Source organism: Salvelinus alpinus, chromosome 18, assembly GCF_045679555.1.
Source record: "Salvelinus alpinus chromosome 18, SLU_Salpinus.1, whole genome shotgun sequence".
Lineage (NCBI taxonomy): Eukaryota > Metazoa > Chordata > Actinopteri > Salmoniformes > Salmonidae > Salvelinus > Salvelinus alpinus.
The window spans coordinates 47316484-47460662 of NC_092103.1; the positions used below are offsets into that span (position 1 = coordinate 47316484).

At 45.0% G+C, this 144179-nt stretch overlaps 1 protein-coding gene across 4 annotated transcripts; it reads right to left on the reverse strand.

The window, feature by feature from the left end:
- Positions 1-2809: 2809 nt before the first annotated feature.
- On the reverse strand, positions 2810-109963 carry LOC139544422 (ras-related protein Rab-27B-like). Of its 4 annotated transcripts, XM_071351490.1 has the most exons (8): positions 109824-109900; positions 105294-105388; positions 18790-18891; positions 16996-17065; positions 15329-15414; positions 12777-12880; positions 9796-9919; positions 2810-6669 (listed from the first exon to the last, which is right to left on the reverse strand). In XM_071351490.1, the coding sequence occupies exons 2-8, from the start codon at positions 105329-105331 to the stop codon at positions 6483-6485; spliced, it is 711 nt and encodes a 236-aa protein (XP_071207591.1). In that variant the 5' UTR covers positions 105332-105388; positions 109824-109900; the 3' UTR covers positions 2810-6482. The 4 variants fall into 4 exon arrangements, with proteins under 4 accessions (XP_071207591.1, XP_071207592.1, XP_071207594.1 ...); XM_071351491.1 differs by lacking the exon at positions 105294-105388 and having other exon boundaries at positions 109824-109963; XM_071351493.1 differs by lacking the exon at positions 109824-109900 and having other exon boundaries at positions 105262-105366.
- Between the last annotated feature and the right edge of the window lie 34216 nt (positions 109964-144179).

Here is a 144179-nt window from a genome sequence, read left to right on the forward strand (position 1 = left end):
GTAGACCATAGTGTGTTATCATTTCAGTAGTAGACCATAGTGTGTTATCATTTCAGTAGTAGACCATAGTGTGTTATCATTTCAGTAGTAGACCATAGTGTGTTATCATTTCAGTAGTAAACCAGTTAGATCAGTGTGTTATCATTTCAGTAGTAGACCAGTTAGACCATAGTGTGTTATCATTTCAGTAGTAGACCATAGTGTGTTATCATTTCAGTAGTAAACCAGTTAGATCAGTGTGTTATCATTTCAGTAGTAGACCAGTTAGATCATAGTCTGTTATCATTTCAGTAGTAGACCAGTTAGATCAGTGTGTTATCATTTCAGTAGTAGACCAGTTAGACCAGTGTGTTATCATTTCAGTAGTAGATCAGTTAGACCATAGTGTGTTATCATTTCAGTAGTAGACCATAGTGTGCTATCATTTCAGTAGTAGACCATTTAGACCATAGTGTGTTATCATTTCAGTAGTAGACCAGTTAGACCATAGTGTGTTATCATTTCAGTAGTAGACCAGTTAGACCATAGTGTGTTATCATTTCAGTAGTAGACCAGTGTGACCATAGTGTGTTATCATTTCAGTAGTAGACCATAGTGTGTTATCATTTCAGTAGTAGACCAGTTAGACCATAGTGTGTTATCATTTCAGTAGTAGACCATAGTGTGTTATCATTTCAGTAGTAAACCAGTTAGATCAGTGTGTTATCATTTCAGTAGTAGACCAGTTAGACCAGTGTGTGTTATCATTTCAGTAGTAGACCAGTTAGACCATAGTGTGTTATCATTTCAGTAGTAGACCATAATGTGTTATCATTTCAGTAGTAGACCAGTTAGACCATAGTGTGTTATCATTTCAGTAGTAGACCAGTTAGATCAGTGTGCTATCATTTCAGTAGTAGACCAGTTAGACCATAGTGTGTTATCATTTCAGTAGTAGACCAGTTAGACCATAGTGTGTTATCATTTCAGTAGTAGACCAGTTAGACCAGTGTGTTATCATTTCAGTAGTAGACCAGTTAGACCAGTGTGTTATCATTTCAGTAGTAGACCAGTGTGACCATAGTGTGTTATCATTTCAGTAGTAGACCATAGTGTGTTATCATTTCAGTAGTAGACCAGTTAGACCATAGTGTGTTATCATTTCAGTAGTAGACCAGTGTGACCATAGTGTGTTATCATTTCAGTAGTAGACCAGTTAGATCATAGTGTGTTATCATTTCAGTAGTAGACCAGTTAGACCATAGTGTGTTATCATTTCAGTAGTAGACCAGTTAGACCATAGTGTGTTATCATTTCAGTAGTAGACCAGTTAGACCATAGTGGTTAAGTAAGGAGACTTAACATCTGAGAGATGTACAGTAGCTATACATTATGTTCCTGATAAGACTACGTAACACTGTACATAAGGACTACTTAACAGAGATCAACCTGCAGCTGTTGACATAAGGACTACTTAACAGAGACCAACCTGACGCTGTTGACATAAGGACTACTTAACAGAGATCAACCTGACGCTGTTGACATAAGGACTACTTAACAGAGATCAAGCTGACGCTGTTGACATAAGGACTACTTAACAGAGATCAACATGACGCTGTTGACATAAGGACTACTTAACAGAGATCAACCTGAAGCTGTTGACATAAGGACTACTTAACAGAGATCAAGCTGACGCTGTTGACATAAGGACTACTTAACAGAGATCAACATGACGCTGTTGACATAAGGACTACTTAACAGAGATCAACCTGAAGCTGTTGACATAAGGACTACTTAAGAGTGATTAACCTGCAGCTGTTGACATAAGCATTTATGAACTGTTTATGCACTTCCTATGAATGTGTAATGAGTGTTATGTCCTTATAGTATCTATGTACCCGTCAAATAAAGTGTTACCAACTACTGTGTGTACTGAGACAGGAGTTCGGACTAAATGAGAGAAAGGACTTCATGGCGCTGCCTCTTAAGCTGGTTAAAAGCTGGGTTGGCACTTAGGCCTGGGTTTGGCACTTAGGCCTGGGTTTGGCACTTAGGCCTGGGTTTGGCACTTAGGCCTGGGTTTGGCACTTAGGCCTGGGTTTGGCACTTAGGCCTGGGTTTGGCACTTAGGCCTGGGTTTGACTGGTTGGCTAACAACAACTCAGAGCCTTTGATTATAAATCTAAAATGCACACTAGATTGAATGAGAGAAATCTGATTAAGCTTTTCCTCTGATGCAAATGAACATGCATCACAAACGTGACAGAGTCACCGCAGGCTGCTCTTCCTCACACTGTACAGAGGTTCTCCATAGAAATATAACTGAGTCCGTCTATTTCCCTGGGGTTCAGATTAAGCAGTAGCTACAGTAACTGGTAGAGACCACCAACGACACTAAAGACTGGCAAAGCATGCTTTACAGCACACACAACATGACTCAATTCAGGATGTGGAAAGATAACTGACACTTATTTGTCGTTTGAAGAAATGCAGTATATTCCCTGGACAGTATAGAAGTTGGCACCATTGATCACCAAAGAGGCTACTTACTGGTAATAGTAAATACCAAATGTGAGTGATCAATGCGAGAAGATGAGAGTAACAACTATTCTCTACTAGTCTCTGTCATCCCCTCTATTTAAATTGTTTTTAAAAAACAAAAACAATTATCCATGATGGTATCTGAATCAAGACAATCTCTGATAACCTGATAAAACTCAAAAATAAATCGCAGGCAAACTCCATTGTAAGGAATACAATTTTCACACCAAGTTATACAACAACCAGTAGGCTACACCACAGAATATATATATATTTTTAAAGCCAAACATGTCCTACAATCAGGTTTATTAAACACTAATTCCACATCAGTTATATACAGAACAGATAGTACATTATGGACTTTTGTCTTGTCTTAAACACAATACTAGTTGTTAACACTGACTGCCTGTCTGTCTTGGTCCCTATGTACCATCATGTTATTATTTTGTTATAGAAAAGTCCACGATGTTACTTTCAGGTGTAAGAAAAGGTGGGTGGGGGGGGGGAGAGCAGTGGTTGTTAAACACTTGTGTTGGCACTAGCCAGGACCGTGAGAAGCGGAGTAAGTCCTGTAAAAGCTGGTGGCTGTGGCACGCTACGTCCGCAGCGACATCATCACGGAACACAGAACTACATCTTGCGTGCACTAGCCAACTACTGTAGCTAGATTTGATGTTAAAAGTCTGTCACACGAGATTAGTAGCTAGGAATGTCAAAAAGGCCCTTGGTAACAAAACCACAGACAGACAGACACTCCTGACCTGGTTAGATATCACTGCACTGTTGTAGCTAGGAACACAAGCATTTCGCTACACCCGAAATAACATAAGCAAAATATGTGTATGTGACCAGTTAATTTTGGCACAGACAGACAGACAGACCAACAGCAGTTATCATCAATGAGATATTTACTGCTTGGCGATGTATTTTCCTGACAGTAATATTATATCAGTCTTGACTGAGTGATATTACAATATGATAAAGTTGATCATACCTTACTGTCCTTTATGCACATTTAGCTACACACACTGTTGTCAAAAAGTACTGTTAAAATGGGAATCACATTTACTGTAAATTTAATGAGTGTGTTGAACCATAATCTAACGGATCACATTTACTGTAAATTTAATGAGTGTGTTGAACCATAATCTAACGGATTAGATTTACTGTAAATGTAATGAGTGTGTTGAACCATAATCTAAATGGATTAGATTTACTGTAAATTTAATGAGTGTGTTGAACAATAATCTAACGGATCACATTTACTGTAAATTTAATGAGTGTGTTGAACCATAATTTAACGGATCACATTTACTGTAAATTTAATGAGTGTGTTGAACCATAATCTAAACGGATTAGATTTACTGTAATAACAATCTGATCTAAAACAAAAAAGTTAAACATACAACTCTAGAATAAGAACTTTAAATTTAAATACACAAAAACAAAATCTTATATAAATAACTGGTCAAATGCTTTATGGTTTTAATATTGGTACTGTACGGATGGGGCCTTAAAAGCCAAGGCAGTAGATTAGATTTTAATATTGGTACTGTACGGATGGGGCCTTACAAGCCAAGGCAGTAGATTAGATTTTAATATTGGTACTGTACGGATGGGGCCTTACAAGCCAAGGCAGTAGATTAGATTTTAATATTGGTACTGTACGGATGGGGCCTTACAAACCAAGGCAGTAGATTAGATTTTAATATTGGTACTGTACGGATGGGGCCTTACAAACCAAGGCAGTAGATTAGATTTTAATATTGGTACTGTACGGATGGGGCCTTAAAAGCCAAGGCAGTAGATTCGATTTTAATATTGGTACTGTACGGATGAGGCCTTAAAAGCCAAGGCAGTAGATTAGATTTTAATATTGGTACTGTACGGATGGGGCCTTACAAGCCAAGGCAGTAGATTAGATTTTAATATTGGTACTGTACGGATGGGGCCTTAAAAGCCAAGGCAGTAGATTAGATTTTAATATTGGTACTGTACGGATGGGGCCTTACAAACCAAGGCAGTAGATTAGATTTTAATATTGGTACTGTACGGATGGGGCCTTACAAGCCAAGGCAGTAGATTAGATTTTAATATTGGTACTGTACGGATGGGGCCTTACAAACCAAGGCAGTAGATTAGATTTTAATATTGGTACTGTACGGATGGGGCCTTAAAAGCCAAGGCAGTAGATTAGATTTTAATATTGGTACTGTACGGATGGGGCCTTACAAACCAAGGCAGTAGATTAGATTGGACGAACACTTCTAAACAACATGAGGATATAAAGTCTGATGAAGCGTAGGCCTCCGATAGGCCAGGCTTTTGTCCCAAATGACAACCTATTCCCTATTTATACCACAGCGTTGTTGAATACTAATTTCTGATTGGCTAGAAGGGCATTCTAGAATGGGCATTAAAACCAAATATAGGAAGACAGTTGTATGTCTCTGGGACAGATATATGGGATACCTAATCATGACGCATTATAAAGCACTACACATGCAGACTGTAGTTACAGAAAGATAAACCAACAACCACACAAACCTATATTGGATACATTGTAAACGCAGGTCCAACCAGGAAAAACTTCGCTAACTAGCTAGCTAGGATTCATTTATTTTTTGCAGAGACCTCTGGATGTACCTAACGTGGTGAGTGATGGGATGAACATAACATTTTTCCGGTCCTTCGACGTTGCAAGTGGAACTATGCTGTCAAACACTCCCACTTTTCTATTTTAAACAGCTGTTTTCAGCAACTGATATTGTTAAATTCGATTGGTCATATTGGCATGTTTGCTAGCAACAAACTGTTTAGCTACGTTCAAGCCTAGTGTTTGACGTGTTCGATAAGGGCGGCAGCTAGCCTAGCAGTTAAGAGCATTGGGCCAGTAACTGAAAGGTCGCTGGTTCGAATCCCAAAGCGGACTAGGTGAACAATGTGCCCTTGAGCAAGGTACTTAACCCTAATTGCTACTGCAAGTCACTCTGGATAAGAGCGTCTGCTAAATGACTCAAAAATGTAAATATGCAATGCGCTCTCCTCATAATGAACAGTGTCGTGATGCGAACGCAAACTGTTCAATGCCAAAATCACTCATCATCATCATCATCATCATCATCATCATCATCATCATCATCAGCTCTTTGTTATGGATGTATCCAAATTAATTGTCACTAGAAAACAGCTTACGCAGCTACTTTGCTGTTATTCTGGCTGGTTGACGTGATTGTGTTAAAAATTAGTTCACTAGCTAGCAAGCAAGTCAGCATGGCAACCGAATAAAAACGTCCGTGGAACAGACAGAATGAACAACTGGGTCACATCTCTGGCAACGGGACTAACAATCAGGTTTCAACCGAATAAAAACATCCGTGGAACAGACAGAATGAACAACTGGGTCACATCTCTGGCAATGGGACTAACAATCAGGTTTCAATGGGAGGATGGAAAAAGTATTAATTTGACTTTTAATGAATTAAAAAAAAAAAAATCTATGAAAACATTTCCACCAGAAAATGTCTACTTCAGTATTGTTTTCTTTGGCAACTGTGGTATAAGCGGGATAAATGCCTCCGTTGTGTACATTACCTTGGAGATAATGAACTCAGCTCCACCTCGTCCCGCTGTCTTGTCCATTACGTCCAAGGCAATGTACATAGTGCACACCCTTATAGGCTCTGGTCAAATGTAATGCCCTATTGTAAGGGAACAGGGTGAGATTTGAGACACAATACAACACAACACAGGACAGGCAGGAGAGACACATAGCCAGGCCCAGCACAGTACACACAGGCCATGCAAGGCCAGAACCACAGCCCCATTGCAGTGTGGCTGACTGAGCTGCCCCCTCACACATCATGCTGTGGCCACGCTGCTGCCCTTCTGCGTCTGGCCACCAGAGGGCGCACTAGAGGACCAACCAGAGTAGGGAGAAGGGGACGTGGAAGAGGCCAGGTCTAGCATGCACACTTCTTCTGGTCAGGCGCAGCGTCCTCCAGTTTGGTGGCCCCTCCCCCGTTGGCGGGCTCGGAGGTGGGCTTGTCGACACACTGCTCCATCCTCTTCATGACCAGGTCTAGTAGAGTGAGGACCGCCTTGTCCACCTCAGACCCCGTCGCTGCCGACGTCTCAAAGTACGGGATCCTACAGGGGACATACAGAACCCACATCAGACAGGACACATACAGAACCCAGATCAGACATGACACATACAGAACCCACATCAGACAGGACACATACAGAACCCACATCAGACATGACACATACAGAACCCACATCAGACAGGACACATACAGAACCCACATCAGACAGGACACATACAGAACCCACATCAGACAGGACACATACAGAACCCACATCAGACAGGACACATACAGAACCCACATCAGACAGGACACATACAGAACCCACATCAGACAGGACACATACAGAACCCACATCAGACAGGACACATACAGAACCCAGATCAGACAGGACACATACATCAGACAGGACACATACAGAACCCAGATCAGACAGGACACATACAGGACCCAGATCAGACAGGACACATACAGAACCCACATCAGACAGGACACATACAGAACCCAGATCACAGCGGACATAGAGAAACCAGATCAGACAGAACCCAGATGAGACAGGGGACAAACAGAACCCAGATCAGACAGCACATACAGAACCCTGCCCTGTCTGAAAAGAGAACCCAGATCAGACAGGACCAAGAACCCAGATCACATCAGAGAGTATGTACCCTCTGTGGATCTACAAGTCATTGAGGAAAAATAAACTACTTCTCACTCAAAAATGTACGTTTTCTCAAGTACAATATTGTAAAACAAACAACAAAAGAGGGACAAAAAAGGAGAAAGTGTAAAGAGAAAATAAATAATAATGTCCTGTAATTATCACATTACGTTACACTGGTACATCTGGGTACCCTACAGAGACAACACATTACACTGGTACACCTGGGTACCCTACAGAGACAACACATTACACAGGTACACCTGGGGACCCTACAGAGACAACACATTACACTGGTACACCTGGGTACCCTACAGAGACAACACATTACACTGGTACACCTGGGGACCCTACAGAGACAACACATTACACTGGTACACCTGGGTACCCTACAGAGACAACACATTACACTGGTACACCTGGGTACCCTACAGAGACAACACATTACACTGATACACATGGGTACCCTACAGAGACAACACATTACACTGGTACACCTGGGTACCCTACAGAGACAACACATTACACTGGTACACCTGGGTACCCTACAGAGACAACACATTACACAGGTACACCTGGGTACCCTACAGAGACAACACATTACACTGGTACACCTGGGTACCCTACAGAGACAACACATTACACTGGTACACCTGGGTACCCTACAGAGACAACACATTACACTGGTACACATGGGGACCCTACAGAGACAACACATTACACTGGTACACCTGGGTACTCTACAGAGACAACACATTACACTGGTACACCTGGGTACCCTACAGAGACAACACATTACACTGGTACACCTGGGTACCCTACAGAGACAACACATTACACTGGTACACCTGGGTACCCTACAGAGACAACACATTACACTGGTACACCTGGGTACCCTACAGAGACAACACATTACACTGGTACACATGGGTACCCTACAGAGACAACACATTACACTGGTACACCTGGGTACCCTACAGAGACAACACATTACACTGGTACACCTGGGTACCCTACAGAGACAACACATTACACTGGTATACCTGGGTACCCTACAGAGACAACACATTACACTGGTACACCTGGGTACCCTACAGAGACAACACATTACACTGGTACACCTGGGTACCCTACAGAGACAACACATTACACTGGTACATCTGGGTACCCTACAGAGACAACACATTACACTGGTACACCTGGGTACCCTACAGAGACAACACATTACGCTTTTACACCTGGGGACCCTACAGAGACAACACATTACACTGGTACACCTGGGTACCCTACAGAGACAACACATTACACTGGTACACCTGGGTACCCTACAGAGACAACACATTACACTGGTACACCTGGGTACCCTACAGAGACAACACATTACACTGGTACACCTGGGTACCCTACAGAGACAACACATTACACTGGTACACCTGGGGACCCTACAGAGACAACACATTACACTGGTACACCTGGGTACCCTACAGAGACAACACATTACACTGGTACACCTGGGGACCCTACAGAGACAACACATTACCTGGGTACCCTACAGAGACAACACATTACACTGGTACACCTGGGTACCCTACAGAGACAACACATTACACTGGTACACCTGGGTACCCTACAGAGACAACACATTACACTGGTACATCTGGGTACCCTACAGAGACAACACATTACACTGGTACATCTGGGTACCCTACAGAGACAACACATTACACTGGTACACCTGGGTACCCTACAGAGACAACACATTACCTGGGTACCCTACAGAGACAACACATTACACTGGTACACCTGGGTACCCTACAGAGACAACACATTACACTGGTACACATGGGTACCCTACAGAGACAACACATTACACTGGTACACCTGGGTACCCTACAGAGACAACACATTACCTGGGTACCCTACAGAGACAACACATTACACTGGTACACCTGGGTACCCTACAGAGACAACACATTACACTGGTACACCTGGGTACCCTACAGAGACAACAACCAGGTCACTCTAGACCACAAATATTCTTATGTACAGCTCTCAATGACAACACACACACACGCACACGCACACGCACACACACACACAGGTCTGAATGACAAGCCCAGCACTCATAAAGGACAGAGGAGACTTATTCAGTGGCTGTATTAATCCCCGTTTGTAGTGGAGAGTGACAGCTTGCCAATCAGTGGCACTATAACTGCAGCCTCAGCAACAGTAAAAGCCACATTGCCTTGACTACTTTACTTTAGACATCAGTCGTCGATCTTCTGAGGCAAGTACAGTTGAAGACAGAAGTTTACATGCACCTTTAATGTGTGGACTGGATGAAAAACGAGTTTTAATGACTCCAACCTAAGTGTATGTAAACTTCCGACTTCAACTGTATAACCTCATTAGGTCTGACGGTTGTTTCTGGCTCTCTCTTTTCCGTGTGTGTGTGTGTGTGTGTGTGTGTGTGTGCGCGTTTGTGTGTGTGCGTGCGTGTGTGTTTGTGTGTGCGCACATACTCACCCGTACTTGTCGGCTAGTTCCTTAGCGTGCTTCTCCTGCACCTCTCTCTGGTCCGCCAGGTCTGCCTTGTTGCCCACCAACACAATGTCTGGGTTCTCACAGTACGCATTGGCCTGCAGCTGGCCTGGGGACAACATGGAACAGTTAGCATTGGCCTGTAGCTGGCCTGGGGACAACAGTTAGCATTGGCCTGCAGCTGGCCTGGGGACAACATGGAACAGTTAACATTGGCCTGCAGCTGGCCTGGGGACATCATGGAACAGTTAGCATTGGCCTGCAGCTGGCCTGGGGACATCAGTTAGCATTGGCCTGCAGCTGGCCTGGGGACAACATGGAACAGTTAGCATTGGCCTGCAGCTGGCCTGGGGACATCAGTTAACATTGGCCTACAGCTGGCCTGGGGACATCAGTTAACATTGGCCTACAGCTGGCCTGGGGACATCAGTTAACATTGGCCTACAGCTGGCCTGGGGACAACAGTTAACATTGGCCTGCAGCTGGCCTGGGAACATCAGTTAACATTGGCCTACAGCTGGCCTGGGGACAACAGTTAGCATTGGCCTGCAGCTGGCCTGGGGACAACAGTTAACATTGGCCTACAGCTGGCCTGGGGACATCAGTTAACATTGGCCTACAGCTGGCCTGGGGACAACAGTTAACATTGGCCTGCAGCTGGCCTGGGAACATCAGTTAACATTGGCCTACAGCTGGCCTGGGGACAACAGTTAGCATTGGCCTGCAGCTGGCCTGGGGACAACAGTTAACATTGGCCTGCAGCTGGCCTGGGGACAACATGGAACAGTTAGCATTGGCCTGCAGCTGGCCTGGGGACAACATGGAACAGTTAGCATTGGCCTGCAGCTGGCCTGGGGACAACATGGAACAGTTAGCATTGGCCTGCAGCTGGCCTGGGGACAACATGGAACAGTTAGCATTGACCTGCAGCTGGCCTGGGGACATCAGTTAGCATTGGCCTGCAGCTGGCCCGGGGACAACATGGAACAGTTAGCATTGGCCTGCAGCTGGCCTGGGGACATCAGTTAGCATTGGCCTGCAGCTGGCCTGGGGACATCAGTTAGCATTGGCCTGCAGCTGGCCTGGGGACATCAGTTAACATTGGCCTGCAGCTGGCCTGGGGACATCAGTTAGCATTGGCCTGCAGCTGGCCTGGGGACATCAGTTAACATTGGCCTACAGCTGGCCTGGGGACATCAGTTAACATTGGCCTACAGCTGGCCTGGGGACATCAGTTAACATTGGCCTACAGCTGGCCTGGGGACATCAGTTAACATTGGCCTACAGCTGGCCTGGGGACATCAGTTAGCATTGGCCTGCAGCTGGCCTGGGGACAGCATGGAACAGTTAACATTGGCCTGCAGCTGGCCTGGGGACAACATGGAACAGTTAGCATTGGCCTGCAGCTGGCCTGGGGACATCAGTTAACATTGGCCTACAGCTGGCCTGGGGACATCAGTTAACATTGGCCTGCAGCTGGCCTGGGGACATCAGTTAACATTGGCCTACAGCTGGCCTGGGGGCAACATGTAACAGTTAGCATTGGCCTGCAGCTGGCCTGGGGACATCAGTTAACATTGGCCTACAGCTGGCCTGGGGACATCAGTTAGCATTGGCCTGCAGCTGGCCTGGGGACAACGTGGAACAGTTAGCATTGGCCTGCAGCTGGCCTGGGGACAGCATGGAACAGTTAACATTGGCCTGCAGCTGGCCTGGGGACAACGTGGAACAGTTAACATTGGCCTGTAGCTGGCCTGGGGACATCAGTTAGCATTGGCCTGCAGCTGGCCTGGGGACATCAGTTAGCATTGGCCTACAGCTGGCCTGGGGACATCAGTTAGCATTGGCCTGCAGCTGGCCTGGGGACATCAGTTAGCATTGGCCTGCAGCTGGCCTGGGGACATCAGTTAGCATTGGCCTACAGCTGGCCTGGGGACATCAGTTAGCATTGGCCTACAGCTGGCCTGGGGACATCAGTTAGCATTGGCCTGCAGCTGGCCTGGGGACATCAGTTAGCATTGGCCTACAGCTGGCCTGGGGACATCAGTTAGCATTGGCCTGCAGCTGGCCTGGGGACAGCATGGAACAGTTAACATAGTGAACATGGAATAAAAAAAAAAACACCACCTTTTATATTCTGTCTCTCTTTTGGGACATCACTGTGTGTCCTCATATCGTCATTACATGTCAAGTGCCTGTATGTCCTCACACTCATTCTGTAGTTTCCTAGTCACCTCTCCCTACATCCTGTGCTGAATGTAAAGCCATCGTGACTAGCGTACCAGTTTAGTAGTACTACTCCCCGATGAAAGCAGCTTTCTGGCAAAAACATTGGCTAATTAATCCAAGTATTGCAGCGGAGTAAGAGAATGTGAAGCTAACTTATTTTGTCCTGGGGGGGGGGGGGGGTCTGGACTTCTGCTAATTAAGGTGTGTTTGTTTCCTTCTCCAGAAAACAGTTTACTACTAACCTTTTGCATACTTCCTAGATCAAAAAGGCCCGAATGACTACAGTATTGATTCATATGAACCCCCTGAGGACCTGCTTGCTCTTCCAATACCTTCCTTATAATGAAACCGTCTTCTTTTCAAATGCCTGGCCGTCATTGTCAATAAGAATTAGTTGTTAATTGACTGGTTAAACAATTAACGTAACGGAGGAAAACTTTGTAATTCTATTCAATTCAATAAGTCAATTGACTCGATCCCCCAAGCCTGGCCACGTTCTGTTCCCTCAGGACTGGGTGTGTGTGTGTGTGTGTGTGTGTGTGTGTGTGTGTGTGTGTGTGGTGTGTATATGGGTATGTGTGCATATGGGTATGTGTGTGTGTGTGTGTGTGTGTGTGTGTGTGTGTGTGTGTGTGTGTGTGTGTGTGTGTGTGTGTGTGTGTGTGTGTGTGTGTGTGTGTGTGTGTGTGTATGCATATAGGTATTTGTGCGTGTGCGTGTGTGTGTGTGTTACGTACTCATCCAGTTGCGGACGTTCAGAAAGCTCTGTTGGCTGGTGAGGTCAAACATCAGCAGGAAGCCCATAGCATCTCTGAAGAAGGCTGTAGTCAGGCTCCGGAACCTGTGAGGGCATGGAGGTTAGTAACAGCAGGATCGTGTTGGTTCGATTCCCACATGGGGCCACCTGTACTGAATATATCTGCCAATGGAGACAGTTCTTTAATTAAGTCGCTTTTTGGATGACATTTTTTTTTTGCTGTTGCAAGATTGCCAGTGTGGCTTCCAGTTTGCAAGTGATTCAATTCTCAAAATAGAAATTATCTTTAAATTTAGAGAATTGAGAATGTCCTTCTGGCTTCCCGAAGCTCCTGGCGGAGCGGAGCGGTCTAAGGCACTGCGTCTCAGTGCTAGAGTCGTCACTACAGACGCTGGTTTGATTCCAGGCTGTATCACATTTGTGATATTTGTTCTTAACTGACTTAACGAGTTAAAATAAAGGTTAAAATAAAGGTTAAATCAAAATAAACAAATAAAAAGTATAAACATACTATATAATACCGCTGATGAGTCATCAATACATGCTATATAATACCGCTGATGAGTCATCAATACATACTATATAATACCGCTGATGAGTCATCAATACATGCTATATAATACCGCTGATGAGTCATCAATACATACTATATAATACCGCTGATGAGTCATCAATACATACTATATAATACCGCTGATGAGTCATCAATACATACTATATAATACCACTGACGAGTCACCAATACATACTATATAATACCACTGATGAGTCACCAATACATACTATATAATACCGCTGATGAGTCATCAATACATACTATATAATACCACTGACGAGTCACCAATACATACTATATAATACCACTGATGAGTCACCAATACATACTATATAATACCGCTGATGAGTCATCAATACATACTATATAATACCACTGATGAGTCACCAATACATACTATATAATACCACTGACGAGTCACCAATACATACTATATAATACCACTGATGAGTCACCAATACATACTATATAATACCGCTGATGAGTCATCAATACATACTATATAATACCACTGACGAGTCACCAATACATACTATATAATACCACTGATGAGTCATCAATACATGCTATGTAATATCACTGATGAGTCAACCGCTGCCTCCCAGTGTGTCTATTGTGTCTGGTACCAGAAAACGTATACGTGTCAGAAGTATCCCAAATGGCACCCTATTCCCTATGTAGTGCACTACTTTTGACCAGGGCCCATAGAGATCTGGTCAAAAGTAATGCACTGTATAGGGCACAGGGTGTCATTTGTGACGCAAACTCAGTTGGTCTCATTGATGCTGTGTTCTCTGAGAGGGTAATTTTTTTCTCCCCCAGATCAAAAAGACACTTCAGGTTTCTGTCAGGTACGTTACGGAAGGGGTCGCAGCCGTTAGCAACACAGGTAGACTCTCTGAAGATGTTTTTACAATGTTAAGGCTTGTCAAGAGGCCTCGTAGAACTACATCAAGTCGTCATTCTCACAAGGCAAGAGGGAGTGACACGTTGAGAGAATCTCACGTTGTGAGAGCTTGAGATATACTGTAGTTAAACAAGATTAAGAACCTAAAAAACTGAATTGCAGCAGTGGTTTGTCTAAGACTCCGTGCTCAGCGGAGCTGAAAGGAGAAGAGCACATAGCAACGTAGGTACAGTACTTCTATCAATTCCCCTTTTTTTGAAAACGCATTAGAAACGTCAGCGTAGCCCGTTAGAAACGTTAGCGTAGCCCGTTAGAAACGTTAGCGTAGCCCGTTAGAAACGTTAGCGTAGCCCGTTAGAAACGTTAGCGTAGCCCGTTAGAAACGTTAGCGTAGCCCGTTAGAAACGTTAGCGTAGCCCGTTAGAAACGTTATTGTAACCCATTAGAAACGTTATTGTAACGCATTAGAAACGTTATTGTAACCATTAGAAACGTCCAGCGTAGCCCGTTAGAAACGTTATTGTAACCATTAGAAACGTTATTGTAACCATTAGAAACGTTATTGTAACCATTAGAAACGTTATTGTAACCATTAGAAACGTTATTGTAACCATTAGAAACGTTATTGTAAACCATTAGAAACGTTATTGTAAACCATTAGAAACGTTATTGTAAACCATTAGAAACGTTATTGTAAACCATTAGAAACGTTATTGTAACCATTAGAAACGTTATTGTAACCATTAGAAACGTTATTGTAACCCATTAGAAACGTTATTGTAACCCATTAGAAACGTTATTGTAACCATTAGAAACGTTATTGTAACCATTAGAAACGTTATTGTAACCCATTAGAAACGTTATTGTAACCATTAGAAACGTTATTGTAACCATTAGAAACGTTATTGTAACCCATTAGAAACGTTATTGTAACCATTAGAAACGTTATTGTAACCATTAGAAACGTTATTGTAACCATTATAAACGTTATTGTAACCCATTAGAAACGTTATTGTAACCATTATAAACGTTATTGTAACCCATTAGAAACGTTATTGTTATACAGTACCTCTCCTGTCCAGCCGTATCCCAGAGCTGGAGGTGAACTTTAAAAGTCTTCCCTGTGGTTCCATTGGGGCCCGACGCTGTGTACACCTGAAAAACACACACACACACACCTAAGACAGGTGCCTGATCTACTCGTCATCTATCCAGGGCAGGCGTCTGGCTTCAAAACAAACAGGAGACAAAACCTGTTTTGAAGGCGGTGTCGCCAAAAGAGAATAAAACTGTTATCTTGGGAAAGGAAAATTACTTTTGGCTGCAGAATCCAAAGAAAATACTGGAACAAGTGAAAACATTTGAAAAGATAAAAACAGGGTCACACTGTATTAAATAGGAGAATCAGAGAAACCGAACCGTGTCTGTATGAGGGAACTGTGAGGGAGGGAAAAAAATCACAAGACAGAATGATGACTAACAGTCGTGCTTTTCTTTACATTGTAAATATATGTATTCTGCATTCACGGACATCGCAAGGGTAATATTAGCATTTTCTCCCTCTGTCTAGCTGTTAGCCTACTGTCATGTATTCCTGGATGACAAATGCTAATGCTAGCCAGTAACCATCCAATGTCATGGTGACCTATCTGTATGAGGAGGGCCTCAGACTCAGAGGACCATCACTAAAAACAGCAGACAGGGATCATAGTCCACGTTGTTCCTGCGTCACCGGACATCTGTTTCACCTGATGGGATGGTTCACAGATCTCACGTCTGTGTGAAACACACCAAAAAAAAAAGGGTCAGATTTACAAATGCCTCAGGAAGATACTGACCTCTTTTCTCAAGCCCCTAAAAAAAATTGTAGGAAAAAGGTTTTGGTTGAAAAAGGTATTTATAAACACAAGAGCCCCTTTGCTCTACTGTCTCCTAGCCCTTTAAGAGATGTACGCTTTCTCTCACATTTACAGCATCTTACATCTCATTGACGGTCCTACTGGACCATTTACAACAGATGAATGTACATCTCTTTGATGGTGTCTACTGTCATAGATCATAGTTTAGATTCACAGTGAGATGTAAGTTCTCTCTCACATTTACAGCATCTCATTGACGGTCCTACTGTCATAGATCATAGTTTAGATTCACAGTGAGATGTAAGTTCTCTCTCACATTTACAGCATCTCATTGACGGTCCTACTGTCATAGATCATAGTTTAGATTCACAGTGATACGTGTTTGACAGGAGAGATCGTACTTCATTCTGGGCACTGGAGTCACAATGGACTGTAGTCACATGGCTTAACAGTGGCAGAGGTTTATCCTCTCTCTTTAATTTAAACTTTACTAGCTCTACTTCCCCTCCTCTTCCCCTGGCCATGTCTGAACAGCCCGGTAAGGCAACTTGACAAGAATTAAGATAACAGAGCGACGGTCTTAGGAGGAAATGGTGATAACTTCACTGACTGCATACTGATTCTGACTGATCCCTCTCCAATCTCCACATCATGGATTTAACAAATGGTGGAAAGTCCCTACAGCCAAGGCTTAATTCAATAGAATGCTTTTTAAATGCATGACGGGAGTGTGCAAGTGCTCCCTTTGAGACAGGTGTGGAGAATGGGGACGCAGACAGTCTCAGTGAGTCTGAAGAAGAGCTGGGTTGACGAAGGAAAGGCAGGACGATACTCATAAACATCGCGTTCGCATGCGTGTGTGTGTACGTGTACTTACCACTCTCTTTTCCCTGAAGTCTATTCCCACCGTGGTGATGAACTTGGGGTTGAACTTGTTGTCTGTGTACCTGAAGAGGAAAGTAGTATTAATATAATAATAATAATAATATTATACACTACATGACCAAAAGTATGTGGACACCTGCTCGTCGAACATCTCATTCCAAAATCATGGGCATTAATAATTAGTTGGTCTCCCCTTTGCTGCCATAACAGCCTCCACTCTTCTGGGAAGGCTTTCCACTAGATGTTGGAACATTGCTGCAGGGACTTGCTTCAATTCAGCCACAAGTGTATTAGTGAGGTCGGGAACACTGATGTGGGCGATTAGGCCTGGCTCACAGTTGGTTTTTACAATTCATCCCAAAGGTGTTCGATGGGGTTGAGGTCAAGGCACACTTAACCAGCATGGCTACCACAGCATTCTGCAGCGATACGCCATCCCATCTGGTTTGCGCTTAGTGGGACTATCATTTGTTTTTCAACAGGACAATGACCCAACACACCTCCAGGCTGTGTAGGGGCTAGTTGACCAAGAAGGAGAGTGATGGAGTGCTGCATCAGATGACCTGGCCTCCACAATCACTCGACCTCAACCCAATTGAGATGGTTTGAGATGAGTTGGACCACAGAGTGAAGGAAAAGCAGCCAACAAATGCTCAGCATATGTGGGAACTCCTTCAAGACCGTTGGAAAATCATTCCAGGTGAAGGGTCACAGACAGTGTTCACCAGCAAAGTACCCTCACCACATAACATCTCCTCCTCCTTGTTTTATGGTGAGAAATACACATGTGGAGATAATCCTTTCACCCACACCGCGTCTCACAAAGACACGGCAGTTGGAACCAAAAATTTTCAATTTGGACTCCAGACCAAAGGACAAATTTCCACCGGTCTAATGTCCATTGCTCGTGTTTCTTGGCCCAAGCAAGTCTCTTCTTCTTATTGGTGTCCTTTAGTAGTGGTTTCTTTGCAGCAATTCAACCATGAAGGCTTGATTCACACAGTCTCCTCTTAACAGTTGCTGTTGAGATGTGTCCGTTACTTGAACTCTGTGAATCATGTATTTGGGCTGCAATTTCTGAGGCTGGTAACTCTAATGAACTTATCCTCTGCAGCAGAGGTAACTCTGGGTCTTCCTTTCCATTCTGAGGCTGGTAACTCTAATGAACTTATCCTCTGCAGCAGAGGTAACTCTGGGTCTTCCTTTCCTGTGGCGGTCCTCATGAGAGCCAGTTTCATCATAGAGCTTGATGGTTTTTGCGACTGAACTTGAAGCAGTTGAATTTGAGCAGTTTTTGACATAATATGGACTTGGTCTTTTACCAAATAGAACTATCTTCTGTATACCACCCCTACCTTGTCACAACACAACTGATTGGCTCAAATGCATTAACAAGAAAAGTAATTCCACAAATGAACTTTTAAGAAGGCACAACTGTTAATTGAAATGAATTCCAGGTGACTACCTAATGAAGCTGGTTGAGAGAATGCCAAGAGTGTGCAAAGCTGTCACCAAGGCAAAGGGTGGCTATTTGAAGAAATCTCAAATATAAAATACATTTTCATTTGTTTATCACTTTTTTGGTTACTACATGATTCCATATGTGTGATTTTTGATGTTTTCACTATTACTCTACAATGTAAAAAAAATAGTACATTTTTTTTTAAAATACCCTTGAATGAGTGTCCAAAACGTTTGACCGGTACAGTATACAGATCCATGAAGGTATCAAATCGTGTTGAAAGGGAAAGATGCACATCCCTAATAACTAGTTGTGTGTGTGTACCTGTATAGAAACGTTGTCTTGCCTACTCCAGAGTCCCCCAGAGCCAGGAGCTTGATCAGGTAATCATAGTCCCCTTCAGTCATCGTGCTGACTGCGCTGAACCTGGAGTAAACAAAACAAGAACAAGTCATTTTTAAAAGGTATTTGGTATGACTCCACTGGGGGTATTAACCAACAACTTTCCAATCTCTGGGGGAGACACTTTAACCACAAGGTCACTGAGTACATGAAGTTAGACAGCGGATTCATCACAGCCTGTCTGACACATTCATTCATATAGTTGAAGTCAGAAGTTAACATACACCTTAGCCAAATACATTTAAGCTCAATTTTTCACAATTCCGGACATTTAATCCTCATAAAAGTTCCCTGTTTTAGGTCAGTTAGGATCACCACTTTATTTTAAGAATGTGAAGTCAGAATAATAGTAGAGAGAATTATATATTTCAGCTTTCATCACAATCTCAGTAGGTCAGAAGTTTACATACACTCAATTAGTATTTGGTAGCGTTGCCTTTAAATTGTTTAACTTGGGTCAAACGTTTCCACAAGCTTCCCACAATAAGTTGGGTGAATTTTGGCCCCTTCCTCCTGACAGAGCTGTTGTAGGCCTCCTTGCTCACACACGCTTTTTCAGTTCTGCCCACAGATTTTCTATGGGATTGAGGTCAGGGCTTTGTGATGGCCACTCCAATACCTTGACTTTGTTGTCCTTATTTTCCAGCCTCATGATGCCATCTATTTTGTGAAGTGCACCAGTCCCTCCTGCAGCAAAGCACCCCGAGAACATGATGCTGCCACCCCCGTGCTTCACGGTTGGGATGGTGTTCTTCGGCTTGCAAGCCTCCCCCTTTTTCCTCCAAACATAACGATGGTTATTATGGCCAAACAGTTCTATTTTTGTTTCATCAGACCAGAGGACATTTCTCCAAAAAGTACAATCTTTTTGCCCATGTGCAGTTGCAAACGGTAGTCTGGCTTTTTTATGGCGGTTTTGGAGCAGTGGCTTCTTCCTTGCTGAGCGGCATTTCAGGTTATGTCGATATAGGACTCGTTTTACTGTGGATATAGATATGTTTTACTGTGGATATAGGACTCGTTTTACTGTGGATATAGATATGTTTTACTGTGGATATAGGACTCGTTTTACTGTGGATATAGATACGTTTTACTGTGGATATAGGACTCGTTTTACTGTGGATATAGATACGTTTTAGTGTCGATATAGGACTCGTTTTACTGTGGATATAGATACGTTTTAGTGTGGATATAGGACTCGTTTTACTGTGGATATAGATACTTTTGTACCTGTTTTTTATCATTTTTTATTTCACCTTTATTTAACCAGGTAGGCCAGTTGAGAACAAGTTCTCATTTACTCATTTACCTGGCCAAGATAAAGCAAAGCAGTGCAACACAAACAACAACACAGAGTTACACATGGAATAAACAAGCGTACAGTCAATAACACAATTGAAAAAGTCTATATATACAGTGTGTGCAAATGAGGTAAGATACGGCAGGTAAGGCAATAAATAGGCCGCAGTAAATAATTACAATTTAGAATTAAACACTGGAGTGATAGATAGTTTCCTCCAGCATCTTCACAAGGTCCTTTGTTGTTGTTCTGGGATTGATTTGCACTTTTCGCACCAAAGTATGTTCATCTCTAGGAGACAGAACGTATCTCCTTCCTGAGCGGTATGACGGCTGCGTGGTCCCATGGTGTTTATACTTGCGTACTATTGTTTGTACAGATGAACGTGGTACCTTCAGGCATTTGGAAATTGTTCTCAAAGGATGAACCAGACTTGTGATTTGTAAGTCGCTCTGGATAAGAGCGTCTGCTAAATGACTTAAATGTAAATGTAAATGTTGTGGAGGTCTACAAAAAATGTTCTGAAGTCTTGGCTGATTTCTTTAGATTTTCCCATGATGCCAATCAGAGGCACTGATCTTGAAGGTAGGCCTTGAAATACATCCACAGGTACACCTTCAACTTATGTCAATTAGCCTATCAGAAGCTTCTAAAGCCATGACATAATTTTCTGGAATTTTCCAAGCTGTTTAAAGGCACAGTCAACTTAGTGTATGTCAACTTCTGACCCACTGGAATTGTGATACAGTGAATTATAAGTGAAATAATCTGTCTGTAAACAATTGTTGGAAAAATTACTTGTGTCATGCACAAAGTAGATGTCCTAACCAACTTGCCAAAACTATAGTTTGTTAACAAGAAATTTGTGGAGTGGTTGAAAAACGAGTTTTAATGTCTCCAACCTAAGTGTATGTAAACGTCCGACTTCAACTGTACATTCATACAAGTTGGAAACAGACAACGGGGAACTGGCCTGGGGTCAGTAAAGGTTTGTCAAACAAACAACGGGGAACTGGCCTGGGGTCAGTAAAGGTTTGTCAAACAGACAACGGGGAACTGGCCTGGGGTCAGTAAAGGTTTGTCAAACAGACAACGGGGAACTGGCCTGGGGTCAGTAAAGGTTTGTCAAACAGACAACGGGGAACTGGCCTGGGGTCAGTAAAGGTTTGTCAAACAGACAACGGGGAACTGGCCTGGGGTCAGAAAAGGTTTGTCAAACAGACAACGGGGAACTGGCCTGAGGTCAGTAAAGGTTTGTCAAACAGACAACGGGGAACTGGCCTGGGGTCAGTAAAGGTTTGTCAAACAGACAATGGGGAACTGGCCTGGGGTCAGTAAAGGTTTGTCAAACAGACAACGGGGAACTGGCCTGGGGTCAGTAAAGGTTTGTCAAACAGACAACGGGGAACTGGCCTGGGGTCAGTAAAGGTTTGTCAAACAGACAACGGGGAACTGGCCTGGGGTCAGTAAAGGTTTGTCAAACAGACAACGGGGAACTGGCCTGGGGTCAGTAAAGAAACAGACAACGGGGAACTGGCCTGGGGTCAGTAAAGAAACAGACAACGAGGAACTGGCCTGGGGTCAGTAAAGGTTTGTCAAACAGACAACGGGGAACTGGCCTGGGGTCAGTAAAGAAACAGACCGAAACGAAACGGCCCCAACGTCATAATAACAAACACAACTTTATTTGATCCAATAAAATCTAACGTGATCAATCATACAATACAGATCTCTGGTCTAGATCAGACAAAACGTGATTTGATCAGAACAAGAATAGTGGCACACTAATGTAGACAGTCATCTCATCTCCTGTTAACAAATTACTCTCTGGTCTAGTTTAGTAGCTCACGTGGAACCACAAACATCAACAACGTTCATGTCATGAGAAGGTTCTGAGAGACATGACTAATGGAAATCTAATTGTGTCTCCTTAAAAACATGCAAACCAGACAAAACACATGCCCTATCTCATCTGGACAAGAGGAATACATATGTAGGAACGCTGCAGCATAGTACCCTCCAAGCTCATCATTAAGCTTGAGGCCCTGGGTCTCAACCCCCCGCTCTGTGCAATTGGTTCCTGGCCCCCCAGGTGGTGAAGGTAGGAAACAACACCTCCACTTCGCTGATCCTCAACACTGGGGCCCCACAAGGGTGCGTTCTCAACCCCCTCCTGTACTCCCTGTTCACCCACGACTGCGTGGCAATGCACGCCTCCAATTCATTCATCAAGTTTGCAGACGACACAACAGTAGTGGGCTTGATTACCAACAACGACGAGATGGCCTACAGGGAGGAGGTAAGGGGCACTCGGAGTGATGTTGTCAGGAAAACAACCTCTCACTAAACGTCAACAAAACAAGAGATGATCGTGGACTTCAGGAAACAGAAGAGGGAACACGCCCCTATCCACATCGACGGGATGTGGAGAAGGTGGAAAGCTTCAGGTTCCTCGGTGTACACACCACGGACAAACTGAAATTGTCCACCCACACAGACAGTGTGGTGAAGAAGGCACAACCTCAAGAGGCAGAAGAAATTCGGCTTGTCACCTAAAACCCTCACAAACTTTTACAGATGCACAATCGAGAGCATCCTGTCGGACTGTATCACTGCCTGGTACGACAACAGCACCGCCCACAACTGCAAGGCTCTCCAGAGGGTGGTCTGCACAACGCATCACCGGGGGTAAACTACCTGCCCTCCAGGACACCTACAGAACCTGATGTCACAGGAAGGCCAAAAAGATCAAGGACAACAACCACCCGAGCCACTGCCTGTTCACCCCGCTATCATCCAGAAGGCAAGGTCAGTACAGGTGCATCAAAGCTGGGACCCGAGAGATTGAAAAACAGCATCTATCTCAAGGCCATCAGACTGTTAAACAGCCATCACTAACACAGAGAGGTTGCTGCCTACATAGACTCTCAAATCATTGGCCACTTTAATAAAATGGAACACTAGTCACTTTAATAATGTTTACAAAACAAAAATATATAATAATGTATACATATCTTACATTACTCATCTCATGTGTATATACTGTATTTTATACTATCTATACATCTTGCCTATGCCGCTCTGTCATTGCTCATCCATATATTTGTATTTACATATTCTTATTCATTCCTTTACTTAGATTTGTGTGTATAAGGTAGTTGTTGTGGAATTGTTAGATTACATGTTAGATATTGCTGCACTGTCGGGAACTAGAAGCACAAGCATTTCACTACACTCGCATTAACATCTGCTAACCATGTGTATGTGACCAATAAAATTAGATTTGATTTAATTCAATGTGTAAGGTCAGTCTGGGCTGTGACATGATTGGTTTTATAGGTTGACAATGATTGGTCTTGTTACTAAGGAACTCATTTCACTGTAGGCTACGTGAGATGTATAAAACAGTCAACACTATGAAAGAGACGAGCTGTCATATCTCATGCCGGACTGGACATTCCTTCAGACTTCAACACATTAATGATATGTCAGGTCTCTGGTCTGGACATTCCTTCAGACTTCAACTCATTAATGATGTGTCAGGTCTCTGGTCAAGACATTCCTTCAGACTAGTTGTTGCTCTCCGGTGTTCAGGCCCCGTCTCGGCCATTCTAGTCTATATCCCGTCTAACTCTTTTCTTTTCATTTTTCAAAGTAAATAATTACATCAGCATTCTGATCTCTTTAATACATACAGTTGAAGTCGGAAGTTTACATACACTTAGGTTGGAGACATTAAAACTCGTTTTTCAACCACTCCACTAATTTCTTGTTAACAAACTATAGTTTTGGCAAGTCAGTTAGGACATCTACTTTGTGCATGACACAAATAATTTTTCCAACAATTGTTTACAGACAGATTATTTCACTTAATCACGATTCCAGTGGGTCAGAAGTTTACATACACTAAGTTGACTGTGCCTTTAAACAGCTTGGAAAATTCCAGAAAATTATGTCATGGCTTTGAAGCTTCTGATAGGCTAATTGACATAATTTGAGTCAATTGGAGGTGGACCTGTGGATGTATTTCAAGGCCTACCTTCAAACTCAGTGCCGCTTTGCTTGACATCATGGGAAAATCAAAATAAATCAGCCAAGTTCATCCTTAGGAACAATTTCCAAACGCCTGAAGGTATCATGTTCATCTGTACAAACAATAGTACGCAAGTATAAACACCATGGGACCATGCAGCCATCATACCGCTCAGGAAGGAGACGAGTTCTGTCTCCTAGAGATGAATGTACTTTGGTGCGAAAAGTGCAAATCAATCCCAGAACAACAGCAAAGGACCTTGTGAAGATGCTGAAGGAAACAGGTACAAAAGTATCTATATCCACACGACATAACCTGAAAGGCCGCTCAGCAAGGAAGAAGCCACTTCTCCAAAGCCGCCATAAAAAAGCTAGACTACGGTTTGCAACTGCACATGTGGACAAAGATCGTACTTTTTGGAGAAATGTCCTCTGGTCTGATGAAACAAAAATAGAACTGTTTGACCATCGTTATGTTAGGAGGAAAAATTGGGAGGCTTGCAAGCCAAAGAACACCATCCCAACCGTGAAGCACGGGGGTGGCAGCATCATGTTGTGGGGGCGCATTGCTGCAGGAGGGACTGGTGCACTTCACAAAATAGATGGCATCATGAGGCAGGAAAATGATGTGGATATATTGAAGCAACATCTCAAGACATCAGTCAGGATGTTAAAGCTTGGTCGCAAATGGGACTTCCGAATGGACAATGACCCCAAGCATACTTCCAAAGTTGTGGCAAAATGGTTTAAGGACAACAAAGTCAAGGTATTGGAGTGGCCATCACAAAGCCCTGACCTCAATCCCATAGAAAATTTGTGGGCAGAACTGAAAAAGCGTGTGCGAGCAAGGAGGCCTACTAAACCTGACTCAGTTACACCAGCTCTGTCAGGAGGAATGGGCCAAAATTCATCCAAATTTTTGTGGAAAGCTTGTGGAAGGCTACCCGAAATGTTTGACCCAAGTTAAACAATTTAAAGGCAATGCTACCAAATACTAATTGAGTGTATGTAAACTTCTGACCCACTGGGAATGTGATGAAAGAAATAAAAGCTGAAATAAATCATTCTCTCTACTATTATTCTGACATTTCACATTCTTAAAATAAAGTGGTAATCCTAGCTGACCTAAAACAGTGAATTTTTACTAGGATTAAATGTCAGGAATTGTGAAAAACTGAGTTGAAATGTATTTTGCGAAGGTGTATGTAAACTTCCGACTTCAACTGTATATATTATGCTATGGGTCAGAGGTTAGATGTTAGACTGTGGCCTTCTGGGAAAGAGCCTGGGAGCGCCAGCCACTGGGTGGGTAGAGAGGGCGTATCGGGGGAAACCGCGTGTGTGTGTTTTATGTACTATGCTATCCGATGTGATCTCTCTCAGAAGGGGTGGCACATGATATCATCCCCATGAGTTGCTCCTCTCGTTGGATGGGAGAGCAGAGACACTTCTGACTGTACTGTGTTTACCCCCCCCAGATACCACGGTACCATTATCAATTCACTCTACATAGACAGTTAATTGTGAGGAAAGGAACAGAGTCCATCTAAATGGCCAGAGTTCTGTAGAGTAGTCAAATTACCATATTATTAGTGGTAAAACAAAGTTATCAGATCCCAAATGGCCTTTAGGTCCCCAAAGAGGAGGCCCCTTGGTTTAGGTTTAGTGGCTCAGTCATGTCTCTGTTCCTGTTGTGCGTCTAGTCTGTATGTTTGCCTCACTGACCCCGTGGATTATATTTAGACAAGAAGATCATGAGACTCCAATTCACTCAGTAGAGAGAGAGACAAGAGAGAGACACAGAGAGAGAGAAAGAGTGAGACGAGAGAGAGAGACGAGAGAGAGAAAGAGAGACGAGAGAGAAAGAGAGAAAGAGTGAGACAAGAGAGAGAGAGAGAGAAAGAGACGAGAGAGAAAGAGAGAAAGAGTGAGACAAGAGAGAGAGAGAGACGAGAGAGAGAGAGACGAGAGAGAGAGAGACGAGAGAGAGACGAGAGAGAGAGAAAGAGACGAGAGAGACGAGAGAGAGAGACGAGAGAGAGACGAGAGAGAGAGATAGAGAGAGAGCTGGAGGGCAACAGCACGGCACCACCTTATTTCCCAGCTGTCCAAGCAGTTCTTTTAAAAACACATTTAGGAAAAGTTGCTGAGACGGGGGAGGGGAGGGGGGGATGACTTTCACCACAGCAGAGTAATTAGAATCTTAAAATCACATAACGGTTCAAAAACATCTCTGGCATTTCTATGTTGTTAAACCAGACCCCCGGGCCCCCTCGTCCCCAGGAGGATGTTAAACCAGACCCCCGGGCCCCCTCGTCCCCAGGAGGATGTTAAACCAGACCCCCGGGCCCCCTCGTCCCCAGGAGGATGTTAAACCAGACCCCCGGGCCCCCTCGTCCCCAGGAGGATGTTAAACCAGACCCCCGGGCCCCCTCGTCCCCAGGAGGATGTTAAACCAGACCCCCGGGCCCCCTCGTCCCCAGGAGGATGTTAAACCAGACCCCCGGGCCCCCTCGTCCCCAGGAGGATGTTAAACCAGACCCCCGGGCCCCCTCGTCCCCAGGAGGATGTTAAACCAGACCCCCGGGCCCCCTCGTCCCCAGGAGGATGTTAAACCAGACCCCCGGGCCCCCTCGTCCCCAGGAGGATGTTAAACCAGACCCCCGGGCCCCCTCGTCCCCAGGAGGATGTTAAACCAGACCCCCGGGCCCCCTCGTCCCCAGGAGGATGTTAAACCAGACCCCCGGGCCCCCTCGTCCCCAGGAGGATGTTAAACCAGACCCCCGGGCCCCCTCGTCCCCAGGAGGATGTTAAACCAGACCCCCGGGCCCCCTCGTCCCCAGGAGGATGTTAAACCAGACCCCCGGGCCCCCTCGTCCCCAGGAGGATGTTAAACCAGACCCCCGGGCCCCCTCGTCCCCAGGAGGATGTTAAACCAGACCCCCGGGCCCCCTCGTCCCCAGGAGGATGTTAAACCAGACCCCCGGGCCCCCTCGTCCCCAGGAGGATGTTAAACCAGACCCCCGGGCCCCCTCGTCCCCAGGAGGATGTTAAACCAGACCCCCGGGCCCCCTCGTCCCCAGGAGGATGTTAAACCAGACCCCCGGGCCCCCTCGTCCCCAGGAGGATGTTAAACCAGACCCCCGGGCCCCCTCGTCCCCAGGAGGATGTTAAACCAGACCCCCGGGCCCCCTCGTCCCCAGGAGGATGTTAAACCAGACCCCCGGGCCCCCTCGTCCCCAGGAGGATGAGAAGTACACCCGTCTATGGAGCCATTGTCAGAGGAATCAGGACGTCCTGAGGATGTGATCAGCGGACCTCACTGTCCCTCAGGGGACCCCCGTGTGTAGTCAGTAGCAGTAGGAGTCCGGCGATTGCACTGAGCCTTCCTTCTGTACAAACACATCTACGGTCTCACTTCATGTACACCAAAATAACCCAATGAGTCCAATGTGCGATTACGATCACCAATCGATTGTCTAGGCTTACGATCAGGGTTAGGTTTAAAGGTTCATTACTGAACATCTACAAACCCTCTAATTTGTGAATATCGACATGAAGTAATACCATTTTCTATTTGAGTAGTTTCTGTATAGATTGGATCAAAACCATTATGTTCCAACAGGAGATGCAATACGAGTCTGTCATGTGAAATGAGGTAGTCCCTGTTGGATTTGAGAATGAGGAAATTGGTTTACCATGTCCATTTCCCTTTCCATTCGTGGGGCCTTTTCTAGTGAAGAGAGCAGTTAAGAAGAGGAATACGAATCAACAAGATACTTGAGGACCCCACTGAACAACAATGGTGCAGTCAGACAGGGTCTGCGTTACAAAATGGCACCCTATTCCTCATTGGTCTCCGGCCAAAGGTAGTGCACTATATAGGTCTCTGGCCAAAGGTAGTGCACTATATAGGTCTCTGGCCAAAGGTAGTGCACTATATAGGTCTCTGGCCAAAGGTAGTGCACTATATAGGTCTCTGGCCAAAGGTAGTGCACTATATAGGTCTCTGGCCAAAGGTAGTGCACTATATAGGTCTCTGGCCAAAGGTAGTGCACTATATAGGTCTCTGGCCAAAGGTAGTGCACTATATAGGTCTCTGGCCAAAGGTAGTGCACTATATAGGTCTCTGGCCAAAGGTAGTGCACTATATAGGTCTCTGGCCAAAGGTAGTGCACTATATAGGTCTCTGGCCAAAGGTAGTGCACTATATAGGTCTCTGGCCAAAGGTAGTGCACTATATAGGTCTCTGGCCAAAGGTAGTGCACTATATAGGTCTCTGGCCAAAGGTAGTGCACTATATAGGTCTCTGGCCAAAGGTAGTGCACTATATAGGTCTCTGGCCAAAGGTAGTGCACTATATAGGTCTCTGGCCAAAGGTAGTGCACTATATAGGTCTCTGGCCAAAGGTAGTGCACTATATAGGTCTCTGGCCAAAGGTAGTGCACTATATAGGTCTCTGGCCAAAGGTATGGCACTATATAGGTCTCTGGCCAAAGGTATGGCACTATATAGGTCTCTGGCCAAAGGTAGTGCACTATATAGGTCTCTGGCCAAAGGTAGTGCACTATATAGGTCTCTGGCCAAAGGTAGTGCACTATATAGGTCTCTGGCCAAAGGTAGTGCACTATATAGGTCTCTGGCCAAAGGTAGGGCACTATATAGGTCTCTGGCCAAAGGTAGTGCACTATATAGGTCTCTGGCCAAAGGTAGTGCACTATATAGGTCTCTGGCCAAAGGTAGTGCACTATATAGGTCTCTGGCCAAAGGTAGTGCACTATATAGGTCTCTGGCCAAAGGTAGTGCACTATATAGGTCTCTGGCCAAAGGTAGTGCACTATATAGGTCTCTGGCCAAAGGTAGGGCACTATATAGGTCTCTGGCCAAAGGTAGTGCACTATATAGGTCTCTGGCCAAAGGTAGTGCACTATATAGGTCTCTGGCCAAAGGTAGTGCACTATATAGGTCTCTGGCCAAAGGTAGTGCACTATATAGGTCTCTGGCCAAAGGTAGTGCACTATATAGGTCTCTGGCCAAAGGTAGTGCACTATATAGGTCTCTGGCCAAAGGTAGTGCACTATATAGGTCTCTGACCAAAGGTAGTGCACTATATAGGTCTCTGGCCAAAGGTAGTGCACTATATAGGTCTCTGGCCAAAGGTAGTGCACTATATAGGTCTCTGGCCAAAGGTAGTGCACTATATAGGTCTCTGGCCAAAGGTAGTGCACTATATAGGTCTCTGGCCAAAGGTAGTGCACTATATAGGTCTCTGGCCAAAGGTAGTGCACTATATAGGTCTCTGGCCAAAGGTAGTGCACTATATAGGTCTCTGGCCAAAGGTAGTGCACTATATAGGTCTCTGGCCAAAGGTAGTGCACTATATAGGTCTCTGGCCAAAGGTAGTGCACTATATAGGTCTCTGGCCAAAGGTAGTGCACTATATAGGTCTCTGGCCAAAGGTAGTGCACTATATAGGTCTCTGGCCAAAGGTAGTGCACTATATAGGTCTCTGGCCAAAGGTAGGGCACTATATAGGTCTCTGGCCAAAGGTAGTGCACTATATAGGTCTCTGGCCAAAGGTAGTGCACTATATAGGTCTCTGGACAAAGGTAGTGCACTATATAGGTCTCTGGCCAAAGGTAGTGCACTATATAGGTCTCTGGCCAAAGGTAGTGCACTATATAGGTCTCTGGCCAAAGGTAGTGCACTATATAGGTCTCTGGCCAAAGGTAGGGCACTATATAGGTCTCTGGCCAAAGGTAGTGCACTATATAGGTCTCTGGCCAAAGGTAGTGCACTATATAGGTCTCTGGCCAAAGGTAGTGCACTATATAGGTCTCTGGCCAAAGGTAGTGCACTATATAGGTCTCCGGCCAAAGGTAGTGCACTATATAGGTCTCTGGCCAAAGGTAGTGCACTACATAGGTCTCTGGCCAAAGGTAGGGCACTATATAGGTCTCTGGCCAAAGGTAGTGCACTATATAGGTCTCTGGCCAAAGGTAGTGCACTATATAGGTCTCTGGCCAAAGGTAGTGCACTATATAGGTCTCCGACCAAAGGTAGTGCACTATATAGGTCTCCGGCCAAAGGTAGTGCACTATATAGGTCTCCGGCCAAAGGTAGGGCACTATATAGGTCTCCGGCCAAAGGTAGGGCACTATATAGGTCTCCGACCAAAGGTAGTGCACTATATAGGTCTCCGGCCAAAGGTAGGGCACTATATAGGTCTCCGGCCAAAGGTAGTGCACTATATAGGTCTCCGACCAAAGGTAGTGCACTATATAGGTCTCCGGCCAAAGGTAGTGCACTATATAGGTCTCCGGCCAAAGGTAGGGCACTATATAGGTCTCCGGCCAAAGGTAGGGCACTATATAGGTCTCCGACCAAAGGTAGTGCACTATATAGGTCTCCGGCCAAAGGTAGGGCACTATATAGGTCTCCGGCCAAAGGTAGTGCACTATATAGGTCTCCGGCCAAAGGTAGGGCACTATATAGGTCTCTGGCCAAAGGTAGTGCACTATATAGGTCTCCGGCCAAAGGTAGGGCACTATATAGGTCTCCGGCCAAAGGTAGTGCACTATATAGGTCTCCGGCCAAAGGTAGGGCACTATATAGGTCTCTGGCCAAAGGTAGTGCACTATATAGGTCTCCGGCCAAAGGTAGGGCACTATATAGGTCTCTGGCCAAAGGTAGTGCACTATATAGGTCTCTGGCCAAAGGTAGGGCACTATATAGGTCTCTGGCCAAAGGTAGTGCACTATATAGGTCTCTGGCCAAAGGTAGGGCACTATATAGGTCTCTGGCCAAAGGTAGTGCACTATATAGGTCTCTGGCCAAAGGTAGTGCACTATATAGGTCTCTGGCCAAAGGTAGTGCACTATATAGGTCTCTGGCCAAAGGTAGGGCACTATATAGGGAAAATGGAGCCATTTGGGATGCAGTCAGTGTGATTCAGGCAGAAGGTTTTAGACAGCAGTGAAGATGGCGAAGATTTACTAGCTGGTTTGAAGTGTCTCCAGATGCATCCCATTACATTTCTCCACCTCCAACTCCAGCCGTTGGCTACAGAGCAGAATTCTACATCTGGAAATTTGTGCAACAGTGATTAGATGAGAGAAGTATTGGCCTATGGAGGCTGGCTCCTATTGTTTTACTAGCAGACAATTTATTACTACAAACAGTAGCTATAGTACACAGTGGTACAATGAAATTCTGAAACACATTAAACTTTAACGCGCCAAGGAGAGGGGTGGGTATGAATTGATGTCTCGTTCAATTTTGTAATGGAAATACACAAGACAGCTCTTGTAAAATAGATTTTACATTTCCTTGTTAGATAAGGCAACGTCAACACAAATTATGCAATTTGTAATTGTTTTTAATAACCTGCCCAGGGACTGCGGCTGAAGATTAGCCGGCTGGCTAAAACCGGCACTTTTACTGAAACGTTGATTAATGTGCACTGTCCCTTTAAAAAATAAACATAAACTCAAACTCAATCCTGTAAAATAGGAAGCACGCTTTTCAAATAAAAGACATTCTGAACACTGTCTGATCTTGATAAGCTACTAAACATAATAAACACTGCTGCCAGTCTGAACAAACTAGTTCTGGCTTTTAATAGCAGGTAGCCTAGTAGTTAGATTGTTGGACAAGAAACCGAAACGTTGCTGGATCGAATCCCCGAGCTGACAGGGTAAAAATCTGTTGTTCTGCCCCTGAACAAGGCATTTAACCCACTGTTCCCCGGTAGGCCGTCATTGTAAATAAGAATTTGTTTTGTAGCTGACTTGCCTGGTTAAATAAAAGGTTAAATAAATAAATAAAATAAACAAAGCCCTTACTACTGCCTCCATAGAGAGCTCTATGGCTAACACTAGTCCCTCTACTGCCTCCATAGATAGATCTATGGCTAACACCAGTCCCTCTACTGCCTCCATAGAGAGCTCTATGGCTAACACCAGTCCCTCTACTGCCTCCATAGAGAGATCTATGGCTATCTACCAACACTAGTCCCTCTACTGCCTCCATAGAGAGATCTATGGCTAACACCAGTCCCTCTACTGCCTCCATAGAGAGCTCTATGGCTAACACCAGTCCCTCTACTGCCTCCATAGAGAGATCTATGGCTATCTACCAACACTAGTCCCTCTACTGCCTCCATAGAGAGATCTATGGCTAACACTAGTCCCTCTACTGCCTCCATAGAAAGATCTATGGCTATCTACCAACACTAGTCCCTCTACTGCCTCCATAGAGAGATCTATGGCTAACACCAGTCCCTCTACTGCCTCCATAGAGAGCTCTATGGCTAACACCAGTCCCTCTACTGCCTCCATAGAGAGATCTATGGCTAACACCAGTCCCTCTACTGCCTCCATAGAGAGATCTATGGCTATCTACCAACACTAGTCCCTCTACTGCCTCCATAGAGAGATCTATGGCTAACACTAGTCCCTCTACTGCCTCCATAGAGAGCTCTATGGCTAACACTAGTCCCTCTACTGCCTCCATAGAAAGATCTATGGCTATCTACCAACACCAGTCCTCTACTGAACTGCTTCTGAATAGTGAATTGCTGAAATCAGTGGATTTTTCCTAGACCTCGATCATGCATCTGTAACAGAAACAGAGTACTTATCCTACACACCAACATCTGACTTGCGGCCACAGTTAACATTTGATTTGATATGAGTTACCACGATCAGGACATGGTTCGTCCTGTTGAAAAGGAAGCAGTAGACAGCAAGTTATTTCTCACCGATGTTTCTGATGTCTTATCAAATCAAAATGTATTGGTCACGTACACATGGTTAGCAGATGTTATTGTGAGTGTAGAGAAATGCGTCTTCAGATGTCGGTGATTCAAAAGAAGCGTTCCAAAGGAGACATTAAAACAACAAACAACAAAATAGGTTATTATCGTTCCATCGACTGAGAATGAAACATTAAAATTGTCAACAATATTGTTCGTGAATAATGATGAGTGAGAAAGTTAGACGCACAAATATCATACCCTCAAGACATGCTAACCTCTCACCATTACAATAACAGGGGAGGTTAGCATTTTATATCATACCTCCAAGACATGCTAACCTCTCACCATTACAATAACAGGGGAGGTTAGCATTTTATATCATACCTCCAAGACATGCTAACCTCTCACCATTACAATAACAGGGGAGGTTAGCGTTTTATATCATACCTCCAAGACATGCTAACCTCTCACCATTACAATAACAGGGGAGGTTAGCATTTTATATCATACCTCCAAGACATGCTAACCTCTCACCATTACAATAACAGGGGAGGTTAGCATTTTATATCATACCTCCAAGACATGCTAACCTCTCACCATTACAATAACAGGGGAGGTTAGCATTTTATATCATACCTCCAAGACATGCTAACCTCTCACCATTACAATAACAGGGGAGGTTAGCATTTTATATCATACCTCCAAGACATGCTAACCTCTCACCATTACAATAACAGGGGAGGTTAGCATTTTATATCATACCCCCAAGACATGCTAACCTCTCACCATTACAATAACAGGGGAGGTTAGCATTTTATATCATACCCCCAAGACATGCTAACCTCTCACCATTACAATAACAGGGGAGGTTAGCATTTTATATCATACCCCCAAGACATGCTAACCTCTCACCATAACAAATTTTTTTTTCACCTTTATTTAACCAGGTAGGCTAGTTGAGAACAAGTTCTCATTTACAACTGCGGCGTGGCCAAGATAAAGCAAAGCAGTGCGACAAAAACAACAACACAGAGTTACACATGGGATAAACAAACGTACAGTCAATAACACAATAGAAAAATCTATATACAGTGTGTGCAAATGTAGTAAGATTAGGGAGGTAAGGCAATAAATGGGCCATAGCGGAGAAATAATTACAATTTAGCAATTAACACTGGAGTGATAGATGTGCAGAAGATGAATGTGCAAGTAGAGATACTGGGGTGCAAAGGAGCAAAAATAAATAAATAACAGTATGGGGATGAGGTAGTTGGGTGGGCTATTTACAGATGGGCTGTGTACAGGTGCAATGGTCGGTAAGCTGCTCTGACAGCTGATGCTTAAAGTTAGAGAGGGAGATATAAGTCTCCAGCTTCAGTGATTTTTGCAGTTCGTTCCAGTCATTGGCAGCAGAGAACTGGAAGGAAAAGCGACCAAAGGAGGAGTTGGCTTTGGGGGTGACCAGTGAAATATACCTGCTGGAGCGCGTGCTATGGGTGGGTGCTGCTATGGTGACCAGTGAGCTGAGATAAGGCGGGGCTTTACTTAGCAAAGACTTATAGATGACCTGAGCCAGTGGGTTTGGCGACTAATATGAAGCGAGGGCCAGCCAACGAGAGCATACAGGTCGCAGTGGTGGGTAGTATATGGGGCTTTGGTGACAAGACGGATGGCACTGTGAGACTACATCCAATTTGCAGAATACAGTGTTGGAGGCTATTTTGTAAATGACATTGCCGAAGTCAAGGATCGGTAGGATAGTCAGTTTTACGAGGGTATGTTTGGCAGCATGAGTGAAGGATACTTTGTTACGAAATAGGAAGCCGATTCTAGATTTAATTTTGGATTGGAGATGCTTAATGTGAGTCTGGAAGGAGAGTTTACAGTCTAACCAGACACCTAGGTATTTATAGTTGTCCACATATTCTAAGTCAGAACCGTCCAGAGTAGTGATGCTAGACGGGCAGGCAGGTGCAGGCAGTGATCGGTTGAAGAGCATGCATTTAGTTTTACTTTCATTTAAGAGCAGTTGGAGGCCACGGAAGGAGAGTTGTATGGCATTGAAGCTCGTCTATTTACACGGGATAAGACACTGGATAAGACAATGACAGATACACACGTCCTACTGCTACGCCATCTTGTAATCCCAGACAGGGGAGGTTAGCATTTTATATCATACCCCCAAGACATGCTAACATCTCACCATTACAATAACAGGGGAGGTTAGCATTTTATATCATACCCCCAAGACATGCTAACCTCTCACCATTACAATAACAGGGGAGGTTAGCATTTTATATCATACCCCCAAGACATGCTAACCTCTCACCATTACAATAACAGGGGAGGTTAGCATTTTATATCATACCCCCAAGACATGCTAACCTCTCACCATTACAATAACAGAGGTGGTTAGCATTTTTGGTGGGGTATTTATGCCTCTGTAATTTTCTCACTCATCATTATTCACGATCCATTCAGGACTATCCGTAACCATGGTAGCATCCACATGAATGTAGAAGTGTTTAGAAACATATTCTATTCTTATTTACAATTTTAAAAAAGGACTCCAAAATGACACAATACATTATTTACCATTCATTTCTAGTGGGTATAAAATAATCTGAAACACAAACAAAAACAGCAAATGCATCCAACACGTTTGTAGAGTCACAAGCCTGGCGTACATCAGCAGAGCTATTAGGCCAACAGTAACATAGCATCTCTCTGTGTTGACAGACAGTTCTATACGTCGACCACAGCTTCTATAGGAGCCTCCTTGCTGGTCCTATTCATTAAGCCTACAAACAGAAGTCCCAACCTTGGGAACTAGCTGAACCTACCCTTTATAAAAATTAAAAAAAAGATAGTTTTCATTTGTTGTTGCACTAATGAATACGACCTGGTACTATGTGTTGACATCATTCTAAATCTCTCTCTCTATATCTCTCTCTCTATATATATCTCTCTCTCTATATATATCTCTCTCTCTCTCTATATCTCTCTCTCTATATCTCTCTCTCTATATCTCTGTCTCTATATCTCTTTCTCTATATCTCTGTCTCTATATCTATCTGACCATTCAGCCTCTATACAGAAGCCTTAAACCGGTAAGCTAAATAGGAGACATCCATCCTCCTGGTTGGACTGAGCTGTCAAGAATTCTAGGAAGTGAGTTCTCTATTAGGGAAGAGGTTATCTACGGGGAAGGTCTCTACGGGGAAGGTCTCTACGGGGAAGGTCTCTACGGGGAAGGTCTCTACGGGGAAGGTCTCTACGGGGAAGCGTGCATACCCAAACAGTCACCTGAGGCTCAGACTAACAGCATAATGATCTCTCATCTGTCTGCATTATCTCAAGCCTGTGTTTGTGTGCACGTGCGTGGATGTGGGTGTGTGTGTGTGCGCGTGCGTGCGTGCATGTGTGTGTGTGTGTGTGGGTGTGTGCATTTGCGTGAGTGTGATCGTATCTGACGAGTTGACATTATTCTGCTTTTTTTTTTTCCAGAACAGAAGTGTAATGATTATTGGATCGCTACATCTGAGGCACTGAAGGCTGGAGAGATTGGTGGTTACGGCTTGGAGGTGATTTCTGCAGTGAGGCTGGCTGTTGGTCTACAGGAGCTATTGATTGCTGTGGCTGGCTGTAGCCTCCGGGAGGACAGGTCTGGGAAGTGTCTGTGTGTTTGTGCGTATGGCACATTCCCACTGCTGATTGCTTTAGAATTTCAGGAGAGCCGTTTCTCTCATCACTGCGACAGTCAATACTGCTATCTGGACCCTGATTATAAATACTAAACAGACATGTGTCAACCCACATGCTCAATGCCAATAAACATTTGTTGAGATTCTTTAAAAAAAATGGGGGGGGAATGCTTTCATTGATCTAGTTCAACAAGAGAAATCCTCAAGTTGTCAAGTCTACTGTAGGAGTCGACCTAACCTAGGGTCAGTCAATTACCCCAAGAAAGAGAGGTGAATTGTTCTATGTAAACAATAATAACTTGTAGCGTACCTGACATGACAACAGGTTGATAGAAGGACAGACAGAAAGGTCTCTTTTCAAAAAGCCCCCCAAAACAGGGATCAGGTGGCCTTTCAAAGGGTTTAGACCACTTTCAGCAGCTCAGACTCAGCGTGGAAGGTTTGTGAGTGAGTCCCTGCATGTGTTCTATCTGATGTGTAAACCCCTCTCCATCTCCCTGCTATCCCTGAGCCCCATGGAGTAGAAGGCAGGAGGGTGAACTAATACCTGTAGCAGCAGCAGCAGCTCCAGTCAGACAAAAAGGTTAGCAGTGCTGGAGGTCAACCTGGGAGATGGATCTAACACAGAGGGAGAGAAGCCGGGACCAAGGTGGGCCGGGACCAAGGTGGACCGAGGTGGACCAGGGCGGACCAGGGTGGACCAGGGCGGACCAGGGTCGATCAAGGTGGACCAGAGCGGACCAGGGTCGATCAAGGTGGACCAGGGTGGACCAGGGTCGATCAGGGTGGACCAGGGCGGACCAGGGTCGATCAAGGTGGACCAGGGTCGATCAAGGTGGACCAGGGTCGGTCAAGGTGGACCAGGGTCGATCAAGGTGGACCAGGGTCGATCAAGGTGGACCAGGGTCGATCAAGGCTGACCAGGGTGGACCAGGATCGATCAGGGTGGACCAGGGTGGACCAGGGTCGATCAAGGTGGACCAGGGTCGATCAAGGCTGACCAGGGTGGACCAGGGTCGATCAGGGTGGACCAGGGTGGACCAGGATCGATCAAGGCGGACCAGGGTGGACCAGGGTCGATCAAGGCTGACCAGGGCGGACCAGGGTCGATCAAGGTGGACCAGGGCGGACCAGGGTCGATCAAGGTGGACCAGGGCGGACCAGGGTCGATCAAGGTGGACCAGGGCGGACCAGGGTCGATCAACGTGGACCAGGGCGGACCAGGGTTGATCAAAGTGGACCAGGGCGGACCAGGGTCGATCAAGGTGGACCAGGGCGGACCAGGGTCGATCAAAGTGGACCAGGGCGGACCAGGGTGGACCAGGGTTGATCAAGGCTGACCAGGGTGGACGTTAGTACAGTGATGAAAATAAGGAAGTATGTTCCGGCATCCCAGAAAAATAAATATAGTGTGGGTAAATATAGTGTGGATAAATATAGTGTGGGTAAATATAGTGTGGGTAAATATAGTGTGTAATATAGTGTGGGTAAATATAGTGTGGGTAAATATAGTGTGGATAAATATAGTGTGGGTAAATATAGTGTGGGTAAATATAGTGTGGGTAAATATAGTGTGGATAAATATAGTGTGGGTAAATATAGTGTGGGTAAATATAGTGTGTAATATAGTGTGGGTAAATATAGTGTGGATAAATATAGTGTGGGTAAATATAGTGTGGGTAAATATAGTGTGTAATATAGTGTGGGTAAATATAGTGTGGGTAAATATAGTGTGGGTAAATATAGTGTGGATAAATATAGTGTGGGTAAATATAGTGTGGGTAAATATAGTGTGTAATATAGTGTGGGTAAATATAGTGTGGGTAAATATAGTGTGGATAAATATAGTGTGGGTAAATATAGTGTGTAATATAGTGTGGGTAAATATAGTGTGTAATATAGTGTGGGTAAATATAGTGTGGATAAATATAGTGTGGATAAATATAGTGTGGGTAAATATAGTGTGGGTAAATATAGTGTGTAATATAGTGTGGGTAAATATAGTGTGGATAAATATAGTGTGGGTAAATATAGTGTGGGTAAATATAGTGTGTAATATAGTGTGGGTAAATATAGTGTGGATAAATATAGTGTGGGTAAATATAGTGTGGGTAAATATAGTGTGTAATATAGTGTGGGTAAATATAGTGTGGATAAATATAGTGTGGGTAAATATAGTGTGGGTAAATATAGTGCGGGTAATATAGTGCGGGTAAATATAGTGCGGGTAATATAGTGCGGGTAAATATAGTGTGGGTAAATATAGTGTGGGTAAATATAGTGTGGGTAAATATAGTGTGGGTAAATATAGTGTGGATAAATATAGTGTGGGTAAATATAGTGTGGGTAAATATAGTGTGGGTAAATATAGTGTGGGTAAATATAGTGTGGGTAAATATAGTGTGGGTAAATATAGTGTGGGTAAATATAGTGTGGGTAAATATAGTGTGGATAAATATAGTGTGGGTAAATATAGTGTGGGTAAATATAGTGCGGGTAATATAGTGCGGGTAAATATAGTGCGGGTAATATAGTGTGGGTAAATATAGTGTGGGTAAATATAGTGTGGGTAAATATAGTGTGGGTAAATATAGTGTGGGTAAATATAGTGGGTAATATAGTGTGGGTAAATATAGTGTGGGTAAATATAGTGGGTATGCCGTATCGGTAGAACAGTACGCTACTACACCACTATCAATCATTACCTCATGTCAGGGGCCTGATACATTAGCGAATGTACTTGAAAACGGGCGGTATAGACTACGCTCCAAAAATAACGACGTGGTTCAACGAGAACACTGAAAATATGCCAACTCAGATATGAGTGGCTGACATCTAATGTCATGAGGCCTACATTTTTTGGTGTTTGGTGTAAAAGACGTCTCTCCATTCACCACTGTTTTGGAGGCTGGAAATATGTTGAGAGTGGACTAACCTGCGTGGGTTAACCAAGTAAATGGGCTCTTTGACAATCAGATGAAAACATCACGACTGGTTGTGTTCATGCCACAATAAAAAAAAGGTAATACATTTTAAAAGTGAAATGACTAATCTTTACGACTAGGCCCACAGATATCCCACTGAATTAACAGGGGTTCTATGTAATTATATGATTAGGCCCATTACATTTTTCAGGAGGTCCCATACCGGGAAGAAAATACATCTACTTCCACCTCTGGGTGTTTGTGTGTGTGTGTGTGTGTGTGTGTGTGTGTGTGTGTGTATTATCCGAGGTTCCCTGCTATCCCTTGACCCCATGGGGTTTCCCCTCACAGGGCAGGGGGTGGGCTGCCATCAGAGCAGGGGGTGAACTAACACCTGTTGCAGCAGCAGCTCCAGTCAGACAGAAAGGTTAGCGGTGCAGGAAGTCAACCTGGGAGATCGATCTAACACAAAGCCCAATATAAAACGCATATCCTGAGAGAGAAAGGCTGGTAAAAGGGACACGGAGAAACAGAGGACAGGGTAAATAGCCTATACTCACACAGTCCTCTGATAACCAGGAGAAGCAACTGCCTGTCCACCCTCCCTCACCTGGTACTGACAGTAACTGCCTGTCCCCCTCCCTCACCTGGATACTGACAGTAACTGCCTGTCCCCCCTCCCTCACCTGGTACTGACAGTAACTGCCTGTCCCCCCTCCCTCACCAGGTACTGACAGTAACTGCCAAATCACAAGGTGAGGGATTGAAAACAGGACTGTCAATAATTTTGACCCATACCTTTGTGAAAAAAAATCTCTTAAATCTGAGCAATTGTATTGTTTTGCCCATTTTTTCTCAGCAAAAAAATTTACTTTCCTTTTTTCAGGACCCTGTCTTTCAAAGGTAATTTGTAAAAATCCAAATAACTTCACAGATCTTCATTGTAAATGGTTTAAACACTGTTTCCCATGCTTGTTCAATCAACCATAAACAATTAATGAACATGCACCCGTGGAACGGTCGTTAAGACACTAACAGCTTACAGACGGTAGGCAATTAAGGTCACAGTTATGAAAACTTAGGACACTAAAGAGGCCTTTCTACTGACTCCAAAAGAAAGATGCCCAGGGTCCCTGCTCATCTGCGTGAACGTGCTTTAGGCATGCTGCAAGAAGGCAAGAGGACTGCAGATGTGGCCAGGGCAATAAATTGCTATGTCCGTACTGTGAGATGCCTAAGACGGCGCTACAGGGAGACAGGACGGGCAGCTGATCGTCCTCGCAGTGGCAGACCACGTAACAACACCTGCACAGGATTGGTACATCCAAACATCACACCTGCGGGACAGGTACAGGATGGCAACAACAACTGCCCGAGTTACACCAGGAACGCACAATCCCTCCATCAGTGCTCAGACTGTCCGCAATAGGCTGAGAGAGGCTGGACTGAGGGCTTGTAGGCCTGTTGTAAGGCAGGTCCTCACCAGACATCACCGGCAACAACGTCGCCTATGGGCACAAACCCACCATCGCTGTACCAGACAGGACTGGCAAAAAGTGCTCTTCACTGACGAGTCACGGTTTTGTCTCACCAGACCTGTTCGATCGGAGGGTAAGGGCTAGGGCAATTCCCCCCAGAAATGTCCGGGAACTTGCAGGTGCCTTGGTGGAAGAGTGGGGTAACATCTCACATCAAGAACGGGCAAATCTGGTGGAGTCCATAAGGAGGAGATCCACTGCAGTACTTAATGCAGCTGGTGGCCACACCAGATACTGACAGTTACTTTTGATTTTGACCACACCTTTGTTCAGGGACACATTATTCCATGTCTGTTAGTCACATGTCTGTGGAACTTGTTCAGTTTGTCTCTCAGTTGTTGAATCTATTGTTCATACAAATATTTACACATGTTAAGTTTGCTGAAAATAAACGCAGTTGACAGTGAGAGGACGTTCCTTTTTTTGCTGAATATATATTAGTACCCCCACAACATGATGCTGCCACCCCCGTGCTTCACGGTTGGGATGGTGTTCTTCAGCTTGCAAGCCTCCCCCTTTTTCCTCCTAACATAACGATGGTCATTATGGCCAAACAGTTATATTTTTGTTTCATCCGACCAGAGGACATTTCTCCAAAAAGTACGATCTTTGTCCCCATGTGCAGTTGCAAACCATAGTCTGGCTTTTTTAATGGCGGTTTTGGAGCAATGGCTTCTTCCTTGCTGAGGGGCCTTTCTGGTTATGTCGATATAGGACTCGTTTTACTGTGAATATAGATTATTTTGTACCTGTTTCCTCCAGTATCTTCACAAGGTCCTTTGCTGTTGTTCTGGGATTGATTTGCACTTTTCGCACCAAAGTATGTTCATCTCTAGGAGACAGAACGCGTCTCCTTCCTGAGTGGTATGACGGTTGCGTGGTCCCATGGTGTTTATACTTTCGTACTATTGTTTGTACAGATGAACATGTTACCTTCAGGCATTTGGAAATTGTTCCTAAGGATGAACCAGAATTGTGGAGGTCTACAATTTTGTTTCTGAGGTCTTGGCTGATTTCTTTTGATTTTTCCATGATGTCAAGCAAAGAGACACTGAGTTTGAAGGTAGGCCTTGAAATACATCCACAGATACACCTCGAATTGACTCAAATGAGGTCAATTAGACTATCAGAAGCTTCTAAAGCCATGACATTTTCTGGAATTTTCCAAGCTGTTTAAAGGCACAGTCAACTTAGTGTATGTAAACTTCTGACCCACTGGAATTGTGATACAGTGAATTATAAGTGAAATAATCTGTCTGTAAACAATTGTTAGAAAAATGACTTGTGTCATGCACAAAGTAGATGTCCTAACTGACTTGCCAAAACTATAGTTTGTTAACAAGACATTTGTGGAATGGTTGAAAAACGAGTTTTAATGACTCCAACCTAAGTTTATGTAAACTTCTGACTTCAACTGTATGTATGTACAGTGCTTTTGGAAAGTATTCAGACACCTTGACTTTTTCCCTATGTTTTAGGTTACAGCCTTATTCTAACATTTATTAAATCGTTTTCCGCCCTCCTCGATCAATCAACCTACACACAATACCCCATAACGGCAAAGCGAAAACTAATTTTTTAAAATATTTTCAAATGTATAAAAAATAAAAAACAGAATTTACATAAGTATTCAGACCCTTTGCTATGAAACTCAAAATTGAGCTCAGGTGCATTCTGTTTCCATTGATCATCCTTGAGATGTTTCATTATTTGGAAAGGCACACACCTGTCTATATAAGGGCCCACAGTTGACTGCATGTCAGAACAAAAACCAAGCCACGAGGTCAAAGGAATTGTCCATTGAGCTCTGAGACAGGATTGTGTCGAGGCACAGATCTGCGGAACGGTACCAAAACATTTCTGCAGCACTGAAGGTCCCCAAGAGCAGTGGCCTCCATCATTCTTAAATGGAAGAAGTTTGGAGCCACCAAGACTCTTCCTAGAGCCGGACACCCGGCCAAACTGAGAAATCGGGGGGAGAAGGGCCTTGGTCAGAGAGGTGCCCAGAACCCGATGGTCACTCTGACAGAGCTCTAGAGTTCCTCTGTGGAGATGGGAGAACTTTCCAGAAGGACAACCATCTCTGCAGCACTCCACCATTCAGGCCTTTATGGTAGATTGGCCAGACGGAAGCCACTCCTCAGTAAAAGGCACATGACAGCCCGCTTGGAGTTTGTCAAAAGGCACCTAAAGACTCTCAGACCATCAGAAACAAGATTCTCTGGTCTGATGAAACCAAGATTGAACTCTTTGGCCTGAATGCCAAGCGTCACATCTGGAGGAAACCTGGCACCATCCCGACAGTGAAGCATGGTGGTGGCAGCATCATGCTGTGGGTATGTTTTTCTGCGGCAGGGACTGGGAGACTAGTCAGGATCGAGGGAAAGCTAAACGGAGCAAAGTACAGAGAGATCCTTGATGAAAACCTGCTCCAGAGCACTCAGGACCTCAGACTGGGGCGAAGGTTCACCTTCCAACAGGACAACGATCCTAAGCACACAGCCAAGACAATGCAGGAGTGGCTTTAGGACAAGTCTCTGAATGTCCTTGAGTGGCCCAGCCAGAGCCCGGACTTGAATCTGATCGAACATCTCTGGGGCGACCTCAAAATATCTGTGCAGCAACGCTCCCCATCCAACCTGACAGAGCTTGAGAGGATCTGCAGAGAAGAATGGGAGGAACTCCCCAAATAGAGGTGTGCCAAGCTTGTAGCGTCACACCCAAGAAGACTCGTGGCTGTTATCGCTGCCAAAGGTGCTTCAACAAAGTACTGAGTAAAGGGTCTGAATACTTATGTAATTATTATTATTTATGAATTTGCAAAAAATTCTAAAAAACTGTTTTTGCTTTGTCACTATGGGGTAGATGGGTAATAAAACATTTTTAAAAATATATACATTTTCAATTAAGGCTGAAACACAACAAAATGTGGAAAAGGTAAAGGGGTATGAATACTTTCTGATCTAATCTATAATATAGACCATTATAGGTGAACTCATCTAATCTATTATATAGACCACTACAGGTGAACTCATCTAATCTATAATATAGACCACTATAGGTTAACTCATCTAATCTATAATATAGACCACTACAGGTGAACTGATCTAATCTATAAAATAGGCTCCTGAGTGGTGCAGCGGTCTAAGGCACTGCATCTCAGTGCAAGAAGCATCCCTGTAGTCCCTGGTTCGAATCCAGGTTGCATCACATCCGGCCGTGATTGGGAGTCCCATAGGACGGCGCACAATTGTCCCAGCGTCGTCCAGGTTTGGCCGGTTAGGCCGTCATTGTAAATAAGAATTTGTTCTTAACTGACTTGCAAAGCTAAATAAGTAAATAAATAGGTGAATTAATTTAATCTATAATATAGACCATTTATAGGTGAAGTGGTTTAATCTATAATACACGCAGAAAAAGCCTTAGTTTGTACACGCACGTCCCTGACACCATGCCAGCAGAGTACTGAGAAGCGTACGGTACATTTGTGGATATTTAATTCCGATACAGTAATGTTACGTCAATACAACAATGCTGAAAAGGGTTGATAACTAAACAAGTACATCCACCCATAATTAACTTGTTATATCAACATGCAGCAACAACTGCAGGGGTGTGTTTGTCAAACAGCAGAGGAACAAGCTTCACCAACAGAGGAACACACAACACACACCACACACACACACACACACACACACACACACACACACACACAGTGAAACAACTTTAGCAACAGGGAAAAACAACACTTGTGGCCTAAGGTTCATTATTAGGTTGGGAGTAATTAGATCACTTACAAGTCAATACTATTTAAATTAATTAGAACAAACCGCCTTTTCATAGGTTAGGAATAATTCGATAATTTGCAAGTCAATAACATTTAAATGAATTAGAACAAACCTGCCTTTTCATAGAAACAAGGTGAATTCTAAGTCCCAAATGGTGCACCATGTTCTATTCACGATTAGTGCTGAACACATTGACAATGAAATAACTAGAACCAGAAGCCCTGGTTAAAAGGAGTGCGCTATGTAGTGAACAGGGTTCCGTTTGGGAAGCTGTAGGTCTGTGACATCATGTCATGGGACCCGGGATTGTTTAGCCTAGCTATGTATGCATCCCAAATTCCTATTTAGGGCACTACTTTTGACCAGAGCCCTATGGCTCAGGTTAAACATACTGCTATGTAGGGAATAGGGTGACATTTGTATCAGCAGTTAAAAATCAGTCACAAACAAGTTCTTCTCGGTCTCCTCTTCTCTGAGAGATGAGCCACAAGCAGTCATTAAACCTTTACTGTACACACACAGAACAAAGTTTCTGGAGCCGACAGTAAAATCTGGAGCCTGATAACAGCCACTACTTAAACAAACAAAAAAATTGTATAAATCAAGTTCAGGGACTGGTAATGAAATGGAAACTCAAACAGTAGCCCTAACTAACAAGTGCTCCACTGAAGAAATAGCATCTTTTCTATAAATGTATGCACCATATAAAAAAGGAGAAAACTGAAGGTATTCACTATCCTCGCACTGAAAACCTGGAGGATAGCATGAGGGAGGAAGGGAGAATCTCTGTAGGGACTACAGAAGTACCTACTTTATCACACAGCATTGCGTAATCCACAGTAAGTCAAACAGTTGTCAACATGTACAGATAGGGTGTGATCACATTCCTGCCTGTGACAGATGATCCGGTCTCAAACCAAAACCACAACGCAACTCTCAACAACTAAACGTCAGAAGCTCCGCTCACAACTCGTTCACTTCACACTAAAGTCCCCTCTCTCCTTCACACTAAACTCCCCTCTCTCCTTCACACTAAAGTCCCCTCTCTCCTTCACACTAAACTCCACTCTCTCCTTCACACTAAAGTCCCCTCTCTCCTTCACACTAAACTCCCCTCTCTCCTTCACACTAAAGTCCCCTCTCTCCTTCACACTAAAGTCCCCTCTCTCCTTCACACTAAAGTCCCCTCTCTCCTTCACACTAAAGTCCCCTCTCTCCTTCACACTAAAGTCCCCTCTCTCCTTCACACTAAAGTCCCCTCTCTCCTTCCACCATCTATGTCAGCAAGGATACACACTTCTGACTCCAGAACCAACCAACCTCCACCTCCCTCTTCCTCTCCATTCTAGGTCAAGCCAGGGAAGCCAGGGAAGCCAGGGAGTAAAAACAGAGTCATTCTTACCTTCTTTTTTTTTTTTTTAGCTCTGTTTCCTTCACTTAAGCCTGTCCTCAACCCCAGTAGCAGCAGTATCTCCTCCAACCCCTCAGTACAGTGAACCAGCTGACTGACCTAGCATCCAGCTGTAGCGCCAGGCTCTGCAGGCCACACCCCTGGTTCCTCTTTATCCTCCCTCTCTTACGCTCCGTATCTCTCTCGGTTTCCGTGTGTGTGAGGAAGGGGTGTGGCTGACGGCCCAGGAGGAAGGGGTGTGGCTGACGGCCCAGAAGGTGGGGCAAGGCTTACTCTAGAGCAAACACACATGAGCGTGGAAGTACACACACAGAGAGAGAGAGAGTCTCTTTATTGCTTATATCACTTTTATTTATCTATTTCACTTACAATGTAAACATATGTTTCCCATGCCAATAAAGCCTCTTGAATTGAAAGAAAGAAAAAGAAAGAGACCTAACCTCCTGTCAGATGTATGACCATATTAGAGACACATATTTCCCTCAGATTCCATAGATCCAAAGAATTCGAAAACAAACCCGATTTTGATAAACTCCCATATCTACTGGGTGAAATACCACAGTGTGCATCACAGCAGCAAGATGTGTGACCTGTTGCCACAAGAAAAGGGCAACCAGTGAAGAACAAACACCATTGTAAATACAACCCATATTTATGTTTATTTATTTTCCCTTTTGTACTTTAACTATTTGCACATCGTTACAACACTGTATATAGTCATAATATGACATTTGTAATGTCTTTATTCTTTTGAAACTTCTGTGAGTGTAATATTTACTGTTCATTTTATTGTATATTTCACTTTTGTATATATTGGACATTCAGAGACTTGTCCCGAAGCCACTCCTGAGTTGTCTTGGCTGTGTGTTTAGGGTCGTTGTCCTGTTGGGCGGTGAACCGTCACCCCAGTCTGAGGTCCTGAGCGCTCTGGAGCAGGTTTTGCTCTGTTCATCTTTCCCTCGATCCTGACTAGTGTTCCAGTCTCTGCCTCTGAAAAACATCCCCGCAGCATGACGCAGCGACCACCATGCTTCATCATAGGGATGGTGCCAGGGTTCCTCCAGACGTGACGCTTGGCATTCAGGCAAAAGAGTTCAATCTTGGTTTCTTCAGACCAGAGCATCTTGTTTCTCATGGTCTGAGAGTCCTTTAGGTGCCTTTTGGCAGACTCCAAGCAGGCTGTCATGTGCCATTTCCTGATGCGTGGCTTCCGTCTGGCCACTCTACCATAAAAGCCTGATTGGTGGAGTGCTGTAGAAATGGTTGTCCTTCTGGAAGGTTCTCCCATTCAAACAGAGGAACTCTAGAGCTCTGTCAGAGTGACCATCGGGTTCTTGGTCACCTCATTGACCAAGGTCCTTCTCCCCGGATTGCTCAGTTTGGCCGGGCGGCCAGCTCTAGGAAGACTCTTGGTGCTTCCAAACTTCTTCCATTGAAGAATGATGGAGGACACTGTATTCTTGGGGACCTTCAATACTGCAGACAATTTTTGGTACCCTTCCCCAGATCTGTGCCTCAACACAATCCTGTCTCGGAGCTCAATGGACAATTCCTTCGACCTCATGGCTTGGTTTTTGCTCTGACATGCACTGTCAATTGTGGGACCTTGCATAGACAGGTGTGTGCCCCTTTCCAAAATCATGTCCAATCAATTGAATTTTGAAGGATGATCAATGGAAACAGGATGCACCTGAGCTCAATTTCGAGATTCATTGCAAAGGGTCTGAATATTTCTGTAAATAAGGTATGTTATATATATATATATACATACACACACATACAGCACCAGCCATTAGTTTGGAAACAGACTTATTTTAGGGTTTTTCTGTATTTTTACTATTTAAAAAATGTCTCCATTAAACTATGAAATAACACTTATGGAATCATGTAGTAACCAAAAAACGTGTTAAACAAATCAAAATATATTTGAGATTAGAGATTTTACAAAGTAGCCACCCCAGCTGCCTTGATGACAGCTTTGAACACTCTTGACAAAGAGAGGCTTCCAAATAATAGGTACAAGTCCCTTAACCCCAGAGACAGAAGGGTAACGGTGGTCGGATGGAGAGAATCAGTGGAAAACCTAACATGATAAATAGATATTTACACCGCCATAGAATTTCATGCAAATCCAAATAGCTATAGGGGCTCCTGAGTAGCGCAGCGGGTCTAAGGCACTGCATCTCAGTGCAAGAGGCGTCACCACAGTCTCTGGTTCGAATCCAGGCTGTATCACATCCGGCCGTGATTGGGAGTCTCAAAGGGCGGCACACAATTGTCCCAGAGTCATCCGGGGTATACCGTCATTTTAAATAAGAATTTGTTCTTAACTGCCTTGCCTAGTTAGATGCAAACAAAACAATGATTGTTTTTTGTCACACCAGAAGTTGGTTGGGGGTTGGGAGCTGCTCATCACAACAGAGGTTGGTTGGGGGTTGGGAGCTGCTCATCACACTAGAGGTTGGTTGGGGGTTGGGAGCTGCTCATCACACCAGAGGTTGGTTGGGGGTTGGGAGCTGCTCATCACACCAGAGGTTGGTTGGGGGTTGGGAGCTGCTCATCACACTAGAGGTTAGTTGGGGGTTGGGAGCTGCTCATCACACTAGAGGTTGGTTGGGGGTTTGGGAGCTGCTCATCACACCAGAGGTTGGTTGGGGGTTAGGAGCTGCTCATCACACTAGAGGTTGGTTGGGAGCTGCTCATCACACCAGAGGTTGGTTGGGGGTTGGGAGCTGCTCATCACACCAGAGGTTAGTTGGGGGTTGGGAGCTGCTCATCACACCAGAGGTTAGTTGGGGGTTGGGAGCTGCTCATCACACTAGAGGTTGGTTGGGGGTTTGGGAGCTGCTCATCACACCAGAGGTTGGTTGGGGGTTAGGAGCTGCTCATCACACTAGAGGTTGGTTGGGAGCTGCTCATCACACCAGAGGTTGGTTGGGGGTTGGGAGCTGCTCATCACACCAGAGGTTAGTTGGGGGTTGGGAGCTGCTCATCACACTAGAGGTTGGTTGGGGGTTGGGAGCTGCTCATCACACCAGAGGTTAGTTGGGGGTTGGGAGCTGCTCATCACACTAGAGGTTGGTTGGGGGTTGGGAGCTGCTCATCACACTAGAGGTTGGTTGGGGGTTGGGAGCTGCTCATCACACCAGAGGTTGGTTGGGGGTTGGGAGCTGCTCATCACACCAGAGGTTGGTTGGGGGTTGGGAGCTGCTCATCACACTAGAGGTTGGTTGGGGGTTGGGAGCTGCTCATCACACCAGAGGTTGGTTGGGGGTTGGGAGCTGCTCATCACACTAGCGGTTGGTTGGGGGTTGGGAGCTGCTCATCACACCAGAGGTTGGTTGGGGGTTGGGAGCTGCTCATCACACCAGAGGTTGGTTGGGGGTTGGGAGCTGCTCATCACACCAGAGGTTGGTTGGGGGGTTGGGAGCTGCTCATCACACTAGAGGTTGGTTGGGAGCTGCTCATCACACCAGACATGAACAACAAGCATTCAAGACTGGGAAACCCAAGAGCAGCAATACCATTTCATCTTCCCAGCATTGCTTTAAAACACACACACACACATCTCTCTCTTGGTAATGGAGCGGTTATTGCAGCTATCAATTTGAGAGTGGAGCCATGGGAATAATCAAGTTGGACAGACAATGGAACTCATCACAGGCCACAACATGTTGGACAGGTCCCAAATACTCTCTCTCTCATCAGTTTTTCTATTTTCTCATCAAGGCAAATGGTGTCTACTTTGAAGAATCTCAAATATATTTTGATTTGTTTAACACTTTTTTTGGTTACTACATGATTCCATATGTGTTATTTCATAGTTTTGATGTCTTCACTATTATTCTACAATGTAGAAAATAGTACAAAATAAAGAAAACCATTGAATGAGTAGGTGTGTCCAAACTTTTGACTGGTCCTGTATATCGGTAGGAGCTACCGAATGTTATTTTTGGCGAGTTTGAACATTTACAAGCAAATGTGAACAAGATACATTGTTCAAATGAACAAAGTTTTGATACATGCTTGTCTAAAGGAAGAACAGTTGTGTAAAGTACTTAAGTAAAAAACTTTAAAGTACTACTTAAGTCGTTTTTTGTGGTATCTGTACTTTACTTTTTATATTTTTGACTACTTTTACTTTACTACATTCCTAAAGAAAATAATATATTTTTTACTCCATACATTTTCCCTGACACCCAAAAGTGCTTAGCAGGACAGAAAAATGGTCCAATTCACGCACTTATCAAGAGAACATCCCTGGTCATCCCTACTGCCTCTGATTTGGCAGACTCACTAAACACAAATGTAAATGATGTCTGAGTGTTGGAGTGTACCCCTGGCTATCTGTACATTTTAAAACAAGAAACTGGTGCCATCTGCCTTGCTTTATGTAAGGAATTTGAAATGATTTATACTTTTACTTTTGATACTTAAGTATATTTAGAACCAAATACTTTTAGACTTTAACTCAAGTACTGTTTTACTGGGTGACTTTCACTTTTACTTGAGTAACTTTCTATTTAAGGTATCTGTACTTTTACTCAAGTATGACAAATTGGGTACTTTTTCCCACCACTGAGGAAGAACAGTACTGACTCTGGAGCAGCATGTCTACACGCTGTGTCTCTGTGGAGTCTGGAGTCGCTAGGGCAACAGGCCTGCCTGCTCTGCTCGGAGAAGATGGGGGATGAGCAGATGGACCGAGAAACGGGGAGGAGTAAAAATGCAAGGAAATCATGTTAGCGGTGGCAGCTGTACAGATAACTCATCCAAAGTGCATTGAATTCTCAAACACGGCAGAACGGTAACTCCATATGATGCCCTGTCTCCTTATTAATTCAGACACTTACTTAGAAACAGTTGAAGTCAGAAGTTTACATACACCTTAACCAAATACATTTAAACTCAGTTTATTAATCCTCATAAAAATTCCCTGTTTTAGGTCAGTTAGGATCACCACTTTATTTTAAGAATGTGAAATGTCAGAATAATAGTAGAGAGAATTATTTATTTAAGCTTTTATTTCTTTCATCACATTCCCAGTGGGTCATAAGTTTACATACACTCAATTAGTATTTGGTAGCATTGCCTTTAAATTGATTAACTTGGGTGAAACGTTTCAGGTAGCATTCTACAACCTTCCCACAATAAGTTGAGTGAATTTTGGCCCATTCCTCCTGACAGAGCTGTTGTAACTGAGTCAGGTTTGTAGGCCTCCTTGCTCGCACACGCTTTTTCAGTTCTGCCCACAGATTTTCTATAGGATTGAGGTCAGGGCTTTGTGATGGCAACTCCAATACCTTGACTGTTGTCCTTAAGCCATTTTGCCACTAGTTTGGAAGTATGCTTGTGGTCATTGTCCATTTGGAAGACCCATTTGCCACCAAGCTTTAACTTCCTGACTGATGTCTTGAGATGTAGCTTCAATATATCCACATAATTTTCCTGCCTCATGATGCCATCTATTTTGTGAAGTGCACCAGTCCCTCCTCCAGCAAAGCACCCCTACAACATGATGCTGCCACCCCCGTGCTTCACGGTTGGGATGGTGTTTGTCGGCTTGCAAACCTCCCCCTTTTTCCTCCTAACATAACGATGGTCATTATGGCCAAACAGTTCTATTTTTGTTTCATCAGACCCAAAAAAGTACAATCTTTGACCCCATGTGCCGTTTCAAACCGTAGTCTGGCTTTTTGATATTGGTTTTGGAGCAGTGGCTTCTTCCTTGCTGAGTGGCCTTTCAGGTTATGTCAATATAGGACTCGTTTTACTGTGGATATAGATACTTCTGTACCTGTTTCCTCCCGCATCTTCACAAGGTCCTTTGCTGTTGTTCTGGGATTGATTTGCACTTTTGCAACAAAGTACGTTCATCTCTAGGAGACAGAACACTTTTTTTCTGAGGTCTTGGCTGATTTCTTTTGATTTTCCCATGATGTCAAGCAAAGAGGCACTGAGTTTGAAGGTAGGCCTTGAAATACATCCACAGGTACACGTCCAACTGACTCAAATTATGTTAATTAGCCTAACAGAATCTTCTAAAGCCATGACATAATTTTCTGGAATTTTCCAAGCTGTTTAAAGTCACAGTCAACTTAGTGTATGTAAACTTCTGACCCACTGGAATTGTGATATAATGAATTATAAGTGAAATAATATGTCTGTAAACAATTGTTGGAAAAATGACTTGTAAACTTCTGACTTCAACTGTATATATATATATATATATACACACACACACACAGCAATTGATACAGCAATTGATAAAGCAGGACCATGTTTGCAAAACAAGTGTTTCTAAGCTTATGTCAATATAATTTTTTTAACCTTTACTTAAGTCAGTCACGGCCGGTTGTGATACAGCCTGGAATCGAACCAGGTCTGTAGTGACGCCACTAGCACTGAGATGCAGTGCCTTAGACCACTGTGCCACTCAGGATAAGCTAACGGTTACAGAAATCAGCAATGCAGAGAGGCTCTATAGACCTCTATATGTGGAGTGTGTTTCCAACACCCCATCACCTACCCCAGTGGCCTACCCCACCTACCTATCTACCCCATCACCTACCCCACCTACCTATCTACCCCATCACCTACCCCAGTGGCCTACCCCACCTACCTATCTACCCCATCACCTACCCCACCTACCTACCTACCCCACCACCTACCCCACCTACCTACCCCACCTACCTACCACATACCTACCCCACCCACCTACCCCACCACCTACCTACCTACCCCACCTACCTACCCCACCTACCTACCCCACCTACCTACCCCACCTACCTACCTACCTACCTACCCCACCTACCTACCTACCCCATCACTTACCCCATCACCTACCCCATCACCTACCCCACCTACAGACCCCATCACCTACCTACCCCACCTACCGACCCCATCACCTACCCCACCACCTACCCCACCTACCTACCCCACCTACCTACCACATACCTACCCCACCCACCTACCCCACCACCTACCTACCTACCCCACCTACCTACCCCACCTACCTACCCCACCTACCTACCTACCTACCTACCCCACCTACCTACCTACCCCATCACTTACCCCATCACCTACCCCATCACCTACCCCACCTACAGACCCCATCACCTACCTACCCCACCTACCGACCCCATCACCTACCTACCCCACCTACCGACCCCATCACCTACCTACCTACCCCACCTACCTACCCCACCTACCTACCTACCTACCTACCCCACCTACCTACCTACCCCATCACTTACCCCATCACCTACCCCATCACCTACCCCACCTACAGACCCCATCACCTACCTACCCCACCTACCGACCCCATCACCTACCCCATCACCTACCCCACCTACCTACCTACCCCACCACCTACCCCACCTACCTACCCCACCTACCTACCACATACCTACCCCACCCACCTACCCCACCACCTACCTCCCTACCCCACCTACCTACCCCACCTACCTACCCCACCTACCTACCCCACCTACCTACCTACCTACCTACCCCACCTACCTACCTACCCCATCACTTACCCCATCACCTACCCCATCACCTACCCCACCTACAGACCCCATCACCTACCTACCCCACCTACCGACCCCATCACCTACCTACCCCACCTACCGACCCCATCACCTACCTACCTACCCCACCTACCTACCCCACCTACCTACCTACCTACCTACCCCACCTACCTACCTACCCCATCACTTACCCCATCACCTACCCCATCACCTACCCCACCTACAGACCCCATCACCTACCTACCCCACCTACCTACCCCATCACCTACCCCACCTACCTACCCCACCACCTACCTACCCCACCTACCTACCCCACCTACCTACCACATACCTACCCCACCCACCTACCCCACCACCTACCTACCTACCCCACCTACCTACCCCACCTACCTACCCCACCTACCTACCCCACCTACCTACCTACCTACCTACCCCACCTACCTACCTACCCCATCACTTACCCCATCACCTACCCCATCACCTACCCCACCTACAGACCCCATCACCTACCTACCCCACCTACCGACCCCATCACCTACCTACCTACCCCACCTACCTACCCCACCTACCGACCCCATCACCTACCCCATCACCTACCTACCCCATCACCTACCCCATCACCTACCCCACCTACAGACCCCATCACCTACCTACCCCACCTACCGACCCCATCACCTACCCCACCTACCTACCCCACCTACCTACCCCATCACCTACCTACCCCACCTACCTACCCCACCTACCTACCCCATCACCTACTGACCCCAAAAATATATCATGAAATATGTTTGTTTTCTTCTCAACATGTATTTCTAAATGTAAAGGTTTAAGGAAATACTGGCAGGCATCACGTTATAACAAGACAAAACAGCTCCATTAATCATGATGGTCTAAAAGCAAAGCTTGTTTTCATATCATTTTAAAAAGCTTGAACAGGTAGTGGAATGGGAGTAGTGTGGTGTGTGAAGAATCCAATACTTTAACTTGTATGTGGTATAAATCACATTATTGTGGAAGCACCTCTATGAGAATGAATCAGGCTGTTTCAGAAAGGTTTGAATCCTAAACATTGAAGTACAATACCAACATAGCTACTGTAGTAGGTCAACGCTGGGTGCTGGAAAACCTTGGAAGAGCATTTCATTTATTATTTATTTAACCTTTATTTAACTAGGCAAGTCAGTTAAGAACAAATTCTTATTTTCAATGACGGCCTAGGAACAGTGGGTCAACTGCCTTGTTCAGGGGGCAGAATGACAGATTTTTTACCTTGTCAGCTCGAGGATTTGATCTTACAACCTTTCGTTTACTAGTCCAAAGCTCTAACCACTAGGCTACCTGCCACCCCAGCATGTGTGGAGTAGGCATTGTTGTGCTCATGTGAATTCTCTTTCGGGCTTCAGCCTGCTTCTCACTTAAAAAAAAGTCTTTTTTTTTTTGTTCATAAATATTATACGAGATGGATAATGAACCTATCAAATCGTTATTAACGGAGATGAACCAGCCATTACACCATCTACAGAGAAGAAGGGGTTTTGTTGTTTGTGGATTTTTGCAATTATTGTGGACATTTTCCACCGAAGGAGTTCATTAATAAAAAGAATATAGAAAGTTAATATCCATAAACATTGATATTTGTAAATCGTGAATCACAGGGCAGTGGCAGAAGCTACCTACGTAAGCAGAAATGTCCATGGATCTACGTGATTGATGACATGGGTTCTCTCTCTCTCTCTCTCTCGGTTTTTTTGTGTGTGTAATGTGAAACAGACAAAAAGATTCTCAGTGTCCACAATAACTGTAAAAGCAAAATGTCAGAGCTGCGTGTAATAGCTGACCTCATCACGGACGTACGGACACGAGTCCTCGCACTAAAGGACGTATTGTATGGACAGGCTGGCAGACACACATGATCCGTCAGTGAATTAACCATGGGTGGAAGAAAACAAGCCTGGAAGTCATGAAGGCCCAAATAAATAAATAAAAAGTCTTAAAGGCATCTGAGGAATGTTCTATTCTGTTATAAAAAGGTTTGGAACGGGATGGACTGTTTAGTTTCCCACAAGGGAACACAAAGCTGTTTACTTCCTATCGCAAAATGAGGCACAGGGTATGCATTTCTCCTGAAGGACAATAGTTATTGTTTTAAATAGTGTCAATACAGGCTTGTTGCATATTGACTGGCCCAGCTGTGTAGACTTGAGAAGTCATGCACAGCTTATCCTTGCGACAACGGCGGATTAATGAAATGCCTACTTTGGAGAATTTTTTTTTATTTAAATAACTTCAGTTTCATATATACTTGTAAAGAATCAAATCAAACTTTGTCACATACGCCAAATGGAACAGCTGTAGACTTTACCGTGAAATGCTTACCTACAAGCCCTTAACCAACGATGCAGTTCAAGAAATAGAGTTAAGAAAATACTTACTAAATTAAAATATATTAAAATATTTAAAATATTAAAATATAAAATATTTAGTAAATAAAGTAAAAAATGAAATAAAAAGTAACACAATACTATTTTTTATTTAAAAATGTTAAATAACAATAATGAGGCTATATACAGGGTGTACCGGTACTGAGTTAATGTGCAGGGGTACAAGATAGTTGAGGTAATTTGTACATGTAGGTAGGGGTAAAGTGACTATTTTATTTATTTATTTTATTTAACCCTTATTTTACCAGGTAAGTTGCCTGAGAACACATTTTCACTTACAGCAACGACCTGGGGAATAGTTACAGGGGAGAGGAAGGGGGATGAATGAGCCAATTGTAAGTTGGGGATGATTAGGTGACCATGATGGTATGAGGGCCAGATTGGGAATGTAGCCAGGACACGGGGTTAACACCCCTACTCTTACGAAAAGTGCCATGGGATCTTTAGTGACCTCAGAGAGTCAGGACACCCGTTTAACGTCCCATCCGAAAGACGGCACCCTACACAGGGCAGCCCTACACAGGGCACTGCCCTGGGGCATTGGGATATTTTTTAGACCAGAGGAAAGAGTGCCTACTACTGGCCCTCCAACACCACTTCCAGCAGCATCTGGTCTCCCATCCAGGGACTCCAGATTAGGAATGTAGCCAGGAAACCGGGCAGTGTGGATCATCTGTGGATCTGTTGGTGCGGTTAGAGTGGGTCCAGGGTTTCCTGGATGATGGTGTTGGAGGGAATGGCTTCCATCTTATCGGCTCTTAACCAACCATGCTATTTTGTTCGTTTTTTTCCGCGTTGTTCGTAACTTGTTTTGTACATCGTGTTGCTGCTACCGTCTCTTATGACCGAAAATAACTTCTGGACATCAGAACTGTGATTACTAAACTCAGATTAGACAAAGAGTTTTTCCTTCAATGAGTCGGAGGGGAGGGATATTCTAAAGACACCCGACCAGATTCCCGTCATTCGCTGGAGAAGGAAACTGAGATTTCGCGGAAAAAGATCAGGGTGCCTTGTGAGGATCAGGCGACGAATGGCTAATCAGCTTTGCCTTCCGTCCTGCTAGCTAACGTTTAAATCGCTGGGAAATAAATAGGAAAAACTGACAGCACGTATATCCTACCAACGGGACATTAAAAACTGTTATATCTTATGTTTCACCGAGTCGTGGCTGAATTACAACATTAACAACATACAGCTAGCGTGTTACACACACTATCGGCAGGACAGAACAGCAGCCTCTGGTAAGACACGAGGCGGGGACCTACGCATTTACGGAAACAATAGCGGGTGCACGATATCTAAGGAAGTCTCAAGGCTTTGCTCACCTGAGGTAGAGTATCTCATGATAAACTATAGACCACACTATTTGTATTTTTCGTAGCTGTCTACATACCACCACAGACCAATGCTGGCTCTAGAACCGCACTCGGGGCTGTTATGGAGCTGGTTGAGAGTTTCAAGTTCCTTGGTGTCCACATCACCACCAAACTATCATGGTCCAAACACACCAAGACAATCGTGAAAAAGGCACGACAAAGTCTATTCCCCCTCAGGAGACTGAAAAGATTTGGCATGGACCCCCAGATCCTCCAAAAAATTCTACAGCTGCACCATCGAGAGCATCCTGATCGGTTGCATTACCGCCTGGTATGGCAACTGCTCGGCATCCGACCGTAAGGCGCTACAGAGGGAAGCGCGTACGGCCCAGTACATCACCGGGGCCATGCTTCCTGCCATCCAGGACCTCTATACCAGGCGGTATCAGAGGAAGGACCACAAAATTGGCAAAAGTCCCCAGTCACCCTAGTCATAGACTGTTCTCTCTGCTACAGCACGGCAAGCGGTACCGGAGCACCAAGTCTAGGACCAAGAGGCTTCTAAACAGCTTCTACCCCCAAGCCATAAGACTCCTGAACACCTAATCAAATGGCTACCCAGACTGCATTGCCCTCCCCTTTTACGCTGCTGCTACTCTCTGTTATTATCTATGCATAGTCACTTTAATAACTCTACCTACATGTACATATTACCTCAATTACCTCGACTCACCGGTGCCCCCCGCACATCGTCTCTGTACCGGTACCCCCTGTATATAGCCCCATTATTGTCTCTGTACCGGTACCCCCTGTATATAGCCTCGCTATTGTCTCTGTACCGGTACCCCCTGTATATAGCCTCGCTATTGTCTCTGTACCGGTACCCCCTGTATATAGCCTCGCTATTGTCTCTGTACCGGTACCCCCTGTATATAGCCTCCACATTGACTCTGTACCGGTACCCCCTGTATATAGCCTCCACATTGACTCTGTACCGGTACCCCCTGTATATAGCCTCGCTATTGTCTCTGTACCGGTACCCCCTGTATATAGCCTCGCTATTGTCTCTGTACCGGTACCCCCTGTATATAGCCTCCACATTGACTCTGTACCGGTACCCCCTGTATATAGTCTCCACATTGACTCTGTACCGGTACCCCCTGTATATAGTCTCCACATTGACTCTGTACCGGTACCCCCTGTATATAGTCTCCACATTGACTCTGTACCGGTACCCCCTGTATATAGTCTCCACATTGACTCTGTACCGGTACCCCCTGTATATAGCCTCCACATTGACTCTGTACCGGTACCCCCTGTATATAGCCTCCACATTGACTCTGTACCGGTACCCCCTGTATATAGTCTCCACATTGACTCTGTACCGGTACCCCCTGTATATAGCCTCCACATTGACTCTGTACCGGTACCCCCTGTATATAGTCTCCACATTGACTCTGTACCGGTACCCCCTGTATATAGTCTCCACATTGACTCTGTACAGGTACCCCCTGTATATAGTCTCCACATTGACTCTGTACCGGTACCCCCTGTATATAGCCTCCACATTGTCTCTGTACCGGTACCCCCTGTATATAGCCTCCACATTGTCTCTGTACCGGTACCCCCTGTATATAGCCTCCACATTGTCTCTGTACCGGTACCCCCTGTATATAGCCTCGCTTCTGTACCGGTACCCCCTGTATATAGCCTTGCTATTGTCACTGTACCCCCTTGTATATAGCCTCCACATTGACTCTGTACCGGTACCCGCTGTATATAGCCTCCACATTGTCTCTGTACCGGTACCCCCTTGTATATAGCCTCGCTATTGTTATTTACTTCTGTTTTGAATTATTTGTTATTCTTATCTATTACTTTTTTTGGTGTAGGTATTTTCTTAAAACTGCATTGTTGGTTAAAGGCTTGTAAGTAAGTATTTCCCTGTAAGGTCTTGTAGTCGGCGCATGTGACAGATAACATTTGATTTGATTTAAGCCATGACCAACCTTTCAAAGCACTTCAATGCTACTGAATACATAGAGTACAAAGTGCTAACCACCCAGCTTGAGTAGTTGGGTCTATTTCCCTGCTTTGTAGAGGAGCTGGCTACTGTACTCACAGACTTCCAGCAATTGCGCTAAGCTAACGATAAGCGAACTTCAATTATCTCAAAACTCCACAAAGAGACAAAAAAAAAATGGTATCCATGACTTCATTTGACTCTGGGGAAGAAGGAAATCAGTTCATCTGAGTCTGGGGAAGTAGAACATCTCGCAGTATCCCTTTAAATTCTCCATGGCAGTCGACTGGAGGACAAAAATATATAAGGCCCACAGGACTGAGTGGGAACGAGAGAGAGAGAAGGAACATAAATCTCGACATACCAATACTTGAATCCGTTATAGAACCCATTGCCCTCTACGGTTGTGAGGTCTGGGGTCTGCTCACCAACCAAGAATTCACAAAAAATATACTTTGTGTACAACGCAAAACTCCGAACAATGCATGCACCTTAAAACAGAGAGTACGCAGTGGCAGAATACCTGCCCACTGTGACTGACCCAAAACGAAGAACATCCTTGACTATGAACATAGCCTTGCTATTGTGAAAGGCTGCCTTAGACCTGGCTCTCGAGAGAAGACAGACACACTGTCCACAAAACGAGGTGGAAACTGAGCTGAACTTCCCAACCTCCTGTTAGACCCATAAAAGAAGCTGAAAAGAAATCAAACATTGATAAACTCCCTTATCTATTAGGCAAAATACCACAGTGTGCAATCACAGCAGCAAGTTGTGGCCCGTTGCGATGAGAAAAGGGCAACCAGTGGAACACAAACAACATTGTAAATATCACCAATATTGATCTGTTTATTTATCTTCCCCACTATACATACTACAACTATTTGCACAAAACACTGTACAAAGCTGATAATATAACACGTGAATCTTTTTAAAAACTTTTTGGAGTGCAATATTTACTGTTCAATTCTAATAGTTTGTGTTTGTTTTGTCTTTTCACTTTGTTTATTTCACTTGCTTTGGCAATGTAAACACACGTTTCCCATGCCAATAAAGCCCCATGTAAACACACGTTTCCCATGCCCTTAAAACCCTATGTAAACACACGTTTCCCATGCCAATAAAGCCCCTTGAATTCAAAGACAAACATTTACAGTTGAAGTCGGAAGTTAACATACACCTTAGCCAAATACATTTAAACTCAGTTTCACAATTCCTGACATTTAATCCTCATAAAAATTCCCTGTTTTAAGTCAGTTAGGATCACCACTTTATTTTAAGAATGTGAAATGTCAGAATAATAGTAGAGAGAATTATTTATTTCAGCTTTTATTTCTTTCATCACGTTCCCAGTGGGTCAGAAGTTTACATACACTCAATTAGTATTTGGTAGCATTGCCTTTAAATTGTTTAACTTGGGTCAAACGTTTCGGGTAGCATTCCACAAGCTTCCCACAATAAGTTGGGTGAATTTTGGCCCATTTCTCCTGACAGAGCTGTTGTAACTGAGTCCAGTTTGTAGGTCTCCTTGCTCGCACACGCTTTTTCAGTTCTGCCCACACATTTTCTATGGGATTGAGGTCAGGGCTTTGTGATGGCAACTCCAATACCTTGACCTTGTTGTCCTTTTGCCACTAGTTTGGAAGTATGCTTGGGGTCATTGTTCATTTTTGACCACGCTTTAACTTCCTGACTGAAATCTTGAGATGTTGCTTCAATATACCCACATAATCTATTTTGTGAAGTGCACCAGCCCCTCCTGTTGCAAAGCACGCCCACAATATGATGCTGCCACCCCCGTGCTTCACGGTTGGGATGGTGTTCTTCGGCTTCAAAGCCCCCCCCCTTTTTCCTCCAAACATAACGATGGTCATTATGGCCAAACAGTTCTATTCTTGTTTCATCAGACCAGAGGACATTTCTCCAAAAAGTACGATCTTTTTCCCCATGTGCAGTTGCAAACCGTAGTCTGGCTTTTTTATGGAGGTTTTGGAGCAGTGGTTTCTTCCTTGCTAAGCGGCCTTTAAGGTTACGTCAATATAGGACTCGCGTTACTGTGGATATAGATACTTTTGTACCAGTTTCCTTCAGCATCTTCATAATGTCCTTTGCTATGTAAACTTCTGACCCACTGGAATTGTGATACAGTGAATTATAAGTGAAATAATCTGTCTGTAAACAATTGTTGGAAAAATTACTTGTGTCATGCACAAAGTAGATGTCCTAACCGACTTGCCAAAACTATAGTTTGTTAACAAGAAATGTATGGAGTTGTTGGAAAAACGAGTTAACGAGTTAATGACTCCAACCTAAGTGTATGTAAACTTCCGACTGTTTATTGCGATAAATTGTCTGAATTGATGCTAAATAGAACAATAAGTTTAGAACTAAAATAAATTATAATTAAACTATTACTACCACTAGTTTGATGGTTGTAGTCATCAATTGTCCCATTAATAAATCACCCATATTAGTAAACATTTAATTTGAAACGTCACATCTCTCTAGTATACTTGTGATACTGAACGATGTCAGCAAAATACCTGCAATACCTGATGATATTCCTCAGCAGTTAAACATTTATAAATGAATCTCGTCTTCAGGCTAGCAGACAGACAGAGATCAGCAAGGTACAGGTATAACGAAAAAAGGTGAACCTGTCACCATTGTTTCTGATTATGATGTCTGTGACAGATATCTCCATTTTGACTTTTTAAAAGCTGCAATAATTAACTTTACGGGGGGAAGACCCGACTCAAATTCACATAGAAATTAGAGTTATAGATCTGTCATTCTCATTGAAAGCAAGTCTAGGAAGAGGTAAATCTGTTCTATATGCAGTATTTCTATGTTTCCCGTTCTTAAGTTTCGTTTTGTACACCAGCTTCAAAAACAGCTGAAAATACAATATTTTTAGTTACGGAAAATATATTTTAGAGCGGTTTAGATGGCACAATGATTCTCTCCACTATACTTGGTTGTTTTGTCACAACCTGAAATAATGCAAAACTATTAGAATTTAACAACCAGGAAATGGCGGGAGCAATTTCTGCATAGTGCAACTTTAAAAGGCAGTCCACATCCTGAACACCCAGCCCAGCTAGCTGAGCCAGAGTCACAAGAAGAAGCCTATGTAAACACGGAGAAAGAGAGAGGCAGACTGCAAAACACCCTCTCAGTTCACCAGGATCATATTCATTAGTGCACACTGTAGCAAAACCTTTCGCAATTGGAAAAATTAAAAACAAACGTTTTCTACACTGGACAAGTTCAGATAGCCCCCTTGCAGTTCTGGCTCACTTGCTTCCATTTTGTTCTCAGTGAATATGACTCAGCATCCAATCAAACTCATCTGTAACATCCAGATGGAGCACGGCAACAGATAACCTGTGCGGGGCACGGCAACAGATAACCTGTGCGGGGCACGGCAACAGATAACCTGTGCGGGGCACGGCAACAGATAACCTGTGCGGGGCACGGCAACAGATAACCTGTGCGGGGCACGGCAACAGATAACCTGTGCGGGGCACGGCAACAGATAACCTGTGCGGGGCACGGCAACAGATAACCTGTGCGGGGCACGGCAACAGATAACCTGTGCGGGGCACGGCAACAGATAACCTGTGCGGGGCACGGCAACAGATAACCTGTGCGGGGCACGGCAACAGATAACCTGTGCGGGGCACGGCAACAGATAACCTGTGCGGAGCCCGGTAACAGATAACCTGTGCGGGGCACGGCAACAGATAACCTGTACGGAGCCCGGCAACAGATAACCTGTGCGGGGCACGGCAACAGATAACCTGTGCGGGGCACGGCAACAGATAACCTGTGCGGGGCACGGCAACAGATAACCTGTGCGGGGCACGGCAACAGATAACCTGTGCGGGGCACGGCAACAGATAACCTGTGCGGGGCACGGCAACAGATAACCTGTGCGGGGCACGGCAACAGATAACCTGTGCGGGGCACGGCAACAGATAACCTGTGCGGGGCACGGCAACAGATAACCTGTGCGGGGCACGGCAACAGATAACCTGTGCGGGGCACGGCAACAGATAACCTGTGCGGGGCACGGCAACAGATAACCTGTGCGGGGCACGGCAACAGATAACCTGTGCGGGGCACGGCAACAGATAACCTGTGCGGGGCACGGCAACAGATAACCTGAGCGGGGCACGGTAACAGATAACCTGTGCGGAGCACGGTAACAGATAACCTGTACGGAGCCTGGGTGCGGAGCACGGTAACAGATAACCTGTGCGGAGCACGGTAACAGATAACCTGTGCGGAGCACGGTAACAGATAACCTGTGCGGAGCCTGGTAACAGATAACCTGTGCGGAGCCTGGTAACAGATAACCTGTGCGGAGCCTGGTAACAGATAACCTGTGCGGAGCCTGGTAACAGATAACCTGTGCGGAGCACGGCAACAGATAACCTGTACGGAGCACGGCAACAGAACCTGAACGGAGCACGGCAACAGATAACCTGTACGGGGCACGGTAACAGATAACCTGTACGGAGCCTGGTAACAGATAACCTGTGCGGAGCCTGGTAACAGATAACCTGTACGGAGCCTGGTAACGGATAACCTGTACGGAGCCTGGTAACGGATAACCTGTACGGAGCCTGGTAACGGATAACCTGTGCGGAGCACGGTAACGGATAACCTGTACGGAGCACGGTAACGGATAACCTGTACGGAACACGGTCACGGATAACCTGTACGGGGCACGGTCACGGATAACCTGTACGGGGCACGGTCACGGATAACCTGTACGGGGCACGGTCACGGATAACCTGTGCGGGGCACGGTCACGGATAACCTGTGCGGAGCACGGTAACAGATAACCTGTGCGGAGCACGGTAACAGATAACCTGTGCGGAGCACGGTAACAGATAACCTGTGCGGAGCACGGTAACAGATAACCTGTGCGGAGCACGGTAACAGATAACCTGTGCGGAGCACGGTAACAGATAACCTGTGCGGAGCACGGTAACAGATAACCTGTGCGGAGCACGGTAACAGATAACCTGTGCGGAGCACGGTAACAGATAACCTGTGCGGAGCACGGTAACAGATAACCTGTGCGGAGCACGGTAACAGATAACCTGTGCGGAGCACGGTAACAGATAACCTGTGCGGAGCACGGTAACAGATAACCTGTACGGAGCACGGTAACAGATAACCTGTACGGAGCAATAACCTGTACGGAGCACGGTAACAGATAACCTGTACGGAGCACGGTAACAGATAACCTGTACGGAGCCTGGTAACAGATAACCTGTACGGGGCACGGCAACAGATAACCTGTGCGGGGCACGGTAACAGATAACCTGTACGGAGCACGGTAACAGATAACCTGTACGGAGCCTGGTAACAGATAACCTGTACGGGGCACGGTAACAGATAACCTGTACGGAGCACGGTAACAGATAACCTGTACGGAGCACGGTAACAGATAACCTGTACGGAGCACGGTAACAGATAACCTGTACGGGGCACGGTAACAGATAACCTGTACGGGGCACGGTAACAGATAACCTGTACGGGGCACGGTAACAGATAACCTGTACGGGGCACGGTAACAGATAACCTGTACGGGGCACGGTAACAGATAACCTGTACGGAGCACGGTAACAGATAACCTGTGCGGAGCACGGTAACAGATAACCTGTGCGGAGCACGGTAACAGATAACCTGTACGGAGCCCGGTAACAGATAACCTGTACGGAGCCCGGTAACAGATAACCTGTACGGAGCCCGGTAACAGATAACCTGTACGGAGCCCGGTAACAGATAACCTGTGCGGAGCACGGTAACAGATAACCTGTGCGGAGCACGGTAACAGATAACCTGTGCGGGGCACGGCAACAGATAACCTGTGCGGGGCACGGCAACAGATAACCTGTACGGAGCACGGTAACAGATAACCTGTACGGAGCACGGTAACAGATAACCTGTACGGAGCACGGTAACAGATAACCTGTACGGAGCCTGGTAACAGATAACCTGTACGGAGCCTGGTAACAGATAACCTGTACGGGGCACGGTAACAGATAACCTGTACGGGGCACGGTAACAGATAACCTGTACGGAGCCTGGTAACAGATAACCTGTACGGGGCACGGTAACAGATAACCTGTACGGGGCACGGTAACAGATAACCTGTACGGGGCACGGTAACAGATAACCTGTACGGGGCACGGTAACAGATAACCTGTACGGGGCACGGTAACAGAAAACCTGTACGGGGCACGGTAACAGATAACCTGTACGGAGCACGGTAACAGATAACCTGTACGGAGCATGGTAACAGAACCTGTACGGAGCACGGTAACAGATAACCTGTACGGAGCCTGGTAACAGATAACCTGTACGGAGCCTGGTAACAGATAACCTGTACGGAGCCTGGGTGCGGAGCATGGTAACAGATAACCTGTGCGGAGCATGGTAACAGATAACCTGTACGGAGCATGGTAACAGATAACCTGTGCGGAGCATGGTAACAGATAACCTGTGCGGAGCATGGTAACAGATAACCTGTGCGGAGCATGGTAACAGATAACCTGTGCGGAGCATGGTAACAGATAACCTGTGCGGAGCATGGTAACAGATAACCTGTGCGGAGCATGGTAACAGATAACCTGTGCTCCAGCCTCCAGCCAAAATGACATGTAATCTCATTACTGTCAGCACAATTCAAATCAACATGACAATTGCTATGGAAACGTATTGTTTTCTAAAGGAGCAGAAACCTCAGCTGCTGGAACGCAGCGCCACTGGCTATGAGTTTTAAAAAAGAAGCAGCCTTACAGACTATTCTTGTTTAATGAAATCCTCCTCCATAACAGTATAAGAACATGTATTCTAAAAGACAGAAATGCTAAAATATTTCCTTCTGGTTAAAACCAGTTTACATATAGACATTAGGCTACTGAGTGAACAACGTGAGAGAATTGTCATGGCGATCGATGGTAGCTTCCTAACCATGTCCTTTCCCCATTAACAGGAATAAACCACAAATTCCTAGATATACATTGTTAAATAATGCAAAAATGTGAGAATAATATGTGTTGTGAAATATGTTTGCATTTTCGCCGTTATAATAACTTAGGACGCAACAATGTGAAAATTGTTGTGGAAATCTGCAGCGCTCAAATCCAATACAAAACCCCACAATGCAACGCTCTCTCTAGAAAGGCTGACTGGTTAGCTAGGTCGCTAGCTAGAAAACAAAGCTACACAAAATAATACCCAAAAGTCAATAAATCAGCATGTGAAGTAGATAACCTAGTTTTTGTTTTTTAATCCCTGAAACAAACTGCACTATCACTTTCTGAGTTACAGTTTTCATCGTGTTCTGCCTGGCGGAAAAGCTGTGCCGAGTCAGGTTGCTACGGCAACGCTCAAGGGCCCCGTGAGCCTGCAAGTAGCAGGGCAGAGGAGATTTAAAAAATTAAAAAATATATTAAAAAATAATGCTTTGCGCCATGGCAGCTGAGGAAAGGACATTACATCTGATGGCGTACTGTGCACTTTGAGGATATTTGTAAAAAAATATATATACTTTCTCGTGACGATATAGACAGAAGAATGTGTTCTAGACGAGTATGTCCATACTATCTATTGGCGTATTTGGTGATTTGGAGTGCAGGTTTTAAAGCGTAATGAAATGTGATTAGGGGATAACAAACTATCATGAAGGTCCAACCTAAACTTGACTTCCGCGTTTAACTCAACCCCTCTGAATCCTGAGAGGTGCAGGGTGCTGCCACGCCGGGGGTCCGGGGATCTGTTGTTTTTGGAGGGGTTAACCGCCTTGCTCAAGGGCAGAATAACAGATTTTTTCGCGCCTTGTCGGATCGGGGATTCGAACTGGCAACCTTTCGGTTACAGGCCCAACGCTTTAACCCGCCCGAATAGAAACAGGATTAGCTTAGCCTTGTTTACCATCCTTCCATAGTCAAACAATAGCTCTACACAACAAAACATTGGTATTACTGTGGGATTACACGAAGCCCTATTTACATAACAAACGGTGGCTTCATAGACATTTACAGTAATCACCATGATGATCCTAAATCGTACATGGCAGGGCTGTGTAAGCATTGTAATATTCTTATAGAAGAACCACACATACTAGTGGGAATGTCATTGTAGAAGTCCCTCTTACAATTACAAAGCTAATCCTGTTTACATGGGTTCTATGACTTCTCTACATCCTCTACCGCTCTACTGAATTAAATTAACTCTATAAATCCAAGATCAGGATTGTTTCCCCCTCCAGTCTCCACTCCCCTCGCTCGGTTCCTCCCCTCGCTCTGTCCCGGGGGGCGGGGGGCGCCTCCCCTCGCTACGTTCCCTCGCGCCTCCCCTCGCTCCGTTCCCTCCCGCCTCCCCACGCTCCGTTCCCCCCCCTCGCTTTGTTCCCCCGCCTCCCCTCGCTCCTTTCCCCCCGCCTCCCCTCGCTCCGTTCCCCCCGCTCCGTTCCCCCCCCTCGCTTTGTTCCCCCGCCTCCCCTCGCTCCTTTCCCCCCGCCTCCCCTCGCTCCGTCCCCCCCGCTCCGTTCCCCCCACCTCCCCTCGCTCCTTTCCCCCCCGCCTCCCCTCGCTCCGTCCCCCCGCTCCGTTCCCCTCGCTCCGTTCCCCCCACCTCCCCTCGCTCCTTTCCCCCCCGCCTCCCCTCGCTCCGTCCCCCCCGCTCCGTTCCCCCCACCTCCCCTCTCTCTGCTGCCTGCTTGTTGTGTTAACAGCTCCCTGTAAAACTCCTGTCCTCCTAGGCCTATCTTTCTTCACAACGTTTACACTCCTGCCCTAGGAGAAACACTAAACACTCTCTCCTTCATATCGTTTATGTCCTCCTGCCTCCCCTCGCTCGGCTGGCTGCCTGGCTGTCTCCCTTCCACTACAGTAGGTGGACCAAGACAACACTCCAGTCCTCCTTCAGGGAAACAAACACTTTCTCCTCCAAATGTGCACATCAATCGTGGATAAACCAAAGCACCCCTCGGAGAGGCGAGAGTAAAGAGTAGAGAGACTAGAGAGGGGAGAGTAAGGAAGAGGGGGCAGAGAGTAGAGGGGGCAGAGTAGAGAGAAGGGAGAGGGCAGAGAGAGGAGAGGAGAGTAGAGAGGGAAGAGTAGAGAGGGGAGAGGAGAGTAGAGAGGGGAGAGAGGAGAGGAGAGAGGGAAGAGAGGAGAGAGGGAAGAGTAGAGAGAGGTGAAAGGGATAGATGCATTAAAATCCCAGGAGAGGGACTGATGGACTGACTGACACCAGGTCCAGTGGAACTGAACACACTGTGGTATTAGTGAAAATCATGACACTCCCCTCTTTATTAATCGACCTGTAGGGTTTAAGCCATATTCAATGACAACACTGCCGTATTGAGCTCTGCTGTGTTTTGTCCAGGTTTGATAAAGTATACGAGCTTGGTTCCAGAGCTTTTTGTGCTGTAGACCCAACAACCAGTTAGTTGGCTAAAAAGCCCAAACTGATTTGGGCGAATGACCATAGTCATAAGATCTGTCTATACACATTACACACAGATGTGGACTCAGCCCTTTACACAAGTGTTCCTTTCAGAATGATTATATGGGAAGGCCCCGGTCCACAATGGGTCCTTGGCATTTCTCAGCCTTGCTGCAGCTTCAATTATTTATTTAATGTTGGCAATTAGAAGACGTTAGAAGTGAGAGAGAGAGACACAGAGAGAGAGAGAGACACAGAGAGAGAGAGAGACACAGAGAGAGAGAGAGACACAGAGAGAGAGACAGAGACAGACAGACAGAGAGAGAGACAGAGAGAGAGACAGAGAGAGAGACAGAGAGAGAGACAGAGAGAGAGACAGAGAGAGAGACAGAGAGAGAGACAGAGAGAGAGACAGACAGAGAGAGAGACAGACAGAGAGAGAGACAGACAGAGAGAGACAGACAGAGACACAGAGAGACAGAGACAGAGAGACAGAGACAGAGAGAGACAGAGAGACAGAGAGACACAGAGAGACACAGACACAGAGAGACACAGAGAGAGACACAGACACAGAGAGAGAGAGAGAGAGAGAGAGAGAGAGAGAGAGAGAGAGAGAGAGAGAGAGAGAGAGAGAGAGAGAGAGAGAGAGAGAGAGAGAGAGCGAGACACAGAGAGAGAGAGAGAGAGAGAAACCACAACATGACGTCTTTACTGTTACATCCTAAATTACACAAACCTCATCTTGTACGGCTCTTATTTGTGATTTAAAAACTACAGGCTTAAAACGGTTCAGTTCATTGTCATGGATCTCTTAGTGCTTTATTTCAGATCGCTTATTTTACATTTTTATTATTTTTTTTAAGCATTAAAATGCGTTATGAAATAATGTAATTCCAAATGACTAAAGCCACATAAAAATTCACATTTTTTTTTTTAAATGCCATTGTGTAGACATCAATAGAGAAATAAGAAAAGAAAATAAAATATTTTCAGTTTGTTTTTAATTGATGACTTTATAAATGTTTCATTCCTTAAAGTCATCATTTCATCTCTGTGCAGTAGCAGTCAGCCAGCGTCATCTCTGTGCTCCCCATACTGTACTGTCTTTAACTAGCCTGCCTTAAGTATACTGTACTGTCTTTAACTAGCCTGCCTTAAGTATACTGTACTGTCTTTAACTAGCCTGCCTTAAGTATACTGTACTGTCTTTAACTAGCCTGCCTTAAGTATACTGTACTGTCTTTAACTAGCCTGCCTTAAGTATACTGTACTGTCTTTAACTAGCCTGCCTTAAGTATACTGTACTGTCTTTAACTAGCCTGCCTTAAGTATACTGTACTGTCTTTAACTAGCCTGCCTTAAGTATACTGTACTGTCTTTAACTAGCCTGCCTTAAGTATACTGTACTGTCTTTAACTAGCCTGCCTTAAGTATACTGTACTGTCTTTAACTAGCCTGCCTTAAGTATACTGTACTGTCTTTAACTAGCCTGCCTTAAGTATACTGTACTGTCTTTAACTAGCCTGCCTTAAGTATACTGTACTGTCTTTAACTAGCCTGCCTTAAGTATACTGTACTGTCTTTAACTAGCCTGCCTTAAGTATACTGTACTGTCTTTAACTAGCCTGCCTTAAGTATACTGTACTGTCTTTAACTAGCCTGCCTTAAGTATACTGTACTGTCTTTAACTAGCCTGCCTTAAGTATACTGTACTGTCTTTAACTAGCCTGCCTTAAGTATACTGTACTGTCTTTAACTAGCCTGCCTTAAGTATACTGTACTGTCTTTAACTAGCCTGCCTTAAGTATACTGTACTGTCTTTAACTAGCCTGCCTTAAGTATACTGTACTGTCTTTAACTAGCCTGCCTTAAGTATACTGTACTGTCTTTAACTAGCCTGCCTTAAGTATACTGTACTGTCTTTAACTAGCCTGCCTTAAGTATACTGTACTGTCTTTAACTAGCCTGCCTTAAGTATACTGTACTGTCTTTAACTAGCCTGCCTTAAGTATACTGTAGGGCTGTCTGACGAAATCATTTGACTAATTCTTAAAAAGTAGACAAGGCATACTATCACCAACTGTCTCTGTCGCTCTCATCATCGTGTTGTGTACATTGCTCTCCTATGCAGTCTATGTATCTATAACCTAACGCAGCTGGGCGTAAAAGTCTATCTGGTCAGAGATCTGTATATAATGACGAGATGCTCATGTCTCCGCCCTAATAATGAGAGTCGTCCCAAACACTGGAAGGCAGGCGACAAGCTTATGCCCATTGAAACCAAATCAAATCAAATTTTATTTGTCACATACACATGGTTAGCAGATGTTAATGCGAGTGTAGCGAAATGCTTGTGCTTCTAGTTCCGACAATGCAGTAATAACCAACGAGTAATCTAACCTAACAATTCCACAACTACTACCTTATACACACACACAAGTGTAAAGGGATAAAGAATATGTACATAAAGATATATGAATGAGTGATGGTAGAGGCCATGGTTCCGGTCCATACGCACGGTTTCGACTGCTCCTAAAAATTGTTTATGGATGACGTTATGAGGTTGTCGCTGTTCCCTGTGCGCACAGAGTGCTAGTAGGCATGTGATGTTGGTCCGTAGAAACCGGATGCAACCCGGATATACACCTCCTTCAGAAACTATTCCCACCCTTGGATTTTTCCACATTTTGTTGCGTTACAGCCTAAAAAATATAACATTTTAGAGTCACTGATCTACCTACGATATCCCATAACGTCAAAGTGGAATTATGTTTTTAGAAATGTTTACAATTTAATTAAAAATTAAAAGCTGAAATGTCTTGAGTCAATAAGTATTCAACCGCTTTGTTACGACAAGCCTAAATAAGTTCAGGAGTAAAAATGTACTTAACAAGTCACATAAGTTGCATGGACTCGTAGTGTTTAACATGTTTTTAAATGACTACCTTATCTCTTTACCCCCACACATACAGATAATTGTAGGTCCCTCGGTCAACCAGTGAACGTCATGCACAGATTCAACATCACAGAGACCAGGGAGTTTTCCATTGGTTCACGAACGGGGGGACAAACAGACAATTCATATTTTGAGCATGGGGAAAGTTATTGTTGTGTATTGATATTTTAGTTTGTCCCTTTATGGCACCTGTAACAAGCCTCTGCTTACGTACACTGGAAATGCGTTGACCTGTGAAACGCATTAAAACAATGCCCACGTTACTTTCTACTCCGATCTAATTTCCTGTCCTTATATTAGTTGTATGAGTAATACAGTGTGTCATTCATCAAAACTGGCGACGAGGAAGAAACGTTTCACGTGTGTGTTCATTATTTCCGGTTGGAGGTCTGAGTTTCATTGACATTTTTTCGCGGTAGAAAGACGCAAATAAAACGAGTAGCTAGCTTCCGATGTCACAGCAACGAGAGTCCCGAGGGAGAGTCGCTGAAGGGGAGAAAGTGGGGTCACTGAGTGCGTCACAGTGAGTGCAAAGAAGGGAAAAAAAGAAGGTATTGGAGTAAGGGACCGTCTTAAAAGTGTGAGAGTGAAAAATAAACTTAAAATGCACTGATTTGGAAATATAGGAACATTTGATGAATCTGTGGAACGACACAGAACGTTTTGAGTTGCTTTGTGTTGGTAAATGGAATTAAAACGGAAGTAGTTGTGCCAACATGTTTGACTGTTATGGGAGGAAAAACATTCTCTACTAAGTAGCCTAGTAACACATGAAACACCCGGTGATAAATCATACGATGAAATTGTAACTACCTTAAAAAAAGGACATTATTCTCCCAAACCACTGACCATCTCAGAGAGATTCAGGTTTCATAAGAGAAATCAAGAGGGGTTTGTGGCTTTACAGTTTGTGGCTGTATTGAACTTGGGCGATCACTGCATCACCAAGCCATGCTATCGCTGTGAGAACCCAGGTCACCAAGCCATGCTATCGCTGTGAGAAACCAGGTCACCGTGCCATGCTATCGCTGTGGGAAATCAGGTCACGGTGCCATGCTATCGATGTGGGAAACCAGGTCACCAAGCCATGCTATCGCTGTGGGAAACCAGGTCACCGTGCCATGCTATCGCTGTGAGAAACCAGGTCACGGTGCCATGCTATCGCTGTGAGAAACCAGGTCACGGTGCCATGCTATCGCTGTGAGAAACCAGGTCACGGTGCCATGCTATCGCTGTGAGAAACCAGGTCACCATGCCATGCTATCGCTGTGAGAAACCAGGTCACCAAGCCATGCTATCGCTGTGAGAAACCAGATCACCATGCTATCGCTGTGGGAAACCAGGTCACCGTGCCATGCTATCGCTGTGGGAAACCAGGTCACGGTGCCATGCTATCGCTGTGAGAAACCAGGTCACGGTGCCATGCTATCGCTGTGGGAAACCAGGTCACCGAGCCATGCTATCGCTGTGGGAAACCAGGTCACCGTGCCATGCTATCGCTGTGAAAAACCAGGTCACCAAGCCATGCTATCGCTGTGGGAAACCAGGTCACCGTGCCATGCTATCACTGTGGGAAACCAGGTCACCGTGCCATGCTATCGCTGTGGGAAATCAGGTCACGGTGCCATGCTATCGATGTGGGAAACCAGGTCACCAAGCCATGCTATCGCTGTGGGAAACCAGGTCACCGTGCCATGCTATCGCTGTGAGAAACCAGGTCACGGTGCCATGCTATCGATGTGAGAAACCAGGTCACGGTGCCATGCTATCGCTGTGAGAAACCAGGTCACGGTGCCATGCTATCGCTGTGAGAAACCAGGTCACCATGCCATGCTATCGCTGTGAGAAACCAGGTCACCAAGCCATGCTATCGCTGTGAGAAACCAGATCACCATGCTATCGCTGTGGGAAACCAGGTCACCGTGCCATGCTATCGCTGTGGGAAACCAGGTCACGGTGCCATGCTATCGCTGTTAGAAACCAGGTCACGGTGCCATGCTATCGCTGTGGGAAACCAGGTCACCAAACCATGCTATCGCTGTGAGAAACCAGATCACCATGCTATCGCTGTGGGAAACCAGGTCACCGTGCCATGCTATCGCTGTGGGAAACCAGGTCACGGTGCCATGCTATCGCTGTGAGAAACCAGGTCACCGTGCCATGCTATCGCTGTGGGAAACCAGGTCACGGTGCCATGCTATCGCTGTGGGAAACCAGGTCACCAAACCATGCTATCACTGTGGGAAACCAGGTCACCGTGCCATGCTATCGCTGTGAGAAACCAGGTCACCATGCCATGCTATCGCTGTGAGAAACCAGGTCACGGTGCCATGCTATCGCTGTGAGAAACCAGGTCACCGTGCCATGCTATCGCTGTGGGAAACCAGGTCACGGTGCCATGCTATCGCTGTGGGAAACCAGGTCACCGTGCCATGCTACCGCTGTGGGAAACCAGGTCACCAAGCCATGCTATCGCTGTGAGAAACCAGGTCACCGTGCCATGCTATCGCTGTGAGAAACCAGGTCACGGTGCCATGCTATCGCTGTGAGAAACCAGGTCACGGTGCCATGATATCGCTGTGAGAAACCAGGTCACCGTGCCATGCTATCGCTGTGGGAAACCAGGTCACGGTGCCATGCTATCGCTGTGGGAAACCAGGTCACCGTGCCATGCTACCGCTGTGGGAAACCAGGTCACCGTGCCATGCTATCGCTGTGAGAAACCAGGTCACCGTGCCATGCTATCGCTGTGGGAAACCAGGTCACCGTGCCATGCTATCGCTGTGGGAAACCAGGTCACCGTGCCATGCTATCGCTGTGGGAAACCAGGTCACCGAGCCATGCTATCGCTGTGGGAAACCAGGTCACCGTGCCATGCTATCGCTGTGAAAAACCAGGTCACCAAGCCATGCTATCGCTGTGGGAAACCAGGTCACCGTGCCATGCTATCACTGTGGGAAACCAGGTCACCGTGCCATGCTATCGCTGTGGGAAATCAGGTCACGGTGCCATGCTATCGATGTGGGAAACCAGGTCACCAAGCCATGCTATCGCTGTGGGAAACCAGGTCACCGTGCCATGCTATCGCTGTGAGAAACCAGGTCACGGTGCCATGCTATCGATGTGAGAAACCAGGTCACGGTGCCATGCTATCGCTGTGAGAAACCAGGTCACGGTGCCATGCTATCGCTGTGAGAAACCAGGTCACCGTGCCATGCTATCGCTGTGAGAAACCAGGTCACCGTGCCATGCTATCTCTGTGAGAAACCAGGTCACCATGCCATGCTATCGCTGTGAGAAACCAGGTCACCAAGCCATGCTATCGCTGTGAGAAACCAGATCACCATGCTATCGCTGTGGGAAACCAGGTCACCGTGCCATGCTATCGCTGTGGGAAACCAGGTCACGGTGCCATACTATCGCTGTGAGAAACCAGGTCACGGTGCCATGCTATCGCTGTGGGAAACCAGGTCACCAAACCATGCTATCGCTGTGAGAAACCAGATCACCATGCTATCGCTGTGGGAAACCAGGTCACCGTGCCATGCTATCGCTGTGGGAAACCAGGTCACGGTGCCATGCTATCGCTGTGAGAAACCAGGTCACCGTGCCATGCTATCGCTGTGGGAAACCAGGTCACGGTGCCATGCTATCGCTGTGGGAAACCAGGTCACCGTGCCATGCTACCGCTGTGGGAAACCAGGTCACCAAGCCATGCTATCGCTGTGAGAAACCAGGTCACCGTGCCATGCTATCGCTGTGGGAAACCAGGTCACCGAGCCATGCTATCGCTGTGGGAAACCAGGTCACCGTGCCATGCTATCGCTGTGGGAAACCAGGTCACCGAGCCATGCTATCGCTGTGGGAAACCAGGTCACCGTGCCATGCTATCGCTGTGAAAAACCAGGTCACCAAGCCATGCTATCGCTGTGGGAAACCAGGTCACCGTGCCATGCTATCACTGTGGGAAACCAGGTCACCGTGCCATGCTATCGCTGTGGGAAATCAGGTCACGGTGCCATGCTATCGATGTGGGAAACCAGGTCACCAAGCCATGCTATCGCTGTGGGAAACCAGGTCACCGTGCCATGCTATCGCTGTGAGAAACCAGGTCACGGTGCCATGCTATCGCTGTGAGAAACCAGGTCACCATGCCATGCTATCGCTGTGAGAAACCAGGTCACGGTGCCATGCTATCGCTGTGAGAAACCAGGTCACCATGCCATGCTATCGCTGTGGGAAACCAGGTCACTGAAGCAGAGGAGTGTTGGTGCAAAGACTTAGATTGCAAAAGTTGTGGTGAAAAAGGGTCACATCGAATGTGCATGTGAACAAAAGAAGAAAAAAAAGACAAACAAAAGTACTTGAAGGAAAAAAAGACTTCAGGAAGTACAAAAAAATAAAGTACATCAAATGGAGCCCACAGAGGATGAACAATTAAAAAAATATATATACAGTATATCTCTTTACATGTTTCTATTCATTTTAGACAATGGACACATACTGGGTGACACTGCTGCTGAATGAAGAAGCAGTACCAATGCAAGTGGACACTGAAGCAGCCGTATCTACGCTGTCTGTGGTTGTTTACACAGAGAAACTACATCACAGCACAGCCAGCGAAGAAGACGCTGAAAACCTACTCTGGTGAGACTGTGAGGAAACGTGAGTGCTACGGCGGAGCGTAACCAACAGAAGGTAAAAGCTACCGCTCTTACGTCGTGAAAGGCAACCATCCAGCTGTGCTAGGACGCACATGGCTGGAAAAGATCAAACTAAACTGGCAGGAAATTCACATGGTTGCAAAAGAGGACACAAAACTACCAGGGATATTGAGGAAACACACGGATGTGTTCATAGGAGAACTTGGCAGTGTGAAGGACATAACAGATAAACTGACCGTGAATCCAAAATGCTTCCGACGCGTGACCTGTCCCATACGTCATAAAACCAAAAGTTGAATGTGAGCTAAACAGACTAGTGGAGAGTGTTGAATCCAGCGAATGAGCTGCACCCGTTGTCCCAGGCATAAAAAAGAAAAAAGTTGGATCAGTCAGACTGTGGCGATTTCAGTCACCGTTAACCCAGTCTTGACAGTTAAAAAAAAAAATATCCACTATCCTTTATTTAACCAGGTAAGCTAGTTGAGAACAAGTTCTCATTTATAACTGCGACCTGGTCAAGATAAAGCAAAGCAGTTCGACACAAACAACAACACAGAGTTACACATGGAATAAACAAACACAGTCAATAACACAGTAGAACAAAAAGTCTATATACAGTGTGTGCAGATGAGGTAAGGGAGGTAAGGCAATAAATAGGCCATGGTGGCAAAGTAATTACAATATAACAATTGACAAGCTCTTTTTTTTGGTTTAGCTGGAGAACAGCAATCCAGTAAGAGAGACTTTATGTCAGGCCTATCTACAGATGCATGTGGACCAAGAGGTGACTAGAACTGTTGACCATAGGCCTAATCTCCTCAACTCTGACCTTGCTTCAGAGAGCTATGGACCAGATACTGAGCCTAGGTAGGCCTATAGACTAGCTCCATGCTGATAGCCTAGGTAGGCCTATAGACTAGCTCCATGCTGATAGTCTAGGGAGGCCTATAGACTAGCTCCATGCTGATAGTCTAGGGAGGCCTATAGACTAGCTCCATGCTGATAGCCTAGGTAGGCCTATATACTAGCTGATAGCCTAGCTAGGCCTATAGACTAGCTCCATGCTGATAGTCTAGGGAGGCCTATAGACTAGCTCCATGCTGATAGCCTAGGTAGGCCTATATACTAGCTGATAGCCTAGCTAGGCCTATAGACTAGCTCCATGCTGATAGCCTAGGTAGGCCTATAGACTAGCTCCATGCTGATAGCCTAGGTAGGCCTATATACTAGCTGATAGCCTAGCTAGGCCTATAGACTAGCTCCATGCTGATAGCCTAGGGAGGCCTATAGACTAGCTCCATGCTGATAGTCTAGGGAGGCCTATAGACTAGCTCCATGCTGATAGCCTAGGTAGGCCTATAGACTAGCTCCATGCTGATAGTCTAGGGAGGCCTACAGGGTTTTATAAAGAAAGTAATATAGCAAGTAATATATTACTTTCAAAGTAATAGTGTAATGTGGAGAGATTACATTTGTTAAATCTAATATGTAATAGATCGTAACAAATCACAACACTGGTGTCAGGTAACGTTACCTGTGCATTAACGATGTTAAGACAGACACCTGATGCAGCTGCTGTTCTACAGACAGTTCAGACATACAAGTGGGACGGCTGCAGAGAGAAACACCTGTTGCCAGGTACCAGGCTAGGCCCCCGGGTGGACCCCAGCCTGACAGGTTAATAGACACGGTGGATACGTAACCAGGCTAGCCCAGTACAGCGCGGCGTGGTCCTGTACAGTTAGGTAAATAGGGTATAGGCCCCCTGCACGTGGCCCCTAGCCTGCCAGGTTAACAGAGACAGGCTTCCACTGAGAGGATCCACAGAGAACACTTCCTCAGCAGCTGTCTCTCTCCTGACCTCCGACCCCCCATCACGACCTCTCACCCCCCCACCACCCAGCTGGAACACCTGCACTAATTACTGATCACTGCCACTGAGCTGAGTAGGAGACACGACCGTAGGAGACATGACCTAACAAGGCAGGAGTTACTGCCCTACTGTATGCCATATGAGACCGAACAAGGCAGGAGTTACTGCCCTACTGTATGCCCTACTGCCCTACTGTACTGTATGCCATATGAGACCTGACAAGGCAGGAGTTACTGCCCTACTGTACTGTATGCCATATGAGACCTGACAAGGCAGGAGTTACTGCCCTACTGTATGCCATATGAGACCTAACAAGGCAGGAGATACTGCCCTACTGTACTGTATGCCATATGAGACCTGACAAGGCAGGAGATACTGCCCTACTGTATGCCATATGAGACCTAACAAGGCATGAGATACTGCCCTACTGTACTGTATGCCATATGAGACCTGACAAGGCAGGAGTTACTGCCCTACTGTATGCCATATGAGACCTAACAAGGCAGGAGATACTGCCCTACTGTACTGTATGCCATATGAGACCTGACAAGGCAGGAGATACTGCCCTACTGTATGCCATATGAGACCTAACAAGGCAGGAGATACTGCCCTACTGTACTGTATGCCATATGAGACCTGACAAGGCGGGAGATACTGCCCTACTGTACTGTATGCCATATGAGACCTGACAAGGCAGGAGATACTGCCCTACTGTACAGTATGCCATATGAGACCTGACAAGGCAGGAGATACTGCCCTACTGTACTGTATGCCATATGAGACCTGACAAGGCAGGAGATACTGCCCTACTGTACAGTATGCCATATGAGACCTGACAAGGCAGGAGATACTGCCCTACAGTATGCCATATGAGACCTGAAAAGGCAGGAGTTACTGCCCTACTGTATGCCATATGAGACCTAACAAGGCAGGAGTTACTGCCCTACTGTATGCCATATGAGACCTGACAAGGCAGGAGATACTGCCCTACTGTACTGTATGCCATATGAGACCTGACAAGGCAGGAGTTACTGCCCTACTGTACTGTATGCCATATGAGACCTGAAAAGGCAGGAGTTACTGCCCTACTGTCTGCCATATGAGACCTAACAAGGCAGGAGTTACTGCCCTACTGTATGCCATATGAGACCTGACAAGGCAGGAGATACTGCCCTACTGTATGCCATATGAGACCTGACAAGGCAGGAGTTACTGCCCTACTGTACTGTATGCCATATGAGACCTGACAAGGCAGGAGTTACTGCCCTACTGTACTGTATGCCATATGAGACCTGACAAGGCAGGAGTTACTGCCCTACTGTATGCCATATGAGACCTGACAAGGCAGGAGTTACTGCCCTACTGTATGCCATATGAGACCTAACAAGGCAGGAGATACTGCCCTACTGTACTGTATGCCATATGAGACCTGACAAGGCAGGAGATACTGCCCTACTGTATGCCATATGAGACCTAACAAGGCAGGAGATACTGCCCTACTGTACTGTATGCCATATGAGACCTGACAAGGCAGGAGTTACTGCCCTACTGTATGCCATATGAGACCTAACAAGGCAGGACATACTGCCCTACTGTACTGTATGCCATATGAGACCTGACAAGGCAGGAGATACTGCCCTACTGTATGCCATATGAGACCTAACAAGGCAGGAGATACTGCCCTACTGTACTGTATGCCATATGAGACCTGACAAGGCGGGAGATACTGCCCTACTGTACTGTATGCCATATGAGACCTGACAAGGCAGGAGATACTGCCCTACTGTACAGTATGCCATATGAGACCTGACAAGGCGGGAGATACTGCCCTACTGTACAGTATGCCATATGAGACCTGACAAGGCAGGAGATACTGCCCTACTGTACTGTATGCCATATGAGACCTGACAAGGCAGGAGATACTGCCCTACTGTACAGTATGCCATATGAGACCTGACAAGGCAGGAGATACTGCCCTACAGTATGCCATATGAGACCTGACAAGTCAGGAGATACTGCCCTACAGTATGCCATATGAGACCTGACAAGGCAAGAGATACTGCCCTACTGTACTGTATGCCATATGAGACCTGACAAGGCAGGAGATACAGCCCTACTGTATGCCATATGAGACCTGACAAGGCAGGAGATACAGCCCTACTGTATGCCATATGAGACCTAACAAGGCAGGAGATACAGCCCTACTGTACTGTATGCCATATGAGACCTGACAAGGCAGGAGATACTGCCCTACTGTACTGTATGCCATATGAGACCTAACAAGGCAGGAGATACTGCCCTACTGTACTGTATGCCATATGAGACCTGACAAGGCAGGAGATACTGCCCTACTGTACTGTATGCCATATGAGACCTGACAAGGCAGGAGATACTGCCCTACTGTACTGTATGCCATATGAGACCTGACAAGGCAGGAGATACTGCCCTACTGTACTGTATGCCATATGAGACCTGACAAGGCAGGAGATACTGCCCTACTGTACTGTATGCCATATGAGACCTGACAAGGCAGGAGATACTGCCCTACTGTACTGTATGCCATATGAGACCTGACAAGGCAGGAGATACAGCCCTACTGTACTGTATGCCATATGAGACCTGGCAAGGCAGGAGATACAGCCCTACTGTACTGTATGCCATATGAGACCTGACAAGGCAGGAGATACTGCCCTACTGTATGCCATATGAGACCTGACAAGGCAGGAGATACTGCCCTACAGTATGCCATATGAGACCTGACAAGGCAGGAGATACTGCCCTACTGTACTGTATGCCATATGAGACTTAACAAGGCAGGAGATACAGCCCTACTGTACTGTATGCCATATGAGACCTGACAAGGCAGGAGATACAGCCCTACTGTACAGTATGCCATGTGAGACTTGACAAGGCAGGAGATACTGCCCTACTGTACTGTATGCCATATGAGACTTAACAAGGCAGGAGATACTGCCCTACTGTACGCCATATGAGACCTGACAAGGCAGGAGATACTGCCCTAATGTACTGTATGCCATATGAGACCTGACAAGGCAAGAGATACTGCCCTACTGTACTGTATGCCATATGAGACCTGACAAGGCAGGAGATACTGCCCTACTGTACTGTATGCCATATGATACCTGGCAAGGCAGGAGATACAGCCCTACTGTACTGTATGCCATATGAGACCTGACAAGGCAGGAGATACTGCCCTACTGTATGCCATATGAGACCTGACAAGGCAGGAGATACAGCCCTACTGTACTGTATGCCATATGAGACCTAACAAGGCAGGAGATACAGCCCTACTGTACTGTATGCCATATGAGACCTAACAAGGCAGGAGATACAGCCCTACTGTACTGTATGCCATATGAGACCTGACAAGGCAGGAGATACTGCCCTACTGTACTGTATACCATATGAGACCTGACAAGGCAGGAGATACTGCCCTACTGTATGCCATATGAGACCTGACAAGGCAGGAGATACTCCCCTACTGTATGCCATATGAGACCTGACAAGGCAGGAGATACTGCCTTACTGTATGCCATATGAGACCTGACAAGGCAGGAGATACTTCCCTACTGTATGCCATATGAGACCTGACAAGGCAGGAGATACTGCCCTACTGTACTGTATGCCATATGAGACCTGACAAGGCAGGAGATACTGCCCTACTGTACGCCATATGAGACCTAACAAGGCAGGAGATACAGCCCTACTGTATGCCATATGAGACCTGACAAGGCAGGAGATACTGCCCTACTGTACTGTATGCCATATGAGACCTGACAAGGCAGGAAATACTGCCCTACTGTATGCCATATGAGACCTGACAAGGCAGGAGATACTGCCGTACTGTACTGTATGCCATATGAGACCTAACAAGGCAGGAGATACTGCCCTACTGTACTGTATGCCATATGAGACCTGACAAGGCAGGAGATACTGCCGTACTGTACTGTATGCCATATGAGACCTAACAAGGCAGGATATACTGCCCTACTGTACTGTATGCCATATGAGACCTGACAAGGCAGGAGATACTGCCCTACTGTACTGTATGCCATATGAGACCTGACAATGCAGGAGATACAGCCCTACTGTACGTCATATGAGACCTAACAAGGCAGGAGATACAGCCCTACTGTACGCCATATGAGACCTAACAAGGCAGGAGATACAGCCCTACTGTACGTCATATGAGACCTAACAAGGCAGGAGATACTGCCCTACTGTACTGTATGTCATATGAGACCTGACAAGGCAGGAGATACTGCCCTACTGTACGCCATATGAGACCTGACAAGGCAGGAGATACAGCCCTACTGTACTGTATGCCATATGAGACCTGACAAGGCAGGAGATACTGCCCTACTGTATGCCATATGAGACCTGACAAGGCAGGAGATACAGCCCTACTGTACTGTATGCCATATGAGACCTGACAAGGCAGGAGATACAGCCCTACTGTACTGTATGCCATATGAGACCTGACAAGGCAGGAGATACTGCCCTACTGTATGCCATATGAGACCTGACAAGGCAGGAGATACTGCCCTACTGTACTGTATGCCATATGAGACCTGACAAGGCAGGAGATACTGCCCTACTGTATGCCATATGAGACCTGACAAGGCAGGAGATACTGCCCCACAGTATGCCATATGAGACCTGACAAGGCAGGAGATACAGCTCTACTGTACTGTATGCCATATGAGACCTGACAAGGCAGGAGATACTGCCCTACTGTATGCCATATGAGACCTGACAAGGCAGGAGATACAGCCCTACTGTACTGTATGCCATATGAGACCTGACAAGGCAGGAGATACAGCCCTACTGTACTGTATGCCATATGAGACCTGACAAGGCAGGAGATACTGCCCACCTGTATGCCATATGAGACCTGACAAGGCAGGAGATACTGCCCTACTGTACGCCATATGAGACCTAACAAGGCAGGAGATACTGCCCTACTGTACTGTATGTCATATGAGACCTGACAAGGCAGGAGATACTGCCCTACTGTACGCCATATGAGACCTGACAAGGCAGGAGATACAGCCCTACTGTACTGTATGCCATATGAGACCTGACAAGGCAGGAGATACTGCCCTACAGTATGCCATATGAGACCTGACAAGGCAGGAGATACAGCCCTACTGTACTGTATGCCATATGAGACCTGACAAGGCAGGAGATACTGCCCTACTGTATGCCATATGAGACCTGACAAGGCAGGAGATACTGCCCTACTGTATGCCATATGAGACCTGACAAGGCAGGAGATACTGCCCTACTGTACTGTATGCCATATGAGACCTAACAAGGCAGGAGATACAGCCCTACTGTATGCCATATGAGACCTGACAAGGCAGGAGATACTGCCCTACTGTATGCCATATGAGACCTGACAAGGCAGGAGATACTGCCCTACTGTACTGTATGCCATATGAGACCTGACAAGGCAGGAGATACTGCCCTACTGTATGCCATATGAGACCTGACAAGGCAGGAGATACTGCCCTACTGTACAGTATGCCATATGAGACCTGACAAGGCAGGAGATACTGCCCTACTGTACTGTATGCCATATGAGACCTGACAAGGCAGGAGATACTGCCCTACTGTACTGTATGCCATATGAGACCTGACAAGGCAGGAGATACTGCCCTACTGTACAGTATGCCATATGAGACCTGACAAGGCAGGAGATACTGCCCTACTGTACTGTATGCCATATGAGACCTGACAAGGCAGGAGATACTGCCCTACTGTACTGTATGCCATATGAGACCTGACAAGGCAAGAGATACTGCCCTACTGTACTGTATGCCATATGAGACCTGACAAGGCAAGAGATACTGCCCTACTGTACTATATGCCATATGAGACCTGACAAGGCAGGAGATACAGCCCTACTGTATGCCATATGAGACCTGACAAGGCAGGAGATACTGCCCTACAGTATGCCATATGAGACCTGACAAGGCAGGAGATACTGCCCTACAGTATGCCATATGAGACCTGACAAGGCAGGAGATACTGCCCTACTGTACTGTATGCCATATGAGACCTGACAAGGCAGGAGATACTGCCCTACTGTACTGTATGCCATATGAGACACTGCCCTACTGTACTGTATGCCATATGAGACCTGACAAGGCAGGAGATACTGCCCTACTGTACTGTATGCCATATGAGACCTGACAAGGCAAGAGATACTGCCCTACTGTACTGTATGCCATATGAGACCTGACAAGGCAAGAGATACTGCCCTACTGTACTATATGCCATATGAGACCTGACAAGGCAGGAGATACTGCCCTACAGTATGCCATATGAGACCTGACAAGGCAGGAGATACTGCCCTACTGTACTGTATGCCATATGAGACCTGACAAGGCAGGAGATACTGCCCTACTGTACTGTATGCCATATGAGACCTGACAAGCCAGGAGATACTGCCCTACTGTACTGTATGCCATATGAGACCTGACAAGGCAGGAGATACAGCCCTACTGTACTGTATGCCATATGAGACCTGACAAGGCAAGAGATACTGCCCTACTGTACTGTATGCCATATGAGACCTGACAAGGCAAGAGATACTGCCCTACTGTACTATATGCCATATGAGACCTGACAAGGCAGGAGATACTGCCCTACAGTATGCCATATGAGACCTGACAAGGCAAGAGATACTGCCTTACTGTACTGTATGCCATATGAGACCTGACAAGGCAAGAGATACTGCCCTACTGTACTATATGCCATATGAGACCTGACAAGGCAGGAGATACAGCCCTACTGTATGCCATATGAGACCTGACAAGGCAGGAGATACTGCCCTACAGTATGCCATATGAGACCTGACAAGGCAGGAGATACTGCCCTACTGTACTGTATGCCATATGAGACCTGACAAGGCAGGAGATACTGCCCTACTGTACTGTATGCCATATGAGACCTGACAAGCCAGGAGATACTGCCCTACTGTACTGTATGCCATATGAGACCTGACAAGGCAGGAGATACAGCCCTACTGTACTGTATGCCATATGAGACCTGACAAGGCAGGAGATACTGCCCTACTGTATGCCATATGAGACCTGACAAGCCAGGAGATACTGCCCTACTGTACTGTATGCCATATGAGACCTGACAAGGCAGGAGATACAGCCCTACTGTACTGTATGCCATATGAGACCTGACAAGCCAGGAGATACTGCCCTACTGTACTGTATGCCATATGAGACCTGACAAGGCAGGAGATACTGCCCTACTCTACTGTATGCCATATGAGACCTGACAAGGCAGGAGATACAGCCCTACTGTATGCCATATGAGACCTAACAAGGCAGGAGATACAGCCCTACTGTACTGTATGCCATATGAGACCTGACAAGGTAGAGCAGTAATGTTAGTGTAAACACACATTTATTATAACAACCATGGGCCTGTCTGCGATCTGTTAATGCTTTGTTATCACAACCCAATGCTGAGTCAGAGGTTACAAATACTGTATAAACAGTAGACGTGTTAAAGTTACCGTATAAACGGTAGACGTGTTAAAGTTACCGTATAAACGGTAGACGTGTTAAAGATACCGTATAAACGGTAGACGTGTTAAAGTTACCGTATAAACGGTAGACGTGTTAAAGTTACCGTATAAACAGTAGACGTGTTAAAGTTACCGTATAAACGGTAGACGTGTTAAAGTTACCGTATAAACGGTAGACGTGTTAAAGTTACCGTATAAACGGTAGACGTGTTAAAGTTACCGTATAAACGGTAGACGTGTTAAAGTTACCGTATAAACGGTAGACGTGTTAAAGTTACCGTATAAACGGTAGACGTGTTAAAGTTACCGTATAAACGGTAGACGTGTTAAAGTTACCGTATAAACGGTAGACGTGTTAAAGTTACCGTATAAACGGTAGACGTGTTAAAGTTACCGTATTAACAGTAGATGTGTTAAAGATATTAAAACGACAACGTAATAACAGCTAAAGATCCTGGGACAATAGTAGCTAAAAACAGCTCCAGGTAATTACTACACGCTCCTTGAGACGGAGTTTGTCCAGTGATATTCATCGGATAAAACTGTCCGTTTTTACACGCGACGACACAGTACCTTTGACTATGGTCAAAGGTACTGCAATGGGATGGCATTTGGGAAGCACCCAGATATATATATATATATATAACAGTATATAACAGTAGATATATATATATATAGCGGGTGCTATATTTCTAAACACCCACACATTGACTCTGTACCGTAATACCCTGTATATAGCCTCCACATTGACTCTGTACCGGTACCCCCTGTATATAGCCTCCACATTGACTCTGTACCGTAATACCCTGTATATAGCCTCCACATTGACTCTGTACCGTAATACCCTGTATATAGCCTCCACATTGACTCTGTACCGTAACACCCTGTATATAGCCTCCACATTGACTCTGTACCGTAACACCCTGTATATAGCCTCCACATTGACTCTGTACCGTAACACCCTGTATATAGCCTCCACATTGACTCTGTACCGTAACACCCTGTATATAGCCTCCACATTGACTCTGTACCGTAACACCCTGTATATAGCCTCCACATTGACTCTGTACCGTAACACCCTGTATATAGCCTCCACATTGACTCTGTACCGTAACACCCTGTATATAGCCTCCACATTGACTCTGTACCGTAACACCCTGTATATAGCCTCCACATTGACTCTGTACCGTAACACCCTGTATATAGCCTCCACATTGACTCTGTACCGTAACACCCTGCATATAGCCTCCACATTGACTCTGTACCGTAACACCCTGTATATAGCCTCCACATTGACTCTGTACCGGTACCCCCTGTATATAGCCTCCACATTGACTCTGTACCGTAACACCCTGTATATAGCCTCCACATTGACTCTGTACCGTAACACCCTGTATATAGCCTCCACATTGACTCTGTACCGTAACACCCTGTATATAGCCTCCACATTGACTCTGTACCGTAACACCCTGTATATAGCCTCCACATTGACTCTGTACCGGTACCCCCTGCATATAGCCTCCACATTAACTCTGTACCGTAACACCCTGTATATAGCCTCCACATTGACTCTGTACCGTAACACCCTGTATATAGCCTCCACATTGACTCTGTACCGTAACACCCTGTATATAGCCTCCACATTGACTCTGTACCGTAACACCCTGTATATAGCCTCCACATTGACTCTGTACCGTAACACCCTGTATATAGCCTCCACATTGACTCTGTACCGTAACACCCTGCATATAGCCTCCACATTGACTCTGTACCGTAACACCCTGTATATAGCCTCCACATTGACTCTGTACCGGTACCCCCTGTATATAGCCTCCACATTGACTCTGTACCGTAACACCCTGTATATAGCCTCCACATTGACTCTGTACCGTAACACCCTGTATATAGCCTCCACATTGACTCTGTACCGGTACCCCCTGCATATAGCCTCCACATTAACTCTGTACCGTAACACCCTGTATATAGCCTCCACATTGACTCTGTACCGTAACACCCTGTATATAGCCTCCACATTGACTCTGTACCGTAACACCCTGTATATAGCCTCCACATTGACTCTGTACCGTAACACCCTGTATATAGCCTCCACATTGACTCTGTACCGTAACACCCTGTATATAGCCTCCACATTGACTCTGTACCGTAACACCCTGTATATAGCCTCCACATTGACTCTGTACCGTAACACCCTGCATATAGCCTCCACATTGACTCTGTACCGTAACACCCTGTATATAGCCTCCACATTGACTCTGTACCGGTACCCCCTGTATATAGCCTCCACATTGACTCTGTACCGTAACACCCTGTATATAGCCTCCACATTGACTCTGTACCGTAACACCCTGTATATAGCCTCCACATTGACTCTGTACCGTAACACCCTGTATATAGCCTCCACATTGACTCTGTACCGTAACACCCTGTATATAGCCTCCACATTGACTCTGTACCGTAACACCCTGTATATAGCCTCCACATTGACTCTGTACCGTAACACCCTGTATATAGCCTCCACATTGACTCTGTACCGTAACACCCTGTATATAGCCTCCACATTGACTCTGTACCGTAACACCCTGTATATAGCCTCCACATTGACTCTGTACCGGTACCCCCTGCATATAGCCTCCACATTGACTCTGTACCGTAACACCCTGTATATAGCCTCCACATTGACTCTGTACCGTAACACCCTGTATATAGCCTCCACATTGACTCTGTACCGTAACACCCTGTATATAGCCTCCACATTGACTCTGTACCGTAACACCCTGTATATAGCCTCCACATTGACTCTGTACCGTAACACCCTGTATATAGCCTCCACATTGACTCTGTACCGTAACACCCTGCATATAGCCTCCACATTGACTCTGTACCGTAACACCCTGTATATAGCCTCCACATTGACTCTGTACCGGTACCCCCTGTATATAGCCTCCACATTGACTCTGTACCGTAACACCCTGTATATAGCCTCCACATTGACTCTGTACCGTAACACCCTGTATATAGCCTCCACATTGACTCTGTACCGTAACACCCTGTATATAGCCTCCACATTGACTCTGTACCGTAACACCCTGTATATAGCCTCCACATTGACTCTGTACCGTAACACCCTGTATATAGCCTCCACATTGACTCTGTACCGTAACACCCTGTATATAGCCTCCACATTGACTCTGTACCGTAACACCCTGTATATAGCCTCCACATTGACTCTGTACCGTAACACCCTGTATATAGCCTCCACATTGACTCTGTACCGTAACACCCTGCATATAGCCTCCACATTGACTCTGTACCGTAACACCCTGTATATAGCCTCCACATTGACTCTGTACCGTAACACCCTGTATATAGCCTCCACATTGACTCTGTACCGTAACACCCTGTATATAACCTCCACATTGACTCTGTACCGTAACACCCTGTATATAACCTCCACATTGACTCTGTACCGTAACACCCTGTATATAACCTCCACATTGACTCTGTACCGTAATACCCTGTATATAGCCTCCACATTGACTCTGTACCGTAACACCCTGTATATAACCTCCACATTGACTCTGTACCGTAACACCCTGTATATATATTTTATTTTATTTTTTATTTTACCTTTATTTAACCAGGTAGCCTAGTTGAGAACAAGTTCTCATTTGCAACTGCGACCTGGCCAAGATAAAGCATAGCAGTGTGAATAGACAACAACACAGAGTTACACATGGAGTAAACAATAAACAAGTCAATAACATGGTAGAAAAAAAGAGAATCTATATACAATGTGTGCAAAAGGCATGAGGAGGTAGGCAATAAATCGAATAATTACAATTTAGCAGATTAACACTGGAGTGATAAATCATCAGATGATCATGTGCAAGTAGAGATACTGGTGTGCAAAAGAGCAGAAAAGTAAATAAATAAAAGCAGTATGGGGGGTGAGGTAGGTAAATTGGGTGGGCTATATACCGATGGACTATGTACAGCTGCAGCGATCGGTTAGCTGCTCAGATAGCAGATGTTTAAAGTTGTTGAGGGAGATAAAAGTCTCCAACTTCAGAGAATTTTGCAATTCGTTCCAGTCGCAGGCAGCAGAGAACTGGAAGGAAAGGCGTCCAAATGAGGTTTTGGCTTTAGGGATGATCAGTGAGATACATCTGCTGGAGCGCGTGCTACGGGTGGGTGTAGCCATCGTGACCAGTGAACTGAGATAAGGCGGCACTTTACCTAGCATAGCCTTGTAGATGACCTGGAGCCAGTGGGTCTGACGACGAACATGTAGCGAGGGCCAGCCGACTAGGGCATACAGGTCGCAGTGGTGGGTCAGGTATAAGGTGCTTTAGTAACAAAACGGATGGCACTGTGATAAACTGCATCCAGTTTGCTGAGTAGAGTATTGGAAGCTATTTTGTAGATGACATCGCCGAAGTCGAGGATCGGTAGGATAGTCAGTTTTACTAGGGTAAGTTTGGCGGCGTGAGTGAAGGAGGCTTTGTTGCGAAATAGAAAGCCGACTCTAGATTTGATTTTGGATTGGAGATGTTTGATATGAGTCTGGAAGGAGAGTTTACAGTCTAGCCAGACACCTAGGTACTTATAGATGTCCACATATTCTAGGTCGGAACCGTCCAGGGTGGTGATGCTAGTCGTGATATAGCTAGTGGTGATATAGCCTCCACATTGACTCTGTACCGTAACACCCTGTATATAGCCTCCACATTGACTCTGTACCGTAACACCCTGTATATAGCCTCCACATTGACTCTGTACCGTAACACCCTGTATATAGCCTCCACATTGACTCTGTACCGTAACACCCTGTATATAGCCTCCACATTGACTCTGTACCGTAACACCCTGTATATAGCCTCCACATTGACTCTGTACCGTAACACCCTGTATATAGCCTCCACATTGACTCTGTACCGTAACACCCTGCATATAGCCTCCACATTGACTCTGTACCGTAACACCCTGTATATAGCCTCCACATTGACTCTGTACCGTAACACCCTGTATATAGCCTCCACATTGACTCTGTACCGTAACACCCTGTATATAGCCTCCACATTGACTCTGTACCGTAACACCCTGTATATAGCCTCCACATTGACTCTGTACCGTAACACCCTGCATATAGCCTCCACATTGACTCTGTACCGTAACACCCTGTATATAGCCTCCACATTGACTCTGTACCGTAACAGCCTGTATATAGCCTCCACATTGACTCTGTACCGTAACACCCTGTATATAACCTCCACATTGACTCTGTACCGTAACACCCTGTATATAGCCTCCACATTGACTCTGTACCGTAATACCCTGTATATAGCCTCCACATTGACTCTGTACCGTAACACCCTGTATATAGCCTCCACATTGACTCTGTACCGTAACACCCTGTATATAACCTCCACATTGACTCTGTACCGTAACACCCTGTATATAGCCTCCACATTGACTCTGTACCGTAATACCCTGTATATAGCCTCCACATTGACTCTGTACCGTAACACCCTGTATATAGCCTCCACATTGACTCTGTACCGTAACACCCTGTATATAGCCTCCACATTGACTCTGTACCGTAACACCCTGTATATAGCCTCCACATTGACTCTGTACCGTAACACCCTGTATATAACCTCCACATTGACTCTGTACCGTAACACCCTGTATATAGCCTCCACATTGACTCTGTACCGTAATACCCTGTATATAGCCTCCACATTGACTCTGTACCGTAACACCCTGTATATAGCCTCCACATTGACTCTGTACCGTAACACCCTGTATATAGCCTCCACATTGACTCTGTACCGTAACACCCTGTATATAGCCTCCACATTGACTCTGTACCGTAACACCCTGTATATAGCCTCCACATTGACTCTGTACCGTAACACCCTGTATATAGCCTCCACATTGACTCTGTACCGTAATACCCTGTATATAGCCTCCACATTGACTCTGTACCGTAACACCCTGTATATAGCCTCCACATTGACTCTGTACCGTAACACCCTGTATATAACCTCCACATTGACTCTGTACCGTAACACCCTGTATATAGCCTCCACATTGACTCTGTACCGTAATACCCTGTATATAGCCTCCACATTGACTCTGTACCGTAACACCCTGTATATAGCCTCCACATTGACTCTGTACCGTAACACCCTGTATATAGCCTCCACATTGACTCTGTACCGTAACACCCTGTATATAGCCTCCACATTGACTCTGTACCGTAACACCCTGTATATAGCCTCCACATTGACTCTGTACCGTAATACCCTGTATATATATTTTATTTTATTTTTTATTTTACCTTTATTTAACCAGGTAGCCTAGTTGAGAACAAGTTCTCATTTGCAACTGCGACCTGGCCAAGATAAAGCATAGCAGTGTGAATAGACAACAACACAGAGTTACACATGGAGTAAACAATAAACAAGTCAATAACATGGTAGAAAAAAAGAGAATCTATATACAATGTGTGCAAAAGGCATGAGGAGGTAGGCAATAAATCGAATAATTACAATTTAGCAGATTAACACTGGAGTGATAAATCATCAGATGATCATGTGCAAGTAGAGATACTGGTGTGCAAAAGAGCAGAAAAGTAAATAAATAAAAGCAGTATGGGGGGTGAGGTAGGTAAATTGGGTGGGCTATATACCGATGGACTATGTACAGCTGCAGCGATCGGTTAGCTGCTCAGATAGCAGATGTTTAAAGTTGTTGAGGGAGATAAAAGTCTCCAACTTCAGAGAATTTTGCAATTCGTTCCAGTCGCAGGCAGCAGAGAACTGGAAGGAAAGGCGTCCAAATGAGGTTTTGGCTTTAGGGATGATCAGTGAGATACATCTGCTGGAGCGCGTGCTACGGGTGGGTGTAGCCATCGTGACCAGTGAACTGAGATAAGGCGGCACTTTACCTAGCATAGCCTTGTAGATGACCTGGAGCCAGTGGGTCTGACGACGAACATGTAGCGAGGGCCAGCCGACTAGGGCATACAGGTCGCAGTGGTGGGTCAGGTATAAGGTGCTTTAGTAACAAAACGGATGGCACTGTGATAAACTGCATCCAGTTTGCTGAGTAGAGTATTGGAAGCTATTTTGTAGATGACATCGCCGAAGTCGAGGATCGGTAGGATAGTCAGTTTTACTAGGGTAAGTTTGGCGGCGTGAGTGAAGGAGGCTTTGTTGCGAAATAGAAAGCCGACTCTAGATTTGATTTTGGATTGGAGATGTTTGATATGAGTCTGGAAGGAGAGTTTACAGTCTAGCCAGACACCTAGGTACTTATAGATGTCCACATATTCTAGGTCGGAACCGTCCAGGGTGGTGATGCTAGTCGTGATATAGCTAGTGGTGATATAGCCTCCACATTGACTCTGTACCGTAACACCCTGTATATAGCCTCCACATTGACTCTGTACCGTAACACCCTGTATATAGCCTCCACATTGACTCTGTACCGTAACACCCTGTATATAGCCTCCACATTGACTCTGTACCGTAACACCCTGTATATAGCCTCCACATTGACTCTGTACCGTAACACCCTGTATATAGCCTCCACATTGACTCTGTACCGTAACACCCTGTATATAGCCTCCACATTGACTCTGTACCGTAACACCCTGCATATAGCCTCCACATTGACTCTGTACCGGTACCCCCTGTATATAGCCTCGCTATTGTTATTTTTCTGCTGCTCTTTAATTATTTGTTACTTTTATTTAAAAAAAAAAAAATAATTGGTGTTTTTCTTTAAACTGTTTAAGGGCTTGTCAGTAAGCATTTCACTGTGAGGTCTACTACACCTGTTGTATTCAGCATTTCACTGTGAGGTCTACTACACCTGTTGTATTCAGCATTTCACTGTGAGGTCTACTACACCTGTTGTATTCAGCATTTCACTGTGAGGTCTACTACACCTGTTGTATTCAGCATTTCACTGTGAGGTCTACTACACCTGTTGTATTCAGCATTTCACTGTAAGGTCTACTACACCTGTTGTATTCAGCATTTCACTGTAAGGTCTACTACACCTGTTGTATTCAGCATTTCACTGTGAGGTCTACTACACCTGTTGTATTCAGCATTTCACTGTGAGGTCTACTACACCTGTTGTATTCAGCATTTCACTGTGAGGTCTACCTACACCTGTTGTATTCAGCATTTCACTGTGAGGTCTACTACACCTGTTGTATTCAGCATTTCACTGTGAGGTCTACTACACCTGTTGTATTCAGCATTTCACTGTGAGGTCTACTACACCTGTTGTATTCAGCATTTCACTGTGAGGTCTACTACACCTGTTGTATTCAGCATTTCACTGTGAGGTCTACTACACCTGTTGTATTCAGCATTTCACTGTGAGGTCTACTACACCTGTTGTATTCAGCATTTCACTGTGAGGTCTACTACACCTGTTGTATTCAGCATTTCACTGTGAGGTCTACTACACCTGTTGTATTCAGCATTTCACTGTGAGGTCTACTACACCTGTTGTATTCAGCATTTCACTGTGAGGTCTACTACACCTGTTGTATTCAGCATTTCACTGTAAGGTCTACTACACCTGTTGTATTCGGCACATGTGACAAATAACATTTGATTTGAAAAGTAGTGATGACTGGAACTTTAGCTCATCATAGGACAGGAGTGAGATGACTCACTAATTGCCAAAAGCAGTGAGCTTATAAATAATATGATCTATATCTGGCCCAGTCCCCACTCTCCGAGGGTGTCTCAGGGAGAGTTGGGATATGCAAAAAAATAAAATAACATTTTACAATTTACACGTGTGTATTAATAAACAGGATAGAATCAAGTAAAAACACCCACCAAATTATTATTAGTCAGAACCGGAGGCTCATTAGGAAACGCTGTCATACGATTGGACAACACTCAAAACAACTGCAAAGGGTTTGTTGAGTGTTGCCTACTGTAGTCTCTAGACATCCATCCGTTTTGCCTCCCATGATTTTAAAAATGTTCCCGGCTTAAAGGGGCAATCTGTAGTTGCTACATCAATTTTTGGAATAATAAATTAATATGTACCCATTGATTCTTTGAAGAGTTGAAGAATAGAACTGAAAAATGCAGAGCCGCGAGAAGTATGGGTGATGCAGCACCCCCTGATAAATTGGAATAAAAAAATTGCTTTGAAAAAAACACATCTTTCACAAAAATAGTGCACTGGGCCTTTACTAGTATTAGCAGACCGGCAGGTAGCCTAGTAGTTAGAGCGTCGGGCCAGTAACTGAAAGGTTGCTGGATTGAATCCCCGAGCTGACAAGGTAAACATCTGTCGTTCTGCCCCTGAACAAGGCAGTTGACCCACTTTACCCCAGTAGGCCGTCATTGTAAATAAGAATTTGTTTACTAGTCCTGTATTAGAGTAGTACTAACCCTTTACTAGTCCTGTATTAGAGTAGTACTAACCCTAACCCTTTACTAGTCCTGTATTAGAGTAGTACTAACCCTTTACTAGTCCTGTATTAGAGTAGTACTAACCCTTTACTAGTCCTGTATTAGAGTAGTACTAACCCTTTACTAGTCCTGTATTAGAGTAGTACTAACCCTTTACTAGTCCTGTATTAGAGTAGTACTAACCCTTTACTAGTCCTGTATTAGAGTAGTACTAACCCTTTACTAGTCCTGTATTAGAGTAGTACTAACCCTTTACTAGTCCTGTATTAGAGTAGTACTAACCCTTTACTAGTCCTGTATTAGAGTAGTACTAACCCTTTACTAGTCCTGTATTAGAGTAGTACTAACCCTTTACTAGTCCTGTATTAGAGTAGTACTAACCCTTTACTAGTCCTGTATTAGAGTAGTACTAACCCTTTACTAGTCCTGTATTAGAGTAGTACTAACCCTTTACTAGTCCTGTATTAGAGTAGTACTAACCCTTTACTAGTCCTGTATTAGAGTAGTACTAACCCTTTACTAGTCCTGTATTAGAGTAGTACTAACCCTTTACTAGTCCTGTATTAGAGTAGTACTAACCCTTTACTAGTCCTGTATTAGAGTAGTACTAACCCTTTACTAGTCCTGTATTAGAGTAGTACTAACCCTTTACTAGTCCTGTATTAGAGTAGTACTAACCCTTTACTAGTCCTGTATTAGAGTAGTACTAACCCTTTACTAGTCCTGTATTAGAGTAGTACTAACCCTTTACTAGTCCTGTATTAGAGTAGTACTAACCCTTTACTAGTCCTGTATTAGAGTAGTACTAACCCTTTACTAGTCCTGTATTAGAGTAGTACTAACCCTTTACTAGTCCTGTATTAGAGTAGTACTAACCCTTTACTAGTCCTGTATTAGAGTAGTACTAACCCTTTACTAGTCCTGTATTAGAGTAGTACTAACCCTTTACTAGTCCTGTATTAGAGTAGTACTAACCCTTTACTAGTCCTGTATTAGAGTAGTACTAACCCTTTACTAGTCCTGTATTAGAGTAGTACTAACCCTTTACTAGTCCTGTATTAGAGTAGTACTAACCCTTTACTAGTCCTGTATTAGAGTAGTACTAACCCTTTACTAGTCCTGTATTAGAGTAGTACTAACCCTTTACTAGTCCTGTATTAGAGTAGTACTAACCCTTTACTAGTCCTGTATTAGAGTAGTACTAACCCTTTACTAGTCCTGTATTAGAGTAGTACTAACCCTTTACTAGTCCTGTATTAGAGTAGTACTAACCCTTTACTAGTCCTGTATTAGAGTAGTACTAACCCTTTACTAGTCCTGTATTAGAGTAGTACTAACCCTTTACTAGTCCTGTATTAGAGTAGTACTAACCCTTTACTAGTCCTGTATTAGAGTAGTACTAACCCTTTACTAGTCCTGTATTAGAGTAGTACTAACCCTTTACTAGTCCTGTATTAGAGTAGTACTAACCCTTTACTAGTCCTGTATTAGAGTAGTACTAACCCTTTACTAGTCCTGTATTAGAGTAGTACTAACCCTTTACTAGTCCTGTATTAGAGTAGTACTAACCCTTTACTAGTCCTGTATTAGAGTAGTACTAACCCTTTACTAGTCCTGTATTAGAGTAGTACTAACCCTTTACTAGTCCTGTATTAGAGTAGTACTAACCCTTTACTAGTCCTGTATTAGAGTAGTACTAACCCTTTACTAGTCCTGTATTAGAGTAGTACTAACCCTTTACTAGTCCTGTATTAGAGTAGTACTAACCCTTTACTAGTCCTGTATTAGAGTAGTACTAACCCTTTACTAGTCCTGTATTAGAGTAGTACTAACCCTTTACTAGTCCTGTATTAGAGTAGTACTAACCCTTTACTAGTCCTGTATTAGAGTAGTACTAACCCTTTACTAGTCCTGTATTAGAGTAGTACTAACCCTTTACTAGTCCTGTATTAGAGTAGTACTAACCCTTTACTAGTCCTGTATTAGAGTAGTACTAACCCTTTACTAGTCCTGTATTAGAGTAGTACTAACCCTTTACTAGTCCTGTATTAGAGTAGTACTAACCCTTTACTAGTCCTGTATTAGAGTAGTACTAACCCTTTACTAGTCCTGTATTAGAGTAGTACTAACCCTTTACTAGTCCTGTATTAGAGTAGTACTAACCCTTTACTAGTCCTGTATTAGAGTAGTACTAACCCTTTACTAGTCCTGTATTAGAGTAGTACTAACCCTTTACTAGTCCTGTATTAGAGTAGTACTAACCCTTTACTAGTCCTGTATTAGAGTAGTACTAACCCTTTACTAGTCCTGTATTAGAGTAGTACTAACCCTTTACTAGTCCTGTATTAGAGTAGTACTAACCCTTTACTAGTCCTGTATTAGAGTAGTACTAACCCTTTACTAGTCCTGTATTAGAGTAGTACTAACCCTTTACTAGTCCTGTATTAGAGTAGTACTAACCCTTTACTAGTCCTGTATTAGAGTAGTACTAACCCTTTACTAGTCCTGTATTAGAGTAGTACTAACCCTTTACTAGTCCTGTATTAGAGTAGTACTAACCCTTTACTAGTCCTGTATTAGAGTAGTACTAACCCTTTACTAGTCCTGTATTAGAGTAGTACTAACCCTTTACTAGTCCTGTATTAGAGTAGTACTAACCCTTTACTAGTCCTGTATTAGAGTAGTACTAACCCTTTACTAGTCCTGTATTAGAGTAGTACTAACCCTTTACTAGTCCTGTATTAGAGTAGTACTAACCCTTTACTAGTCCTGTATTAGAGTAGTACTAACCCTTTACTAGTCCTGTATTAGAGTAGTACTAACCCTTTACTAGTCCTGTATTAGAGTAGTACTAACCCTTTACTAGTCCTGTATTAGAGTAGTACTAACCCTTTACTAGTCCTGTATTAGAGTAGTACTAACCCTTTACTAGTCCTGTATTAGAGTAGTACTAACCCTTTACTAGTCCTGTATTAGAGTAGTACTAACCCTTTACTAGTCCTGTATTAGAGTAGTACTAACCCTTTACTAGTCCTGTATTAGAGTAGTACTAACCCTTTACTAGTCCTGTATTAGAGTAGTACTAACCCTTTACTAGTCCTGTATTAGAGTAGTACTAACCCTTTACTAGTCCTGTATTAGAGTAGTACTAACCCTTTACTAGTCCTGTATTAGAGTAGTACTAACCCTTTACTAGTCCTGTATTAGAGTAGTACTAACCCTTTACTAGTCCTGTATTAGAGTAGTACTAACCCTTTACTAGTCCTGTATTAGAGTAGTACTAACCCTTTACTAGTCCTGTATTAGAGTAGTACTAACCCTTTACTAGTCCTGTATTAGAGTAGTACTAACCCTTTACTAGTCCTGTATTAGAGTAGTACTAACCCTTTACTAGTCCTGTATTAGAGTAGTACTAACCCTTTACTAGTCCTGTATTAGAGTAGTACTAACCCTTTACTAGTCCTGTATTAGAGTAGTACTAACCCTTTACTAGTCCTGTATTAGAGTAGTACTAACCCTTTACTAGTCCTGTATTAGCGTAGTACTAACCCTTTACTAGTCCTGTATTAGCGTAGTACTAACCCTTTACTAGTCCTGTATTAGCGTAGTACTAACCCTTTACTAGTCCTGTATTAGAGTAGTACTAACCCTTTACTAGTCCTGTATTAGAGTAGTACTAACCCTAACCCTTTACTAGTCCTGTATTAGAGTAGTACTAACCCTTTACTAGTCCTGTATTAGAGTAGTACTAACCCTAACCCTTTACTAGTCCTGTATTAGAGTAGTACTAACCCTTTACTAGTCCTGTATTAGAGTAGTACTAACCCTTTACTAGTCCTGTATTAGAGTAGTACTAACCCTTTACTAGTCCTGTATTAGAGTAGTACTAACCCTTTACTAGTCCTGTATTAGAGTAGTACTAACCCTTTACTAGTCCTGTATTAGAGTAGTACTAACCCTTTACTAGTCCTGTATTAGAGTAGTACTAACCCTTTACTAGTCCTGTATTAGAGTAGTACTAACCCTTTACTAGTCCTGTATTAGAGTAGTACTAACCCTTTACTAGTCCTGTATTAGAGTAGTACTAACCCTTTACTAGTCCTGTATTAGAGTAGTACTAACCCTTTACTAGTCCTGTATTAGAGTAGTACTAACCCTTTACTAGTCCTGTATTAGAGTAGTACTAACCCTTTACTAGTCCTGTATTAGAGTAGTACTAACCCTTTACTAGTCCTGTATTAGAGTAGTACTAACCCTTTACTAGTCCTGTATTAGAGTAGTACTAACCCTTTACTAGTCCTGTATTAGAGTAGTACTAACCCTTTACTAGTCCTGTATTAGAGTAGTACTAACCCTTTACTAGTCCTGTATTAGAGTAGTACTAACCCTTTACTAGTCCTGTATTAGAGTAGTACTAACCCTTTACTAGTCCTGTATTAGAGTAGTACTAACCCTTTACTAGTCCTGTATTAGAGTAGTACTAACCCTTTACTAGTCCTGTATTAGAGTAGTACTAACCCTTTACTAGTCCTGTATTAGAGTAGTACTAACCCTTTACTAGTCCTGTATTAGAGTAGTACTAACCCTTTACTAGTCCTGTATTAGAGTAGTACTAACCCTTTACTAGTCCTGTATTAGAGTAGTACTAACCCTTTACTAGTCCTGTATTAGAGTAGTACTAACCCTTTACTAGTCCTGTATTAGAGTAGTACTAACCCTTTACTAGTCCTGTATTAGAGTAGTACTAACCCTTTACTAGTCCTGTATTAGAGTAGTACTAACCCTTTACTAGTCCTGTATTAGAGTAGTACTAACCCTTTACTAGTCCTGTATTAGAGTAGTACTAACCCTTTACTAGTCCTGTATTAGAGTAGTACTAACCCTTTACTAGTCCTGTATTAGAGTAGTACTAACCCTTTACTAGTCCTGTATTAGAGTAGTACTAACCCTTTACTAGTCCTGTATTAGAGTAGTACTAACCCTTTACTAGTCCTGTATTAGAGTAGTACTAACCCTTTACTAGTCCTGTATTAGAGTAGTACTAACCCTTTACTAGTCCTGTATTAGAGTAGTACTAACCCTTTACTAGTCCTGTATTAGAGTAGTACTAACCCTTTACTAGTCCTGTATTAGAGTAGTACTAACCCTTTACTAGTCCTGTATTAGAGTAGTACTAACCCTTTACTAGTCCTGTATTAGAGTAGTACTAACCCTTTACTAGTCCTGTATTAGAGTAGTACTAACCCTTTACTAGTCCTGTATTAGAGTAGTACTAACCCTTTACTAGTCCTGTATTAGAGTAGTACTAACCCTTTACTAGTCCTGTATTAGAGTAGTACTAACCCTTTACTAGTCCTGTATTAGAGTAGTACTAACCCTTTACTAGTCCTGTATTAGAGTAGTACTAACCCTTTACTAGTCCTGTATTAGAGTAGTACTAACCCTTTACTAGTCCTGTATTAGAGTAGTACTAACCCTTTACTAGTCCTGTATTAGAGTAGTACTAACCCTTTACTAGTCCTGTATTAGAGTAGTACTAACCCTTTACTAGTCCTGTATTAGAGTAGTACTAACCCTTTACTAGTCCTGTATTAGAGTAGTACTAACCCTTTACTAGTCCTGTATTAGAGTAGTACTAACCCTTTACTAGTCCTGTATTAGAGTAGTACTAACCCTTTACTAGTCCTGTATTAGAGTAGTACTAACCCTTTACTAGTCCTGTATTAGAGTAGTACTAACCCTTTACTAGTCCTGTATTAGAGTAGTACTAACCCTTTACTAGTCCTGTATTAGAGTAGTACTAACCCTTTACTAGTCCTGTATTAGAGTAGTACTAACCCTTTACTAGTCCTGTATTAGAGTAGTACTAACCCTTTACTAGTCCTGTATTAGAGTAGTACTAACCCTAACCCTTTACTAGTCCTGTATTAGAGTAGTACTAACCCTTTACTAGTCCTGTATTAGAGTAGTACTAACCCTTTACTAGTCCTGTATTAGCGTAGTACTAACCCTTTACTAGTCCTGTATTAGAGTAGTACTAACCCTTTACTAGTCCTGTATTAGAGTAGTACTAACCCTTTACTAGTCCTGTATTAGAGTAGTACTAACCCTTTACTAGTCCTGTATTAGAGTAGTACTAACCCTTTACTAGTCCTGTATTAGAGTAGTACTAACCCTTTACTAGTCCTGTATTAGAGTAGTACTAACCCTTTACTAGTCCTGTATTAGAGTAGTACTAACCCTTTACTAGTCCTGTATTAGAGTAGTACTAACCCTTTACTAGTCCTGTATTAGAGTAGTACTAACCCTTTACTAGTCCTGTATTAGAGTAGTACTAACCCTTTACTAGTCCTGTATTAGAGTAGTACTAACCCTTTACTAGTCCTGTATTAGAGTAGTACTAACCCTTTACTAGTCCTGTATTAGAGTAGTACTAACCCTAACCCTTTACTAGTCCTGTATTAGAGTAGTACTAACCCTTTACTAGTCCTGTATTAGAGTAGTACTAACCCTTTACTAGTCCTGTATTAGCGTAGTACTAACCCTTTACTAGTCCTGTATTAGAGTAGTACTAACCCTTTACTAGTCCTGTATTAGAGTAGTACTAACCCTTTACTAGTCCTGTATTAGAGTAGTACTAACCCTTTACTAGTCCTGTATTAGAGTAGTACTAACCCTTTACTAGTCCTGTATTAGAGTAGTACTAACCCTTTACTAGTCCTGTATTAGAGTAGTACTAACCCTTTACTAGTCCTGTATTAGAGTAGTACTAACCCTTTACTAGTCCTGTATTAGAGTAGTACTAACCCTTTACTAGTCCTGTATTAGAGTAGTACTAACCCTTTACTAGTCCTGTATTAGAGTAGTACTAACCCTTTACTAGTCCTGTATTAGAGTAGTACTAACCCTTTACTAGTCCTGTATTAGAGTAGTACTAACCCTTTACTAGTCCTGTATTAGAGTAGTACTAACCCTTTACTAGTCCTGTATTAGAGTAGTACTAACCCTTTACTAGTCCTGTATTAGAGTAGTACTAACCCTTTACTAGTCCTGTATTAGAGTAGTACTAACCCTTTACTAGTCCTGTATTAGAGTAGTACTAACCCTAACCCTTTACTAGTCCTGTATTAGCGGACCCATAGAGATGTCTTCAGCGCAGCCACATTTTGCCTGATATGTTATTGCAACACCCCCAAGAAATGACATTTATCCAACAAACTGATTATTACGTTTATGGCTAAACATTTCTGAATTGATCATGACCCAAGCTGGTGTATTATAGAAAACAGAACAATTAGACCTACGAATTTAGTTCACTGCAATACACACACACCCCAGCCTGGTCTCAGACTACATGTAACATAGTAAACGAGAATCCGGGACAACCAAATTAGTATGATATTTTACATTTGTTATGGTCACACACACACAAGACAGAAGGTTACTTAGGGCCAAATTAAAAGGAGGGTAGTTGATAGCAATGTCTAGCATCCCAAAGATTGCTTTTTCAAATCATCCCGGACAACTTTAGCATTTTAGCTAATTAGCAACTTACTACTTTTTAGCTACTTTGCAAGTTAGCTAACCCTTCCACTAACCCTTAACCTAACTCCTAACCCCTAGCCTAGCTAACGTGAGCCACCTAACTAACATTAGCGTTAGTCACCTAGCAACCAAACATTTTGAATTCGTAACATATCATACCCAGAGTCCAGGTTGCGTGCGTGCGCGCACACACACACACACACACACACACACACACACACACACACACACACACACACACACACACACACACACACACACACACACACACACACACACACACACACACACACACACACACACACACACACACACACACACACACACACACAAATTCCTACCCTTTGATTTTCTACAAATATTTGTCCCATTTCAGCTGTAGTTATTAATTCTCACCATTCTGTATACTTCTGGCCCCTCTTTGAACACTGTGTTAACTAACCTCCAGATGAGCTTCAATGCCATACAACTCTCCTTCCGTGGCCTCCAACTGCTCTTAAACGCAAGTTAAACTAAATGCATGCTCTTCAACCGATCGCTGCCCGCACCTGCCCGCCCATCCAGCATCACTACTCTGGACGGTTCTGACTTAGAATATGTGGACAACTACAAATACCTAGGTGTCTGGTTAGACTGTAAACTCTCCTTACAGACTCACATTAAGCATCTTCAATCCAAAATTAAATCTAGAATGGGCTTCCTAATTCGCAACAAAGCATCCTTCACTCATGCTGCCAAACATACCCTCGTAAAACTGACCATCCTACCGATCCTCGACTTTGGTGATGTCATCTATAAAATAGCCTCCAACACTCTACTCAGCAAATTGGATGCAGTCTATCACAGTGCCATCCGTTTTGTCACCAAAGCCCCATACACTACCCACCATTGCGACCTGTACGCTCTCGTTGGTTGGCCCTCGCTTCATACTCGTCGCCAAACCCACTGGCTACAGGTTATCTACAAGTCTCTGCTAGGTAAAGCCCTGCCTTATCTCAGCTCACTGGTCACCATAGCAGCACCCACTCGTAGCACGCGCTCCAGCAGGTATATCTCACTGGTCACCCCCAAAGCCAATTCCTCCTTTGGTCGTCTTTCCTTCCAGTTCTCTGCTGCCAATGACTGGAACGAACTGCAAAAATCTCTGAAGCTGGAAACACTTATCTCCCTCACTAGCTTTAAGCACCAGCTGTCAGAGCAGCTCACAGATCACTGCACCTGTACATAGCCCATCTATAATTTAGCCCAAACAACTACCTCTTCCTCTACTGTATTTATTTATTTTGCTCCTTTGCACCCCATTATTTCTATCTCTACTTTGCACATTCTTCCACTGCAAATCTACCATTCCAGTGTTTTACTTGCTATATTGTATTTACCTCGCCACCATGGCCTTTTTTTGCCCTTATCTCACCTCATTTGCTCACATTGTATATCGACTTATTTTTCTACTGTATTATTGACTGTATGTTTGTTTTACTCCATGTGTAACTCTGTGTTGTTGTATGTGTCGAAATGCTTTGCTTTATCTTGGCCAGGTCGCAGTTGCAAATGAGAACTTGTTCTCAACTAGCCTACCTGGTTAAATAAAGGTGAATTAAAAACAAACAGATCAAGTTGTTTCATACCTTCCAGCCCAAAGACACACACATCTAAAACCACTTGATGTTAGGTCACTGTTCTCCGTTCTACATAGAACCACCAACAGTTTTCACATGAATATTTCCTGTAACAGGTCTAATTTTCAATAGCTCACTGACCATATGAGCTATAGATCTAGACACGTGTAGTGGGGCTACTTGACCTCTTATCAACAAACAAAAAAAAGGTAGACATTTTATTTTTGATTTTCTACAAAGTATATATCCTAATACAGCTGTAGTTAATTAATCCATGTACAGATTTCATTTTTCCAAATCGCTTCCAGTCCAAATTATATATATATATATTATATATACATCTATTTAACACTTAGTCTTTGACCTCGTCCATAGAAAATGTTTTATTTCACTGTTTTTAAAATATTCATGTTTCCAGTGATAGACGTAATTTAGCTGACTGACCATATGCATTTGAAAGGCTTGTCATAGCTCACATCAACACCATCATCATAGACCAACTCCCATTCTGCATACCGCCCCAACAGATCCACAGATGACGCAATCTCTATCCACACGGCCCTTTCCTCACCTGGACAAGAGGGGAAATAACAGTGTAAGAATGCGGTTCATAAACTACGGCTCAGCGTTCAACACCATAGCACCCTCCAAGCTCATCACTAAGCTAAGGACCCTGGGACTGAACACCCCCCTCTGCAACTGGATTCTGGACTTCCTGACAGGACGCCCCCAGGTGGTGAAGGTAGGCAACAACACATCAGCAAATGTGACAGTCCACATCGATTGGGCTGTAGTGGAGCGGGTCGAGAGCTTCACATTCCTCGGTATCCACATCGCTAAGGACCTATTATGGTCCAAACACACCAACACAGTCGTGAAGAGGGCCTGACAACGCCTCTTCACCCTCAGGAGGTTGAAAAGATTTGGCCTTGGGCCCCTCAGATCCTCAAAAAAGTTATACAGCTGCACCATCGAGAGCATCTTGACTGGCTGCATCACCGCTCGGTACGACCACTGCTTGGCAACCGACCGCAAGGCGGTAGAGGGTAGTGCGTACGGGCCCAGTACATCACTGGTGCTGAGATCCCTGCCATCCAGGACCTCTATACCAGGCGGTGTCAGAGACTCCGGACACCTGAGTCATACTGTTCTCTCTGCTACCGCACGGCAAGTGATACCAGAGCACCAAGTCTGCTTAACAGTTAATCAAATGGCTACCGTGACTATTTGCATTAACCCACACTATTTTTGCACTGGCTCTATGTACACTCACGGGACTCTACACACACACACACACTCACACATACTACACACACACACACACACGCATATTGACACCACACCCACACGCTGCTGCTACTCTGTTTATTATCTATTATGATTGCCTAGTCATTTGTACCCCTACCTACAATACCAGTCAAACATGTGGACACACTGACTCATTCAATGAGATAATACCAAGAGTAAACAAAGCCGTAATCATGGCAAATTTGTTTAACACTTTTATTTTGGTGGGTGGGGGGGAGTTTACTCCATGATTACATATGTGTTATTTCTAGGTTTTGATGTCTTCACTATTATTCTACAATGTAGAAAATAGTTTTAAAAAATAAAGGAAAAAAACCCTTGAATGAGTAGGTGTGTCCAAACTTTTGACTGGTACTGTATATATATATATATATATATATTACCTCAACTACCTCGTACCCCTGCACATTGACTCTGTACTGGTACTCCTTGTATATAGTCTCATTACTACCTCGTACCCCTGCACATTGTACTGGTACTCCTTGTATATAGTCTCATTACTACCTCGTACCCCTGCACATTGACTCTGTACTGGTACTCCTTGTATATAGTCTCATTACTACCTCGTACCCCTGCACATTGACTCTGTACTGGTACTCCTTGTATATAGTCTCATTACTACCTCGTACCCCTGCACATTGACTCTGTACTGGTACTCCTTGTATATAGTCTCATTACTACCTCGTACCCCTGCACATTGACTCTGTACTGGTAATTCAATGGAATTATCTGCATAATTTCAAATCTCCAGTATTTTAGTGCTGGTTTGTGCCCTTCGTTGTTTGTTTTTCCTTTCTATTGAAAACGTTATTGTCCGGGTTGAAATATTATTGATTATTTAGACAATTGACAACCAGAGGATTCATTATAAACATCGTTTGACATGTTTCGACTTCACCGGTACTATTAGGATGTATTCGTCTGCATGTTTTGACCGCCTTTGAGCCAGTGGATTACTGAACAAAACTGAGTTTTTGGGATATAAAGAGGGACTTTATCGAACAAAACGAACATTTATTGTGTAGCTGGGACTCTTGTGACTGCAACCAGATGAAGATCTCAAAGGTAAGTGATTAATTGTATCGCTATTTCTGACTTTTGTAATTCCTTTACTTGGTTGTAAAATGTTTGTATGCTTTTGTAAGCGGGGGCGCTGTCCTCAGATAATCACGTTATGCTTTCGCCGTAAAACCTTTTTGAAATTTGACAAAGCGGCTGGATTAACAAGAATTTAATCTTTAAGCCGATGTATAACACTTGTATTTTTTTATTCATGTTTATTATGATAATTTCTGTATTTTGAATCTGGCACTCTGCTATTTCGCAGGATGTTGTCGAGGTGGGTCGCTAGCGGAACGCCTACGCCAGAAAGGTTAAATATGTACAATATTGTAAAGTATTTTCAGTGTGATTTCAAAACCATCTGAATATAAAAGCTATAGAAAAGTAGATCCGTTGATGAATTAGTAATACTAATAATAATTAATACTAATACTAAGACCGACCGGCTAAACAATGAATCATAAACCCAACTCATGACGTTAATACCCAGCATGAATCTGCAGGTCGCTAACCAACCAAGTGAAATGTTAGCTAGCTAACATTAGGCTATAACTAGTCAAGCAAATGGCTCTGAGATACAAATAATAAGATCATACAAGTAACGTTAGCTAGCGAGCCAGCCAGCTAAAGTTAGCTAGCTAACAGTACACTTGAAATGAACTTGAAACCACTTTCTGTCAATTAGAAACGTGTAATATCTGAAAATGTAGCTAGCTAGACTACCTTACCTGTATACATCATGGATGTCCTGTCAGATAGTTGCCCTTAGTTTGAAGATGTAATCCGGAGACAGGTTCTCTCTCCATCTCCTTAGCTATCATACTCGGAATTCCATTGATTTCAAAACTGGAGAGCATACACGTAACATTAGCTAGCGAGCCAGACAGCTAGTGTTAGCTAGATAACAGTACACTTTAACTTGACATTAGGCTTATGCAGTTTTACTACACGATGCATTTTTTTTTTTTTAAAGCTGCGTTAGACAGGATTACCTAGACATACTGACCAGCTCAAATAGACAGAAGCGTGCTATATGGCAGACCAAATCGAAACTCTTGGCATGTCCAGCTGACTCATTATCTCAGACGATCATGGCTAGCGGGAAGGTTGATGACTTTCTGTGGCTAAACCGACAAGGCTCGTAATTTAACAATTGTATTTGTATTTACAGATGGCAACACGTTTGTTATTAAGGCACATGAAAGTTCACATGTTCCAGAAAGCATTTTTGCCCCCCCCCCCCAAAAAACACATTTTGATCAAAATAAAAAAAGTTTACGTTCAAAATGGCTCTCCTGTGAAGTAGTGATCCGCGACATACGTCGAGTTTCCTGAAATGGGTCACGTAGGAAAAATATTTCCAAGTGGAAAAAAAGCTAAAGTGTACCTATGATAAGAGAAGTCAAGGAACCCACCACACTGGTCTGTAGATCTATAGCTCATATGGTCAGTGAGCTATTGAAAATTAGACCTGTTACAGGAAAAATTTATGTGAAATCTGTTGGTTGTTCTATGTAGAAAGGAGATTAGTGACCTAACATCACGTGGTTTTAGATGTATGTGTCTCATGGCTGGAAGGTATGAAACAACTTGATCTGTGTGTGAATTAATAACTACAGCTGTAATGGGATAAATATTTGTAGAAAATCAAAGGGGAGGCATTTTAGAAATTTGCTTTGATAATTGAGGTCAGGGAACAAAGCTCTGGCACATGTGGATCGGAAGCCATTAAAAATTATAATTATGACAGTTAGAAGATATTTATAAATCAGGGAATTTTCAAATGTGAATTCTTATTGGTGTACGAGTGAGTGAGATCATAGGTCTATGTTTTTTATCTCATATTTTTACATGAAATCAATAAACAAGTTAATATTTTTGAATGTAATTGTTGTGGGGAAAAACTAAGTTGGTTTAAGATATCTAGAGAAGTGAGACAAAAACTTTTTTTCTGTAAACACCAGGTTTGGCTGATTGCACTTTTTAAACGGTCCCTTAGCCGCCAGCACACAATAATCCCCCATTGAAACCAAAGTAAAGTCACTTTTTTGGAAAACGGAACGCAGAAATCGTCATCTGATTCTAGATATATCACCCTAATCATCCCGAGGACCTTCCGTTGAAGAGGCATTGACAAACAAACTCCAAATATCAAACCAACATCCAAACTGAAAACAAAATGTACTGCGGTTTCCATAGCGTTTTTTTGAACATATTTTTCAATGCATTGTTTTGCAAGGTGCAGTTCTCGATAAAAGATGCAGCCAGTTTTCCACAGGCTTCCATCGGTGGTCACTGGGCAGGGTTGGAACCGTGTGATCAGTCTACGGTGGGGTTAAGGAAGAGAAATGTAGCCAAATTTGCAAAAGAAACGATGTATCAATAATTCACCTATTATGGCAACCAATGTATCGCACAAGTAACCACCTAGAATTTCATCATTTGTCATTTATAACACTGCTTGCAGGTAGGTGTCTGCTGTCTATCCCATGTTTCTCTACCACTGAGTCGATTCCAATCATCTTCAAATCCTGCATTGAGAGAATAAAACATCTACAATACCTCTCATTTCAGCGTCGACGGTTTTTAAAATCACATGTTCACGGACACATTGTAACAAAAATACTTCAACGTACCTTTCACAACCTATTGTATTAGCATGTTGCTCCTTCCTTGTGAGGACGGCTGACACTACTAGTACGTCGTGAACACAGTTGCTCTCTACCGTAGAGAAGAGCGGATAGATCGGTCTGGGTCCTAGTGCCGTTAATTCTCTTGAGTTGTCGTTTCCTATTCAACAGGTTACCTGTCCTGCATTGTACCCACCGTGCGCAGGGACACCCAGAGCCCATATTGGCATTTTTATGTACATTCCGTGGTGTTGTGATGACTCTCCTTTTCCCAAATATTTCACAACAATCAAAGACTATATACTAATCCACATCAACATGACACTTCCTGTCCCTCATGCAAATCAGCGACAACTACAAAAACTATGATAATGACGATGTCCACTCATTACAGATTTTTTGCTGCGGTTTTAGAAAATAAAGATTTGAATTTTTTTTATTCTAAATTTAACCTTTATTTAACTAGGCAAGTCAGTTATGAACAAATTCTTATTTACAATGACGGCCTACCCCCTGGCCAAACATGAACGACGCTGTGCTAATTGTGCGCCACCCTATGGGACTCCCAATCACAGCCGGATGTGATTCGAACCAGGGACTGTAGTGACACCTCTTGCACTGAGATGCAGTGCCTTAGACCCACTGAGCCACCCAGGAGCCAGGCACTGTAACACACACACAGTACATGTTTAGTAGCAAGCAAGTTTAGTACCTTTTTCATGCAAAGGTCTTCTATTCTCTCTATAGTTTACTGTACTGATGTAGATGACGCTCGATGAGGACTGGCATTCTGCTGAGGAATGGTTAGGTTTTCATCAAACATAGTTCAATAATTCTGCATATCACCAATACCAGAATCAAAGTCTTAAAACCTAGAAGTATAAATACATATATTGCCATGGAAACTTTAAAAAATGAAAGCTTTGCCTCATCCAATTAGTCTGAAGACTTAAAAAAGGAGAATGTTCAAAGCAATCTGTGTGCTGTGTGTGTGTGTGTGTGTGTGTGTGTGTGTGTGTGTGTGTGTGTGTGTGTGTGTGTGTGTGTGTGTGTGTGTGTGTGTGTGTGTGTGTGTGTGTGTGTGTGTGTGTGTGTGTGTGTGTGTGTGTGTGTGTGTGTGTGGTGCTCTAGATTTAGGTAGTGGGAATAGTTCTTAAAGGACTTTCTCAGAGTACCCAATGCTTCCTGAGTATAGGCGACCAGAGCAGAGGGTGGCAATAAATTCATATATACTAGAGATTTACTTTTAGAGATTTACCACCAGTTGAAAAATATGCTGTACTGTACATACAGACATAAAAAAGGAAGTTTCCATGACAACAAAAACTGGACTGGGTGAAGGCATGCAGATGAAATCCATGCAAACCATATTACAGTACAGAACAATACATTTACCCTAAAGGACAATACATTTTACAGTACAGGACAATACATTTTACAGTACAGGACAATACATTTTACAGTACAGGACAATACATTTTACAGTACAGGACAATACATTTTACAGTACAGGACAATACATTTACCCTACAGGACAATACATTTATCCTACAGGACAATACATTTTACAGTACAGGACAATACATTTACCCTACAGGACAATACATTTATCCTACAGGACAATACATTTTACAGTACAGGACAATACATTTACCTTACAGGACAATACATTTTACAGTACAGGACAATACATTTACCTTACAGGACAATACATTTACCCTACAGGACACTACATTTACCCTACAGGACAAAACATTTATCCCACAGGACAAAACATTTATCCTACAGGACAATACATTTACCCTACAGGACAATACATTTACCCTACAGGACAATACATTTTACAGTACAGGACAATACATTTACCTTACAGGACAATACATTTACCCTACAGGACACTACATTTACCCTACAGGACAAAACATTTATCCTACAGGACAATACATTTACCCTACAGGACAATACATTTACCCTACAGGACAATACATTTATCCTACAGGACAATACATTTACCCTACAGGACAATACATTTACCCTACAGGGCAAAACATTTATCCTACAGGACAATACATTTATCCTACAGGACAATACAGTAAGTAATTCCCTTGTAATCTCTCATTTCAATTTAAGGGCTTTATTGGCATGGGAAACATATGTTTACATTGCCAAAGCAAGTGAAATAGATAAACAATAAACAATTAACAGTAAAGATTACACTCACAAAAGAATAAAGACATTTCAAATGTCGTATTATGTATATATACAGTGTTACAATGATGTGCGAAAAGTTAAAGTACAAAAGGGAAAATAAAATCAACCTAAATTTAGGTTGTATTTACAATGGTGTCTCTCTCTTACCCTTTGCATCCGACAGAAAGTCTATCTAGCATAGCGAAGCCGAGCATAGCGAAGCCTAACATAGCTAAGCCTAGCGTAGCATATTCTGGGTTCTTAAAGATTGTATTTACCTTGACATAATAGGATATGACCGATCATCTTTGGCTCATCCTCCTGTGCATTGCCTTGTTGATTCCATATAGCCTATGTCTAATTCATCCAAGATTTTCATCTGGATCTTCGCAACTAGCGAACCGCAATCCCGGGTGACCACTCCTGGCTCGCGTTTTCATCCCGGAGCAAGCACCAATTAGCCTGAAGCTAGCCTGGCTAGGACTCCTGGGCTACCACCGAAGCCCACTCCTGGGCTACAATATCCGGACCCCTTCTACTGCCGGTACGGGGCACGGAACCCCGCCGATCCTCTACGACTGGAATACCGACATAATCTGCCCGAGGTTTCCAACAGGCCCCTCAGGCGCGACGTCAGTGGAAGGCCCATTCTGCTAACTGTGGCCTGTTAGCTACCTAGAGCTACTTGGAACCCTACTAATTCCACGACTGGCCTATCGACGTCACCGCACGAAGAGGCAAAAACAGACTTACCCCCATCGCGACGTCCCCCAAAGGCTAACTTGCTATCCCCGGTCTGCTAACTGCTAGCTTGCCTGCCCCGGTCTGCTAACTGCTAGCACCAGTCTGCTAACTGCTTGCTAACCCGGTCTGCTAAATGCTAGCTTGCCAGCCCCGGTCTGCTAACTGCTAGCTTGTTTAGCCCCGGCCTACTAACTGTTAGCTTGTTAGCATCGGCCTGCTAACTGTCTGAATCGCCATGTCCCCAGTCAGCCCAACCACTCACTGGACCCATATGTTCACTTGGCTACTCATGCCTCTCTCTAATATCAATATACCTCGTCCATCACTGTCCTGGTTAGTGATTACTGTCTTATTTCACTATAGAGCCTCTAGCCCTGCTCTATATGCCTTAACCAACCATGTTGTTCCACCTCCTACATATGCGATGACATCACCTGGTTTAAACGTCTCTAGAGACTATATCTCTCTCATCATTACTCAATGCCTAGGTTTACCTCCAATGTACTCACATCCTACCTTACCTTTGTCTGTACACTATGCCTTGAATCTATGCTATCGTGCCCAGAAACCTGCTCATTTTACTCTCTGTTCCGAACGTGCTAGACGGCCAGTTCGTATAGCCGTACCCTTATCCTACTTCTCCTCTGTTCCTCTGGTGATGTGGAGGTTAATCCAGGACCTGCAGTGCCTAGCTCCACTCCCACTCCCCAGGAGCTCTCATTTGTTGACTTCTGTAACCGTAAAAGCCTTGGTTTCATGCATGTTAACATTAGAAGCCTCCTCCCTAAATTTGTTTTACTCAGTGCTTTAGCACACTCTGCCAACCCGGATGTCTTAGCCGTGTCTGAATCCTGGCTTAGGAAAACCACCAAAAATCCTGACATCTCCATCGCTAACAATAACATTTTCCGCCAACATAGAACTGCCAAAGGGGGCGGTGTTGCAATCTACTGCAGAGACAGCCTGCAGAGTTCTGTCTTACTATCCAGGTCTGTACCCAAACAATTTGAGCTTCTACTTCTAAAAATTCACCTTTCCAGAAACAAGTCTCTCACTGTTGCCGCTTGCTATAGACCTCCCTCTGCCCCCAGCTGTGCCTTCGATACCATATGTGAATTGGTTGCCCCCCATTTATCTTCTGAGCTAGTGATACTAGGTGACCTAAACTGGGACATGCTTAACACCCCGGCCATCCTACAATCTAAGCTTGATGCCCTCAATCTCACACAAATTATCAATGAACCTACCAGGTACAACCCCCAATCCGTAAACACGGTCACCCACATAGATGTCATCCTAACTAACTCGCCCTCCAAATACACCTTTGCTGTTTTCAATCAAGATCTCAGCGATCACTGCCTCATTGCCTGCATCTGTAATGGGTCTGCGGTCAAACAATCACCCCTCATCACTGTCAAACGCTTCCTAAAACACTTCAGCGAGCAGGCCTTTCTAATCGACCTGGCCGGGGTATCCTGGAATGACATTGACCTCATCCCGTCAGTAGATGATGCCTGGTTGTTCTTTAAAAGTGCCTTCCTCACCATCTTAAATAAGCATGCCCCATTCACAAAATGTAGAACTAGGAATAGATATAGTCCTTGGTTCACTCCAGACCTGTCTGCCCTTGACCAGCACAAAAACATCCTGTGGCGTTCTGCGAGTCGATATGTAAGGGCACACCATGTGACGAACTGCAACAGCACAGTGTTTTGTGTTGCAATATAGTCACATTAGGGGTTGCTGCAGTCCTAATTAGACATTGGAATAATGTTAGTCTCATTGATCAGTCACAGTGATGTTTTGAATCGTTTTTGTATCTTTTGAATTGAACGACTCGGATGGACAGAGGACGAAGAGGTAATCGTTTTAAGCTCTTTATAGACTGCTTTCATTTTGTGCCATTTATGTTCTGAGATGACCTGAGTTTTGTGATCTGTCCGTTTTGGGTAAATTGTTCTAGAAAAACCTAAATCTCTCTTTTTTTAAGAAGCAGGACATTCTCTGGCAATTGTTATCATAGAAAAGGCTCGATGTTTTATCAAAGGCAGGACATTCTTCTGGGGGAAGGGTTAGGGTCCTACAGGGAAGGGTTAGGATCCTACAGAGAGGGGTTAGGGTCCTACAGGGAAGGGTTAGGGGCCTACAGGGAAGGGTTAGGATCCTACAGGGAAGGGTTAGGGGCCTACAGGGAAGGGTTAGGATCCTACAGGGAAGGGTTAGGGGCCTACAGGGAAGGGTTAGGATCCTACAGGGAAGGGTTAGGATCCTACAGGGAAGGGGGCCTACAGGGAAGGGGGCCTACAGGGAAGGGTTAGGATCCTACAGGGAAGGGTTAGGGGCCTACAGGGAAGGGGGCCTACAGGGAAGGGTTAGGATCCTACAGGGAAGGGTTAGGATCCTACAGGGAAGGGGGCCTACAGGGAAGGGTTAGGATCCTACAGGGAAGGGTTAGGATCCTACAGGGAAGGGTTAGGATCCTACAGAGAGGGGTTAGAATCCTACAGGGAAAGGTTAGGATCCTACAGGGAAGGGTTAGGGTCCTACAGGGAAGGGTTAGGATCCTACAGGGAAGGGTTAGGATCCTACAGGGAAGGGTTAGGATCCTACAGGGAAGGGTTAGGATCCTACAGGGAAGGGTTAGGATCCTACAGGGAAGGGTTAGGGTCCTACAGGGAAGGGTTAGGATCCTACAGGGAAGGGTTAGGATCCTACAGGGAAGGGTTAGGATCCTACAGGGAAGGGTTAGGATCCTACAGGGAAGGGTTAGGGGCCTACAGGGAAGGGGGCCTACAGGGAAGGGTTAGGGGCCTACAGAGAAGGGTTAGGATCCTACAGAGAAGGGTTAGGGGCCTACAGGGAAGGGTTAGGGGCCTACAGGGAAGGGGGCCTACAGGGAAGGGTTAGGATCCTACAGGGAAGGGTTAGGATCCTACAGGGAAGGGTTAGGGAACTACATGGAAGGGTTAGGGTCCTACAGGGAAGGGTTAGGATCCTACAGGGAAGGGTTAGGATCCTACAGGGAAGGGTTAGGGAACTACATGGAAGGGGGCCTACAGGGAAGGGTTAGGGGCCGACAGAGAAGCGTTAGGATCCTACAGGGAAGGGTTAGGGGCCTACAGGGAAGGGGGCCTACAGGGAAGGGTTAGGGGCCGACAGAGAAGCGTTAGGATCCTACAGGGAAGGGTTAGGATCCTACAGGGAAGGGTTAGGGGCCTACAGGGAAGGGTTAGGGGCCTACAGAGAAGGGTTAGGATCCTACAGAGAAGGGTTAGGGGCCTACAGGGAAGGGTTAGGATCCTACAGGGAAGGGTTAGGGGCCTACAGGGAAGGGGGCCTACAGGGAAGGGTTAGGGTCCTACAGAGAAGGGTTAGGATCCTACAGGGAAGGGTTAGGATCCTACAGGGAAGGGTTAGGATCCTACAGGGAAGGGTTAGGGAACTACATGGAAGGGTTAGGATCCTACAGGGAAGGGTTAGGATCCTACAGGGAAGGGTTAGGATCCTACAGGGAAGGGTTAGGGGCCGACAGAGAAGCGTTAGGATCCTACAGGGAAGGGTTAGGATCCTACAGGGAAGGGTTAGGGGCCTACAGAGAAGGGTTAGGATCCTACAGAGAAGGGTTAGGGGCCTACAGGGAAGGGTTAAGGGCCTACAGGGAAGGGGGCCTACAGGGAAGGGTTAGGGGCCTACAGGGAAGGGTTAGGATCTTACAGGGAAGGGTTAGGATCCTACAGGGAAGGGTTAGGGGCCTACAGGGAAGGGGGCCTACAGGGAAGGGTTAGGGGCCTACAGAGAAGGGTTAGGATCCTACAGAGAAGGGTTAGGGGCCTACAGGGAAGGGTTAGGGGCCTACAGGGAAGGGTTAGGATCCTACAGGGAAGGGTTAGGGGCCTACAGGGAAGGGTTAGGATCCTACAGGGAAGGGTTAGGATCCTACAGGGAAGGGGGCCTACAGGGAAGGGGGCCTACAGGGAAGGGTTAGGATCCTACAGGGAAGGGTTAGGGGCCTACAGGGAAGGGGGCCTACAGGGAAGGGTTAGGATCCTACAGGGAAGGGTTAGGATCCTACAGGGAAGGGGGCCTACAGGGAAGGGTTAGGATCCTACAGGGAAGGGTTAGGATCCTACAGGGAAGGGTTAGGATCCTACAGAGAGGGGTTAGAATCCTACAGGGAAAGGTTAGGATCCTACAGGGAAGGGTTAGGGTCCTACAGGGAAGGGTTAGGATCCTACAGGGAAGGGTTAGGATCCTACAGGGAAGGGTTAGGATCCTACAGGGAAGGGTTAGGATCCTACAGGGAAGGGTTAGGGTCCTACAGGGAAGGGTTAGGATCCTACAGGGAAGGGTTAGGATCCTACAGGGAAGGGTTAGGATCCTACAGGGAAGGGTTAGGATCCTACAGGGAAGGGTTAGGGGCCTACAGGGAAGGGGGCCTACAGGGAAGGGTTAGGGGCCTACAGAGAAGGGTTAGGATCCTACAGAGAAGGGTTAGGGGCCTACAGGGAAGGGTTAGGGGCCTACAGGGAAGGGGGCCTACAGGGAAGGGTTAGGATCCTACAGGGAAGGGTTAGGGGCCTACAGGGAAGGGGGCCTACAGGGAAGGGTTAGGATCCTACAGGGAAGGGTTAGGATCCTACAGGGAAGGGGGCCTACAGGGAAGGGTTAGGATCCTACAGGGAAGGGTTAGGATCCTACAGGGAAGGGTTAGGATCCTACAGAGAGGGGTTAGAATCCTACAGGGAAAGGTTAGGATCCTACAGGGAAGGGTTAGGGTCCTACAGGGAAGGGTTAGGATCCTACAGGGAAGGGTTAGGATCCTACAGGGAAGGGTTAGGATCCTACAGGGAAGGGTTAGGATCCTACAGGGAAGGGTTAGGGTCCTACAGGGAAGGGTTAGGATCCTACAGGGAAGGGTTAGGATCCTACAGGGAAGGGTTAGGATCCTACAGGGAAGGGTTAGGATCCTACAGGGAAGGGTTAGGGGCCTACAGGGAAGGGGGCCTACAGGGAAGGGTTAGGGGCCTACAGAGAAGGGTTAGGATCCTACAGAGAAGGGTTAGGGGCCTACAGGGAAGGGTTAGGGGCCTACAGGGAAGGGGGCCTACAGGGAAGGGTTAGGATCCTACAGGGAAGGGTTAGGATCCTACAGGGAAGGGTTAGGGAACTACATGGAAGGGTTAGGGTCCTACAGGGAAGGGTTAGGATCCTACAGGGAAGGGTTAGGATCCTACAGGGAAGGGTTAGGGAACTACATGGAAGGGGGCCTACAGGGAAGGGTTAGGGGCCGACAGAGAAGCGTTAGGATCCTACAGGGAAGGGTTAGGGGCCTACAGGGAAGGGGGCCTACAGGGAAGGGTTAGGGGCCGACAGAGAAGCGTTAGGATCCTACAGGGAAGGGTTAGGATCCTACAGGGAAGGGTTAGGGGCCTACAGGGAAGGGTTAGGGGCCTACAGAGAAGGGTTAGGATCCTACAGAGAAGGGTTAGGGGCCTACAGGGAAGGGTTAGGATCCTACAGGGAAGGGTTAGGGGCCTACAGGGAAGGGGGCCTACAGGGAAGGGTTAGGGTCCTACAGAGAAGGGTTAGGATCCTACAGGGAAGGGTTAGGATCCTACAGGGAAGGGTTAGGATCCTACAGGGAAGGGTTAGGGAACTACATGGAAGGGTTAGGATCCTACAGGGAAGGGTTAGGATCCTACAGGGAAGGGTTAGGATCCTACAGGGAAGGGTTAGGGGCCGACAGAGAAGCGTTAGGATCCTACAGGGAAGGGTTAGGATCCTACAGGGAAGGGTTAGGGGCCTACAGAGAAGGGTTAGGATCCTACAGGGAAGGGTTAGGGGCCTACAGGGAAGGGTTAGGGGCCTACAGGGAAGGGGGCCTACAGGGAAGGGTTAGGGGCCTACAGGGAAGGGTTAGGATCTTACAGGGAAGGGTTAGGATCCTACAGGGAAGGGTTAGGGGCCTACAGGGAAGGGGGCCTACAGGGAAGGGTTAGGGGCCTACAGAGAAGGGTTAGGATCCTACAGAGAAGGGTTAGGGGCCTACAGGGAAGGGTTAGGGGCCTACAGGGAAGGGTTAGGATCCTACAGGGAAGGGTTAGGGGCCTACAGGGAAGGGTTAGGATCCTACAGGGAAGGGTTAGGATCCTACAGGGAAGGGGGCCTACAGGGAAGGGGGCCTACAGGGAAGGGTTAGGATCCTACAGGGAAGGGTTAGGGGCCTACAGGGAAGGGGGCCTACAGGGAAGGGTTAGGATCCTACAGGGAAGGGTTAGGATCCTACAGGGAAGGGGGCCTACAGGGAAGGGTTAGGATCCTACAGGGAAGGGTTAGGATCCTACAGGGAAGGGTTAGGATCCTACAGAGAGGGGTTAGAATCCTACAGGGAAAGGTTAGGATCCTACAGGGAAGGGTTAGGGTCCTACAGGGAAGGGTTAGGATCCTACAGGGAAGGGTTAGGATCCTACAGGGAAGGGTTAGGATCCTACAGGGAAGGGTTAGGATCCTACAGGGAAGGGTTAGGGTCCTACAGGGAAGGGTTAGGATCCTACAGGGAAGGGTTAGGATCCTACAGGGAAGGGTTAGGATCCTACAGGGAAGGGTTAGGATCCTACAGGGAAGGGTTAGGGGCCTACAGGGAAGGGGGCCTACAGGGAAGGGTTAGGGGCCTACAGAGAAGGGTTAGGATCCTACAGAGAAGGGTTAGGGGCCTACAGGGAAGGGTTAGGGGCCTACAGGGAAGGGGGCCTACAGGGAAGGGTTAGGATCCTACAGGGAAGGGTTAGGATCCTACAGGGAAGGGTTAGGGAACTACATGGAAGGGTTAGGGTCCTACAGGGAAGGGTTAGGATCCTACAGGGAAGGGTTAGGATCCTACAGGGAAGGGTTAGGGAACTACATGGAAGGGGGCCTACAGGGAAGGGTTAGGGGCCGACAGAGAAGCGTTAGGATCCTACAGGGAAGGGTTAGGGGCCTACAGGGAAGGGGGCCTACAGGGAAGGGTTAGGGGCCGACAGAGAAGCGTTAGGATCCTACAGGGAAGGGTTAGGATCCTACAGGGAAGGGTTAGGGGCCTACAGGGAAGGGTTAGGGGCCTACAGAGAAGGGTTAGGATCCTACAGAGAAGGGTTAGGGGCCTACAGGGAAGGGTTAGGATCCTACAGGGAAGGGTTAGGGGCCTACAGGGAAGGGGGCCTACAGGGAAGGGTTAGGGTCCTACAGAGAAGGGTTAGGATCCTACAGGGAAGGGTTAGGATCCTACAGGGAAGGGTTAAGATCCTACAGGGAAGGGTTAGGGAACTACATGGAAGGGTTAGGATCCTACAGGGAAGGGTTAGGATCCTACAGGGAAGGGTTAGGATCCTACAGGGAAGGGTTAGGGGCCGACAGAGAAGCGTTAGGATCCTACAGGGAAGGGTTAGGATCCTACAGGGAAGGGTTAGGGGCCTACAGAGAAGGGTTAGGATCCTACAGAGAAGGGTTAGGGGCCTACAGGGAAGGGTTAGGGGCCTACAGGGAAGGGGGCCTACAGGGAAGGGGGCCTACAGGGAAGGGTTAGGGGCCTACAGGGAAGGGTTAGGATCTTACAGGGAAGGGTTAGGATCCTACAGGGAAGGGTTAGGGGCCTACAGGGAAGGGGGCCTACAGGGAAGGGTTAGGGGCCTACAGAGAAGGGTTAGGATCCTACAGAGAAGGGTTAGGGGCCTACAGGGAAGGGTTAGGGGCCTACAGGGAAGGGGGCCTACAGGGAAGGGTTAGGATCCTACAGGGAAAGGTTAGGGGTCTACAGGGAAGGGTTAGGGAACTACATGGAAGGGTTAGGATCCTACAGGGAAGGGTTAGGATCCTACATGGAAGGGTTAGGGGCCTACAGGGAAGGGGGCCTACAGGGAAGGGTTAGGGGCCTACAGGGAAGGGGGCCTACAGGGAAGGGTTAGGATCCTACAGGGAAGGGTTAGGATCCTACATGGAAGGGTTAGGGAACTACAGGGAAGGGTTAGGATCCTACAGGGAAGGGTTAGGGAACTACATGGAAGGGTTAGGATCCTACATGGAGGGGTTAGGGGCCTACAGGGAGGGGTTAGGGGCCTACAGGGAGGGGTTAGGGGCCTACAGGGAGGGGTTAGGGGCCTACATGGAGGGGTTAGGGGCCTACATGGAGGGGTTAGGGGCCTACATGGAAGGGCTAGGGGCCTACAGGGAAGGGGCTAGGGGCCTACATGGAAGGGCTAGGGGCCTACAGGGAAGGGGTTAGGGCCTACATGGAGGGGTTAGGGGCCTACATGTAGGGGTTAGGGGCCTACATGGAAGGGGCTAGGGGCCTACATGGAGGGGTTAGGGGCCTACATGGAAGGGCTAGGGGCCTACAGGGAAGGGGTTAGGGGCCTACATGGAGGGGTTAGGGGCCTACAGGGAAGGGTTAGGGGCCTACAGGGAGGGGTTAGGGGCCTACAGGGAAGGGTTAGGAGGCCTACATGGAAGGGTTAGGGGCGTACATGGAGGGGCTAGGGGCCTACAGGGAGGGGTTAGGGGCCTACATGGAGGGGTTAGGGGCCTACAGGGAAGGGTTAGGAGGCCTACATGGAAGGGTTAGGGGCCTACATGGAGGGGTTAGGGGCCTACATGGAGGGGTTAGGGGCCTACAGGTAAGGGCTAGGGGCCTACAGGGAGGGGTTAGGGGCCTACATGGAAGGATTAGGGGCCTACATGGAAGGGTTAGGGACCTACAGGGAAGGGCTAGGGGCCTACAGGGAAGGGCTAGGGGCCTACAGGGAAGGGTTAGGGACCTACATGGAGGGGTTAGGGGTCTACATGGAAGGGCTAGGGGCCTACAGGGAAGGGTTAGGAGGCCTACATGGAAGGGTTAGGGGCGTACATGGAGGGGCTAGGGGCCTACAGGGAGGGGTTAGGGGCCTACATGGAGGGGTTAGGGGCCTACAGGGAAGGGTTAGGAGGCCTACATGGAAGGGTTAGGGGCCTACATGGAGGGGTTAGGGGCCTACATGGAGGGGTTAGGGGCCTACAGGTAAGGGCTAGGGGCCTACAGGGAGGGGTTAGGGGCCTACATGGAAGGATTAGGGGCCTACATGGAAGGGTTAGGGGCCTACAGGGAAGGGCTAGGGGCCTACAGGGAAGGGCTAGGGGCCTACAGGGAAGGGTTAGGGACCTACATGGAGGGGTTAGGGGTCTACATGGAAGGGCTAGGGGCCTACAGGGAAGGGTTAGGAGGCCTACATGGAAGGGTTAGGGGCCTACATGGAGGGGTTAGGGGCCTACAGGGAAGGGTTAGGAGGCCTACATGGAAGGGTTAGGGGCCTACATGGAAGGGCTAGGGGCCTACATGGAAGGGGCTAGGGGCCTACAGGGTGGGGTTAGGGGCCTACATGGAGGGGTTAGGGGCCTACATGGAAGGGTTAGGGGCCTACATGGAGGGGTTAGGGGCCTACATGGAAGGGTTAGGGGCCTACATGGAAGGGTTAGGGGCCTACATGGAGGGGTTAGGGGCCTACATGGAAGGGTTAGGGGCCTACATGGAGGGGTTAGGGGCCTACATGGAGGGGCTAGTGGTCTACATGTAGGGGCTAGGGGCCTACATGGAAGGGTTAGGGGCCCACATGGAAGGGGCTAGGGGCCTACATGGAGGGGTTAGGGGCCTACATGGAGGGGTTAGGGGCCTACAGGGAGGGGTTAGGGGCCTACATGGAGGGGTTAGGGGCCTACATGGAGGGGTTAGGGGCCTACATGGAGGGGTTAGGGGCCTACATGGAAGCGCTAGGGGCCTACATGGAAGGGTTAGGGGCCTACATGGAGGGGCTAGGGGCCTACATGGAAGGGTTAGGGGCCTACATGGAAGCGCTAGGGGCCTACATGGAAGGGTTAGGGGCCTACAGGGAAGGGCTAGGGGCCTACAGGGAGAGGCTTGGGGCCAACATTGAAGGGTTAGGGGCCTACATGGAAGAGCTAGGGGCCTACAGGGAGGGGTTAGGGGCCTACAGGGAAGGGTTAGGATCCTAGAGGGAGGGGTTAGGGGCCTACATAGTCAGTGGCTGCAACGTGATATCTCAATTTTGGGTCATATTCTTTTGTCCAAGACTGATGGTTTATCTAGAATTATTTACCAAAGTCAGTCCCTTTTTCTTTCTTCTAATAACATAAAAAAAAAGTCAATTCTGTTATATTTAGATTTGTTTGAAGGAATAAAATGCATTATATTTGTAAATCACAATTAGTGAAAGACTATGATCGTGGAGGATTACAGGCTATTGTTTTTGAGTCGTTAGTGGGTGCTTTTAGAATTAAATAGTTGAAATTACATCTGTCTAATCCTACCTCTATGTGGTATCATATCCCTAACAGTCTGTTTAATAAACTTGGTGGACTTTAATTCTTAATGAAATGTGATTTTGACCCTCCAAAATTACCTGTGAAATTCTCTAAGTTTAACCAGCAAATGTTATTTTTCTGGAAAATTATATTCAAACACAATTTTTCCCTCCACAAAACATTGATTTATAATAATAGAGTTATTAAAATGAATAGGAAATCCATTTTCAAAGGCCTTTTTGACAAGGGTATTCATTTTGTATGTGATTTGGTAGACAACACCGGGGAGTTTTTGCCGTTTCATGAGTTCATTGGTAAATGTAAGGTTAATATTACTCAGAGAGAGTAAATTAAGGTTTCCACTTCCTTTACTTGGACTTATTATGAACCGTTTGTTGTGAGGTTGTTCTCTTTTCCAAGTTTACAAATTAATGACTGGAATCTTTTGGATAAATAATGCGACAATAAGTGGATACGATTGGCAGTTAATTATGTAATTTTTTGGGTGATTATAATTCAATATATTGCTATGGAAGTGACCAACCCATGCTATGGTCAAAAGCCTGTTACTTTACTTGTCCAGTTATCTCAAAAGTTAAAGAAACTCATTTTAAAATATTTTATTCCATCTACCCTGTTAATGATTTCTTGCACAAAAGATTCAATTTTGACAAAAATGTATTGTGTTTTTTTTTGTTCCTCTGATTCAGAATCTATAGAGCATTTCTTTTCTTCATCCTGCCATTCTAGTATAAACTATAGATTAAAATTCATGAATGGTTATGTATAAAATCTCCAGAATTACCTATGTTTACCTTTGATGATGTTAAATGGCATTATGCTTATCCTTGTAATTCCGATCATAACTATTTTATTAACATTATTATTCTCTTGGTCAAAATATTATATTCACAAATGTAAATGGAGGTGTAAAAATTCCTTATTTTGTTGTTTTTTTTTCTTCCATTGAACCTTTACGATTTTATAAATCCCTCAAACTTGTGAAACTTCAAAAGTTGGAAAAATTATTAGAAGTCATGTTTCTGAATGTCTGTTAATGTCACGTTCTGACCATAGTTTGCTTTGTATGTTCTATGTTTTATGTCTAGGTTGTCTATTTCTGTGTTTGGTCAGGGCGTGAGCTGGGGTGGGCATTCTATGTTTGTATTTCTGTGTTTGGCCTGGTATGGTTCTCAATCAGAGGCAGCTGTCGATCGTTGTCTCTGATTGAGAATCATACTTAGGTAGCCAGTTTTCTCACTATGGGTTGTGGGTAGTTATTTTCTGTGTCTGTGTTTCACCATACAGAACTGTTTCGGTTGTTTGTTTGTGTTTTTGTTATTTTGTTCTGTGTTCATTTGATTTATTAAAAATATAATTATGGACACTTACCACGCTGCACATTGGTCCGATATTTCCTACTCCTCCTCCTCCTCAGAAGAGGAGTACCGTTACAGTTAATGTCTCATTGCCTTGTCACATAGTAATGATGTCCTGAATTATTCAACAGCCAAAAATTTGGGAGGGGGTTTGCCTGGTGTATTTGGTGTTCTATTTTTCCATTGGTGTGTAATATTGTTATTATTGTTGCAATAAAATAAAAAATAAGAAAAAATAATAAGAAAAAGAAAACAGGAAATATTTTTGCCAGCCCTTTCACTTGGTAAGTTTTACACCAAATACAGTGTGTAATACATTTCAATCACACTATTACCAACAGTGACTTGTAAAAATAGTAAATGACATATTTCTTGTTGAAAATCGTGACAGTGGCTCGCCACTTTTCTAAACCCAAGCTAGCTAGTTAGCTAGTCTTGTTTAGCAGCCTGTCCAGGCAGCAAACCAACCCCATCAATGCAATTTGAAAAAAAAAACATAATGTAATAGTTATCATGGTTTTGTAGCCTTTATTATCTTCAATGTTTATACTTGCACCTGAGTGTGTAAGCCAGATCGACCGCTGTGTGTCATGTTGCATCGACCGGTGGAGGGAGAGATGGGGTCAGCTGTCGAAGAGGACGGATTAACATGTCGGAGAATACTTGATATATATCGCGGCTTCACCAGCGCACGGAAGCACATGAACTCTGATTTAGGAGAAAGGAGATATATAGATATATAGAAACTCGGATATAAAAGCAGACAAGGAGAAAGGTTTCCGGGTATGAAAGAAGAGTGAATTAACTGTGAAGGAAACTGTGATGATGATGCATTTTGCCTACTTCAAATCAAATCAAATCAAATGTATTTATATATCCCTTCTTACATCAGCTGATATCTCAAAGTGCTGTACAGAAACCCAGCCTAAAACCCCAAAAACAGCAAGCAATGCAGGTGTAGAAGCACGGTGGCTAGGAAAAACTCCCTAGAAAGGCCAAAACATAGGAAGAAACCTAGAGAGGAACCAGGCTATGAGGGGTGGCCAGTCCTCTTCTGGCTGTGCCGGGTGGAGATTATAACAGAACATGGCCAAGATGTTCAAATGTTCATAAATGACCAGCATGGTCAAATAACAATAATCACAGTAGTTGTCGAGGGTGCAGCAAGTCAGCACCTCAGGAGTAAATGTCAGTTGGCTTTTCATAGCCGATCATTAAGAGTATCTCTACTTCTCTTTTCTTTGTTTGTTGCTGCGTTCGTATCCCAAATAAAGCCCGTATGTTCTCTCAGAAACTGTACTTATTGTTTTGCTGGACAAGATCATTGACCACCTTCAGCTGTCCATCCATACCTTTGACCTGAATGGCCTGAAGGACTACTGGGGTTACCTGGACCGGAGGCTGTTCTGTAGACTAGAAGGCATCTACAGACCAACAGTCACAAAGCTACGGACCAGTCTCTTCAGACACTACGTTGTTTACGGTGTACAGGTGCATTATAGCCTTCTGTTGTTGTCCTTCTCTTTATCTTGTTAATCAGACATATTATGTGTGGAATGTGGATAGCCTAGTGTTGTTGACAGATTAATGATATATAGCATAGCCTCTCTCACCCGTCCTCTCTCTCTCTCTCTCTCTCTCTCTCTCTCTCTCTCTCTCTCTCTCTCTCTCTCTCTTTCTTTCTCTCTCTCTCTCTCTCTCTCTCTCTCTCTCTCTCTCTCTCTCTCTCTCTCTCTCGCTCTCTCTCTCTCTCTCTCTCTCTTTCACTCTCTCTCTCTCTCGCTCTCTCTTTCTCTCTCTCTCTCTCTTTCTCTCTCTCTCTCCCAGTTAAAGAACCATAAGAAGACCCAGGAGTTTTCCCAGCGTCAGGCTCAGGAACTGCAGGGTCAGTCAGAGTGGCGTGATTGGTTCATCCTGCCGTTTACCACCTGTCCCCGAGCAGAAGCAGTCTTCTTGCCTTACTTCTCCCGTCAGTGGTCTGACACCTTCATGGTGTCACTGCATAACTTCCTCTCTGTCCCGTTCCAATGCATGCATATCCTTTTGTTCTGGGCAAGACTGTAGACACACTACAGGGGTGTATTCATTACACAGAATATGTTGCAAAACCTTTCTTTAATGTTTGTACTAATGATTACACTCCTGATACACTTCAGAAACACTAGGTCACGAGGTCGTATTCATTAGGCACCAAACAGATTAAAACGGACCAACAGGGTGGGACTTCATGGACTACCTGTCCATTTTTTTTGCACAATGTTTTAAACCATTTTCTGTTGTGTGCCCTAATGAATATGAACTAGAGGAATATCTCGTCAATAAGCAACGACATTCACTTTGTTCTGATTGACACATTTCAATCAAATCAATCAAATGTATTTATAAAGCCCTTCTTACATCAGCTGATGTCTCAAAGTGCTGTACAGAAACCCAGCCTAAAACCCCAAAACAGCAAGCAATGCAGGTATAGAAGCACGGTGGCTAGGAAAAACTCCCTAGAAAGGCCGGAACCTAGGAAGAAACCTAGAGAGGAACCAGGCTATGAGGGGTGGCCAGTCCTCTTCTGGCTGTGCCGGGTGGAGATTATAACAGAACAGGGGCCAAGATGTTCAAATGTTCATAGATGACCAGCAGGGTCAGATATTAATAATCACGGTGGAACAGTGCAACAGGTCAACACCTCAGGAGTAAATGTCAGTTGGCTTTTCATAGCCGATCATTCAGAGTATCTGTACCGCTCCTGCTGTCTCTAGAGAGTTGAAAACAGCAGGTCTGGGACAAGGTAGTAACATGGTAGTAATGGTAGTAATATAGTAGTATCGCTGTCGTAATATAGTAGTAATATAGTAGTAACATGGTATTAATAGTAGTAATATAGTAATATGGTAGTAATGCTGTAGTACCATGGTAGTAATAGTAGTAATATAGTAGTAATAGTAGTACCATGGTAGTAATAGTAGTAGTAACATGTAGTAACATGGTAGTAGTAGTAACATGGTAGTAATATAGTAGTAATAGTAGTAATATAGTAGTGGTAGTAGTAATATAGTAACATGGTAGTAACCGTAGTAACATGGGAGTCATAGTAGTAATATAGTAGTAACATGGTAGTCATAGTAGTAATATAGTAGTAACATGGTAGTAATAGTAGTACCATGATAGTAATATTAGTAATATAGTAGTAACATGGTAGTAACATGGTAGTAATAGTTGTGACATAGTAGTAATAGTTGTGACATAGTAGTAACATGGTAGTAATAGTAGTAATATAGTAGTAACATGGTAGTAATATAGTAGTAACATGGTAGTACTATAGTAGTAGTATTAGTAATATAGTAGTAACATAGTAGTACTATAGTAGTAGTATTAGTAATATAGTAGTAACATGGTAGTAATATAGTAGTAACATGGTAGTAATAGTAGTACTATAGTAGTAGTATTAGTAATATAGTAGTAACATGGTAGTCATAGTAGTAATATAGTAGTAACATGGTAGTACTAGTAGTGACACAGTAGTAACTTGGTAGTAATAGTAGTAATATAGTAGTAACATGGTAGTAATAGTAGTAACATGGTAGTAATATAGTAGTAACATGGTAGTAATAGTAGTAACATGGTAGTAATAGTAGTAATATAGTAGTAACATGGTAGTCATAGTAGTAATATAGTAGTAACATGGTAGTAATAGTAGTAATATAGTAGTAACATGGTAGTAATAGTAGTAACATGGTAGTAATAGTAGTAACATAGTAGTAACATGGTAGTCATAGTAGTAATATAGTAGTAACATGGTAGTAATAGTAGTAATATAGTAGTAACATGGTAGTAATAGTAGTAATATAGTAGTAACATGGTAGTAATAGTAGTAATATAGTAGTAACATGGTAGTAATAGTAGTAACATGGTAGTAATAGTAGTAACATAGTAGTAACATGGTAGTCATAGTAGTAATATAGTAGTAATAGTAGTAATATAGTAGTAACATGGTAGTAATAGTAGTAACATGGTAGTAATAGTAGTAACATAGTAGTAACATGGTAGTCATAGTAGTAATATAGTAGTAATAGTAGTAATATAGTAGTAACATGGTAGTAATAGTAGTAACATGGTAGTAATAGTAGTAACATAGTAGTAACATGGTAGTAATAGTAGTAATATAGTAGTAACATGGTAGTAATAGTAGTAACATGGTAGTAATAGTAGTAACATAGTAGTAACATGGTAGTCATAGTAGTAATATAGTAGTAATAGTAGTAATATAGTAGTAACATGGTAGTAATAGTAGTAACATGGTAGTAATAGTAGTAACATAGTAGTAACATGGTAGTAATAGTAGTAACATGGTAGTAATAGTAGTAATATAGTAGTAACATGGTAGTAATAGTAGTAACATGGTAGTAATAGTAGTAACATAGTAGTAACATGGTAGTCATAGTAGTAATATAGTAGTAACATGGTAGTAATAGTAGTAATATAGTAGTAACATGGTAGTAATAGTAGTAATATAGTAGTAACATGGTAGTAATAGTAGTAACATGGTAGTAACAGTAAGACATGCCTCATTATATGAAGTAAAACATCCAGGTTTTAAACAATTAAGAAACAGGACACATACAGTGATGCTAATGACAGGCCTAACTGTCTTCTGGTAGATGGAAAGGCTTTCCCAAAAACCTTCTTTATTAAACGTTAACTAGCTACAAAGTAGCCTTTGGCCTACCTGGCGGAATGACATCATGATTATTTGCATCAATCCAGTGGCCTTTTGTTTTGCAAACTCCATCTCGTGCTACAGAAACACTGCTAACCAAACAACAGTGCTAGGTGGCTGTACTACAGAAACACCGCTAACCAAACATCAGTGCTAGGTGGCTGTACTACAGAAACACCGCTAACCAAACATCAGTGCTAGGTGGCTGTGCTACAGAAACACTGCTAACCAAACATCAGTGCTAGGTGGCTGTGCTACAGAAACACCGCTAACCAAACATCAGTGCTAGGTGGCTGTAATACAGAAACACTGCTAACCAAACATCAGTGCTAGGTGGCTGTAATACAGAAACACCGCTAACCAAACATCAGTGCTAGGTGGCTGTACTACAGAAACACCGCTCACCAAACATCAGTGCTCGGTGGCTGTAATACAGAAACACCGCTAACCAAACATCAGTGCTAGGTGGCTGTACTACAGAAACACCGTTAACCAAACAACAGTGCTAGGTGGCTGTAATACAGAAACACAGCTAACCAAACAACAGTGCTAGGTGGCTGTGCTACAGAAACACTGCTAACCCAACATCAGTGCTAAAGGGTAACTACCCCCCAAACATTTATTTAAATTTTTTCCAGACATTAAAAGTCTTATCCTGATGTGATTTAAGCATTGTAGCGGCAGGTAGCCTAGTGGTTAGAGCGTTGGACTAGAAACCGAAAGGTTGCAAGATCGAATCCCCGAGCTGACAAGGTAAAAATCTGTCGTTCTGCCCCTGAACAAGGCAGTTAACCCACTGTTCCCTGGTAGGCCGTCATTGAAAATAAGAATGTGTTCTTAACTGACTTGCCTAGTTAAATAAAGGTAAAATAAAATAAATTGTTATGGGCTTTAACATGCAATTTTGTTTTTCTACAAATAAAAGTGACAACCCTTGAATAGTTTTGAAAAATCAGAAAGCTGTGAATTTCTGACTCAGTTGACAGGGTCATTTGTCTGTTATAATAGCAGACCTACTATTAGCCTACTTACACAGTACAGCTTTTGAGTTGGCCTGGATGTGAAATACCAATGGGATTTTTATCATTTTAGGTCATTCAGAGTGTATGTCACTAATTCTCATAGAATTGTTCACAAAGGAGCGCCTTTCCTTCAGGAGGCGGACCGTTTGGGAAATGTTTGGCAAAATCAGAGTATAGCCACCTCCCATGGCACCACTGTGTGTGAGTGTGTGTGTGTGTGTGTGTGTGTGTCTGTGTGTGTGTCTGTGTCTGTGTCTGTGTCTGTGTCTGTGTGTGTGTGTGTGTGTGTGTGTGTGTGTGTGTGTGTGTGTGTGTGTGTGTGTGTGTGTGTGTGTGTGTGTGTGTGTGTGTGTGTGTGTGTGTGTGTGTGTGTGTGTGTGTGTGTGTGTGTGTGTGTGTGTGTGTGTGAGTGTGTGTGTGTGTGTGTGTGGCTAGGATGCTCCGTTCGCCCATCGCTAACACAAATATTTGTTGACTACCAGGTTCATTGAATGATGAGTAATGGAATTGTCCAGAAGCTGTGAACCGTTCTATATTATAGAGTCTCTGCTGTGACGTGAACGGATCTATATTATAGAGTCTCTGCTGTGACGTGAACGGATCTCATTAAGACTGGATGGAGGTCATGCAGGAGATGTGTATTAGTGACGGGCCAGTGGAGCCTCTCTCTCCCACTCTATCAGCCACAATAAGCAGTAGGAAGTCTGTTATCCTCTCCTCTCCAGCTGAACAGCTCCAGCTCCACTGTTCTACCCCTGTGGTCACAGAGGACTGGCTCTGCCATAGACTGTGGTACCTGCCTCACAGCCTCCATGGACTGGTGCTCTGCCATAGACTGTGGTACCTGCCTCACAGCCTCCATGGACTGGTGCTCTGCCATAGACAGTGGTACCTGCCTCACAGCCTCCATGGACTGGTGCTCTGCCATAGACTGTGGTACCTGCCTCACAGCCTCCATGGACTGGTGCTCTGCCATAGACAGTGGTACCTGCCTCACAGCCTCCATGGACTGGTGCTCTGCCATAGACAGTGGTACCTGCCTCACAGCCTCCATGGACTGGTGCTCTGCCATAGACAGTGGTACCTGCCTCACAGCCTCCATGGACTGGTGCTCTGCCATAGACTGTGGTACCTGCCTCACAGCCTCCATGGACTGGTGCTCTGCCATAGACTGTGGTACCTGCCTCACAGCCTCCATGGACTGGTGCTCTGCCATAGACTGTGGTACCTGCCTCACAGCCTCCATGGACTGGTGCTCTGCCATAGACAGTGGTACCTGCCTCACAGCCTCCATGGACTGGTGCTCTGCCATAGGCAGTGGTACCTGCCTCACAGCCTCCATGGACTGGTGCTCTGCCATAGACAGTGGTACCTGCCTCACAGCCTCCATGGACTGGTGCTCTGCCATAGACTGTGGTACCTGCCTCACAGCCTCCATGGACTGGTGCTCTGCCATAGACTGTGGTACCTGCCTCACAGCCTCCATGGACTGGTGCTCTGCCATAGACTGTGGTACCTGCCTCACAGCCTCCATGGACTGGTGCTCTGCCATAGACAGTGGTACCTGCCTCACAGCCTCCATGGACTGGTGCTCTGCCATAGACAGTGGTACCTGCCTCACAGCCTCCATGGACTGGTGCTCTGCCATAGACAGTGGTACCTGCCTCACAGCCTCCATGGACTGGTGCTCTGCCATAGACAGTGGTACCTGCCTCACAGCCTCCATGGACTGGTGCTCTGCCATAGACTGTGGTACCTGCCTCACAGCCTCCATGGACTGGTGCTCTGCCATAGACTGTGGTACCTCCTATCTATAACAGAGTGGAGGGCCCTCTAGGTTCTATAACAGAGTGGAGGGCCCTCTAAGTTCTATAACAGAGTGGAGGGCCCTCTAGGTTTTGTAACAGACTGGAGGGCCCTCTCGGTTCTGTAACAGAGTGGAGGGCCCTCTAGGTTTTGTAACAGAGTGGAGGGCCCTGTAGGTTCTGTAACAGAGTGGAGGGCCCTCCAGGTTCTGTAACAGAGTGGAGGGCCCTCTAGGTTCTATAACAGAGTGGAGGGCCCTCTAGGTTTTGTAACAGAGTGGAGGGCCCTCTAGGTTCTATAACAGAGTGGAGGGCCCTCCAGGTTCTGTAACAGAGTGGAGGGCCCTCCAAGTTCTGTAACAGAGTGGAGGGCCCTCTAGGTTCTGTAACAGAGTGGAGGGCCCTCCAGGTTCTGTAACAGAGTGGAGGGCCCTCTAGGTTCTGTAACAGAGTGGAGGGCCCTCTAGGTTCTATAACAGAGTGGAGGGCCCTCTAGGTTCTGTAACAGAGTGGAGGGCCCTCTAGGTTCTATAACAGAGTGGAGGGCCCTCCAGGTTCTGTAACAGAGTGGAGGGCCCTCTAGGTTCTATAACAGAGTGGAGGGCCCTCTAGGTTCTATAACAGAGTGGAGGGCCCTCTAGGTTCTTTAACAGAGTGGAGGGCCCTCTAGGTTCTATAACAGAGTGGAGGGCCCTCTAGGTTCTATAACAGAGTGGAGGGCCCTCCAGGTTCTGTAACAGAGTGGAGGGCCCTCCAGGTTCTGTAACAGAGTGGAGGGCCCTCTAGGTTTTGTAACAGAGTGGAGGGCCCTCTAGGTTCTATAACAGAGTGGAGGGCCCTCCAGGTTCTGTAACAGAGTGGAGAGCCCTCTAGGTTTTGTAACAGAGTGGAGGGCCCTCTAGGTTTTGTAACAGAGTGGAGGGCCCTCTAGGTTCTATAACAGAGTGGAGGGCCCTCCAGGTTCTGTAACAGAGTGGAGGGCCCTCCAGGTTCTGTAACAGAGTGGAGGGCCCTCTAGGTTCTATAACAGAGTGGAGGGCCCTCCAGGTTCTGTAACAGAGTGGAGAGCCCTCTAGGTTCTGTAACAGAGTGGAGGGCCCTCCAGGTTCTGTAACAGAGTGGAGGGCCCTCTAGGTTTTGTAACAGAGTGGAGGGCCCTCTAGGTTCCATAACAGAGTGGAGTGCCCTCTAGGTTCTGTAACAGAGTGGAGGGCCCTCTAGGTTTTGTAACAGAGTGGAGGGCCCTCTAGGTTCTATAACAGAGTGGAGGGCCCTCCAGGTTCTGTAACAGAGTGGAGGGCCCTCTAGGTTCTGTAACAGAGTGGAGGGCCCTCTAGGTTCTATAACAGAGTGGAGTGCCCTCCAGGTTCTGTAACAGAGTGGAGGGCCCTCTAGGTTTTGTAACAGAGTGGAGGGCCCTCTCGGTTCTGTAACAGAGTGGAGGGCCCTCTAGGTTTTGTAACAGAGTGGAGGGCCCTCTAGGTTCTATAACAGAGTGGAGGGCCCTCTAGGTTCTATAACAGAGTGGAGGGCCCTCTAGGTTCTATAACAGAGTGGAAGGCCCTCCAGGTTCTGTAACAGAGTGGAGGGCCCTCTAGGTTCTGTAACAGAGTGGAGTGCCCTCTAGGTTCTATAACAGAGTGGAGGGCCCTCTAGGTTCTATAACAGAGTGGAGGGCCCTCTAGGTTTTGTAACAGAGTGGAGGGCCCTCTAGGTTCTGTAACAGAGTGGAGTGCCCTCTAGGTTTTATAACAGAGTGGAGGGCCCTCTAGGTTCTCTAACAGAGTGGAGGGCCCTCTATGTTTTGTAACAGAGTGGAGGGCCCTCTAGGTTCTGTAACAGAGTGGAGGGCCCTCTAGGTTCTGTAACAGAGTGGAGGGCCCTCTAGGTTTTGTAACAGAGTGGAGGGCCCTCTAGGTTCTATAACAGAGTGGAGTGCCCTCTAGGTTCTGTAACAGAGTGGAGGGCCCTCTAGGTTCTGTAACAGAGTGGAGGGCCCTCTAGGTTCTGTAACAGAGTGGAGGGCCCTCTAGGTTCTGTAACAGAGTGGAGGGCCCTCTAGGTTCTGTAACAGAGTGGAGGGCCCTTTAGGTTCTATAACAGAGTGGAGGGCCCTCTAGGTTTTGTAACAGAGTGGAGGGCCATCTAGGTTCTGTAACAGAGTGGAGGGCCCTCTAGGTTCTATAACAGAGTGGAGGGCCCTCTAGGTTCTGTAACAGAGTGGAGGGCCCTCTAGGTTCTATAACAGAGTGGAGGGCCCTCTAGGTTCTATAACAGAGTGGAGGGCCATCTAGGATCTATAACAGAGTGGAGGGCCCTCTAGGTTCTATAACAGAGTGGAGGGCCATCTAGGATCTATAACAGAGTGGAGGGCCCTCTAGGTTCTATAACAGAGTGGAGGGCCATCTAGGATCTATAACAGAGTGGAGGGCCCTCTAGGTTCTATAACAGAGTGGAGGGCCCTCTAGGTTCTATAACAGAGTGGAGTGCCCTCTAGGTTCTATAACAGAGTGGAGGGCCCTCTAGGTTCTATAACAGAGTGGAGGGCCATCTAGGTTCTATAACAGAGTGGAGGGCCCTCTAGGTTCTGTAACAGAGTGGAGTGCCCTCTAGGTTCTATAACAGAGTGGAGGGCCCTCTAGGTTCTATAACAGAGTGGAGGGCCCTCTAGGTTTTATAACTGTGGTCCTTATCAGGAGAGCGGGATCAAACTGAGCATGCCCAGAAGTCCTGAGAGAGGAGTCTTATTTCAGCATCAAACTATTGAAGCCACGTGTACAGTAAACGCACAATGTCGTATGAAATGTCCTACTTTATAATGATCCAAGCCAGTCATGAGAGTACTAAAGTTCTTTTATCATGGATGAAATCAGGGGTTAAATATCCTAAAGGATGTTAATAATACATCATTAATTATTAAAATTAACTCATTCCTTACTTTCACACCTGCAATACAGACTCGATGTTATATTTCGTGCAGTAAAAGTTGTTCTAAGAATTGAATCTGAGGCCAGCTGAGATATTGTGCATATTTCAGGCTTTTTTTGTTGTTGTATTGACACAGTACTTCAACTTCTGATCAAGGGTTGTTTGTTTTAATCACTTGTGATTATGAACAATAAACATTTGTAGATAGCCCTGCAATAGCCAAGTGTTATCTTCCGCCGGTAACCGGGGCCCCTGAAGAATCCACTTTTGTTATTGGTGGATGAAAATCAATTGGATTCAAATACAACAACCAATGGAATACTGGTTATATTTCACGAGACCCAAATATGGTATTATATCTCAGAATCATGGAATCATCCAAACCGGCAGGAACACGTGTGAAGAAGCCAGCTGAACGAAGAGCAGAAATGAGAGACGTTAGCTAGGTAGTGACACGCAACAAACCCAAAACAGACCTGCCTGTGGCAGCCTGGGATGTGTCAGTATCCTGGTTTATAATGGTGTGTCAGAGTATCCTGGTTTATAATGATGTGTAATGATGTGTAATGGTGTGTCAGAGTATCCTGGTTTATATGGTGTGTCAGAGTATCCTGGTGTGTAATGGTGTGTCAGAGTATCCTGCTGTGTAATGGTGTGTCAGAGTATCCTGGTTTATAATGGTGTATAATGGTGTGTCAGAGTATCCTGGTGTGTAATGGTGTGTAATGGTGTGTAATGGTGTGCAATGATGTGTCAGAGTATCCTGGTATGTAATGGTGTGTCAGAGTATCCTGCTGTGTAATGGTGTGCAATGGTGTGTAATGGTGTGGCAGGGTATCCTGGTGTGTAATGATGTGTAATGGTGTGTAATGGTGTGTCAGAGTATCCTGGTTTATAATGGTGTATAATGGTGTGTCAGAGTATCCTGGTGTGTAATGATGTGTAATGGTGTGTCAGAGTATCCTGGTTTATAATGGTGTGTAATGGTGTGTCAGAGTATCCTGGTTTATAATGGTGTGTCAGAGTATCCTGGTGTGTACTGGTGTGTCAGAGTATCCTGGTTTATAATGGTGTGTCAGAGTATCCTGGTGTGTACTGGTGTGTCAGAGTATCCTGGTTTATAATGGTGTGTCAGAGTATCCTGGTTTATAATGGTGTGTCAGAGTATCCTGGTTTATAATGGTGTGTCAGAGTATCCTGGTTTATAATGGTGTGTCAGAGTATCCTGGTGTGTAATGGTGTGTCAGAGTATCCTGGTTTATAATGGTGTGTCAGAGTATCCTGGTTTATAATGGTGTGTCAGAGTATCCTGGTTTATAATGATGTGTCAGAGTATCCTGGTGTGTAATGGTGTGTCAGAGTATCCTGGTGTGTACTGGTGTGTCAGAGTATCCTGGTTTATAATGGTGTGTCAGAGTTTCCTGGTGTGTAATGGTGTGTCAGAGTATCCTGGTTTATAATGGTGTGTCAGAGTATCCTGGTTTATAATGGTGTGTCAGAGTATCCTGGTTTATAATGGTGTGTCAGAGTATCCTGGTGTGTACTGGTGTGTCAGAGTATCCTGGTGTGTACTGGTGTGTCAGAGTATCCTGGTTTATAATGGTGTGTCAGAGTTTCCTGGTGTGTACTGGTGTGTCAGAGTATCCTGGTTTATAATGGTGTGTAATGATGTGTCAGAGTATCCTGGTTAATATGGTGTGTCAGAGTATCCTGGTTTATAATGGTGTGTCAGAGTATCCTGGTTTATAATGGTGTGTCAGAGTATCCTGGTTTATAATGGTGTGTCAGAGTATCCTGGTTTATAATGATGTGTCAGAGTATCCTGGTGTGTAATGGTGTGTCAGAGTATCCTGGTGTGTACTGGTGTGTCAGAGTATCCTGGTTTATAATGGTGTGTCAGAGTTTCCTGGTGTGTACTGGTGTGTCAGAGTTTCCTGGTGTGTACTGGTGTGTCAGAGTATCCTGGTTTATAATGGTGTGTCAGAGTTTCCTGGTGTGTACTGGTGTGTCAGAGTATCCTGGTTTATAATGGTGTGTAATGATGTGTCAGAGTATCCTGGTTAATATGGTGTGTCAGAGTATCCTGGTGTGTACTGGTGTGTCAGAGTATCCTGGTTTATAATGGTGTGTCAGAGTATCCTGGTGTGTAATGGTGTGTCAGAGTATCCTGGTTTATATGGTGTGTCAGAGTATCCTGGTGTGTAATGGTGTGTCAGAGTATCCTGGTGTGTAATGGTGTGTCAGAGTATCCTGGTGTGTAATGGTGTGTCAGAGTATCCTGGTTTATATGGTGTGTCAGAGTATCCTGGTTTATATGGTGTGTCAGAGTATCCTGGTGTGTAATGGTGTGTCAGAGTATCCTGGTGTGTAATGGTGTGTCAAGAGTATCCTGGTGTGTAATGGTGTGTCAGAGTATCCTGGTGTGTACTGGTGTGTCAAGAGTATCCTGGTGTGTAATGGTGTGTCAGAGTATCCTGGTGTGTAATGGTGTGTCAGAGTACTATTTCACAAAAGTTCCGAACCTATATACATTTTACATCAACGATATGTTTCCAACCATTGGGAATTCTTTGCAATTCATGATATAAAACAGAACTTGGCATTGTGACGTAAAATGTATTTCATAAGAGATCTTCCAGGTTTATAAGGCACAAGGCTGAACACAGAATTCACTGGACATTATATATGCACTTCAGATATAAAATCTGAACAATACAAACATTAAGCTATTAGTTATTGGGGACTCTTGTTGTTGTTGTGTACCGTTCTTCAAAACTCGAGGCTGTGAAATTCCCCTGTCGTTGAGATGTACTTGTTTGACCCTGATGTTCAACGTTTAAGTCAAGACCTAGACATTCTGAAGAGTGTTTTGATACTAAACAATAAACACTATTCAAGTCCCCTTAGAGAGATATGGCTGGTCTTATACGTGACGATCCCTTCCTGACGTTTGGCCTTTCCATCAGCTGAGTCTTCAACAATGCTCTACAGTCTCCCAATGTAATGCAGGCCCTAAAAATAAAACAAGTAATTGTTTTCAACTTTATATGACATGGGTTTTAAGAAAAAGGACATATCTGAAATAAGACAGACTAAATGGATCTCTATTTGTGTAAGTACGTTATCTCTATAATGGTTGTGAGAGAGAGAGAGAGAGAGAGAGAGAGAGAGAGAGAGAGAGAGAGAGAGAGAGAGAGAGAGAGAGAGAGAGAGAGAGAGAGAGAGAGAGCGAGAGAGCGACAGAGACAGAGAGAGACAGAGACAGAGACAGAGACAGAGACAGAGAGACCCGGGAGCAGTGTCATAGTCGTTAACATCTGCAAATTCAGACACAATGGTATCACTGCTCAGGTTCACATCAGTTATGTCATCTTGTACATTTACATTTGAGTTATTTAGCGGGACGCTATATGATCCAGAGCGACTTCAATTCGTACATTCATCTTATTAAGACAGCTTAGTGAGACAACACATCACAATCGTATCAGTACATTTTCCCTTCAAATATTTATCAGTATTTATTAAAAACCAGATAACTTGAAGTCTACACATCATCCATCTCAGTACCTTTTATCGGTGTGTTGGTTTCCTCCAACGTCGGTTTTGAGCCGGACACCAACGTCGGTGTTTGGTATGGTGTTGGATGGCCCATCTTCTTTCCCTCTTGGTTGCATAGTCATCAAATGTATTTATAAAGCCCTTTTTTTTATTTTTACATCAACAGATGTCACTAAGTGCTGTACAGAAACCCAGCCTAAAACCCCAAACGGCAAGCAATGCAGACTATGAAGCTCTATAAGCCAATATGTATTCCATATACAGGGATATGCAATGGGGACATTTATATAATATTGGAACATGTTTTAAAACCTACATGTCACTTAAATATGAATCACTTTTAATGGTTAGTGTTTCTGTAGGTTGGGGGCTTTCATCAAGGTTAGTGTTTCTTTATGTTGGGGGCTTTCATCAAGGTTAGTGTTTCTGTTGGGGGCTTTCATCAATGTTAGTGTTTATGTAGGTTGGGGGCTTTCATCAAGGTTAGTGTTTAGGTTGGGGGCTTTCATCAAGGTTAGTGTTTAGGTTGGGGGCTTTCATCAAGGTTAGTGTTTCTGTAGGTTGGGGGCTTTCATCAAGGTTAGTGTTTCTTTAGGTTGGGGGCTTTCATCAAGGTTAGTGTTTCTGTAGGTTGGGGGCTTTCATCAAGGTTAGTGTTTATGTAGGTTGGGGGCTTTCATCAAGGTTAGTGTTTCTGTTGGGGGCTTTCATCAAGGTTAGTGTTTCTGTTGGGGGCTTTCATCAAGGTTAGTGTTTCTGTAGGTTGGGGGCTTTCATCAAGGTTAGTGTTTCTGTTGGGGGCTTTCATCAAGGTTAGTGTTTATGTAGGTTGGGGGCTTTCATCAAGGTTAGTGTTTCTGTTGGGGGCTTTCATCAAGGTTAGTGTTTATGTAGGTTGGGGGCTTTCATCAAGGTTAGTGTTTCTGTTGGGGGCTTTCATCAAGGTTAGTGTTTCTGTAGGTTGGGGGCTTTCATCAAGGTTAGTGTTTCTTTAGGTTGGGGGCTTTCATCAAGGTTAGTGTTTCTGTAGGTTGGGGGCTTTCATCAAGGTTAGTGTTTCTTTAGGTTGGGGGCTTTCATCAAGGTTAGTGTTTCTATAGGTTGGGGGCTTTCATCAAGGTTAGTGTTTATGTTGGGGGCTTTCATCAAGGTTAGTGTTTCTGTAGGTTGGGGGCTTTCATCAAGGTTAGTGTTTATGTTGGGGGCTTTCATCAAGGTTAGTGTTTATGTTGGGGGCTTTCATCAAGGTTAGTGTTTCTGTAGGTTGGGGGCTTTCATCAAGGTTAGTGTTTCTGTAGGTTGGGGGCTTTCATTTTTTTATTTTTTTCACCTTTATTTAACCAGGTAGGCTAGTTGAGAACAAGTTCTCATTTGCAACTGCGACCTGGCCAAGATAAAGCATAGCAGTGTGAACAGACAACACAGAGTTACACATGGAGTAAACAATAAACAAGTCAATAACATGGTAGAAAAAAAAAAAAGAGAATCTATATACAATGTGTGCAAAAGGCATGAGGTAGGCAATAAATCGAATAATTACAATTTAGCAGATTAACACTGGAGTGATAAATCATCAGATGATCATGTGCAAGAAGAGATACTGGTGTGCAAAAGAGCAGAAAAGTAAATAAATAAAAGCAGTATGGGGGGTGATGTAGGTAAATTGGGTGGGTAGTTTACAGATGGACTATGTACAGCTGCAGCGATCGGTTAGCTGCTCGGATAGCAGATTTTTAAAGTTGTTGAGGGAGATAAAAGTCTCCAACTTCAGAGATTTTTGCAATTCGTTCCAGTCGCAGGCAGCAGAGAACTGGAAGGAAAGGCGTCCAAATGAGGTTTTGGCTTTAGGGATGATCAGTGAGATACACCTGCTGGAGCGCGTGTTGCGGGTGGGTGTAGCCATCGTGACCAGTGAACTGAGATAAGGCGGCACTTTACCTAGCATAGCCTTGTAGATGACCTGGAGCCAGTGGGTCTGACGACGAACATGTAGCGAGGGCCAGCCGACTAGGGCATACAGGTCGCAGTGGTGGGTCGTATAAGGTGCTTTAGTAACAAAACGAATGGCACTGTGATAAACTGCATCCAGTTTGCTGAGTAGAGTATTGGAAGCTATTTTGTAGATGACATCGCCGAAGTCGAGGATCGGTAGGATAGTCAGTTTTACTAGGGTAAGTTTGGCGGCGTGAGTGAAGGAGGCTTTGTTGCGGAATAGAAAGCCGATTCTTGCTTTGATTTTGGATTGGAGATGTTTGATATGAGTCTGGAAGGAGAGTTTGCAGTCTAGCCAGACACCTAGGTACTTATAGATGTCCACATATTCTAGGTCGGAACCGTCCAGGGTGGTGATGCTAGTCGGGCGTGCGGGTGCAGGCAGCGAACGGTTGAAAAGCATGCATTTGGTTTTACTAGCGTTTAAGAGCAGTTGGAGGCCATGGAAGGAGTGTTGTATGGCATTGAAGCTCGTTTGGAGGTTAGATAGTACAGTGTCCAAGGAAGGGCCGGAAGTATATAGAATGGTGTCGTCTGCGTAGAGGTGGATCAGGGAATCGCCCACAGCAAGAGCAACATCATTGATGTATACAGAGAAAAGAGTCGGCCCGAGAATTGAACCCTGTGGTACCCCCATAGAGACTGCCAGAGGACCGGACAACATGCCCTCCGATTTGACACACTGAACTCTGTCTGCAAAGTAGTTGGTGAACCAGGCAAGGCAGTCATTAGAAAAACCGAGGCTACTGAGTCTGCCGATAAGAATATGGTGATTGACAGAGTCGAAAGCCTTGGCCAGGTCGATGAAGACGGCTGCACAGTAATGTCTTTTATCGATGGCGGTTATGATATCGTTTAGTACCTTGAGCGTGGCTGAGGTGCACCCATGACCGGCTCGGAAACCGGATTGCACAGCGGAGAAGGTACGGTGGGATTCGAGATGGTCAGTGATCTGTTTGTTGACTTGGCTTTCGAAGACCTTAGATAGGCAGGGCAGGATGGATATAGGTCTGTAACAGTTTGGGTCCAGGGTGTCTCCCCCTTTGAAGAGGGGGATGACCGCGGCAGCTTTCCAATCCTTGGGGATCTCAGATGATACGAAGGAGAGGTTGAACAGGCTGGTGATAGGGGGTGCGACAATGGCGGCGGACAGTTTCAGAAATAGGGGGTCCAGATTGTCAAGCCCAGCTGATTTGTATGGGTCCAGGTTTTCCAGCTCTTTCAGAACATCTGCTATCTGGATTTGGGTAAAGGAGAAGCTGGGGAGGCTTGGGCGAGTAGCAGCGGAGGGGGCGGGGCTGTTGGCCAAGGTTGGAGTCGCCAGGAGGAAGGCATGGCCAGCCATTGAGAAATGCTTGTTGAAGTCTTCGATTATCACGGATTTATCGGTGGTGACCGTGTTACCTAGCCTCAGTGCAGTGGGCAGCTGGGAGGAGGTGCTCTTGTTCTCCATGGACTTTACAGTATCCCAGAACTTTTGGGAGTTAGAGCTACAGGATGCAAATTTCTGCTTGAAAAAGCTGGCCTTTGCTTTCCTGACTGACTGCGTGTATTGGTTCCTGACTTCCCTGAACAGTTGCATATCGCGGGGGCTCTTCGATGCTATTGCAGTTCGCCACAGGATGTTTTTGTGCTGGTCGAGGGCGGTCAGGTCTGGAGTGAACCAAGGGCTATATCTGTTCTTGGTTCTGCATTCTTTGAACGGAGCATGCTTGTCTAATATGGTGAGGAAGTAACATTTAAAGAATGACCAGGCATCCTCAACTGACGGGATGAGGTCAATATCCTTCCAGGGTACCCGGGCCAGGTCGATTAGAAAGGCCTGCTCGCAGAAGTGTTTTAGGGAGCGTTTGACAGTGATGAGGGGTGGTCGTTTGACCACGGACCCGTGGCGGATACAGGCAATGAGGCAGTGATCACTGAGATCTTGATTGAAGACAGCAGAGGTGTATTTGGAGGGCAGGTTGGTCAGGATAATGTCTATTAGGGTGCCCATGTTTACGGATTTAGGGTTGTACCTGGTGGGTTCCTTGATGATTTGTGTGAGATTGAGGGCATCAAGCTTGGATTGTAGGACTGCCGGGGTGTTAAGCATATCCCAGTTTAGGTCACCTAACAGAACAAACTCTGAAGCTAGATGGGGAGCGATCAATTCACAGATGGTGTCCAGGGCACAGCTGGGAGCTGAGGGGGGTCGGTAGCAGGCGGCAACAGTGAGAGACTTATTTCTGGAGAGATTAATTTTTAAAATTAGAAGTTCGAACTGTTTGGGCATAGACCTGGAAAGTATGACAGAACTTTGCAGGCTATCTCTGCAGTAGATTGCAACTCCTCCCCCTTTGGCAGTTCTATCTTGACGGAAAGTGTTACAGTTGGGTATGGAAATCTCAGAATTTTTGGTGGCCTTCCTAAGCCAGGATTCGGACACGGCAAGGACATCAGGGTTGGCAGAGTGTGCTAAAGCGGTGAGTAAGGCAAACTTAGGGAGGAGGCTTCTGATGTTGACATGCATGAGGCCAAGGCTTTTTCGATCACAGAAGTCAACAAATGAGGGTGACTGGGGACAGGGCCTGGGTTTACCTCCACATCACCCGAGGAACAGAGGAGTAGTAGGATGAGGGTGCGGCTAAAGGCTATCAAAACTGGTCGCCTAGAGCGTTGGGGACAAAGAATAAAAGGAGCAGATTTATGGGCGTGGTAGAATAGATTCTGGGCATAATGTGCAGACAGGGGTATGGTGGGGCGTGGGTACAGCGGAGGCAAGCCCAGGCACTGGGTGATGATAAGAGAGGTTGTATCTCTGGACATGCTGGTCTCAATGGGTGAGGTCACCGCATGTGTGGGGGGTGGGACAAAGGAGGTATCGGAGGTACGGAGAGTGGAACTACGGGGTCCATTGCAAACCAAAACAATGATAACTAGCCTGAACAACAGTATGCAAGGCATATTGATATTTGAGGGAGACATACAATAAGGCATAAAGTGATTGCAGGTCTTGATTGGGAGAGCTAGCTAAAACAACAGGTGAGATAACAGCAGCTAGTCAGTTAACACAGCAGCAGCAGGTAAAAATGGCGACGGCTAGGCAGAGAGGGTCGGATTAACTACACACAAATCCTGAGTTAAAGCACAGAGCCGACAGATAAAACACAAATAAACGGAATGGAGTACCGTGAATTAATGGACAGTCAAGCAAGCATCAGCTATGTAGCCAAGTGATCATAGTGTCCAGGGGGCAGCCGTAGATGGAGCAGTGAGGCCTCCACTAAGCTAGCCCGCGGCGTAAGATTGTTCGATAGACCTGTTCAGATAGCAGCCGATATGCTCAAGACAGCTAACGATTAGCGGGCCGCAGTTAGCATATGGGCGTTCAGGTTACGTCGCGATGGAGGGGCCAGTTGAATAACTCCCTCGGGCAGATAACGTCGGTATCCCAGTCGTGAAGGCCCGGTGGGGCTCCGCATCGGCAGTAAAACGGGTCCGGATAGGTGATTGTAGCCCAGGAGTGGCTGATGGAACTCTTCAGCTGGCTAGCTCCGGGATAATTGGTGTTTGCTCCGGAATTGATGTTAGCCAATAGTCACTCGGATAGCAGCTAGTTAGCTGCAAGATCCAGGTGTAAATGTCCAGAGCTTGCGGTAAAAATCCGGGGATATGGAGAGAAAATAGGTCTGGTATGCTCTGGTCTGAGTCGCGTTGTACAAAAC

Excerpts from the sequence above, each read along its gene's own strand:
- LOC139544422 (XM_071351490.1), bottom strand. The coding sequence starts at position 105,331 with ATGCAGAATGGGAGTTGGTCTATGATGATGGTGTTGAT. Across the intron at positions 9,920-12,776 it reads GAACGTCCGCAACTGGATGA|GCCAGCTGCAGGCCAATGCG; the intron begins GTACGTAACACA and ends TGTTGTCCCCAG. Across the intron at positions 6,670-9,795 it reads GAACTAGCCGACAAGTACGG|GATCCCGTACTTTGAGACGT; the intron begins GTGAGTATGTGC and ends TGTCCCCTGTAG.